A 119,853-nucleotide genomic window follows, 5' to 3' on the forward strand; every position below is an offset into this window, starting at 1 on the left:
ATAAACAATGTATTTGTTGGTGAATTTAATTGATGCAAGTGATTAGTGATTCAAATTCAAGATCAGAAAGAAATTCCAATCGGTGCAAATATTCAATTTGAACATGTAAGTCAACATTAAAATTCACAATCAGTGCAAATATTCAATTTGACAAAGGGACTTAATACTAATTATTTTTTTTTAACGGTCAACTAAATCACCGGATAAGCATTATAGGATGCGCTCAATTGAGTGAATGCACCATCTCCTCCATAACGGTCAGAGTTGGATGCATGCCCGAGCCACCAAGCCACCAGTTCTAGGGAAAACCCGGTTCGGCTCTGTTTCGAACTGACGACCTCTAGAGAGGCCTAATTATAAACTTCATTACCACTACCAATGAGAAATCAAATGACTAACCACTATTGAATTGAATTGAATTTATGAACAAAAACCATAGTATTTCTTTTTCTAGTCAAAATAAAAATGTGATATAAACTACATACACATGCGCAGGGTATTATATCGTCTTTTTTTTATGAAAGAGTGGAGGAAAGATAAAAGCATTTATTTTTACAATTTTACCTTTTTTCTTAACCGCCAACGAATCATTTAAATAGGCTACTGTCGAAATTTACCATATTGGGATACACTCGTTTCCGAACTGGGGAAAACCCTCACCTAGGGCAGAAGCCTGTGAACACTCGCCTAAAGGCACGACAGTGCGATGAGGTAAAACTCATTCAGTTCAAGGATCTTTTTATGTTTTTTGATGTTTTTTTAGTTGTTCTAGACTTGTAGTTAATTATTTTGTTGTTTTATTTAAAGCGTTTGTTTATATGATTACTAATTAACATTTAAAACTAGGGTTTTAATGTTTGAAAATTAAAATTGAAAGTTATGGACTATGATATTGGTTGAACATGATTATTTATTTTGTTCAAGTGTTAATGTTGTTTTATGAACTTATTAAGCAATTTATGTGATAAGAACCATGAGTAGAAAAGTTGGTGCGATTTCTCAAGAGGAAAAGGGTTGGACCACTTTTTCGTCGGATTCTTCTAATTAAAGACCAAGTTATTTCTTAGATAAGTTTTTTGTTGTTTCATTTAATGATTAGGGTCAATAGAAGTAGGTAGGGTTTGAATTTTAATGGTTTTTTGTTGTTACTTTACTTACTTGTGATGGTTTTTTATGTTATTTACTATTTTACTTGAAACTTTGTTTGTTAATGTGATAGGAAGTTAGGAAATAAGGTTTGATTGTTTCAAAATTGAAATTGACCTAACCCGATCTGATCTTATCCGACCCGCGAAACTTTGTTTGTTTATGCTTACTTGTTTTACATGACCCGACCCGATTATATAGCTAGGGGCCCAAAATTTTTAATTTTTTTCCGCACCCCCAGGAAAAAATTCATGGGTCCGCCACTGGTTAGACTGTTATTAGGGTGTTGTCATGACTCTTAAGATCACCAATACCCTTCATGTCACCTCACTCTCATCCAACATCCTATATGGTGTGATCATGACCCAAACCACCATCCCTATGGGGTGTTTGGTGTTGCGTTTTCAAAATAGATTTTGCTTTTTCAAAACTGCGTTTTGAAAAAGCATGTAGGTATATGCTTCTCCAAAATTGCGTTTTGGAGGCAGATAATCACTTTTTTATCCCAACACTTTTTTAGATTATTTATGTTTTACAAACGCAACAATCAAATAATCACTTCAAAACGTAATCCCAAACACCCTGTTAAAAAAATTATTTTGTGTTAAAAATATTTTACTAATTAAGGAAAGGTAATTAAGGAAAGAGAGGTGATGGTTACCATGGTTTAATTTAATCTATGTGAACCATGATGATTCCCTAAGGGCGGTGGTGTAGCACATCATCCACCATCCTAGATGGTAATCTATGATCCATTCATGCCCTCCATACCCCTTAACCTAACTTAATGTAGAAATGTTTATATAGTTCTTCAAGTTTAATACTAATTGATTTTGACCTGGATACATATGCTTCCATAGGTTTATATGTACTTTTATTAGTTTAGGTATTTGGTCATATATATATAAAAAAAAACAATGCTAGAATTTATATATTGATATCACAATAGGCGAAAGAACGAAACCAATGTTCACCAAAATTTCCACATTTTAACACATGACTTTTGAAAGTTAATAATCCATGGATAACTCCGCAAGATACACCTTTTTTCAACCGCGTTAACCTAGGGATGAGAAATTTCGCATTGAATACAAGTAGCGTACCAATATTGTACCATATCGGTATTGATCAAACAATAAGACTAGAATTGATTCCCCGTGTTACGGGGTCGGTTTTTTTTAATGTGATTTGAGCGCAATAATTTTTTTTGTAACTACTTAAAGATCAAAAGGTAGACCAACGAAAAAAGTCAATAAAAATAAGTACAAAATGTATCATATTTGACATGAGTCATGAAACGTAAAGTAACTAATTTATAAAGTCTTTGACATGAGTCATGAAACGTAAACTAACTAATTTATAAAGTCTAAAAGAAAATGTACGTCAAAATGTAGGCCAACTAAAAACGTAAAGTAACTTTAATTGACCCGATTCGTTTCCGAACAAAATTTACGTCAAAACGCAGGCCAACTGAAAACGTCCACATAAATAAGCACAAAATGTATTATATTTAGCATGACTCATTTTCGATAAAAATTACATTGAAACGTAAAACGTCAATTTATACCCGATGTGTCAAAATGACATGTTACAAAGTTTTTTTATAAATTATAGAGCGTTCAAATGTCAATATAAAAAGTTGAGGGTTGAAATTCACAAAAAGACAAAAAAAAACAAATTAAAGTTAAGGGGTGAAATTCACAAAAGGACAAAATAAATCAAATTAATATAGCTAACAACTTGATCTATTATACATACATACATATATATATATATACATACATATATATATATATATATAGAGGGGATGGTTCAAATGAAAACCACTTTTATTATGAAAACTCGAAAACTAACTAAAAAAAGCCTAAAAAACACACAAAAATTTTTTTTTTCAATTTTTTTTATAAAAATCGCTAGTTTTTATATATAAAAAAAACTTTTTTCAAAAAAAAAAAAAAAATTTTGTAGTACACATGTGTAATAATACACATGTGTAGTACACATACACATATGCAGTATTACACATGTGCACTACACAATTTTTTTTTTTTTTGAAATTTTTTTTGTTTATATAAAAAAACCTGCGAAATTTGGTTTGCAAAAAAAAAAAAATTGTATGTTTTTTTGGCTTTTTTTAATTAGTTTTCGAGTTTTCATAATAACTAGTGGTTTTCATTTGAACCTTCCCCTATATATATATATATATATATATATATATATATATATATATACACACACACACTAGATTATTAGACCCGTGTACTACACGAGTTTAAGGATATAAATTTATAAATTATTTAAATTTATGATCTCTACAAAAATTTACATAAGTGAATTTTTACCATAGATGACGCAACAGTTGGTCATGTGTAAAAACCGATTCTTTTAGAAACAAACCAACTTTACATAAAAATTGTCCTATACTTTTATTTATCGTCATGGCAAAACATAGGGCGAGAGGAAACTGTCTTCTTTTCAATTTAAACGGAATCCTTCTATTTGGCGGTATTAAACGAAATCTAGGGATAAACGTTTAAGTGCCAATATTACTTCCGGATAATATGAGTGGTTTGGCAAGCCTAAAAATATAATTTCATTTAGGACATCCGGTGAGTATAAACTTGCATCAAAATTATTATGAAGATATTTTATCCTTAAACCCTTTTGTTACACGGGTCTAATAACATTAAAAGTGTTTTCAATGCATGGAAGTAAACCGGTTTTCAAATATCGGATTAACCTATTCTTTACCATTTTTATTAATATAATATAAAATTGTAATTTATTTAATAGATGTTTTAACATATAGTAAAAATCCTTTTAAAGAATAAGAAGATGTTGTCACATTGACATTATTTGAAATTGTTTATTATAAGTAAAGTTGTTACTAATAACTAACTATATATTTTAGATAAGTTAAAATAATCATTATCTAAGTAAACAATAAAATATTTGTTAGTATTAAGTTGTTAAGGATTTTTATTGTTTTGTATTAATTAATTAATAATAATAAAAATAATATTAGTAAATTAAATAAGTGAATGCCATGTTGCATTAAGTAGGCTCTTGTTTTATTATGAGAATGCCATGTGGCATTAATCATACTTTTTTATTAGTATTAGATATATATATAGGACCGCTAAAATGAGAACCACCTCGAGTTGTAAGAACCGTGAGAACTACACCGTACGGGGCGAGGTGGACCAAATTTTTTTTTTCATAAACGTAGATGCGTGTATTATAAACACATTTGTAAAAAAAAATGTTGTGTGTGTAGTTTTGAGCACCACAAGTTTGTGTTTACGGGTACCGTAAATCTTATCGGAAAATTTACGGTACCCGTAAACACAAACTTGTGGTGCTCAAAACTACACACACGACATTTTTTTAAAATTTTTTTTGTACAAATGTGTTTATAATACACGCATCTACGTTTATGAAAAAAATTTTGGTCCAGCTCGCCCCGGATCAAGTAGTTCTCATGGTTCTTACAATTGGAGGTGGTTCTTATTTTAGCGCAATTATATATATATATATATATATATATATATATATATATATATATATATATATATATATATATACATATAGAAACGGGATCAGAAGAAAACGGCAAAAAGTGTGAGAATGTTGAGAACGCATCCTTGCCGAACACGTGATGAGGGGCATGATCAGGGTCCGAGGGGTTTTTTTTTGTCCTTTTAGTACTTTTCTCCTTTCACGATTTTCGCGTTTGACATGCTTCTTTATTTTTTGCGTGCAAGATAATTTTGGCGTTATGTAGATTTATTAATTATTTGGCGTTTTACTCTTTTTTCTCAGATTTCTTCTCGTTGAATTAATTTTTTTTTGTGTCACATAGTTAATCTTTTGGCGTTATGGCTTTTTCCATGTCATTTTTGGCGTTTTGTATCTTTTTGTTAATAGTTCATTACCATAGATTAATATTTTATAAAACTACAATAACACGAAAATCAAATTAAACTAATACTCTTCCGTAGGTGGGATTACATCAGAGATGTACCCATCGATTTGTTCATCACTTTCTTCAGATTCTTCATCATCAAATTTCATTTTTTGCGTATAACGCCATTAGCTCGTCTCTTCTTTGCTGCAACCTATTCTTGAATATCACTGCATCCTTGGATTTTGGATCGTTTGAAGGTGTTAAATCACATAGTTGTTCAATGATAGATAGCAACCCTGTCTTCAACATTTCTTCCATTGGCCTTGAATATTGCACTCCGTTTTTATAAATCACTTCAAGTGTTCCTTCTTTCTCATGCAATACCCAACTGCTAAGTTTTGGTATATGAGTATCTTGAATATCATCATCATCTTCATCATCTTCTGCTGAAAACTTTCTCTCCAGTCTTTTTATTACAGTTCTTGTTCTTTCACAATCGTTGTCTCTTGGAACCCCAAGGGCCAGGACATCCTTCTGAACATTTTCATTCATTCCCATCATGGCTTTTATTGTTCTTACATTTACCCTTCTCCTGTCAGAGAACTTTATAATGAATCGTTTTTCTTTCCTTTCAAACCTCCATGCAATAACCTTAGCCAGTTTTTAAATTTTTTGGCGTTTTGGAGAATATGTGGCGTTTTAGTCTTTTTGGCGTGTTTGAGCTTGGGTTCTGATGGTCTTCTTTTATATTGACTTTTTTTTTTCCTGCGTATGTGAGTTAATTATGGCTTTTGAAAAAGATAAATAAATTTAATATAATAAATGTTAGTAATTATGTTTTCCGTCGTTTCATTTTACTGTTTTTCGCAGTTTACCGTGTTTTGTTTTCAGACTCAACTATTTTAATGGTGTAACATGTCAAATCTTTTGACGACTGTAATTATGGCGTTTTGTTTTCCAATGGCGGTTAGATAACTATTGGACTTCTTTTATTTTATATTCTTTGCATATTGTTCCACGTTTTTTTTTATAATATTAGTTGTTCAACTTAATTATATTATAGTTTGGTAGTTTTTTGGGGGCTTTTTTATGGCATTATGGCGTTTTACACGTATTTGCTAATTTTGGCGTTTTATTATATTTTTCATTATAGCATTAATATTATTTTGTTGTTTATTAACTGACATTACAAAACAAACAATAGATAAAGAAAATTAAAAAAAAAAAAAAACAAAGTAGAATCAATTTATGATTTTAAATCTTCAGTGTCACCAGTCTCTTTTTTCTTTTGAAACTACAAGAAATTTGACAAATAAATGGTGTTTTGGGTTTGGCGTTGTTTATTTTCTTTGTTCATATGTTGAAGTGTCTTTGTGGATGTAGGAGACATAGAGTGACCCCCTGTGGGTGGATGCTATCTGCCTCTGGTCTTCATTATATTCATTGAGGCCAAAGTAGCATTTACACTGGTATAGGTCTCTTCTTATCATCCAAACCTTCTTCAGAAACAAAGATGACAGTATGACATATGGGTGTCATCAGTCCTTCTTTTTTCAATTTTGTCCATCTCATGCAGCAAAATCTTTCTACACTCACGTAACAAATCATTAAATGAAGCATCATGCAGAACATTGCTGTCGTTGTATTTTTTGGCGTTTTACATTGAGTTGTAAATTTTTTAGCAACCACTGTGGGTTTTTTGTGTGTTTTTTTGTGTGATAAACGAAAGGTGGTGAGGCGTTTCTATTTATAGATTTTTTTTGGCGCGTAGTTTAGGCGGGATGTTATTCTTATAACAAAAAATGTAATTAACATTTATCCGGATGTAAACTTTGGCGTTATATATAATGGCGTTTCATATTTTATGGCGTTTTTGTAGCCAGAGAGCTTAAATAAAAACACAGAAAAAAGTACGTAGTGATAAATTGGCGTTTTGTATTTATTTGGCGTTTTATTTTTCAATAGCGTTTTATGTGAGGAATGGTTTTTTACTTTTTTACCCTTAATGACGCGCGTCGACGTAATAAAATTGGTGTTATTTACTAAAATGCCACCGCGCCAATCTAGTCCATAGATTGGTTTGATCGGACGATCAATAAGCGTTCTCACCGTTCTCACACTATATATATATGTATATATATATATATATAAACGGGGTCAGGAGAAAATGCTCAAAAGTGTGAGAACGGTGAGAACGCTTCCTGTCCCACACGTGTCACGCGACATAGAGAAAGGCGGAGGGGCTTTTTTGTCCTTTTATCTTCTGCTTTTCCAGTTCCGCTTTTCCGAATATTGTTTGAATTTTTGGGGTTTAAGATTTTTGGCGTTAACCAAATTCAATAATTAACGGCGTTTAATGGTTTCATCGTATTAACATTTTGGCGTGTATGGCGTTTATTCAAATCGTATGCCATTGTAACCCAGGGGTCAAGAAATCTATTTGAATGGCGTTTTTCAAGGCGTTTTAAACAAGTTGGCCCATTGTTCTATTATTTTTTATAAACATTTTGGCGTTTGGGTTATTTTGGCGTTTTATAATTGTTGGATTATATTTCAGCCACAGTAAAAAAAATACAAGCGAAGAAAATAAATTAAAAATCCTAATCGGATCTCTTTTCACAATATTCACTGTCATCAGTCTCTCTGTTCTTTAATACTGCAAGAACTGGCATAAAAAATATGGCGTTTTATGTAAAACTTAACAAACCCATTGGTTTGATTATTTTGCCTGCTCGTCTGTTGAAGTTGTTTTTTTATGGATGTTTGGGGACATAGATCTATGACGTGTGGGTGGGTTTTTCGCTTTTTCTTCATGTTGATCTTCATCTTTATAATCATCCCACTCTTCAGTGTCATTGATCTCTTCTCCTCATCCAAGCCTTCTTCAAGAACAAAAAACACAAAATGCCATATGACTGGCATCAGTATCTTTTTCTTGAATTTTTGTACATCTCATGCAGCAAAATCTTACTGAGTTACTTGCCTCCGCTAACAATTCATTCATTGAAACTTGATGAATAACAATACTGAATATCCAAGAAGGCATATTAGCCATCTTTGATTTTTTTTTTGGCATTTTACAGTGAGTGGTATTCAGTAGTATTGGCGTTTGTTTTTTTTTGGTTTGATCAAATGGAAGTTGCTGAGACGTATCATTTTATAGGATCTCTTTTTGGCGCCTAAGTTAGGCGATGCGTTATTATAATAAAGTATTTGTCTTTTCAGTTACTGTTTGTAATTATTGTTTTTGGCAAGTTTTATCTCTGAAGTCTGTAACACGTCCCATCTTTCAAGTTTGTCATTTTAGATTCTAATATAATAAATTTTCCCTATCTTCAGTTTTTCTGATTTGAAGTTACTGTTTCTAGTTATATTTTCAAGTTTGTTTTTTATTTTTTATTTATTTTTTATTTTTTGGGTTTTTTATAATACTTTTTCAAGCTAATTTTATTTTAGTTTGAGAGTTTTTGGGGGCGTTTAACGGGATGATATCGTTTAAACAAGCATTTTGGCTGTTTTCGCGTTTTTATTATATATGGCGTTTTTACTATACAACAATCAACTGGAAAGGAAAATAAAAAAGAAGAATACATAAAAAAAGTTTTTTTTATAATTCTTGTCCAAAGTAATTTTATGATGGTTTGATAAACACCAAAAGTGTAAGACATTTGCCTTTTTGGCGTTTTTATTAGATATGGCGTTGTTTATTAAATAACAATCAACTGAAAAAGAAAATTAAACAAAATAAATATTGATCTTCCAAATCTTCACTGTCACCAGTCTCTTTCTTCTTTTGTAGCATATTCACTAGCTGTTTTGACTTTCGTATGTAATCAACCTCTTTTTCTATAATTTTTGTCCATCTCCTGCAGCAAAATGTTATTGAGTTTACACCCTTTCAGTCAAAATGTTATCTTTTTTGGCATTTTACCGAGAAAAAGAACGCTATAAAATAAACCATCTTAAAACTGTAAATTAGATCATGCTAAAATCAATAAAGTGTTGCTGTATGGTGTTGGATAACATTGTTAATCCTCAGTTAAGAAAGATATCTGACAATGTTGTCCACACCATACAGCTACACTTTATTGACAACAATATATTTGATGTTTGGGTTTTCTGGCGTTTATTAGTCGAATGGTATATATTAAATATGATGTTTGGGGTTTTTGTGTGTGTTTTTAATTGAATGTCTGAGTTGTTATATATTTAGGATTTTTTTGCCGGTTTATTTAGGCGGGATTTTACTATAATTAAGTTTGACGTTTTATCTCTAATGGCGTTTTTAGCAGAATGTGGTGTGATTTTTGTTTTGGCGTTTTATTTTCATGAGATGGCGTTTTGTTTGGAGTAGTCAAAAGACGCTTTTACCCTTAATGAAGCGCGTCCACGTAATAAAATTGATATTATTTACGAAAATGCCACCGCGTTAATCTAGTCCATAGATTGTTTTGATCGGGCGATCCATAAGCGTTCTCACCATTCTCACACTTTCTACCGTTTTCTCTAAATCCTGACCCTATATATATATATATATATATAGGGTCAGGATTTAGAGAAAACGCTCAAAAGTGTGAGAACGGAGAGAACGCTTATGGATCATCAGATCAAAACAATCTATGGACTAGATGACGTGGTGGAATTTTTGTAAATAAAATCACTTTTATTAATCTGGCGCGCTTCATTAAGGGTAAAAGGGTCTTTTGACTTAACATAAAACGCCAATCTCACGCTATTAAAATCCCGCCTCAACACACATAGCACACTTCATCATAATATAACGCCATAGATATAAAACGCCAAACTTTGTTTTAACCGATAAAGCTGAACAAACAGTACTAAAACGACGGAACTTTATTACTAGCATTTACTGCAATAAAAATCGCGCCTAAAATACGCGCCAAAAACTTCCTATATAAACAAACTCTCAGAATTACTAAAATCCAAACCAAAACCACAAAAACCTATATTTTTCTCTACACCATTCATCTTATAAACGCCAAAAAAACCAAAATATCAAAGATTCAAATCCATGTTTCTTTGATATACACTATTTTCTCAATAAACTTTCGCTCTATGTAATGAGCAAGATCCTCAATATAAACACCAAAACATACAAAAACCACAAAACTTCAAAAAAACCATTTCATGGAGATTCTGTTTTTGTTCTCTATAAAGTTTAGCTAAACGGGATGGATAACATTGTTACACATCTTTCTTGACTGAGGATTAACAATGTTATCCATTTCGTTCAGCAAAACATTATTGAGTTTAGCATGACCAAAAATAGAAGTTTATGGAAGTTTTATTTAGTGGCGTTATTGTTTTTTTTTTTTTGGCGTTTGATTTCCTTGCCCAATCTTATATTGTTTGTTATTTAACTTCGAAGTAGCATGTTATGAATAAAGAGATAGAAAAAAGAAAAAGATGCAAAAAAAGCAAACTGAGATATGTCTGTGTTCTATAGCATTGAAATAAAAAAACGCCAAACTACTCTACATTGGCTCTCAAAGACCATCTGTATGTGTTCTGTAAGAATGACAAATACAAAACGCCAAGCTACTCTTCACTGGCTCTCGAAGACCTTGTCGATCTTCTTTTAATTACGGCCTGTTTGCATGTTGATGCGTAGTGTCCATAGGCTTTGTAGTTCTGACACTATCTTTCTTTGGCCCCGGGTTTCGACTTTGATTTCTTTTTGTCGATTGCTATCTCCTGTTTAGATTTCAGGCGCTTCCGAGAACCAGAACTGTTGGATTTATAATCTACAGGGACTCTTATCGGATTCTTGTCATTTTTATATTGACCAGTTATCTTGGCAAATCTATCCCTAGAACTAGCGGGAGGAGCAACAATCTGCATATCTTGAACATTCTTCATATAAGATTGAACATGATCCTTGTATAAGGATAGCTCCTCTTTATTACCAGATAAACGGTTCAAAGTGTATTCGGTTGAATAAATAATATCTCGCATCATACTTTGCACATCAGGATCAAGCTAGGTCATATATTCACGACTAATTGAGAATTCAGGAGAGCAGTTTGGGGAGGCCTCTTTGCGCCATCTATTCAGAATGTATTGTTTTGGAAATTCCCTAATGTCCATAAGTCTCAAAACATAGATATATGTCTACATAGCAAACCAAACTGTTCAAAACGTCTGAATGAGTAACTGCATGTGCAATCAGACTTACGGAACAATACCTGAAAAACCCCAAAAACAATATCTCTATAACGCCATGCATAGAATGTTTGTCTAAAAAAGAAAAGAACATCTTTGCATATGATAAAACGCCATAAAAACCAAAATGCCATTATTGTAACACCTCGAAATTTTGTGTCCAATAATGTGTTAACACGTGTCATGAGTTTACACGTGGCATTAAATATTAAATAAAGGACTAAAGTTGACAAACCTTGAAAGTATGTAAATTCGAGGGTTATAAATGTCAACGAAGGGTAAATATACTGTATAGTAACCCTAAACGATGCTCGTACCTTCAAACGAATAAATCATGGATCGTACGGAGCGAAACGCGGGAGAAAGTGAGAGATTACAAGCTACAGGGGTTAATTGTGTCAACATGTTTAATTTATACCTCTGAGTGACCCTTTGACGAACCCGAGGCTTTGTAACAGTAAAATACGCTCACTAGAATATACGATATAAATTTCGCGAAGTTCCGTTTTAAAACGAGAAAGTTATGATCAAATTCGTATGCGAGGGGTTAAAAGCGTCAGCAATAAAAGTTAAGGCTTTTCGGATAGTAATTAAACTAACCGGGGACTTAATAATGCGGGTAAAGGTCACGAGGCCCTTAGTTGTAAATAATCGAGGGCCAAATCGCAAAGTTACCCCTTCGAAACCGAAAGGTCAGGTTAATCATGACAAAAGATTTGAAAATCTTGAAATCCAGGCCTCAGGCGGCCCGCCTGAGTGAAACAAGCAAGTTGAAGCGGGCCGCGAGCCACCTGTGGATACGTTTCCTGACATGAAGATTCAGGCGGCCCGCGTGCATGTAGCCTGAATCCTAATGCGGGCCGCGTACAAGTCCCAGATGCAGAATTCTTGGACAGACTTGCTGTTTGAGGTTGTTAACGATCATTTGAGCAATTAATGAAGCATGTGCGCCCTCTACATGCCCCCTAGCACACAGGGCCACCTGCTGATCATCCGTGATCCAATGTAGGGTGTGTTGTAATGATCTTAAGCCTAATTTTTCACTATAAAAGGCACCACATTGCACACAAATGAATCACACCTCAAACCTGCATTCCAATTCACTTCTGGAGCTCTCAAGCACTCCTCTAACATTCTAAGTCGTGCACCAAGCTTCTGTAAGTATGCCAACCCTTTTGTGGCTTTGTTTTTGCTTAGTTTAACTTAAAAGTCAATCCGTCGTAATTAACGATTGACTTTACGATAAATCACAAATGGTCCAGTGGTTTGTCGAATCAAAGATAGTTATATGATGGTAATCATGTGGGCTTTAAACCCCTAAAGGGGCACCCTCTGATTCCCACTCTAACTAGTCCAAATGTCGAGTCAAACGTGCTTAGAAAAAGTCAACAGAAATGTCATTTTGCGATTTTATGCATAATCTGTAATATAGATGATATGTAACCTGTTTAAACACTCATAAAACATGATAATAAGTATATTAACTAGTCTAAGCTTGTTTGATCCGACCATTTTCTGTTTTGACCCGGTTCGGAGCCGAAAGTCGCAAAAGCTTTGACTTTTGCTTTGACTTCAGTTCTGACCCATTAAAGTTTGTTTTAGATATGCCTTAGGACTCTCTTAGGACCAGGTTACATGATGGTATAACCCTCTGTGGCCGGTTCGTTGTTTGTCCGAGTCTTTTACACGTTTCCGTTAAATGCTTAAAAGTTGACCGTAACGCCCTTTATGATTTAAAACGAGAATTTCGGACATGTGAAAGAATCATAACCTTAGTTACTGATTTCTAAGCCTGTCCCTAAAATTTCACGTCAATCCGAGGTCCAGAATAGGAGTTATACTAAATAGCGCAAATTACGGAAACTTTAGTAATTATATAGCGCAATTAGCATAACGCCTATCTAAACCCGGATTTCGACACAAAACCTTTTACTCACTGATGTAAAATAATATTTTGGGATTTTTAAAGATTTTTAATTATTTTTAACCTGCTCATAACCTGCGGTTATGGCAACGGTTCGGTAAATACCAAATATACCCTTTTCGGCCATAACTTGAGTTCTACAAGGTCTTTTGACCCGATTCCAGTTGCTACAGATTTTATATAATAAATAAAGTATTTTAGACTTTATAAACTGTTCGGGAAACTCAGATTTCCTGTAGAACTCAGAAACCTCTTTTATAATCTTTAAAAAGACCGAAATGCCCTTACGGGGCATAATATGAACTTAAACTCGTTACGGGCATTATGGAAGGTATCCTACTGATACCACAACCTCTTTAAAGCATATTGACTTAGGAAACCAGTGTAGGACTCTTACGGTTACCCGTTACGCCTTATGCGCGCACGGTTCGGCTTATGTAACTAGTTTACATAAATTAGCCGAAACGGGTCAAACCATATTGTTTTGACCCCAAAATCCAGAGTATGATTATTATACCCATATAAAACAAGTCTTCAAACTTGTTGGGTCAAAATCACACTCCATTCACGGTTTTCGCCTTTCACGCGATTAAACCGTAACTATCCTTCGAAACTGACCGGTCTAAGCTACGGCTAAATTAAAGACCCGTTAGGATTCTAATAGGTTAATTTAAACCTTCGTTCCAGATTAAGGGACCAGTAAAAGCTATCTGCAATTTATTTCAACTAAGGAATTATACTTGCAAAGGTAAATACTTTTAACTTATTTTCCGTTATACGGGCTTGGGTTACGGTATTTAAAATACCGCTTGGTCAGGCAATTGACCCCAACTCATTAGTAGTTGGGTATTATCAATGTGACCCGTTTAAAAACTTGTTTTGTTGGCTTTACGCCTTTGGGAGCTTAATGACCATGTCCCGGATATCCTTGGCAGCATTTTACGAAATGGCCACGACCTTGACATCCGGGTGTAGGCGTACACCCGGCATTATGTCCATGACTATAAAAGTGTAGCCGTTGGTTTACCCGCCACGGTTTATGCTATGTGGCGTGTCTATTAAACTTTAACCCGGCACGACCCGGGCGACCGAACGCATAGTAAACATGTAATTCTTTACAAGATTTAATTATAAATTATCCCAAGTTATAAAGAGTTTGTGCCTTGTGCATTTAAACCAATTTTATCAAACATTTTACAAAAGTGTCAGTTGAATGTATTTACCAGTGTAAACTGACGTATTTTCCCAAAAAGACTAAATGCAGGTACTATGCGTAATTGGCTGGGATTTCTCCATAGCATCATTAGAAGTCTCGCAAGCTTAAGATGCCTGAAGTCTGTTGAACAATACTTTATTATTATTTGATCCCCTGTGGATTTGATTTCAACAATGGTGATACTTTGATATTACACTTAACGTTGAAATATATTATCTTTATGCTTCCGCTATGCATTCATATATATTGTGTGGTTTGACTATAATGTTGCCAACTACGTCACCGTAATCCCCCACCGGGCCCACCGGTGAGACACGTGGAAATCGGGGTGTGACAATTATTTACCTCAAATAAGGATGTACAAAGCTGTTGGAAGTCATTTACATAAAACTTAACAAACCCATCAGGCTGATCTTCATAACGTTGATTTATGCAATCCGCAACTCCAATAAGCTCAGCTTGAATGTCACAAAAAATACTTTTTGTGTATATATCAACAGCTTGCCCTTCCAACAATTTGTAACTACTCTTCAACTGGGTCTTTTGTATTGAGATTCATGATCATTTTTACGATGTGTGTGACGCTGTGCTTCTATTGCAGTCTCATAATGCGTCATGAACTCAACAAGAGTAGCTTTCGAATTGCACACTTGACCAAAAAAATGATTCTCACTCTCTGACCTGGATGTCATTCGCATAAGACCAGACATATGCTCCATTCTATAGTATGCAGGGATCCAAGATTTCCTAAGTGAAAAAATATCAGATAGCCAGTCATTATCTTCTAATTTGAATTCTGCAATAACCGCTTCCCATTCTGATTCAAACTCTTCAGGTGTGAGAATATCCGTCCACACAACACCACAGATACGTTCTTTAAAATTGGTGGAATTGCATAGCCTAACACCAACCTATAAATAACATGAAAACGCCATGCATATATAAAAAAAACAAAAGACAAAACTTAATTAAAAAAAACAGTAACAAGGTACAAAACGCCATGTATCTTAAAACGCATTGTATACTAAAACGCCAAAGGTAAAAAAAGCATAACAACCTTCAGAGAAAGTTTATACATCACATGCCACATGCATAACTGATGCCCCGTGTCAACAAATACAGCAGAAATAGCCTTCTTCATCGCTGGATCTTGGTCAGTGACAACAACTTCTGGTTGAGAACCAACAGCTTTAAGAAAAACTCTTAACAACCAAATATACGTATCAGCAGTTTCCGACGCCAACAATGCTGCACCAAATGTAACATTGCAGTGATGATTGTCTATACCAGTGAACGGTACAAACACCATAGAGTATCTGCATATGAAAACGCCACGAGAAATGAAACAATAATAAAACGCCATTGCATGTAAACTAGTAAAACGCCATTGCATGTAAGCTAATAAAACGCCATTGCATGTAAAATATAAAAACGCCATTGCATGTAAATTAATAAAACGCCAAAAACAAAGAAGTTGAATTATAAAAAATTACTTGTTGGAACGATACGTGGCGTCAAACGAAATCACATCACCAAACACGTGGTAATTATGTTTGGCTTGATCGTCACACCAAAAAAGACCCTTCAAACGATTCTCTTCGTATGTGATGTAATCATACGAGAAATTAGGCTGGGAATGTTTTTTTTTCATTCAAATGTTTCACAACCATATCAGCGTCATATTCCCCTATGAACAAGTTAATTTGCCTCTTATAGTTCTTAAATTCAACTTTGCTTGCGCCCACGTCTTCAAAACTGCCAAAACAAGTCTTCATAACATTAAACGCCTTGACAGGACCGAAATTCAGCTTAGACATGCTGTGTATAACATGCTTTTGGAGCTGAGTGAGGTGTTGTTCAGTTGGAAGAAAATGCTTATCAGGACGTTCAACAAGTTCAAGATTGTGCTCCTCAACAAACTTATACACCTTCCAAAATCCATCCTCAAATTCTACACATAACAGTGCACCACAATCAGTCCTCTTTGAAAAGTTAGATCGCACTACTCGCTCCTTTTGATTGGGGTCCAACGTACCAACCTTCTTGTCCTTATATACCCCAGCTCTCGTACACAAGAAATACTTAATATGTAAGACACCTTTAGAGTTTGTCTTTGTAGTCCCTTTCCTGACTGAAAACCCACTCCTTGGCATACTTAACATACATTGAATAACAATTATCAAGGCTTGAGAATAGCATGTCCTTTCTGGGCTTTAATTTTTCACTGACGTCAGGAATGATAAATGGTAATCTAGTTTTGGGGCAATGCCTTTGACTCGAGGAAGAGACTTCGTCTGAGAAAACACAAAGAGGAACAGAAAAATCAGAAAAACAGAGTGATGTCTCGTAATAACATTATACGTTAAAACGCCATTAATTGAATAATAAACAAGACATAAAAAACACATAATTAAAAAACGACATGATAAAAAAGCCATGAGATGAATAATTAAAAACACTTAACAACATAAATAATTAACAAAATATAACATCATAATGAAAACGCCAAAATTAACAAAACTAATGTTTACACAAATTAACAAAATAGTAATAACTGATATTCACAAATACTACTAAAAAATTCAAAACTAATCAAATAAACGAAAAACGCCAATGATCGTAAAAACATAACAAATACACTAGAACGTAAACGATAATTAAAATTAATATCGAAAACTCCAATTGCAGTTCTGAATAATAGATTAAATATCAATTAAAACGCGATTAAATTGCATAATTGAATAACGCTATTGAAAATCATACAACACATTATAAAAATAATAATACAAAAAAACGCCATAGAATAATGATAAAAGAACAAAACCCCATATCTGTTGCATGATTTGTTAGAATGAAAAATAGAAAACGCCAACGAATTTTACTTTGTCGAACAGAATCCACGTTAAACGCCATAGATCTGAGAAAGTTTGCAAAGAGGTAACAGCTAACAATAAATCTTTGGAGTTTTAATTTGAAAGAAATTTATAACGCGAATAAGGAGGGAACGTATAAAAGGACAATTGTACCCCCGCATAACAATTAGGCCCCCCTGCCACGTGTTGGTCCAGGATCCGTTCTCACCGTTCTCACACTTTTCACCGTTCTTTCCTGAAACCGTTTCTATATATATATATATATATATATATATATATATATATATATATGTAGGGTAAGGTTATTGTAAAAAAGGTTAAAATTGTGAGAAGTGTGAGAAATATTGTGGAGATGATATGTGTCCTCAATCTAAATTAATTCAAAAGGGTAAACAAATAATTTTATCATTAATTCAATTAATTCAAAACCTTCCATAACCGTCGCCTTATTTGTAGGAACATGATTTTTTTAAAAAGTTCTTTATAAAAACACTACGAATAACACTGCAACCACCATTCAGCACGTATATAACATCATTTAATAATTATATAACACCATTCAATAAGAATATAACACCATTCAATAAGTATATAACACCATTTTGAAGATCTCTATAAAAACACTACGAATAACAATGCAACCATCATTCAGCACATATATAACACCATTCAATAATTATATAACACTATTCAATAAGTATATAACACCATTCAATAAGTATATAACACCATTTTAAAGATCCATATAAAAACACTAAGAATAACACTACAAATTCACCCTTCATCACATATATAACACCATTCAATAATTATATAACACCATTCAATAAGTATATAACACCATTCAATAATTATATAACACCATTCAATAAGTATATAACACTATTAAAGACACTACCTTCATTTCCAGAATGTGTTCTTAATATAATGTTTTCATAGTATGGTTATTGTATATGATGTTTTAAACCTGCATGCATGGTGTTTTACATCTGCATGCTAGTAGATGTTCCAGATTCCATATATTAAAACACCATGGTATTTTAAACCTACATTCTAGTAGATGTTCTTCGCATGTTCATCGTATAGTGTTTTACACCTGCATTCCGGTATGTGTTTAAAACACCACGGTATGAACATAGACAAAACATCTGATCGAAACATATTTTTTTCTCTATATAAGTATAGCAATATGGTACTCATATTAAAGATAAAAAACGCTCGTTATTATGTTGTAATTTTTTAAAAAAAAGTTACGTATAAAATGTTATTGACGTTTAAAAAAGACGGAGGAAAGTTGCATGTGCATTAATGTTAGTTTCTTAATTTAAAAATGTTAAATTTACCTGTATACCCTTAATCTAGAAAATTAATATGTTTAATAGTAAACATTATTATAATTTTGCCATTATGATCTCAACCATTAGATAAAAGATCTAATGGTGTAGATTCTTTCTTACCTTTCTCACAAAAACCCCTTAATATATATATATATATATATATATATATATATATATATATATATATATATATATATATATATATATATATATATATATATATATATATATATATATGTGTATATATAGATAGGGTCGGGATTTAGAGAAAACGGTAGAAAGTATGAGAACGGTGAGAACGCTTATCAATCGTCCGATCAAAACAATCTATGGACTAGATTGGCGCGGTGGCATTTTCGTAAATAACATCAATTTTATTACGTGGACGCGCTTCAATAAGGGTAAAAGCGTCTTTTGACTACTCCAAACAAAACGCCATCTCATGAAAATAAAACGCCAAAACAAAAATCACACAGCATTCTGCTAAAACGCCATTAGATATAAAACGCCAAACTTAATTATAGTAAAATCCCGCCTTAAAAAAACCGTCCAAAAATCCTATATATACAACAACTCAGACCTTCAATTAAAAAACACAAACAAAAACCCCAAACGCCATATTTAATATATACCATTCGACTGATAAACGCCAGAAAACCCAAACGTCAAATATATTGATGTCAATAAAGTGTAGCTGTATGGTGTGGACAACATTGTCAGTTATCTTTCTTAACTGAGGATTAACAATGTTATCCAACACCATACAGCAACACTTTATTGATTTTAGCATGATCAAATTTACAGTTTCAAGATGGTTTATTTTGTGACGTTATTTTTCTTAGTAAAACACCAAAAAAGATAACATTTGCGCTGAAAGGGTGTAAACTCAATAACATTTTGCTGCATGAGATGGACAAAAATTATAGAAAAGGAGGCCGATTTCATACGAAAGTCAAAACCGCCAGTAAAGATGCTTCAAAAGAAGAAAGAGACTAGTGACAGTGAAGATTTGAAGATCAATATTTATTTTGTTTAATTTTCTTTTTCAGTTGATTGTTATTTAATAAACAACGCCATATCTAATAAAAACGCCAAAAAAGCAAATGTCTTACACCTTTTGGCGTTTATCAAACCATCATAAAATTACTTTGGACAAGTATTATAAAAAAACTTTTTTTATGTATTCTTTTTTTTTATTTTCCTTTTCAGTTGATTGTTGTATAATAAAAACGTCATATATAATAAAAATGCCAAAACAACCAAAACTATAATAAAATTAGTTTGAAAAAGTATTATAAAAAACCAAAAAAAAAATTTTAATAAAAAATAAAAAACAAACTTTAAAACGTAACTAGAAACAGTAACTTCAAATCAGAAAAACTGAAGATATGGAAAATTTATTATATTAGAATCTAAAACGCCAAACTTGAAAGATGGGACGTGTTACAGACTTCAGAGATAAAGCTATTCAAAAACAATAATTACAAACAGTAACTGAAAAGACGAATACTTTATTATAATAACGCACCGCCTAACTTAGGCGCCAAAAAGAGCTCCTATAAAACGATACATCTCAGCAACTTCCATTTGATCAAACCAAAAAAAAAAACCGCCAATACTACTAAATACCACTCACTGAAAAACGCCAAAAGAATCAAAGATGGCTAATATGCTTTCTTGGATATTCAGTATTGTTATTCGTCAAGTTTCACTAAATGAATTGTTTAGCGGAGGCGAGTAACTCAGTAAGATTTTGCTGCATGAGATGGACAAAAATTCAAGAAAAAGATACTAATGCCAGTCATATGGCATTTTGTATTTTTTGTTCTTGAAGAAGGCTTGGATGAGGAGAAGAGATCAATGACACTGAAGATTGGGATGAATATAAAGATGAAGATCAACATGAAGAAAAAGCGAAAAACCCACCCACACGTCATAGATCTATGTCGCCAAACATCCACAAAAAAGCAACTTCAACAGACGAGCAGGCAAAAAAATCAAACCGATGGGTTTGTTAAGTTTTACATAAAACATCATATTTTGGTGTCAGTTCTTGTACTATTAAAGAACAAAGAGACTGATGACAGTGAATATTGTGAAGAGAGATCCGATTAGGATTTTTAATTTATTTTCTTCGCTTGTATTTTCTTCTACTGTGGCTGAAATATAATCCAACAATTGTAAATCGCCAAGATAACCCAAACGCCAAAATGTTTATAAAAAATAATAGAACAATGGGCCAACTTGTTTAAAACTCCTTGAAAAACGCCATTCAAATTGATTCCCTGACCCCTGGGTACAATGGCATACGATTTGGATAAACGCCATAAACGCCAAAATGTTAATAAGATGAAACCATTAAACGCCATTAAATATTGAATTTGGTTAACGCCAAAAATCTTAAAAACCAACAATATTGGGAAAAGCGGAACTGGAAAAGAAGAAGATGAAAGGACAAAAAAGCCCCTCCGCCCTTTTCTAAGCGGCAGGACACGTGTTGGGCCAGGAAGCGTTCTCACCGTTCTCACACTTTTGAGCGTTTTCTCCTGATCCCGTTTCTCTCTCTCTCTCTCTCTCTCTCTATATATATATATATATAAAATATGGCATTGGGTTTTGTATGTAGCTTACTTTCGGTACTAGTACTATATGGTACGGTACCGGTTCAGAAGTTTTACTAGTACCATACTATACAGATATCGACCAAACATATATGGTACCATATTCGGTTTTGATTTTAGCTAAACTTAGGTACCAGTACTATGTGGTACAATACCAATTACGTACGTACCAAAATCGATTCCATCCCTACTACCCTTTTTCACTTTCCAACATCTTTCATCCCTTTTCCCTAATTTATAATGCCCTCTCCATTCCTGATTCCTCATTTCTTCTCTACAAATTCCTTCAGTTTTAACCTATCCTTCAAAACCTTAAGTTTCAAGGCAGTTAAAATATTATAATTGCGATAGCAAGGCTGCTAAGTGAGGTACTTCTTTCTTGGACATTTTGTTTATTTTTCTCTGATTTTGTATATTGTTTTTGGGGTATATTTTGCTTTATTTGTGTTTCTTGTTGAGGTTTTAGCTGTATCATGTATTTTGTTGGTTGAACTGCCGTAGGTGTATGTAGTTACCAAGAACATAATTTTATACCAATTGTTCTTAATTGAACAATGTTGGTGTTGGTTTTCAAGAACTTTGCATTGAGTTATACAATAACTGGCATTAAGAAAATGTTGTCTGCTTTCTTTAGTTGAACGTTTGTAGTTGCTTTGATTCATTTTTATCTTAAGGCTCACACTAAACATGCTCTTATTAGTATTGCAATATTGGTTCAAGTCTTCTGAGTTAAATCATAACTACTAACTTTCCACTTCGATTAGTCTCGTTAACAGGTATATTTTGTTTTATGTGGATATCTTTGCCTACTATTTGTTATCTTCTAGTTGAGATGTATGTGGATTTTGTCTTAATAAAAATGGTTGAGTTAATAATGCTATATGTATCCGTTTTCCCTTTTTTACATGTTTTAACACTATCGTATGTTACATTTTGCTTAACACTTATAACAACATGTTGACCTTATTGAGTGTTACATATATTTCTAAACATAAACCATTCTTAGAGTCTAGAGAAACCAACCATATATAACGTGATGATACATGACCCATCATATTTTCCTGCTTTTTTTGTTTTTGTTTTTAGAGGTGTACATAATGACGAAAGGGAAGCTTATACTAATACATCAATCTCGCGGAGGGTCTGTTACAAATGATGAGGGAACCACAAACATACTTGACAAAAGTAAAAAAGAATAACATCGGTTTCGACACCCGAATGGCTCGAGCAGTTTGTCAAACCAATAGCACTATTATCTACTTCTTTGGGCATAGTGCGTTAATGATCAAAGTATGAAACACATGGTGATCAATCAATCATACCCAGTGTGATCCCACGCATAGCCTGAAGCTATTTGTAGGGTCTGGGGAGGGTGAGACGTAGGCAAGCCTTATCACTATCTCTAGGATTAGAGAGGTTGCTTCCAGAAATACCCTCAACTCCAAAGCAATATCCAGATACAAGAGTAAAATAAAAACAAAAACAAATAAAGGCATGTAGCTATTGTTCAAAATAAACAAAAGGTATATAAGTACTAAAAAGAATAAAATGGACATATATCACACCACATATATGCATACAAACAAATGATACCATGCAAAGGTCATAAAAACTAATTGAAAGCTAAGCTCTTAAGGCAAGAATCCCAAAACAGAAAAGTGTTATCCTCCTAAAAGTCCTTAACCTTGATCCTATGTTGATGTGGGCCCAAGTGTGGAGGAACGGGCTATTTTGTACTTGGAGGCCCAAGACCGCGTAAGAAAAGGGCCTTCACTAAAATGGCCCTAACTTGGGCTACGGGGGTCCGTTTGGGACGTGCGACCAGGCGATTCGAAGGAGAGAACGAGCTCCATCTTGCTGCAAACGCCTACGGCGGTTTGGGTCATCGTCCGGGCCAAAAAAACGCTTATTTCTATTACTTATTTGCATTTTTATGTTTTTTGAACTATTTTGGGCTTTTTGTTTTAGGCCGTGTGTTTGGCCCGTTATCTTTTTTAGGCCCGTTTCGAATTTCAGTCTTTGTTTATATGTTGCTAAAGCTAATGAGAAGATCAGAATTGAATTTTGAGAAAACTGTTTTTTTCACTTCAAATTCCGTGGCCTTTAGGGTTACAATTTGGGGGTTGGGGAAGAGCTACACGGGTATTCGTAGAATCAACGTGTAATCTTCATTTTTTTCGTTTCACACGCTGCATCATATGTTCTAAAGTAATAAATTGGTAACTAAAAAACAATCATAAAATCAAGACTGAAGGTGAGTTAAGGTGTAATATCTGGTCAGGTGCGCCCCGCATGGGGGTTGGTCTGTCCCTCCATGTGGCGTGAGGGAGAGGGAGAAGTTTTTTTTTGACATTTTCAGTCCCCAAGTTTACTAAATCGTAAAAAATGCATTGTTTAAACAAATTTAGCGAATGTACAAGATAGAAGAACATGTATAAAATATGTATAAACTAATAATTTGCAACTGTAATAATATATGTCCCAAAACGAGTAGAAAAACATTTTAGTTTAGCATATTGAAGACCTTAAACCCCCTGTATCTTACTTTGAAAAAGACATTGCAGTTCCAAACACATATTAATTCAAAATTAATTCCGCACAGTAAACCATTGAAGAAAATACGAAAGGTCATTGTCCTTCGGTCTCCCTCCCGGTTGTCGTGATCCACTGATTTTGTGGGAATTGTTAGTCATAACCCTGCGTGAAATGCCAAATCGATTATACAATCTGTTGAATGCATTTTTGTTCCAGATTATACCCCGGAAATAATGGCATACAACTCTTACATTCCTCAATTCAAGGAAGTCAAGCCTTAAGAAGATCATGTAGGGATGACCACAATTCAAGGAAGTCAAGCCTTAAGAAGATCATGTAGAGATGTTCGGTGATTAATGTTTCAAAACGGTTTAGATGAGCCATTCTGTTTTAAAGTTGTATGAAAATGTGGTTAAAAAATTCTAGGAATATGAACAAAATATAAACGATGATATACATCAACTTTCTATAGATAAACATTGAATTTATAAGGAAAAAAAAACAATTAACTTGGATACCTTAAATCTCGCTAATGAAGGTTCAAATTTGTATGAAATGTCGTTAAAAATATCAGGTATAAACAATGATATACATCAACTTTCAATTATTATGGATACCTTAAATCTCATTGATGATGGTTAGGTAAAACAAGGGTTTTGGAGTTTGTGGTTAGGGCTCCTAGCAATGTTTTCAGAAGTGGACGTCGAATCGGTCTCCTTACCAGTTTACGGGTTCGACCGGTCGGATCGGACGTAAGAACCGAGAGGTGTCGTAAATATTATAAAAATTAATAGGGTTAAATTTGAAAATGTATAAAAAAAACTGTCCAACCCCTTTAAAAACCGGTTCGACCGCCAGTTTCCCAGTCTAACCGTCACCGGTTCAACCTCCGGTTCAATGTTATTCCGGTCCGATACCTTGACCCAAACCGGCCCAACCTCCGTTCCCAGTCCGACCGGCCAGTCCAATCCGGGTCTAAAAACACTGGCTCCTGGTCAAGAAAGGGTTTTGCAATCAAATTAATGAGATAATGCAATTGCACATCCAGGGTATGGGTTTGGGCCACGATTTTATCATACTCTTTTAGATGTGTTTATTGGGCTCATTGATTGATAACTAATAATTAAAAAAAAAACCTACAACATAAGGTCCATCAAGTGAATTGAATCTAGGGGTGTTTATCAGTTCGGTTTATGGTTTATTTGGTTTTCAAAATTTTGTACCCGAAACCAAAACCAAACCAAATTCAATTCGATTTTGTTTCGGTTAGAAACCAAATTTAACCAAATTGTATCTAAGTACTTTTTTCCTAATTAATATTTATATTTGTGTTCTAACTTCTGAACATCAAGTCAACAACTAATTTAAACCTAATAATATATAAATAAAAGATATAGCAAAATATAACAAACATATGTCGTACACACAACCATAAAGTTAAAACTTCAAACATAGATTATAGAAACTATAAATAGTCAACAAGTCTAATGACACAAAATATAAATAGTGGGTGTTTGGGATTCCTTCTCAAAATGACTTATTAACTTATATAAGTTACAAGTGAGAAGTTAGAAATTCTAACTTCTCAACACACAAAACACTCTAAAATAAGCTAACCCAAACACTAAAAAAACAACTTATTAACTTTTATAAGTCAATAAGTCATAAGTTGCTCCAAAATAAGCTAACCCAAACACCCCCGTAATCTCCAAACATGAGTCTTTCTCCAACATGAATGAACTTGCAAACATCAAATGAAGAAAATTTAATAAATAAACATGTATTTTGATCGACATTTGATGCAACCATGGGGATACATATACTTAGATATTAAACTTAGTATATTGAGCTAATAAATTGTATATAGTTTACTAAACATTATTATTTTTATTTAATAATTAATTAAATTAACGATTTATTCGGTTATCCAAATAACCCGAATAAAACAAAATGTATATAAAAAACAGAACCGAAAACCATATTCACAATTCGGTCTCGGTTAGAAACCAAACCAAAAACCGAATTCGCTATTCGGGTCGGTTTATTCAATTACGGTTACGGTTTGGTTTATGGTTTTTATTTGGTTTCGGTTTTTTTAAACACCCCTAATTGAATCCACCTATTTTGTCACACCCCAACCGATGGCGGAAATATCGGAGTGAGACAAAATAGATTGCAAGAGACTTCATAACACTAATTGTGATAATATTTAATTCAACAATTTTCATTTCATAGATAAATTGTCAAAGCATTACAAGAAATTCAAATAGCAACATTGTTCAACATAACGTAACAAAATTTATACAACACTTTAAACCTAAACGTCTAAATGAGTATCTAGGCATCTTTGCTAATCCATTTTCGTAGCATCATCAATCCTCAACCTGTAACATGTTTAAAATACAATTCAATGCAAAAGCAAAGGCGAGTATACAAGTTTAAGCATAAGTATAAGTATAAAAGTTTAAAACGAATCCACATGGCAACTTAGTTTATACAAGATCAACCTAACATGGCATGCAATATTTCTAGCCAATCCTCTGTTTACGCAAGAAAGTTTAGTTAATTCGACATGACCACAAGTTTAAGGGGGGCGGTGCGTTACTCCTATAGCGCTATACATGTCAAATGGAGGCTCGTGAAAGCTAATGACTAAAACATATCACATAAGTATGGTCCATATAAGCATCAAGTATAACGACATAGTATTCATGTATAAGGATTGTTTTCGTGCATTGCATAAAGAATAAGTTTAAGTGTAGTTTAATAGTTAAACATGTTACACCTCAAAAGTGGTAAACATAAAAAGGGGGTTGCGAGTATACTCACAAAATTTGCATATGCTTTCCGATTATCCAATGTGACGAAGTTGATGAGGTTAGAAGGTTGAATATGTTCGTGTAGGGATTTAGGAAGTTAAAACACAAGAATATAGGTATTCGAAAGTAATCATCCTTTAACACCAAGTACTTGTTCTTGAAACTATGAAACCTCAAGGGTTAATGTTTTCATGAGTAATATACTCATTCGAATCGTAACAAGTCTTATGTCTTAGATGATGTTATTCTAATATCTTGACAAATGCACACAAGTCCATCATCAAGGGTTCGAATAGTATATATATGTATAAGTATTATATGTATTATTTAGTCCATTAGTCAAGCATGAGGTAGAAGATAAATCTTCATTTAGGTACCTCTATTGTGTCATAGAATTCATGTAGGAGGTAGGAAGAACAAGCTCCCATTTAGGTACCTCTAAGTGTTCACCACTACACTTGATGTAAGAACATTCAAGGAGGGTCATGAACTATAAATAATACAATAATATTAAACACTAATCTAAGAGAAATCATCAAGTAATGTGTGGATTTTTAAGTAGGATAACCCAAGTTAATCCTAAATCACACAAACATCAAGTCTTGAACTTGAACATCACTTGTGGGTTAAACCCTTGAACAAAACATAAAGTTTGTGAGGTTTATACCTCTGATTTTGAATGTCTCAACCTTGTTTTTAAGCCTAACTAACCATAGATGTGGTTATAAGTATAAGGACATAGGTTTGAGATGAGTTTCCTCAAGTTTAAACAAGTTTATCAAAGATTGAAACATGAACAGAAAAATTAGTCAACTTTGGAGCACTTTTGGCAACGTTCCAGGCTCTGATTTTCCAGGGAAAACCCATGGAAACGTAGCTAAGGTCAATACAAATAAGTAGCAAAAAGAATCGAGTGAATCGGATAAGAATTGAGTGAGTTATGCTCATTTTCGTGAAGAGGTGTCAATCTGCTCGAACCCTGATTTGCAGCTACGATTTGAGGGGGTTTTGAGAGTGTTTTAGTGTTGCAAAAGTGGTAGGGAGGCTGGTTATAAGTGGTATTTATAGGGGGAAGGATTAGGGTTAAGTTGGGTTGGAATTTAATACAAGTAGGTGAGAGTTTAAGCAATAAAAAAAGAGATAATTCAGCAATATATGGCTGATTTGCAAGGGTTGTTTGGCAGCTTTTGTATATATATATATAATATATATTTGTTGTTTAAATGATGTAAAGTGTATAAATAAGATGTATTTTATATATGGTTAACATGTCCTACAATGTCTAGTGTGTATTGGACATGTATCAAGGCCTAAAGGTATATTAAACATGAATTAAAGTAAGAGTAAAAAAAATATGTTTTGCATAAGTATGTGTAACAAACCAATATGACAAGTATATACGACATGTGACTTGAGGTGTCAAATAAGCGTAAAGAACATGAATTTGCGTCTTCGAAAATATGACCAAATGTTTGTTTAAGAATCACGAACACATGGTAGTTGTTTGCGAGTTAATCTTCGTAAGTATGCATTAAGTATAAACAACATGAATTTAATATAAAAGATCATTTTTTTACTACAACCGAAGTCTTAGATTTACAATGAGTTAAAATGAATTATGATTACAAAGGAGACGGATTTCCGAAAGTAGAAATATACGACAAGTTTTCTAATTAGGGAAAGTGCGGAAAAGCAGAGCGTTACCGTCTTCCCTCCTTTAGGAAATTTCGTCCCGAAATTTATTCATGAGGAAAACTTTGAAAAAGGCATTTTGGTTAAAAGAATGATTGACTAAAATTGAGATTTTAAAGTCTGAGACGTGTTGGGAAGGATGTATAAAATCGTTGAGGAACGAAGGGATAGGGTCGTGAAAAGAGTTTGTCCAAAATAAGTTTTGAGACATTAATCATAAGCAAAGTGGGCTTAAACAAGTTTAAATTATCCAAATGGAGAGGTATTTAAAATATGCTATCTAAGAAAGAAAACTTTCGTATAAAATAGTATGCATTTTGATGAAAAGTGTGGTCGCTTCATAGGTTGTAAGAAAGCTTTAAAAGCAAAAGTATTTTATGTTTCGAGCGTTTGAACCAATTTCTTGTAAATGAGGTTTGTATAAAAACCAAAGAATAACTGGGAACAACGGAGGTATGAGAGTGAACGAATGATCTAGTAGGTGAATGCGAGTACAAGAATGGTTTGAAGGTTGGATACAATGTGAATATGAGTGTTGAGAATAAGGTCTCGTCATGGATAATTGGATATAATGCATTTGTGAGTTGTTAAAGTTTGTATTAGGTCTAAAAGGTCTGCAAAACATTGAATTTCTCATGGCACGTTTTACAAAAGTTTGGTAACATGGTGAAACACTTATATATAGGAAGTACCAACGGCGTATCCACCATGTTTTGACCATGTCACGTCTGTCTCGTATTCGGTGTCAGGTTACGTTCCGTGTCTTACCATACACTGTAGTACACTCTATGGTTCTCATACGCCTATCACTATAATCCCGTGTGCACCCGCGATTATTTTGATCGTCGCATGATCCGCATAGCCTGTACTAGTTGTGTATGAATCAGGGTATACATAAAAAAGAATAAGAATGTGTATGTATAAGAATATAGTATGTAAGCAAGTCCATGCTTAAGTATGTGTGGGACCCACGTAAGCGAATCCCTCGGATTCCGCTTGCGTACGGGTACGAATGTATGAATCATGAGTATGTATGAAAGTATGAGCATAAATATAAGTTTAAGTATGAACATTCACATAAGTATGAGTATAGACATAAAACGTACGAGTAGTATGAGTATAAGTATAAACATAAAACGTATGAGTATAAGCGTAGGTACGAATAATAAGAATTACGTATATAGTGTACGTTTGAGCATAACGAATTTGGACACATAAAACGCTTGAGAAATTTGAATATGTAAAACGAATGATATAAGCGATTTCGTCGCGAGGTATCGATTAAAACGTGTATGATGATTTACATATATAGTTGTTTAAGTAAAAAGTCGAGTTTATTGGATCAAAATAGATCGAGTTTGATTTTGGAATGTAGAATATAGTTTGTAAATATAGGACAGTATAAAGTATTCATTGGTTATGCGTAACGTGTTTTGTAATGGATGGAAATGCTACTTTTGTTTTAAAAGAGTTTATATGCGTCGGAGGTTGTCGGTCTCCATGAAGTCTTCTAGCCCACGTGTTTGAAATTTGAATGGCGAATTACGCGGTGTGGAAAAAGGTTTTTGAAAATACGGGTTCGTTTCAATTGCATCCAAACAAGAAATTTTGAATTTTGAAGGTTCTTATGAAAACGTTGATCCTTAGAAAAGAAATTTAGCAGAACGGACTTGGTGATCATTGGAAAGAGTTTTAACAAATGATTTGTTGATGTGAAAAAAATCTTTGGTAAAATGTTTGTATAATACCTATAGGACCTTATAAGTATATGGGAAAGTTGGTTTGAATTCCATTTGAGAATGAAAGTCTTTAGTATGGTGATATAACGTGAGTGCGTTTTAGTGATTAAGTCGAACAAACATCAAGTCTTGAACTTGAATATCACTTGTGGGTTAAACCCTTGAACAAAACAGAAAGTTTGTGAGGTTTATACCTCTGATTTTGAATGTCTCAACCTTGTTTTTAAGCCTAACTAACCATAGATGTGGTTATAAGTATAAGGATATAGGTTTGAGATGAGTTTCCTCAAGTTTAAACAAGTTTATCAAAGATTGAAACATGAACAGAAAAATCAGTCAACTTTGGAGCCCTTCTGGCGACGTTCCAGGCTCTGATTTTCCAGGGAAAACTCATGGAACCTTAGCTAAGGTCAATACAAAGAAGTAGCAAAAAGAATCGAGTGAATAGGTGATGTGGAAAAAGTAGTTCAACTAATTAAACTAAAATTACCCTAAATTAAGACTCAAGTAATAAAATCTAGACTCTTTAACCTGACTAAACTACTCACCGGCAAGTGTACCGGTCGACTCTAGCACAGAAAAGTAAGTCCGGATGTCGAACCCACAAGGACTCTATGAATTACGTTAACGACTAAACTTAGACTAGACACTGACACGATTAAACGAATATTGTGTTTGGAGGGGGGGGGGTTTACTAAAATCCTAAAATTGTGATTAAATTGAAATTAACTAAAAACACGAACGAAAACTAGGGTTTTGATTCAGATGAGATTAAGGACTACCTAGACTTGAATCCAGTTTAATTATGAATGGACTTCTAACGGTTTTATTGTTGTATGGAGCCGGGATCGTTAAATACTAAACCTTAAGGTATTTCAATGCTAAGACTTCCCGACCCTTCTCAGGAAGAAACCTAGGAAACCCTACAAGGCTGTTATGATTACCGACTGTTAGATTTCCTCTCAGTCCTCTAACGACTCTAAAAGTGCCCTAATATGACTATCTACCTCTCAGCGCGATAATCTAAGGCAATTCTAGGTTCTAACTTGGTTTACTAGACACAACTGCAATTAGGGAACTAACTTCGACTTCTCTCAAAATCTAATTTAGCTATATACTGCACCGCGACCTATTAACTAACTCGAGCCTCTCAGCGACAAGTTAAGCAGAATACTCACTTCTAATTATATTTTAGTTACTGTTTCTAAGGCTATCGGCCGATTTACCCAAAGATCACCCGAACCCGCAAGGATGCAAATAATCAACACAGATCTATTATGTGATAAAGACCGTCACTAAGATCTATGTGAAACAGCAAATAATCCACAATCAAAAGTAAATACGCACACGCACCAAATCAGAATATCTAGAACACGTTACTTTCAAAATCAATCCATAGTCAAACAATAAAAACCGTTAAAAAAATCCAAACTTTCATCAAACCATCATCTAGTCTAGGTAGTATCTAGGGTTTAGCCAAGAAACATGATGTCTAACATAAACAAATCAAATTCAAAACAAGAATTCATGATCAAAGTAGCGAAACAAGAAAATAATGAAAACCGGGAGATAAGACCCGAACAATCTTCTTTCCTACGCTCCGTGCTTCAACCGGATGATTCTTGCAAGCTAAATCACCTCGAAAAACTCAAAATCTGCTCTCCGAAGTCGCCTAGGGTTTCTTGGTTCGTGTGTTATGTCATAATGATGATTATTATTCTTTTTATACCAAACCCTAATCGATCCACAATCAGGCGCATCATTCATACCAGTCGCGTAGCGCGACTGGTCTCTCCTTTACGCTAGCGCTACGCTAGTGGCCAAAAGTCAGCATAAGTCAACGCTACCTCAGTCGCGTAGCGCGACTGAGCGTCCTGTTACCTTAGCGCTACGCTAGTGAGCATTTTTCACAGAATGTTTACTTCCAAGCTTAGCTCCAACTTCCAAAAACTTCAAAATTATTCTAACACTTTTATACATTGATTCCGGAACTTGACATTTGACACTTTAGCTCGATTTTGCTCCAGTTTCAGCATTTTATGTATCAAGACCTGGAAAACGCAATGTAGATCAATAGCACGCAATTCTAAACTAAACTAAGCTAAAAATAACGATAAAACGTACAAACTATACACGATAAAAGTATGTATTTTGCAATACATCAAATATCCCCACACTTACTCTTTTTTCGTCCCCGAAAAAGAATTATGCAACGGAATCAGAGATAAATATTCACTTGGGTCGAAAATTATAGGTATAATTAATTAAAACCAAAGCTTGCGTTAGCTGCGATTGCGAATATACTTTATCCACTCTAAACCCGAATCCAATCCCAAACCCTTATCATGTGAATTTAATTTAAGTGCGGTCAATCCACCTAGGGTCTCACACTAGAATCAACAGTCCACCTACTCCCAACTCAAGCTTATAGGACTAAAAGAACGATCATTTGACCAATTCCCAACCGTTTTATACCAAGATAAAGAGAGTTTGAAATCAAATCTAATTTTTTCCATTTTTTTTTCTTTTTCAGCTTGCTTTTTTTTTCAGCTTTATATTCGTGAGACTAGACGATGCTTTCCCTAACCCAGCGGTATTCCGACTGTAGAGTCGCTATCCCCAATCACAGATTACATAGGTTTCGGTACTTTTATTCGGCAAGTCGATTTCACACATCCCAGAGGCATTCCGGCTGTAGAGTCGCTATCCCCAACTCGGATTACATAGGCCTGTGTTACTTTCATTTAGTTTCTAGCTCACTTTTATTCTATTTTTTTTCTTTTTCAGCGAGATAAGATAAAAAACTCTAACTATCTTAGCTTATAACGGCATCCCTTATACTATTTTTGCCAGTTTTAGTTTCCCATATTTCCCAGGCGAGAACCCACTAGCAGACCGACAATTAAGGTATATTAACTCAAAGGGACTTAGAACCAAAACCCGGGCCTACCCACATATCCCTAACTAGACGCAAGCTCAATTTATTATAATCTCATATTATTATTATTCACACCCGAGCAAAAATTTGTCTTTTCTATCATTTTCCGTTCAAAAATGCAAACTTCTTTTTATTTCGAAAGACATTTTCTGATTTTTCAATTTTTTTGTATTTTTTTCAATTTTTTAATTTTTTTTGGATTTTTATAATTATTTTTATAATTAAGACTCGATTATTTACATGTATTCCCATCCCCACACTTAGAGATTGCATTGTTCCTAATGCAAGAACGAAAACACGACTCGACACTACCTAACAACTACTAAATAAATAACGAACTAACTAAATAACTAGACGACGAAATAAAAATAAATACAACAACAACAAAAGGGAAACGACTTAGCTGATATGTGAGACTGTCAAAGTGCCAATCATTTCCACATAAGCCCTCCAATTCGAAACGCGCTCAGCAAACAACTCAACCTGGGACACGCGAACGAAAGCGGCTAACATAATCACCTATCAAACAATGAACAACCTACCAACATACCATATATATATATATATATCAAAATAGATGCATCAGTGTTCATCAAACCAGCCCAACCAACCCAACCTGTTTAACGTGTATCAATATCAAATACAGACCAATCAAACAGGATGAAAACATCAATAAAGAAAAAAATAAACATCAAAAGATATAATCATCAGCTGCTGCTCATCCGCCTGCTATCCATCCACGATCTCTACCCACTATCTGTCTCATGGTTGCTCGCCTCATAAGCATGATAAGTAGAACCAGAACCCGTCTGTGCACCCTGTCCCCTATGTAATAACTCAATCATACGCTCCAATCTGTCAAATCTCTGCTCCACATAGCCAGAGAATGACTCTAAAGTGAGGGGCACTGGTAACGGGACTCTCCTCTCAGCCTGATGTACCGGCTGTACCGGTGTCTGTGGTGGCTGCTGTGCACCTGACGGTCCTGCCTCCTGCTGTGGCTCAACATCTACTGGCCCCCTCTGCGGTGGCTGAACAGGTGGGCCCTCTCTAATCGGCTCCCAACCATACGGTGCCTCCCACGACGCGATGCCTGCCTTCTGCAGGTCTTCTAACCCAAAAATCGCAGTCGTCGGGCCCCTATGCAAGAACTGAGGCTGATATACATCTAAAACCCCAAGATGTGATGCAATCCTAGTAATATAGGGGCCCATATCCAACCTAGCCCTATCGCCACCTCTCCTACCTCGACTAATCGAATCTACCAACACTGTGGCCAAATTAAACTCTCTCCTCTGCACCCGACACATCAAAATAAAAAGCTCAATCCAGTTAGCTTTATTCTCCCCAGACTTCCTCCCAACCAACGTCGTCGCTAACAGCCTCAACACATACCTATATATCGGATTCCTAACCGTCGAAATCAGATTTGTCTGTCCAAACTCCGCATCCGAAATCGTCTCCCAAAACGCCTTCAACTCCGCTCTTCCAACACTATACCTCCTATTCTCCGAATACGCACCCCTCAAACAGGTCGAGAACTCGGGTCTCCTAACCTCCTCCTCAGTATATAACCCCGAAATAATCGCAAACCTAGGTACGTTCATCTCGTACACCTTCCTACCGAAACTGAACGATAACGCATTTCCCTGCTCAAACTTACCCTCCTTATGCATCCACGTGCTGTGGAACTCTAACACAAGCTCTACATACTGAGGGTCAATACAATTCATCGCGTCTATCAACCTCTCTCCTAACAACTCCCTAACCTCCTGCTCTGCACCTATCTCAGTCAACCACTCCCAATTTATCACCCTATGCTGAAGCAGTGCCATTTTCTTAAATTTCTTAAACTTATCCCACTCATACGTATCTTCTTCAAACTTAAGGATCGGATGGTTCACTACCCTATTCATCAACTCATCCGGTATGAAATTGTATGATGTCGAGTATTCAATCTTCCTTAGATTGGGATCATCCTCTGCTATCTGAATAATGGGCGTTTCGATAATCACCGGATCCTGTTCCGGTGCAGTCTGCCCCGCAGCCCTTTTTCGTGCCCGACCTGCTCTAGAACTACTCGCCATATCTGCAAAACAATTGATATTCAAGACAAAACAAGCAGATCATCAGTAATAACAAACTATTTTTGGATTTTTAAATTTTTTTATTTTTTATTTTTTTTTATTTTTTTTTAAATGTACGAAATAATAATATAAAAATATACAGTCGAACAACGGCCGTATAGCATTTCGTTCGCGGCCGTTATTCGATACAAGTGACTTTTACGCATATCGGTTCGAAAACCGGATCGAACTTCGCCCGAATGGAGATTGAGTACGAGCGAAACGATCCGATTATCAAGCGATGTACATTGCGCAAACCGACACTGGACAAAACTCTAAGACGACTCGAAAAACTAAAAACGACACTAAACGACACAAGACACGACACCTTGACACAAATCACTTCTACCCCCTCCCGGCACCTTGCTCGCCCTCGAGCAATCCCAAGTGCCGAGATATCAAAACAACTCCGAAGTGTGGAAGCAATGGAAGCGAGGCGCGTAATTTTTGTGAAAAATGTGACCTTTATGTGAAAACCGCGCAACGCCTCCCCACACTTGAGGTGCATTCTGTCCTAACAAACGTCCGCGTCCAAATAGCATGATCAATAAGTCCGCGGACAAAACTTCCCCTATATAAGCTATCAAACCCCCAACCTCACGCCTCTCAAATCAATCAAAATGTCAAAACCAACCCGTGCCACCCGCACCCTAGCACAATATTCAGAAAGGCGGAAATTTCGGATATGACAGACTTAGTATAAGACTTGATGCCACTCAATTGACACGACCGAACCGCACTTCACAATCTACTGACTAAACGACTAACAAAAATAAACTACACTAAGTACTGGACAACCTGCAGACCAAACTGGACTCAACACCGACACATATACAAACTTCAGACGCGACTCGACACATAAGTGACCTGCAGACACACATGAACCCAATGAACTAAGCTAAACTAGCATAAATAATGACTCGACCAACAGCACCGACTGACTCGACACAACCAACTCAACTGAACAAAGAGCCGGACTTAAAACAGTAAGTAACCCGAAAAAATGAGCAAGAACCGTACCTGAGTCGATGAAAGATGCAAGAAAAATTCGACAGCGGTGAGGGGATTCGGAGATGGGTTGTCGGCGGCGAGTGGTTGAAGGGTGTGGTGGTTGCAGAAGGTGAATATTGGTTAAAGGTGGAAGTGGTGGGTGATCGGTGGCAGGGGCGATAGACGGTGGAACAGTGGGGGTATGGTGATGATTGGCGGAGAAGTGGGGATGTGAAAGGTGAGGTTGGGGATGGGTGATTGTAGTGGAGGGTTGGGGTAATCGCCGGAGGACGATGATGGTGGTGGACAGGTGGTTAATAGTGGTGATTGGTGGCGATGGAGGTGGCTATTGGCGGAGAAAAGTGGTAGACGGTGTGGTGTTTGTGAAATTGGGGATAGGAACTAGGGTTTTATTTTTTTTTCTGATTTACTATGTCACTCGCGTAGCACGAGTGATATTGGTTAAGGGTTGGCGCTAAGCGAGTGAAGGGGTCAGGTTGAAAGGTTCAAAGGCCAAAAGGGTCAAAGGTTCAAAAACTTGTTGGTGAACCCCTTAGGTCTCGCGTAGCGCGAGAGATATGGTTATAGGTGTCGCGCTACGCTAGTGGCCATTTTTCACAGAAGGTTTCATGAAATTTCCACTTTCTTGCCTTAGAAAAATTTTGATGTTTTACCAACCCATTCCCAAATTATCCCAAAATATTTTCTAAGTATGGGACTTACCTGAAACCTCGTTTTCTTCAAATTTCCAGCTCCTCAAGGTACGTTTCCTGCAAAATTTCTCAAAAACACACAAGACGCAAACACAAAAACTACGAAAAACACAAGAAATAACGCAATTTACATACGGTACAAACTCTACAAACGAAGCCTTACGCAATTACTGTTCGGCGAAGGTGGGTGGGTCCTCTAGAGGAATTTCTTCCTCTTCGGTAGAATCAATTGGACCTCCCAAGTAATGTTTCAAGCGATGGTCGTTTACTTTCCAAACTCCCTTATCTACTTCATCGTAGAGCTCAACCGTGCCGTACGGAAACACTTCTTTCACCACATACGGTCCATTCCATCTCGATTTCAATTTCCCTGCTATTAATTTCAAACGTGAATTGAACAAAAGTACCTTGTCACCTACCTTAAAATCCTTCAAACCTCGCAACCTCCTATCATGCAATGCCTTTGATTTCTCCTTGATACTCCAAGATCTTTCATAAGCGGCATCCCTCAATGCTTCCAACTCATGAATCTGGAAGAATCTCCTCCTTGCGGCTTCGGTAAGGTCAAGGTTTACGGTTTTCAATGCCCACAATGCCCTATGCTCTAATTCTACCGGAAGATGGCAAGCTTTTCCATACACGATCATAAAGGGTGTTGTGCCTAACGGTGTCTTATAGGCGGTACGGAATGCCCACAATGCGTCGTCGAGCTTTTCCGACCAATCCTTTCTACTTTTTCCTACCGTTTTTTCTAAGATTCTCTTCACCCCTCGGTTAGCATTCTCTACTTGGCCACTAGTTTGCGGGTGGTATGCGGTGGAAAGACGATGAGTGACACCGTAGCGTGCAAGTGCCTTTTCCATGGCGGAATTGCAAAAATGCGTGCCACGGTCACTTATGATAGCTTTAGGGATTCCGAAACGCGTGAACAACTTCTTAAGGAATCTCACCACCACTCGGGCATCATTGGTGGGCAAAGCTTGAGCTTCAACCCACTTTGAAACGTAATCAATGGCCACGAGGATGTACCTATTCCCACTTGAAGATGGAAAAGGTCCCATGAAGTCAATGCCCCATACGTCAAAGATTTCCAAGACTTGGATGGGATTTTGAGGCATTTCATCCTTGGATGAGATGTTGCCGGTACGTTGGCAACGGTCACAAGTCCTAACAAACTCTACGGCATCCTTAACTACCGTTGGCCAATAAAACCCACTATCAAAAACCTTTTGTGCCGTCACATTCGCTCCGTGATGGCCCCCCGTTAAACCCTCGTGCACATGTCTAAGGATGTCTAAACCATCCTCCTTTGAAACGCATCTCCTAAGCACTCTATCTCCACCTATCCTAAAGAGGTAAGGGTCGTCCCAAATATACTTCCTAGCCTCCCTAAGAAGCTTTTTCTTTTGTTGGTAGGACATACCCCTCACAAGATCTCCGGTTGCCAAATAGTTTGCCAAATCCGAAAACCATGGCAAACCCTCTACCTCGGCACTAACAAAATCTATGGTTTCGTGGGGAAAGGTATCTCCTATGGAATCCTCACGAACCTCCTCTCTCTTTGGATCCTCTAATCGTGACAAGTGGTCGGCGGCCACGTTTTCTGCTCCCTTTTTATCCTTAATTTCTATATCGAACTCGGAGAGCAAAAGAATCCATCTAATAAGACGCGGCTTTGCGTCTTTCTTTTGAAACAGAAATCGCAAAGCGGAATGGTCGGTGAACACGGTGGTTTTAGAAAGCACGAGATATGAGCGAAACTTGTCAAACGCAAACACTACGGCTAAGAGTTCCTTTTCCGTCGTGGTATAGTTCTCTTGAGCATCGTTTAGAGTTTTGCTCGCGTAGTAGATCGGATGAAAGTGTTTATCGACTCTTTGACCTAGGACCGCACCTACGGCATAATCGCCTGCGTCACACATGAGCTCGAAAGGTAAGCTCCAATTGGGCGAAACAAGTATCGGGGCACTAACAAGTTTTTCTTTCAAGAAGTCGAACGCCTTGATGCACTCCTTGTCGAAGACAAAAGGTACATCCTTCTCTAAAAGCCTAGTCATTGGGCGTGTGATTTTGGAAAAATCCTTTATAAAACGCCTATAAAAGCCCGCATGACCCAAAAAGCTCCTAACGGACTTAACACTAGTAGGTGGAGGCAATCTACTTATGGTATCTATCTTGGCCCTATCCACCTCTATGCCTTCTCTCGACACCTTGTGTCCTAACACTATCCCCTCCGTCACCATAAAGTGACACTTCTCCCAATTCAACATAAGATTTGTCTCTATGCACCTCTTAAGCATCCTATCAAGATTAGAAAGACATTGGTCGAAAGTGGTGCCATAAACCGAGAAGTCATCCATGAAAACCTCCATGGAAGTCTCAAGCATGTCTTGGAATATGGCTACCATGCACCTTTGGAAAGTTGCCGGAGCGTTGCATAACCCGAAAGGCATGCGGCGATACGGATAAGTGCCGTAAGGGCATGTGAATGTCGTTTTATCTTGATCCTCCGGGGCGATGGGGGATCTGAAAATAACCCGAAAATCCATCGAGAAAACAATAGAATTGTTGACCCGCTAGACGCTCCAACATTTGGTCAATGAATGGTAAGGGGAAGTGGTCTTTCCGGGTGGCGTCGTTTAACTTTCGATAATCTATGCATACACGCCAACCGGTAACGGTACGGGAAGGGATTAACTCGTTCTTTTCATTCATGATCACCGTCATCCCACCCTTTTTTGGGACGACTTGGGTCGGGCTAACCCATGGTGAATCGGAAATGGGGTAAATTACCCCGGCATCTAACAACTTAAGAACCTCTTTCTTAACAACCTCTTGCATGTTCGGATTAAGGCGCCTTTGAGGTTGCACCACCGGCTTATAGTCATCTTCCATGAGTATTCGGTGGGTACAATAGGCGGGGCTTATGCCCTTGATATCCGAAAGACGCCATGCAATGGCTTCCCTATTCACTCTCAACACCTCTAATAACCTACCCTTCTCTCCCTCCTCTAACTTAGACGAAATAATGACGGGATTCTCGGAACCCTCACCTAAGAAAGCATACTCTAAGTGGGATGGGAGGACCTTGAGTTCTAAAGGGGCGGGTTTCTCTATAGGAGTACTTTCACTCTCACTCTTAATTTCACTCAATTCTAGCACTTCGGGGACCCACTCGTCCTCGTCTACCTCTTTACTCTCACTAACAATCTCCTCTACCTTCTCAACTACCTCCTCTATCCTACTCTCGACTAGGTCGGCTCCACTAATGTAGTCAAAGCAATGGTCAACACAAGATAAGAAAGACTCTATGAAATAGACCGAATGACAAGGACTACTAAGATCGTCGGAACCACTAGGGTGTTCCATGGAGCGTGCTATCTCGAAAGTCACCCTCTCCTCGCCGACTTGAAGTGTGATTTTCCCGTCGAAGACATCGATGATGGCCTTGGCGGTACACAAGAATGGGCGTCCTAGAATGATGGGAACCTTTTCGTCGGCTTCCATATCAAGAAAGACAAAGTCTACGGGGAAGACGAACTTATCCACTTTGACTAGAAGGTTTTCAATAATGCCTCGTGGATACTTAACGGACCTATCGGCTAGCGACAAAGACATGCGTGTAGGTGACAACTCTCCTAGACCTAACCTCTCATACAAAGAATATGGCATTAAGTTAATACTCGCTCCTAGGTCGGCTAGGGCCCTACACTCGGTATCACTCCCAAACAAGCACGGGATGGTGAAAAGGCCCGGATCCGTCAATTTTTCCGGAACCTTGTTCAACACTACGGCGGAACATCCTCCACTAAGGGGGATGTTAGAAACCTCTCCTAACCTATCCTTGCGTTTTAGAAGGTCTTTTAGGAACTTTGCATATTTGGGCATGGATTGGAGAGCTTCTATGAATGGAAGGTTGATCCTAAGTTGCTTAAAGATCTCTAAAAATTTCCCGTACTCTTTGGAATAGGTTTGATTTTTAAGGCGGGAAGGAAAGGGAGCATGGGAAATATCAACATTCGGTGAAGGAACGACTTGAACGGGTTTCTTTCCTACACTCTTCTCACTCGAAGGCGCCCCGGTGTGTGCGGTACTTGCTGGGATTAACCTAGGTTGCACTTTACCGGGCGCCTCCATTTCAATCTCTTCATCTACGGGTTCTTCCTCTTCTATCTCGACACTCTCGGGTCTCACTATCTCTCCTAAGGTTCTACCACTACGGGTCGAAATTGCCTTTAAAGAGCCAGATGGGTTGGGCTTTGTGTTGCCCGAAAATTGACCGGGAGGTCGTTCGTGCAACTGGCGTGCAAATCCCCAACTTGCCTTTGAAGGTCTAAGAAGCTTGAATGATTATTCTTTAAAAGCGTAGCGTGGTCCTCTAAGGTACGTTGGGTAGCCTGGTCCTTAACCAATAATTGGGAAAGAAGGTCCTCTATCCTAGACAAACTACCCCCTGACCCCTCACTCTTAGGTTGAACCTCTTGGTTTGACCCCTCACCTCTAAACTGCCCCCCTGAACCTGAACTAGCAAATTGACCTGTTTGACCCGACCCCCCACTAGAATAAAAACCTGGCCCCCTACTTTGGTATTGACCTGACGGAAAACCAGGGGGGTTACCTGAGGAGCGATAATTATTAGCACGCCAATTAGAGTTACTATTGTTGAACGGGTTAGTTGGACCCCTATTTTGACCTGCTAAATACTCGACCTGCTCTAGGGTGATGGTTGGGCAATCTATGGTGTCATGTCCCCCTCTACAAACCTCGCATCTATCTACCTTCTTCTTAATTTCTAGCAACTCTTTGGTGATATAGTCAAGCTGAGATATTACCTTTGAGTCTGAAACGACTTGATTCACTCCTCGAGAAGATGAGGAGGTAATCACAGGATTGGAATTCCTGCCGGTAGCACTATGATCTATATCAGCATGAGCGAAGCTCTCAAAGAGGTCGTTGCAGTCAGCCACAGTTTTCTTTCCCATTAGGTGGCCTCCTGCGGATGTGTCGAATCGGGCCTTGCACTCAGGGGTAAGACCATTATAAAATTTTTCTACTAAGGCCCAATCCGACAGTCCATGTTGGGAACAACGCGAGAGCAATGTTTGAAACCTCTCCCATGCTAAGTGATAAGGTTCGTCAGGCTCCATTCTGAAGGAATGGATCTGATCTCGAAGGCGGGAGGCCTTCGCAGGTGGGAAATACTTAGCAAGGAAGGCATCTCTAAGTCCAGCCCAAGTGGTGTAAGTACCTGCCGGTTGCGAATCAAGCCAGGTGGCTGCGCGGCCAGCAAGCGAAAAGGGGAAGACTTGGAGATAGCGGGCATCAAGATTCACACCTTCGATGCCGAAGGTGCTACACAGACGGGTGAGACGGTTGATATGTGCTGGCGCGTCTTCATCATCACGACCGTGAAACTGACAAGAGTTGTTAATGGCAGTCATGATGTATGAAGGAATTTGCCAAGACTTATCATTGGTGATTTCAGGGAGGGTGATGGGTGAGTTTGCGGTAAAACCCGCGGTGGAACGCTGGTGGACAGTTTGGTTTTCGGCCATTTGGTGAACTGGTGGTGGACTAGGGTGACGGGAGGGTGGTGGGGAATTATGGGGTGATGACTTCGGGGTGAAGTCGTAGTTCAGTGGTTTAGATGGAAGTGTAGAGTCAGAAAGGGCTGAAGATGAAGTTGGGGGTTTTCGAACCTGAGGGATTGGTGTGGAGAAGGAAGACTTGTCAATTGGTGGCTTCACTGGTCCCTGCGAACGCGTGTGGGGCATGAACTGCAAAACCAAGAATAAAACAAGTAAGTCAACTCCAATAAAAGACTCAAAGAAATATGAAAAAGACACTAAAAGTACTTGGACTCCTACGACTCACAAACACACAAAAAGCACGTAACGATATCAGTTGAAATCCAAACAAAGCAGTTAACGCAATTGCCAAGAGATCCCCGGCAACGGCGCCAAAAACTTGATGTGGAAAAAGTAGTTCAACTAATTAAACTAAAATTACCCTAAATTAAGACTCAAGTAATAAAATCTAGACTCTTTAACCTGACTAAACTACTCACCGGCAAGTGTACCGGTCGACTCTAGCACAGAAAAGTAAGTCCGGATGTCGAACCCACAAGGACTCTATGAATTACGTTAACGACTAAACTTAGACTAGACACTGACACGATTAAGCGAATATTGTGTTTGGAGGGGGGGGGGTTACTAAAATCCTAAAATTGTGATTAAATTGAAATTAACTAAAAACACGAACGAAAACTAGGGGTTTGATTCAGATGAGATTAAGGACTACCTAGACTTGAATCCAGTTTAATTATGAATGGACTTCTAACGGTTTTATTGTTGTATGGAGCCGGGATCGTTAAATACTAAACCTTAAGGTATTTCAATGCTAAGACTTCCCGACCCTTCTCAGGAAGAAACCTAGGAAACCCTACAAGGCTGTTATGATTACCGACTGTTAGATTTCCTCTCAGTCCTCTAACGACTCTAAAAGTGCCCTAATATGACTATCTACCTCTCAGCGCGATAATCTAAGGCAATTCTAGGTTCTAACTTGGTTTACTAGACACAACTGCAATTAGGGAACTAACTTCGACTTCTCTCAAAATCTAATTTAGCTATATACTGCACCGCGACCTATTAACTAACTCGAGCCTCTCAGCGACAAGTTAAGCAGAATACTCACTTCTAATTATATTTTAGTTACTGTTTCTAAGGCTATCGGCCGATTTACCCAAAGATCACCCGAACCCGCAAGGATGCAAATAATCAACACAGATCTATTATGTGATAAAGACCGTCACTAAGATCTATGTGAAACAGCAAATAATCCACAATCAAAAGTAAATACGCACACGCACCAAATCAGAATATCTAGAACACGTTACTTTCAAAATCAATCCATAGTCAAACAATAAAAACCGTTAAAAAAATCCAAACTTTCATCAAACCATCATCTAGTCTAGGTAGTATCTAGGGTTTAGCCAAGAAACATGATGTCTAACATAAACAAATCAAATTCAAAACAAGAATTCATGATCAAAGTAGCGAAACAAGAAAATAATGAAAACCGGGAGATAAGACCCGAACAATCTTCTTTCCTACGCTCCGTGCTTCAACCGGATGATTCTTGCAAGCTAAATCACCTCGAAAAACTCAAAATCTGCTCTCCGAAGTCGCCTAGGGTTTCTTGGTTCGTGTGTTATGTCATAATGATGATTATTATTCTTTTTATACCAAACCCTAATCGATCCACAATCAGGCGCATCATTCATACCAGTCGCGTAGCGCGACTGGTCTCTCCTTTACGCTAGCGCTACGCTAGTGGCCAAAAGTCAGCATAAGTCAACGCTACCTCAGTCGCGTAGCGCGACTGAGCGTCCTGTTACCTTAGCGCTACGCTAGTGAGCATTTTTCACAGAATGTTTACTTCCAAGCTTAGCTCCAACTTCCAAAAACTTCAAAATTATTCTAACACTTTTATACATTGATTCCGGAACTTGACATTTGACACTTTAGCTCGATTTTGCTCCAGTTTCAGCATTTTATGTATCAAGACCTGGAAAACGCAATGTAGATCAATAGCACGCAATTCTAAACTAAACTAAGCTAAAAATAACGATAAAACGTACAAACTATACACGATAAAAGTATGTATTTTGCAATACATCAAATATCCCCACACTTACTCTTTTTTCGTCCCCGAAAAAGAATTATGCAACGGAATCAGAGATAAATATTCACTTGGGTCGAAAATTATAGGTATAATTAATTAAAACCAAAGCTTGCGTTAGCTGCGATTGCGAATATACTTTATCCACTCTAAACCCGAATCCAATCCCAAACCCTTATCATGTGAATTTAATTTAAGTGCGGTCAATCCACCTAGGGTCTCACACTAGAATCAACAGTCCACCTACTCCCAACTCAAGCTTATAGGACTAAAAGAACGATCATTTGACCAATTCCCAACCGTTTTATACCAAGATAAAGAGAGTTTGAAATCAAATCTAATTTTTTCCATTTTTTTTTCTTTTTCAGCTTGCTTTTTTTTTCAGCTTTATATTCGTGAGACTAGACGATGCTTTCCCTAACCCAGCGGTATTCCGACTGTAGAGTCGCTATCCCCAATCACAGATTACATAGGTTTCGGTACTTTTATTCGGCAAGTCGATTTCACACATCCCAGAGGCATTCCGGCTGTAGAGTCGCTATCCCCAACTCGGATTACATAGGCCTGTGTTACTTTCATTTAGTTTCTAGCTCACTTTTATTCTATTTTTTTTTTCTTTTTCAGCGAGATAAGATAAAAAAACTCTAACTATCTTAGCTTATAACGGCATCCCTTATACTATTTTTGCCAGTTTTAGTTTCCCATATTTCCCAGGCGAGAACCCACTAGCAGACCGACAATTAAGGTATATTAACTCAAAGGGACTTAGAACCAAAACCCGGGCCTACCCACATATCCCTAACTAGACGCAAGCTCAATTTATTATAATCTCATATTATTATTATTCACACCCGAGCAAAAATTTGTCTTTTCTATCATTTTCCGTTCAAAAATGCAAACTTCTTTTTATTTCGAAAGACATTTTCTGATTTTTCAATTTTTTTGTAATTTTTTCAATTTTTTAATTTTTTTTGGATTTTTATAATTATTTTTATAATTAAGACTCGATTATTTACATGTATTCCCATCCCCACACTTAGAGATTGCATTGTCCCTAATGCAAGAACGAAAACACGACTCGACACTACCTAACAACTACTAAATAAATAACGAACTAACTAAATAACTAGACGATGAAATAAAAATAAATACAACAACAACAAAAGGGAAACGACTTAGCTGATATGTGAGACTGTCAAAGTGCCAGTCATTTCCACATAAACCCTCCAATTCGAAACGCGCTCAGCAAACAACTCAACCTGGGACACGCGAACGAAAGCGGCTAACATAATCACCTATCAAACAATGAACAACCTACCAACATACCATATATATATATATATATATATATCAAAATAGATGCATCAGTGTTCATCAAACCAGCCCAACCAACCCAACCTGTTTAACGTGTATCAATATCAAATATAGACCAATCAAACAGGATGAAAACAGCAATAAAGAAAAAAATAAACATCAAAAGATATAATCATCAGCTGCTGCTCATCCGCCTGCTATCCATCCACGATCTCTACCCACTATCTGTCTCATGGTTGCTTGCCTCATAAGCATGATAAGTAGAACCAGAACCCGTCTGTGCACCCTGTCCCCTATGTAATAACTCAATCATACGCTCCAATCTGTCAAATCTCTGCTCCACATAGCCAGAGAATGACTCTAAAGTGAGGGGCACTGGTAACGGGACTCTCCTCTCAGCCTGATGTACCGGCTGTACCGGTGTCTGTGGTGGCTGCTGTGCACCTGACGGTCCTGCCTCCTGCTGTGGCTCAACATCTACTGGCCCCCTCTGCGGTGGCTGAACAGGTGGGCCCTCTCTAATCGGCTCCCAACCATACGGTGCCTCCCACGACGCGATGCCTGCCTTCTGCAGGTCTTCTAACCCAAAAATCGCAGTCGTCGGGCCCCTATGCAAGAACTGAGGCTGATATACATCTAAAACCCCAAGATGTGATGCAATCCTAGTAATATAGGGGCCCATATCCAACCTAGCCCTATCGCCACCTCTCCTACCTCGACTAATCGAATCTACCAACACTGTGGCCAAATTAAACTCTCTCCTCTGCACCCGACACATCAAAATAAAAAGCTCAATCCAGTTAGCTTTATTCTCCCCAGACTTCCTCCCAACCAACGTCGTCGCTAACAGCCTCAACACATACCTATATATCGGATTCCTAACCGTCGAAATCAGATTTGTCTGTCCAAACTCCGCATCCGAAATCGTCTCCCAAAACGCCTTCAACTCCGCTCTTCCAACACTATACCTCCTATTCTCCGAATACGCACCCCTCAAACAGGTCGAGAACTCGGGTCTCCTAACCTCCTCCTCAGTATATAACCCCGAAATAATCGCAAACCTAGGTACGTTCATCTCGTACACCTTCCTACCGAAACTGAACGATAACGCATTTCCCTGCTCAAACTTACCCTCCTTATGCATCCACGTGCTGTGGAACTCTAACACAAGCTCTACATACTGAGGGTCAATACAATTCATCGCGTCTATCAACCTCTCTCCTAACAACTCCCTAACCTCCTGCTCTGCACCTATCTCAGTCAACCACTCCCAATTTATCACCCTATGCTGAAGCAGTGCCATTTTCTTAAATTTCTTAAACTTATCCCACTCATACGTATCTTCTTCAAACTTAAGGATCGGATGGTTCACTACCCTATTCATCAACTCATCCGGTATGAAATTGTATGATGTCGAGTATTCAATCTTCCTTAGATTGGGATCATCCTCTGCTATCTGAATAATGGGCGTTTCGATAATCACCGGATCCTGTTCCGGTGCAGTCTGCCCCGCAGCCCTTTTTCGTGCCCGACCTGCTCTAGAACTACTCGCCATATCTGCAAAATAATTGATATTCAAGACAAAACAAGCAGATCATCAGTAATAACAAACTATTTTTGGATTTTTAAATTTTTTTATTTTTTATTTTTTTTATTTTTTTTAAATGTACGAAATAATAATATAAAAATATACAGTCGAACAACGGCCGTATAGCATTTCGTTCGCGGCCGTTATTCGATACAAGTGACTTTTACGCATATCGGTTCGAAAACCGGATCGAACTTCGCCCGAATGGAGATTTGTAAGACCCCAAAATCCGGGTGTCTCACAGTTGGGACATCATTGCATAAATAATACAAACAGTTGAAAATTTTAATATTATTATTTCCTTCAATTGAAAAAAGCTACGCAGCGGAAAACGTTTAAGTCAAATCACCAAAACATGGGAAACATCCAAACTAAAAATACAAAATTTTAATGTGAAAAATTTCTTAAAACAACGTCTTCAACTAGAAATGCCAATGTCAATGCCGGGTAACTTAGTGCAACATCCAAGTGGTCTCGCGCCTGTATGTCTAACCTGAAATCAAACTAACGTGCATGCAAAAGTCAGCTACGCTGAGTGAGTTCAAGTTTATAATTTAACAAATAAAAATTGTAAAACATCTTCATCATGGAAATAAATAAATATATTTATTTTATCCTCAAAATTTAAAATTCATCTTTTAATGAGTCAAGCACACAACACAGATCTCCTCACCTTAAATCCCAAACACAAAGTAGAGGATAAAGGAATTTTTCTTCTCATCTTGTCCCAAGGGCAGGTAAACTGCTAGGGGACTTCCTCTTGCCCCAAGGACAGATAAACTGTTAGGGGACTTCCTCTTGCCCCAAGGACAGATAAACTGTTAGGGGACTTCCTCTGTTCGACCTGGTTGTGGCATGACCCAACACATCACACGCAAGCACATAAAAGGGCAAGCAAATAATCCTCATGTATAGTTGGTATGTAAGTACAAATAAACTATACAACTTCATAAAAAGGTCTTCATCCAAGTAATACATCTAACATGCATGTTAGCCCAAAACTTTGAAAAAGTTTAAAGAGGGCATCATAAACTTACATACAAATACGTACGAGTGTGTACATATATACTTCAACCATCGTACGTATACCTTCGTACCTACACACCTCCTAAATATATATATATATATATATATATATATATATATATATATATACCTCTTCACCTCATAAACTCAAGTATGTGTATATTTATATATAGTTATATATATATATATATATATGTCTCTATATAGATTTATTTTGTTATATATATGAACGCATATAAAAATATAAGTATCACACCGGTAGGTATAAAAAAAATATAACCCTACTCGCATTTCATGCTAAAAAAATACACCATTAAAAACGAATATCGTAACAAGAACTTCACAACTTCCTTTATAAAAATAATTATACCCGTTTAGCATGCACATTAGCCCGAAAGACTTAAAAACATTTAAAAGAGTGGGCTCAAGAACTCACCGGTTGCAAAGCTTCCAAATCCGCAAACTAACTGTCTCAAATCGCGTCCTTAAGTTAACCCTGTAACCAGATATCTTATGGTTACAATTCATTCCAATAGACAACGCGTAACCCAATCCGTTAACATTTTCGCGTCAGTCACCATACGAACCCATAAACGTGCACCCTCATTATCCGCACACATCAAAATCAACAACCCATTCATCTCCTAGAACTTTTAGAACCATAAAATTTAGAAAAGAGAAATAAGGAGCATACTAGCTTGGTTGAATAGTTAAGATGTATGCTTGCTGTTTCATTTTCTTTTTCTTATTCTAGTCGAACAACACCAACAAGTTACTTTCCTTCACCTACATGCATAGCTACTTCATATATTTGTTCATTTAATTCCACATAGCCGCCATCCCCACACGATATCATGCATCCCCATAACTACATGCATCATTATTAAAGTCATGCACATCCTACAATCTTCACCATACCCATACATCAACACCACCTATCATTTACTTTGTATCATCATCACTTTAGTCGATTATATACTAATATACATCACAAGGATCCCATGCATTGATTTATTTCACATGTTCACGCAAACAGCAAACATCTCAACATCAATACATGCGCAACCCATCCAAGATTCCATGCCAAAGCCTACCTTAGCCCATTATTTTGTGTAGCAGCCTCATTATCATCCCCCATGCACTCTACAAAATCTAACAAAAACTCAAACCTACATATGGTTTAAAAGAACCAGCCATGTTGTGTTTTCAAAATCAATCCACATCATACTCGGATAATCAATCACAATCCAGCCCATAACTCCCTTCACTTCTAATCGTCACACCGTTCTCACCACAACCGGCCACCACGTGGCCGCCATCCCAACCGCCATCGTCGTGTATCATCTCCACATAGCCGCAAACCACCACCGCCATGAATCACATCAACATCCATAATCACTGTTGCCATCAGCAATCGAGCACCACATGACTGAACACCAGCGCAGCCTCCAACTTACACCGCCGTAAACACCGTCACCGTTCTTCGTCACTCCGCCATCACCGAACAACATCAACGCCATCACCGTACCATGCCAACCAAACCCCCCATCCTCAACGCCCCCTGTAGTCATCCCGAACCCGACCACCGTAATCGTTCAACCCATTCATCACCATCCCACACCATAATTATCACCACATCTCGTCACCACCGCAACCACATCTGTTCACCGTGACAACCTATCTCCTCCGCCAAACACCGTCTTCATCTCTCTCCCACGACATAGCACTCTACGCAAAACCCGAATAAAACCGAGAGATAACATCCTGTGCACATGTGTAACAACTGGTATCACGTCCAAACCGTACATGGCAGTGTTGTCACAAGAAGAAACCATCTAGTTCATGGTAAATAGCATGGATGGGCTTAGTTGAGAAGAAGGAATAATCATGCAGGAGATAAACCTGGGAAATTTTGAATGAAGGTTCTTCATCCTTGGATTTCTTTGTGTATGTGGAACAAATATGAAAAGGCCGATAAAAGGAGGTGTCGGCTCTAGGGTTTTGAAAAGAAAAGGAATGATGTCACTGAATGTTTGGCGTGGAAAGGTTTTAAAGAAAGAGTGAAATAACTGTTTGTTGCATCAAAGCCCTTCTTGTTCTATTCATAAGGAAAAACCATCCCAAAGTTAATAAGACACACTTTAGATAATGACAATAGGCTCCCCATAGTTCTGTTTTGTGTGTTTCGCCACCAAGATTATTTGTATCACAGTACACCGGATCCTTCCAATCCATTAAATACAACCTCACGCGCCAAAACCTGTTAACCGGTCCACTAAAACAATCTAGATAATGGATTAAATCACTTCATTAGAATGGTAATATTTGGGATGTTACAAGATTGAGTACGAGCGAAACGATCCGATTATCAAGCGATGTACATTGCGCAAACCGACACTGGACAAAACTCTAAGACGACTCGAAAAACTAAAAACGACACTAAACGACACAAGACACGACACCTTGACGCAAATCACTTCTACCCCCTCCCGGCACCTTGCTCGCCCTCGAGCAATCCCAAGTGCCGAGATATCAAAACAACTCCGAAGTGTGGAAGCAATGGAAACGAGGCGCGTAATTTTTGTGAAAAATGTGACCTTTATGTGAAAACCGCGCAACGCCTCCCCACACTTGAGGTGCATTCTGTCCTAACAAACGTCCGCGTCCAAATAGCATGATCAATAAGTCCGCGGACAAAACTTCCCCTATATAAGCTATCAAACCCCCAACCTCACGCCTCTCAAATCAATCAAAATGTCAAAACCAACCCGTGCCACCCGCACCCTAGCACAATATTCAGAAAGGCGGAAATTTCGGATATGACAGACTTAGTATAAGACTTGATGCCACTCAATTGACACGACCGAACCGCACTTCACAATCTACTGACTAAACGACTAACAAAAATAAACTACACTAAGTACTGGACAACCTGCAGACCAAACTGGACTCAACACTGACACATATACAAACTTCAGACGCGACTCGACACATAAGTGACCTGCAGACACACATGAACCCAATGAACTAACCTAAACTAGCATAAATAATGACTCGACCAACAGCACCGACTGACTCGACGCAACCAACTCAACTGAACAAAGAGCCGGACTTAAAACAGTAAGTAACCCGAAAAAATGAGCAAGAACCGTACCTGAGTCGATGAAAGATGCAAGAAAAATTCGACAGCGGTGAGGGGATTCGGAGATGGGTTGTCGGCGGCGAGTGGTTGAAGGGTGTGGTGGTTGCAGAAGGTGAATATTGGTTAAAGGTGGAAGTGGTGGGTGATCGGTGGCAGGGGCGATAGACGGTGGAACAGTGGGGGTATGGTGATGATTGGCAGAGAAGTGGGGATGTGAAAGGTGAGGTTGGGGATGGGTGATTGTAGTGGAGGGTTGGGGTAATCGCCGGAGGACGATGATGGTGGTGGACAGGTGGTTAATAGTGGTGATTGGTGGCGATGGAGGTGGCTATCGGCGGAGAAAAGTGGTAGACGGTGTGGTGTTTGTGAAATTGGGGATAGGAACTAGGGTTTTATTTTTTTTTTCTGATTTACTATGTCACTCGCGTAGCGCGAGTGATATTGGTTAAGGGTTGGCGTTACGCGAGTGAAGGGGTCAGGTTGAAAGGTTCAAAGGCCAAAAGGGTCAAAGGTTCAAAAACTTGTTGGTGAACCCTTTAGGTCTCGCGTAGCGCGAGAGATATGGTTATAGGTGTCGCGCTACGCTAGTGGCCATTTTTCACAGAAGGTTTCGTGAAATTTCCACTTTCTTGCCTTAGAAAAATTTTGATGTTTTACCAACCCATTCCCAAATCATCCCAAAATATTTTCTAAGTATGGGACTTACCTGAAACCTCGTTTTCTTCAAATTTCCAGCTCCTCAAGGTACGTTTCCTGCAAAATTTCTCAAAAACACACAAGACGCAAACACAAAAACTACGAAAAACACGAGAAATAACGCAATTTACAAACGGTACAAACTCTACAAACGAAGCCTTACGCAATTACTGTTCGGCGAAGGTGGGTGGGTCCTCTAGAGGAATTTCTTCCTCTTCGGTAGAATCAATTGGACCTCCCAAGTAATGTTTCAAGCGATGGCCGTTTACTTTCCAAACTCCCTTATCTACTTCATCGTAGAGCTCAACCGTGCCGTACGGAAACACTTCTTTCACCACATACGGTCCATTCCATCTCGATTTCAATTTCCCTGCTATTAATTTCAAACGTGAATTGAACAAAAGTACCTTGTCACCTACCTTAAAATCCTTCAAACCTCGCAACCTCCTATCATGCAATGCCTTTGATTTCTCCTTGATACTCCAAGATATTTCATAAGCGGCATCCCTCAATGCTTCCAACTCATGAATCTGGAAGAATCTCCTCCTTGCGGCTTCGGTAAGGTCAAGGTTTACGGTTTTCAATGCCCACAATGCCCTATGCTCTAATTCTACCGGAAGATGGCAAGCTTTGCCATACACGATCATAAAGGGTGTTGTGCCTAACGGTGTCTTATAGGCGGTACGGAATGCCCACAATGCGTCGTCAAGCTTTTCCGACCAATCCTTTCTACTTTTTCCTACCGTTTTTTCTAAGATTCTCTTCACCCCTCGGTTAGCATTCTCTACTTGGCCACTAGTTTGCGGGTGGTATGCGGTGGAAAGACGATGAGTGACACCGTAGCGTGCAAGTGCCTTTTCCATGGCGGAATTGCAAAAATGCGTGCCACAGTCACTTATGATAGCTTTAGGGATTCCGAAACGCGTGAACAACTTCTTAAGGAATCTCACCACCACTCGGGCATCATTGGTGGGCAAAGCTTGAGCTTCGACCCACTTTGAAACGTAATCAATGGCCACGAGGATGTACCTATTCCCACTTGAAGATGGAAAAGGTCCCATGAAGTCAATGCCCCATACGTCAAAGATTTCCAAGACTTGGATGGGATTTTGAGGCATTTCATCCTTGGATGAGATGTTGCCGGTACGTTGGCAACGGTCACAAGTCCTAACAAACTCTACGGCATCCTTAACTACCGTTGGCCAATAAAACCCACTATCAAAAACCTTTTGTGCCGTCACATTCGCTCCGTGATGGCCCCCCGTTAAACCCTCGTGCACATGTCTAAGGATGTCTAAACCATCCTCCTTTGAAACGCATCTCCTAAGCACTCTATCTCCACCTATCCTAAAGAGGTAAGGGTCGTCCCAAATATACTTCCTAGCCTCCCTAAGAAGCTTTTTCTTTTGTTGGTAGGACATACCCCTCACAAGATCTCCGGTCGCCAAATAGTTTGCCAAATCCGAAAACCATGGCAAACCCTCTACCTCGGCACTAACAAAATCTATGGTTTCGTGGGGAAAGGTATCTCCTATGGAATCCTCACGAACCTCCTCTCTCTTTGGATCCTCTAATCGTGACAAGTGGTCGGCGGCCACGTTTTCTGCTCCCTTTTTATCCTTAATTTCTATATCGAACTCGGAGAGCAAAAGAATCCATCTAATAAGACGCGGCTTTGCGTCTTTCTTTTGAAACAGAAATCGCAAAGCGGAATGGTCGGTGAACACGGTGGTTTTAGAAAGCACGAGATATGAGCGAAACTTGTCAAACGCAAACACTACGGCTAAGAGTTCCTTTTCCGTCGTGGTATAGTTCTCTTGAGCATCGTTTAGAGTTTTGCTCGCGTAGTAGATCGGATGAAAGTGTTTATCGACTATTTGACCTAGGACCGCACCTACGGCATAATCGCTTGCGTCACACATGAGCTCGAAAGGTAAGCTCCAATTGGGCGAAACAAGTATCGGGGCACTAACAAGTTTTTCTTTCAAGAAGTCGAACGCCTTGATGCACTCCTTGTCGAAGACAAAAGGTACATCCTTCTCTAAAAGCCTAGTCATCGGGCGTGTGATTTTGGAAAAATCCTTTATAAAACGCCTATAAAAGCCCGCATGACCCAAAAAGCTCCTAACGGACTTAACACTAGTAGGTGGAGGCAATCTACTTATGGTATCTATCTTGGCCCTATCCACCTCTATGCCTTCTCTCGACACCTTGTGTCCTAACACTATCCCCTCCGTCACCATAAAGTGACACTTCTCCCAATTCAACATAAGATTTGTCTCTATGCACCTCTTAAGCATCCTATCAAGATTAGAAAGACATTGGTCGAAAGTGGTGCCATAAAATGAGAAGTCATCCATGAAAACCTCCATGGAAGTCTCAAGCATGTCTTGGAATATGGCTACCATGCACCTTTGGAAAGTTGCCGGAGCGTTGCATAACCCGAAAGGCATGCGGCGATACGGATAAGTGCCGTAAGGGCATGTGAATGTCGTTTTATCTTGATCCTCCGGGGCGATGGGGATCTGAAAATAACCCGAAAATCCATCGAGAAAACAATAGAATTGTTGACCCGCTAGACGCTCCAACATTTGGTCAATGAATGGTAAGGGGAAGTGGTCTTTCCGGGTGGCGTCGTTTAACTTTCGATAATCTATGCATACACGCCAACCGGTAACGGTACGGGAAGGGATTAACTCGTTCTTTTCATTCATGATCACCGTCATCCCACCCTTTTTTGGGACGACTTGGGTCGGGCTAACCCATGGTGAATCGGAAATGGGGTAAATTACCCCGGCATCTAACAACTTAAGAACCTCTTTATTAACAACCTCTTGCATGTTCGGATTAAGGCGCCTTTGAGGTTGCACCACCGGCTTATAGTCATCTTCCATGAGTATTCGGTGGGTACAATAGGCGGGGCTTATGCCCTTGATATCCGAAAGACGCCATGCAATGGCTTCCCTATTCACTCTCAACACCTCTAATAACCTACCCTTCTCTCCCTCCTCTAACTTAGACGAAATAATGACGGGATTCTCGGAACCCTCACCTAAGAAAGCATACTCTAAGTGGGATGGGAGGACCTTGAGTTCTAAAGGGGCGGGTTTCTCTATAGGAGTACTTTCACTCTCACTCTTAATTTCACTCAATTCTAGCACTTCGGGGACCCACTCGTCCTCGTCTACCTCTTTACTCTCACTAACAATCTCCTCTACCTTCTCAACTACCTCCTCTATCCTACTCTCGACTAGGTCGGCTCCACTAATGTAGTCAAAATGGTCAACACAAGATAAGAAAGACTCTATGAAATAGACCGAATGACAAGGACTACTAAGATCGTCAGAACCACTAGGGTGTTCCATGGAGCGTGCTATCTCGAAAGTCACCCTCTCCTCGCCGACTTGAAGTGTGATTTTCCCGTCGAAGACATCGATGATGGCATTGGCGGTACACAAGAATGGGCGTCCTAGAATGATGGGAACCTTTTCGTCGGCTTCCATATCAAGAACGACAAAGTCTACGGGGAAGACGAACTTATCCACTTTGACTAGAAGGTTTTCAATAATGCCTCGTGGATACTTAACGGACCTATCAGCTAGCGACAAAGACATGCGTGTAGGTGACAACTCTCCTAGACCTAACCTCTCATACAAAGAATATGGCATTAAGTTAATACTCGCTCCTAGGTCGGCTAGGGCCCTACACTCGGTATCACTCCCAAACAAGCACGGGATGATGAAAAGGACCGGATCCGTCAATTTTTCCGGAACCTTGTTCAACACTACGGCGGAACATCCTCCACTAAGGGGGATGTTAGAAACCTCTCCTAACCTATCCTTGCGTTTTAGAAGGTCTTTTAGGAACTTTGCATATTTGGGCATGGATTGGAGAGCTTCTATGAATGGAAGGTTGATCCTAAGTTGCTTAAAGATCTCTAAAAATTTCCCGTACTCTTTGGAATAGGTTTGATTTTTAAGGCGGGAAGGAAAGGGAGCACGGGAAATATCAACATTCGGTGAAGGAACGACTTGAACGGGTTTCTTTCCTACACTCTTCTCACTCGAAGGCGCCCCGGTGTGTGCGGTACTTGCTGGGATTAACCTAGGTTGCACTTTACCGGGCGCCTCCATTTCAATCTCTTCATCTACGGGTTCTTCCTCTTCTATCTCGACACTCTCGGGTCTCACTATCTCTCCTAAGGTCCTACCACTACGGGTCGAAATTGCCTTTAAAGAGCTAGATGGGTTGGGCTTTGTGTTGCCCGAAAATTGACCGGGAGGTCGTTCGTGCAACTGGCGTGCAATATCCCCAACTTGCCTTTGAAGGTCTAAGAAGCTTGAATGATTATTCTTTAAAAGCGTAGCGTGGTCCTCTAAGGTACGTTGGGTAGCCTGGTCCTTAACCAATAATTGGGAAAGAAGGTCCTCTATCCTAGACAAACTACCCCCTGACCCCTCACTCTTAGGTTGAACCTCTTGGTTTGACCCCTCACCTCTAAACTGCCCCCCTGAACCTGAACTAGCAAATTGACCTGTTTGACCCGACCCCCCACTAGAATAAAAACCTGGCCCCCTACTTTGGTATTGACCTGACGGAAAACCTGGGGGGTTACCTGAGGAGCGATAATTATTAGCACGCCAATTAGAGTTACTATTGTTGAACGGGTTAGTTGGACCCCTATTTTGACCTGCTAAATACTCGACCTGCTCTAGGGTGATGGTTGGGCAATCTATGGTGTCATGTCCCCCTCTACAAACCTCGCATCTATCTACCTTCTTCTTAATTTCTAGCAACTCTTTGGTGATATAGTCAAGCTGAGATATTACCTTTGAGTCTGAAACGACTTGATTCACTCCTCGAGAAGATGAGGAGGTAATCACAGGATTGGAATTCCTGCCGGTAGCACTATGATCTATATCAGCATGAGCGAAGCTCTCAAAGAGGTCGTTGCAGTCAGCCACAGTTTTCTTTCCCATTAGGTGGCCTCCTGCGGATGTGTCGAATCGGGCCTTGCACTCAGGGGTAAGACCATTATAAAATTTTTCTACTAAGGCCCAATCCGACAGTCCATGTTGGGAACAACGCGAGAGCAATGTTTGAAACCTCTCCCATGCTAAGTGATAAGGTTCGTCAGGCTCCATTCTGAAGGAATGGATCTGATCTCGAAGGCGGGAGGCCTTCGCAGGTGGGAAATACTTAGCAAGGAAGGCATCTCTAAGTCCAGCCCAAGTGGTGTAAGTACCTGCCGGCTGCGAATCAAGCCAGGTGGCTGCGCGGCCAGCAAGCGAAAAGGGGAAGACTTGGAGATAGCGGGCATCAAGATTCACACCTTCGATGCCGAAGGTGCTACACAGACGGGTGAGACGGTTGATATGTGCTGGCGCGTCTTCATCATCACGACCGTGAAACTGACAAGAGTTGTTAATGGCAGTCATGATGTATGAAGGAATTTGCCAAGACTTATCATTGGTGATTTCAGGGAGGGTGATGGGTGAGTTTGCGGTAAAACCCGCGGTGGAACGCTGGTGGACAGTTTGGTTTTCGGCCATTTGGTGAACTGGTGGTGGACTAGGGTGACGGGAGGGTGGTGGGGAATTATGGGGTGATGACTTCGGGGTGAAGTCGTAGTTCAGTGGTTTAGATGGAAGTGTAGAGTCAGAAAGGGCTGAAGATGAAGTTGGGGGTTTTCGAACCTGAGGGATTGGTGTGGAGAAGGAAGACTTGTCAATTGGTGGCTTCACTGGTCCCTGCGAACGCGTGTGGGGCATGAACTGCAAAACCAAGAATAAAACAAGTAAGTCAACTCCAATAAAAGACTCAAAGAAATATGAAAAAGACACTAAAAGTACTTGGACTCCTACGACTCACAAACACACAAAAAGCACGTAACGATATCAGTTGAAATCCAAACAAAGCAGTTAACGCAATTGCCAAGAGATCCCCGGCAACGGCGCCAAAAACTTGATGTGGAAAAAGTAGTTCAACTAATTAAACTAAAATTACCCTAAATTAAGACTCAAGTAATAAAATCTAGACTCTTTAACCTGACTAAACTACTCACCGGCAAGTGTACCGGTCGACTCTAGCACAGAAAAGTAAGTCCGGATGTCGAACCCACAAGGACTCTATGAATTACGTTAACGACTAAACTTAGACTAGACACTGACACGATTAAACGAATATTGTGTTTGGAGGGGGGGGGGGGTTTACTAAAATCCTAAAATTGTGATTAAATTGAAATTAACTAAAAACACGAACGAAAACTAGGGTTTTGATTCAGATGAGATTAAGGACTACCTAGACTTGAATCCAGTTTAATTATGAATGGACTTCTAACGGTTTTATTGTTGTATGGAGCCGGGATCGTTAAATACTAAACCTTAAGGTATTTCAATGCTAAGACTTCCCGACCCTTCTCAGGAAGAAACCTAGGAAACCCTACAAGGCTGTTATGATTACCGACTGTTAGATTTCCTCTCAGTCCTCTAACGACTCTAAAAGTGCCCTAATATGACTATCTACCTCTCAGCGCGATAATCTAAGGCAATTCTAGGTTCTAACTTGGTTTACTAGACACAACTGCAATTAGGGAACTAACTTCGACTTCTCTCAAAATCTAATTTAGCTATATACTGCACCGCGACCTATTAACTAACTCGAGGCTCTCAGCGACAAGTTAAGCAGAATACTCACTTCTAATTATATTTTAGTTACTGTTTCTAAGGCTATCGGCCGATTTACCCAAAGATCACCCGAACCCGCAAGGATGCAAATAATCAACACAGATCTATTATGTGATAAAGACCGTCACTAAGATCTATATGAAACAGCAAATAATCCACAATCAAAAGTAAATACGCACACGCACCAAATCAGAATATCTAGAACACGTTACTTTCAAAATCAATCCATAGTCAAACAATAAAAACCGTTAAAAAAATCCAAACTTTCATCAAACCATCATCTAGTCTAGGTAGTATCTAGGGTTTAGCCAAGAAACATGATGTCTAACATAAACAAATCAAAATCAAAACAAGAATTCATGATCAAAGTAGCGAAACAAGAAAATAATGAAAACCGGGAGATAAGACCCGAACAATCTTCTTTCCTACGCTCCGTGCTTCAACCGGATGATTCTTGCAAGCTAAATCACCTCGAAAAACTCAAAATCTGCTCTCCGAAGTCGCCTAGGGTTTCTTGGTTCGTGTGTTATGTCATAATGATGATTATTATTCTTTTTATACCAAACCCTAATCGATCCACAATCAGGCGCATCATTCATACCAGTCGCGTAGCGCGACTGGTCTCTCCTTTACGCTAGCGCTACGCTAGTGGCCAAAAGTCAGCATAAGTCAACGCTACCTCAGTCGCGTAGCGCGACTGAGCGTCCTGTTACCTTAGCGCTACGCTAGTGAGCATTTTTCACAGAATGTTTACTTCCAAGCTTAGCTCCAACTTCCAAAAACTTCAAAATTATTCTAACACTTTTATACATTGATTCCGGAACTTGACATTTGACACTTTAGCTCGATTTTGCTCCAGTTTCAGCATTTTATGTATCAAGACCCGGAAAACGCAATGTAGATCAATAGCACGCAATTCTAAACTAAACTAAGCTAAAAATAACGATAAAACGTACAAACTATACACGATAAAAGTATGTATTTTGCAATACATCAAATATCCCCACACTTACTCTTTTTTCGTCCCCGAAAAAGAATTATGCAACGGAATCAGAGATAAATATTCACTTGGGTCGAAAATTATAGGTATAATTAATTAAAACCAAAGCTTGCGTTAGCTGCGATTGCGAATATACTTTATCCACTCTAAACCCGAATCCAATCCCAAACCCTTATCATGTGAATTTAATTTAAGTGCGGTCAATCCACCTAGGGTCTCACACTAGAATCAACAGTCCACCTACTCCCAACTCAAGCTTATAGGACTAAAAGAACGATCATTTGACCAATTCCCAACCGTTTTATACCAAGATAAAGAGAGTTTGAAATCAAATCTAATTTTTTTTTCTTTTTCAGCTTGCTTTTTTTTTCAGCTTTATATTCGTGAGACTAGACGATGCTTTCCCTAACCCAGCGGTATTCCGACTGTAGAGTCGCTATCCCCAATCACAGATTACATAGGTTTCGGTACTTTTATTCGGCAAGTCGATTTCACACATCCCAGAGGCATTCCGGCTGTAGAGTCGCTATCCCCAACTCGGATTACATAGGCCTGTGTTACTTTCATTTAGTTTCTAGCTCACTTTTATTCTATTTTTTTTTCTTTTTCAGCGAGATAAGATAAAAAAACTCTAACTATCTTAGCTTATAACGGCATCCCTTATACTATTTTTGCCAGTTTTAGTTTCCCATATTTCCCAGGCGAGAACCCACTAGCAGACCGACAATTAAGGTATATTAACTCAAAGGGACTTAGAACCAAAACCCGGGCCTACCCACATATCCCTAACTAGACGCAAGCTCAATTTATTATAATCTCATATTATTATTATTCACACCCGAGCAAAAATTTGTCTTTTCTATCATTTTCCGTTCAAAAATGCAAACTTCTTTTTATTTCGAAAGACATTTTCTGATTTTTCAATTTTTTTGTATTTTTTTCAATTTTTTAATTTTTTTTGGATTTTTATAATTATTTTTATAATTAAGACTCGATTATTTACATGTATTCCCATCCCCACACTTAGAGATTGCATTGTCCCTAATGCAAGAACGAAAACACGACTCGACACTACCTAACAACTACTAAATAAATAACGAACTAACTAAATAACTAGACGATGAAATAAAAATAAATACAACAACAACAAAAGGGAAACGACTTAGCTGATATGTGAGACTGTCAAAGTGCCAGTCATTTCCACATAAGCCCTCCAATTCGAAACGCGCTCAGCAAACAACTCAACCTGGGACACGCGAACGAAAGCGGCTAACATAATCACCTATCAAGCAATGAACAACCTACCAACATACCATATATATATATATATCAAAATAGATGCATCAGTGTTCATCAAACCAGCCCAACCAACCCAACCTGTTTAACGTGTATCAATATCAAATACAGACCAATCAAACAGGATGAAAACAGCAATAAAGAAAAAAATAAACATCAAAAGATATAATCATCAGCTGCTGCTCATCCGCCTGCTATCCATCCACGATCTCTACCCACTATCTGTCTCATGGTTGCTCGCCTCATAAGCATGATAAGTAGAACCAGAACCCGTCTGTGCACCCTGTCCCCTATGTAATAACTCAATCATACGCTCCAATCTGTCAAATCTCTGCTCCACATAGCCAGAGAATGACTCTAAAGTGAGGGGCACTGGTAACGGGACTCTCCTCTCAGCCTGATGTACCGGCTGTACCGGTGTCTGTGGTGGCTGCTGTGCACCTGACGGTCCTGCCTCCTGCTGTGGCTCAACATCTACCGGCCCCCTCTGCGGTGGCTGAACAGGTGGGCCCTCTCTAATCGGCTCCCAACCATACGGTGCCTCCCACGACGCGATGCCTGCCTTCTGCAGGTCTTCTAACCCAAAAATCGCAGTCGTCGGGCCCCTATGCAAGAACTGAGGCTGATATACATCTAAAACCCCAAGATGTGATGCAATCCTAGTAATATAGGGGCCCATATCCAACCTAGCCCTATCGCCACCTCTCCTACCTCGACTAATCGAATCTACCAACACTGTGGCCAAATTAAACTCTCTCCTCTGCACCCGACACATCAAAATAAAAAGCTCAATCCAGTTAGCTTTATTCTCCCCAGACTTCCTCCCAACCAACGTCGTCGCTAACAGCCTCAACACATACCTATATATCGGATTCCTAACCGTCGAAATCAGATTTGTCTGTCCAAACTCCGCATCCGAAATCGTCTCCCAAAACGCCTTCAACTCCGCTCTTCCAACACTATACCTCCTATTCTCCGAATACGCACCCCTCAAACAGGTCGAGAACTCGGGTCTCCTAACCTCCTCCTCAGTATATAACCCCAAAATAATCGCAAACCTAGGTACGTTCATCTAGTACACCTTCCTACCGAAACTGAACGATAACGCATTTCCCTGCTCAAACTTACCCTCCTTATGCATCCATGACGGGTGGTCCGTAGGACAACCCTTAAATGGTTTAAAAAGATTAAAATTCCATGCTTTACTTGGTTATTTGCTTGAATTTAGTAACTACGAGTGTTTGTGTGTTTTGCAGGTAAATCGCTTAATTCGGTTAAATTGAAACGCGTAGGCTACGGTTGGAAATTAAATGGCATCGTGACTTTGTGATTCAAATAATTAAAAGGACATCACATGAGGGGACTTGGTTTTGAGAAGTCTGACATCATCAATAAATATCATCATCTATCATTAGATGAAGTGAAATGAGGAGGGTTTGGTTTTCTTTGAAAATAGTCAACGACAACATCATCTCATGCAAACTGGATGCGCAAAATTTGAGGTATCATTATAATAAAGGAGCCAACATCACGTAAATTACAAATTTGGATACAAGGAAGTGAATATTAATTAGAGGCACATGAGACTTGTGGATTTATGTGAGTGGGCAAGATGGGCGGCACATGTGGGGTGGTGTGATTGGGCCGCCAAACAACAGCAAACAATTTACATGTTCACGTGACTTGGACTTGTGGGGTGTCTTCGATTGGATGGATGGGGCGGCAAACATTGGAGGATTTGGATTGGGCCAACACTCAAGCACATGTTGGAACAGTGGGGAGCAACAATCCATATTTCTATTTGGTGGACTCATAGTGGGCCGCCATATATGATCATCATCAATAACAACACATGGAGCCTTTGGATTGGGCCGCTTGGAGGTGAGTAGAACATGGCTGAATTCTAATGATAATAGCACATCATTGGTTTTTATTGGGCGGCACACAATCATCATCATGAGAAGTGGGCGGCACATAAGTCACGAAGACTTTTGGAGGCAGCCGTGTGGACGTGAGATTGGCACATGCTTGGACCCTTGTTGGCGGCATATGTGAATTAGGAGGAAAGTCAATAACATAATCATTATCTTATGGCAGGCATCAAGTCAAGCATACATTGAAATTGTCACCGTAAATTACGGTTCTACCGTAATTTACGGTGGACATGATTTGGCATTCTTTCTCACCGTAAATCAGTTTATATGCACCGTATCATTATGAAGTGTACCGTAATTTACGGTATAGCCGTAAATTACGGTGGTCTCTGACGGGAAAAGTGTAACTGCCTCATTAAAGTGATTTTTGTGGTGTCTTTTGGTATAATTCTGATCATTGACGGTTCTTAGACACTTTGGGGGCGATTTTGGAGTACTTGCTTGCTTTGTGAACATTTCCAATCATTCGGTTTGTGTTTTTAATTCGTATGAACATTAGATTGATGTTGATGATGATTCACCGAGCCATGTCCGGCTAAACTCTTCGGTGATCATCCTAGGTGAATGTTTCTAAGACTTTTGTGTGTTTAATTTCTGCATTTCTAGAATGATATCTTGCGTTGCTTGAATGTCATGGTGTATGTTTGATTGTTTGTAGCGTGTTAATCCATATTACAATTTCTAGTCTCGATCGTACGTTCTTGGTGCCGTTGGCAACCGAGATATCACGGGAAGGGTTAGGGTTGGTTATTGGTTAATAGGTCATCGGGAAACAACCTCGCATTATCTAATCCGAGTACTTTGTTCCCTTTTATCACTTCAATCACACATACACGAGTTATGTCTATGTAACTCTTTCTAGTGAAATTGCACACAACTGTTCAAAGAAACTGAAACCTAGGGTGATCATTGTTCTCTCCTAATTGTTTACAACCAACTTTGATTTGCACTAGTCCGTAATTTAGTTTTCTAAAACAACAATCCACAATCTTGAATTTTAATTTTCTGCAATTTAGTTTAATTTTAGTTTAAATACAAAGCTATACAATCAACACATTTTCCACATACTCCCTGAGTTCGATACCCTACTACCGCTAACTACAGTTGTTTAGGGATTAAATTTGCGTGACCCACGACATCACGTCAAATTTTGGCGCCGTTGCCGGGGAGTAGTGCGCAACGTGTGTTAATTTCATAGTTTTGTTTGTTATTTTCGGGTTTACGCTGGTTGTGTTTAGTGTGCAGGTACTTCAGGTGTATGCATACTAGAGGCTCTAACAGGTCATCACCGCTATCGTTTGATCCGGAAATTGAGAGAACACTAAGACAAAACCGAGTTTTAGTGAGAGAAAACAAAATCATTGGTTCGCCCACTCCACCCATTACACCAAGAAACATCATGGCTGATTCCCAAATTCCACCTACAACGGGTCAACCATCTTCAACCTTTATACCTACTTCCACTCAACCATCACCAAACACCACATTACCCAATACCATGGCTGAATTCACACCATCCCATGTCACCCAACCAATTACCACCCAAACTGAACCTTCCATCACTTACAATCCATCCACTACAATCCCACCATTATCTCACTTCTTTCCTCCAACTACGGGACAATCAACGTCTACCTTTTCAATTGCACCGAGTTCTACTATCGTGCATTCTACCTCATCCTTTAGACCACAACAATCGGGTTTTCAATACTCGAACATTCCATTTGGGCAAACTTCAGGAATTCAAGGGGCCGGTTATGATGAGGGATTTGAAGACTTTGAGGGGTATGAAGATGATGGGTACGGGTATGGAGATTATGGTGATCAAGGAGATTTTGGGTACGTTCAGAGTCAGTCGCAAGGGATGGCGAGTGTTGGTGGAATGCATCATCAACAACTTATACCACAACATATTCGGCCAAGACCACAAGGGCCACCAATGCCACAACCGATTCCATTGCAACAGGTCCGGCCACAACATGTACACCAACAACCATTTCAAAGACCGCCTCAGCGCCCACCGATGCGACCACAACAGTTTCAACAACCGATCGCACCACAAGGGCAGGTACCAAGACCGAATGGGCCGATTATTTCGAGAGGTAGGTATGGTGTGCCACGAAGACATCGTAGAGAAAATGTGAGGGGCATAGAAGCACATTTTCGGCCGGTAATCACCCAAAATCCTTCACCGGTAGTCATTCCTCATAATGACCAAGGGCGCACATTCGAAGTAAGAACCAACTCGCTACAAAGTTTACCAAAATATAAGGGGTTGGCAAATGAAGAACCTTATTTCCATTTGGAGGCTTATGACTCTATATGCAATACTCTTGGGAGTCAAGGGTTTTCAGCTGACGACATCAAATTAGTGTTGTTCCAATTTTCGTTGGAAGAGAAAGCTAAGAAATGGTTCTATACATTACCTTCAGCATCAATTTATACATGGGGGGAGATGCAACAAACCTTTTTGGATGAATTCTACACCGCCCAAAAGACTAATGATGCGCGGAAGGGGTTGAGAAGCTTTCAACAACAACACGGTGAGATGTTCCATGAGGCGTTTGAGCGTTTTAACATGATGATTAAAAACCGCCCTCATCATGGGATTGAGTTATGGGAGTTAATGAACGCTTTTCATGAGGGGTTAAGTGCCGAAGACGCACGGGATTTAATGTCAATCACCGGAGGGACGTTTGGAACGAATTATGAGAATGAAGATTGGGAGTTTTTGGAAAGTATGGCAACTACATCAAAAAGGAAAGCCCAAGCTTCGAGGAGAGCCCGACCTACCACTAACCGACCACAAGTGCATGCCATAGATGACGGTAATGTTCAAACTACTAACCAAATTTATGATGTGTGTGCTTTGTGTAATGAGATAGGTCACGCGGCTGAAAATTGCCAAGGAATGTTGGAAGGGCAATATGAGGAAGTCCACGCGGTTCAAGGTCAAAGTCAAGGAGGAGGTGGTAGGAACTACAACAACATGAATTCTAATACCTACCACCCCGGATTGAGGAACCACCCGAACTTTAGATATGGGAACCCGTCAAATCAAGCAAACCCGAATTTCCAAGGAAACCAAGGATTTCAAAGGCAATATCAAACGGGTCAAAGTTCTTCGGGTGGAAATGAAGTGATGGAGATGTTGAAGGCGATGCAAAGTGAAATGCAACGAATGAACCAACGTGATGAGGCTCGGATGCAAAAGGACGAGGTTCGTGACAAAAGCATCCAATCGTTGACCACTCAAATGGGTCAACTTGCGAGTGACGTGGCGATTTTAAAGAAAGCAAAAGGCCAGCTACCGAGTGATACGGTGCCAAATCCCAAGAACATAAAAAGCATTAACATCAATGTGGTAAGCACCGTTCCAAATACTAAATTTAATGAAGCATTGCTAACTTCTTCGTATCAAATGAATGCAGGTTTGAAAAAAGATGACGAAGTCAAGAATGATAAAGAGTATGAAGCGCCAATCGTGCCTATCCGTGTGGGAAAATTAAAAATCCCTCACGCATTGTTGGATTACGGGGAAAGCGTGAGTGTGCTACCAAGTGATCTATACGATATGTACGACTTTGGTCCACTCGAAGGTATAGACACCATGGTGAGCTTAGCGGATGGAAGTTGGAGGCGTCCACGGGGAATGGTTAGGAATGTTAAGATTCAGTTGGGAGAATTTGAATACCCGGTGGATTTCCTAGTGTTGGACTATGCTTCTACCAATATGGCATCACAACAAAGGGTAATTTTAGGTCGACCGTTTCTATACGCAGCAAATGCTCAAATTAATTGTAGAGACGAGATTATTACCATGACCGAAAAGAACCGTAGGTTGTATTTTGATGTTCAAACTAAAGGGATTAGTTATGAGTCCATTGAGAGGAAGGGTGGTGAGTCTAGTGATTGTATGAAAAACGTGTTACCACGAATGAGAAACTTAGCGCTGACGGATGCATTGTGCCCAATGATAAGCTACAGTGGGGGAGGTGATAGGAATCGATTCTTTGAGCCACCATAAATAGTGGTGGCACGGTCTGGCTGAAGACTCGAAACTTAGCGCTGCTCGGGAGGCAACCCGGGATTTTATATTGATCTTGTTGTTTTTATCTTTCTATGTTTCAGGGCCATGGCAACACTCAAGTGTGGGGAAGTTGTACGGATATTTGGGTGAAGGTGGTGATAGGAAGTCGGATTATCTACAACATCTGTTGTGGCAAACTTCACCAGGTCGATGTACTCTTTCTTTAGTCTTGTTGTGTTCTTTAGCTTTGAAATATTGGTAGTTAGTTTGTTTGGTGGTGTCATGTTTAAAAAAAATTATAAAATGAAAAGTACAAAAAAAAAAAAGAAATTTGGGTTTGAGAATTTAAGCAATTGTTGATGTTTTTGGTTAAAGCGATCCTTCCCTCAAAGCCATACATTGGGACAATGTATCCCAAGTGTGGGGATGGGGGAAATTTTTGGGAGTTTAAAAAAAAAAAAAAATTTGTAAATCCGAGCGAAAATTGTTAAAATTTGAAAACTTGATATTGTGCCATTTGACACACCGACACCCATTCCTAGTCTTTTCTTGGTGAGGATTTGAGCCACACATGATTGTTATTGATATTTCATTGTTTGAGTGGCGGTGTGTGTTGTGTGTTAATAGAACTTGTGTGTGAATACTTGTTAAATCCTAGAATTAGCATGCTTTTGAAAATGATAGGGGGACTTTTAGGAAGCCTCGTCTAGATGTGTGAAAGTGCGGGATTGGTGGGTTGGACCTCATACGTTACATATATGAGCTTGGTTTTGTGAGGGGTGGGGGTTTGGTCCTTAGAAAGCCACGTTTGAGCCTTAAACCATTCGGTTGTGACCCAAGCCTACTTCCTATAAAATTTTACCTATTGAGATGACCCGGTTTAGGAGCTTTAGTATGTAGTATTGATGTTCTTGTATATGTTGTTGAGTTTGATGTGTTGTGAAAAAAAAAACAAAAAAAAACAAAAAAAAAAAAAAAGAAGAAAAGAAAAATATGAGAAAATGCAAAAAGAAGTATTTAGTTGCAATAGAGTTTAGAATGTCAAGAAGCTTTGTATATATTTTTGGTGTTTGTTTCGTAGTAGTAGACATAAAAATACCGGGTCAAATCAATTAGCTCTCACATATATATTCCACCATTTTCCTACCTTGACACCTAGCCCCGTTACAACCCGCAAGTCCCTTTGATTCTAAAGCATGTTAGATATTTGTTAGGAGGAGACTTGATTTTTATACAAGCTTATTGTCGCACATAAACACACACGCATTGAGTGGTTTTGCATTACATGCTTGTAATTTTTGTCACCGAGAGTTTGGCGAGGGGTGTGTCTTATGATGTGGTTGAAGGTTAGTAAAAGGACAGCACATTTAGCTTGGTTTGCATTTTGATCGCTTGTGATGTTGAAATAATTTTCGAATGGGTTGCTTGGGACAAGCAACGAGTAAGTGTGGGGATGTGACGGGTGGTCCGTAGGACAACCCTTAAATGGTTTAAAAAGATTAAAATTCCATGCTTTACTTGGTTATTTGCTTGAATTTAGTAACTACGAGTGTTTGTGTGTTTTGCAGGTAAATCGCTTAATTCGGTTAAATTGAAACGCGTAGGCTACGGTTGGAAATTAAATGGCATCGTGACTTTGTGATTCAAATAATTAAAAGGACATCACATGAGGGGACTTGGTTTTGAGAAGTCTGACATCATCAATAAATATCATCATCTATCATTAGATGAAGTGAAATGAGGAGGGTTTGGTTTTCTTTGAAAATAGTCAACGACAACATCATCTCATGCAAACTGGATGCGCAAAATTTGAGGTATCATTATAATAAAGGAGCCAACATCACGTAAATTACAAATTTGGATACAAGGAAGTGAATATTAATTAGAGGCACATGAGACTTGTGGATTTATGTGAGTGGGCAAGATGGGCGGCACATGTGGGGTGGTGTGATTGGGCCGCCAAACAACAGCAAACAATTTACATGTTCACGTGACTTGGACTTGTGGGGTGTCTTCGATTGGATGGATGGGGCGGCAAACATTGGAGGATTTGGATTGGGCCAACACTCAAGCACATGTTGGAACAGTGGGGAGCAACAATCCATATTTCTATTTGGTGGACTCATAGTGGGCCGCCATATATGATCATCATCAATAACAACACATGGAGCCTTTGGATTGGGCCGCTTGGAGGTGAGTAGAACATGGCTGAATTCTAATGATAATAGCACATCATTGGTTTTTATTGGGCGGCACACAATCATCATCATGAGAAGTGGGCGGCACATAAGTCACGAAGACTTTTGGAGGCAGCCGTGTGGACGTGAGATTGGCACATGCTTGGACCCTTGTTGGCGGCATATGTGAATTAGGAGGAAAGTCAATAACATAATCATTATCTTATGGCAGGCATCAAGTCAAGCATACATTGAAATTGTCACCGTAAATTACGGTTCTACCGTAATTTACGGTGGACATGATTTGGCATTCTTTCTCACCGTAAATCAGTTTATATGCACCGTATCATTATGAAGTGTACCGTAATTTACGGTATAGCCGTAAATTACGGTGGTCTCTGACGGGAAAAGTGTAACTGCCTCATTAAAGTGATTTTTGTGGTGTCTTTTGGTATAATTCTGATCATTGACGGTTCTTAGACACTTTGGGGGCGATTTTGGAGTACTTGCTTGCTTTGTGAACATTTCCAATCATTCGGTTTGTGTTTTTAATTCGTATGAACATTAGATTGATGTTGATGATGATTCACCGAGCCATGTCCGGCTAAACTCTTCGGTGATCATCCTAGGTGAATGTTTCTAAGACTTTTGTGTGTTTAATTTCTGCATTTCTAGAATGATATCTTGCGTTGCTTGAATGTCATGGTGTATGTTTGATTGTTTGTAGCGTGTTAATCCATATTACAATTTCTAGTCTCGATCGTACGTTCTTGGTGCCGTTGGCAACCGAGATATCACGGGAAGGGTTAGGGTTGGTTATTGGTTAATAGGTCATCGGGAAACAACCTCGCATTATCTAATCCAAGTACTTTGTTCCCTTTTATCACTTCAATCACACATACACGAGTTATGTCTATGTAACTCTTTCTAGTGAAATTGCACACAACTGTTCAAAGAAACTGAAACCTAGGGTGATCATTGTTCTCTCCTAATTGTTTACAACCAACTTTGATTTGCACTAGTCCGTAATTTAGTTTTCTAAAACAACAATCCACAATCTTGAATTTTAATTTTCTGCAATTTAGTTTAATTTTAGTTTAAATACAAAGCTATACAATCAACACATTTTCCACATACTCCCTGAGTTCGATACCCTACTACCGCTAACTACAGTTGTTTAGGGATTAAATTTGCGTGACCCACGACATCACGTCAATCCACGTGCTGTGGAACTCTAACACAAGCTCTACATACTGAGGGTCAATACAATTCATCGCGTCTATCAACCTCTCTCCTAACAACTCCCTAACCTCCTGCTCTGCACCTATCTCAGTCAACCACTCCCAATTTATCACCCTATGCTGAAGCAGTGCCATTTTCTTAAATTTCTTAAACTTATCCCACTCATACGTATCTTCTTCAAACTTAAGGATCGGATGGTTCACTACCCTATTCATCAACTCATCCGGTATGAAATTGTATGATGTCGAGTATTCAATCTTCCTTAGATTGGGATCATCCTCTGCTATCTGAATAATGGGCGTTTCGATAATCACCGGATCCTGTTCCGGTGCAGTCTGCCCCGCAGCCCTTTTTCGTGCCCGACCTGCTCTAGAACTACTCGCCATATCTGCAAAACAATTGATATTCAAGACAAAACAAGCAGATCATCAGTAATAACAAACTATTTTTGGATTTTTAAATTTTTAAATTTTTTATTTTTTTTATTTTTTTTAAATGTACGAAATAATAATATAAAAATATACAGTCGAACAACGGCCGTATAGCATTTCGTTCGCGGCCGTTATTCGATACAAGTGACTTTTACGCATATCGGTTCGAAAACCGGATCGAACTTCGCCCGAATGGAGATTTGTAAGACCCCAAAATCCGGGTGTCTCACAGTTGGGACATCATTGCATAAATAATACAAACAGTTGAAAATTTTAATATTATTATTTCCTTCAATTGAAAAAAGCTACGCAGCGGAAAACGTTTAAGTCAAATCACCAAAACATGGGAAACATCCAAACTAAAAATACAAAATTTTAATGTTAAAAATTTCTTAAAACAACGTCTTCAACTAGAAATGCCAATGTCAATGCCGGGTAACTTAGTGCAACATCCAAGTGGTCTCGCGCCTGTATGTCTAACCTGAAATCAAACTAACGTGCATGCAAAAGTCAGCTACGCTGAGTGAGTTCAAGTTTATAATTTAACAAATAAAAATTGTAAAACATCTTCATCATGGAAATAAATAAATATATTTATTTTATCCTCAAAATTTAAAATTCATCTTTTAATGAGTCAAGCACACAACACAGATCTCCTCACCTTAAATCCCAAACACAAAGTAGAGGATAAAGGAATTTTTCTTCTCATCTTGTCCCAAGGGCAGGTAAACTGCTAGGGGACTTCCTCTTGCCCCAAGGACAGATAAACTGTTAGGGGACTTCCTCTTGCCCCAAGGACAGATAAACTGTTAGGGGACTTCCTCTGTTCGACCTGGTTGTGGCATGACCCAACACATCACACGCAAGCACATAAAAGGGCAAGCAAATAATCCTCATGTATAGTTGGTATGTAAGTACAAATAAACTATACAACTTCATAAAAAGGTCTTCATCCAAGTAATACATCTAACATGCATGTTAGCCCAAAACTTTGAAAAAGTTTAAAGAGGGCATCATAAACTTACATACAAATACATACGAGTGTGTACATATATACTTCAACCATCGTACGTATACCTTCGTACCTACACACCTCCTAAATATATATATATATATATATATACCTCTTCACCTCATAAACTCAAGTATGTGTATATTTATATATAGTTATATATATATATATATATATATGTCTCTATATAGATTTATTTTGTTATATATATGAACGCATATAAAAATATAAGTATCACACCGGTAGGTATAAAAAAAATATAACCCTACTCGCATTTCATGCTAAAAAAATACACCATTAAAAACGAATATCGTAACAAGAACTTCACAACTTCCTTTATAAAAATAATTATACCCGTTTAGCATGCACATTAGCCCGAAAGACTTAAAAACATTTAAAAGAGTGGGCTCAAGAACTCACCGGTTGCAAAGCTTCCAAATCCGCAAACTAACTGTCTCAAATCGCGTCCTTAAGTTAACCCTGTAACCAGATATCTTATGGTTACAATTCATTCCAATAGACAACGCGTAACCCAATCCGTTAACATTTTCGCGTCAGTCACCATACGAACCCATAAACGTGCACCCTCATCATCCGCGCACATCAAAATCAACAACCCATTCATCTCCTAGAACTTTTAGAACCATAAAATTTAGAAAAGAGAAATAAGGAGCATACTAGCTTGGTTGAATAGTTAAGATGTATGCTTGCTGTTTCATTTTCTTTTTCTTATTCTAGTCGAACAACACCAACAAGTTACTTTCCTTCACCTACATGCATAGCTACTTCATATATTTGTTCATTTAATTCCACATAGCCGCCATCCCCACACGATATCATGCATCCCCATAACTACATGCATCATTATTAAAGTCATGCACATCCTACAATCTTCACCATACCCATACATCAACACCACCTATCATTTACTTTGTATCATCATCACTTTAGTCGATTATATACTAATATACATCACAAGGATCCCATGCATTGATTTATTTCACATGTTCACGCAAACAGCAAACATCTCAACATCAATACATGCGCAACCCATCCAAGATTCCATGCCAAAGCCTACCTTAGCCCATTATTTTGTGTAGCAGCCTCATTATCATCCCCCATGCACTCTACAAAATCTAACAAAAACTCAAACCTACATATGGTTTAAAAGAACCAGCCATGTTGTGTTTTCAAAATCAATCCACATCATACTCGGATAATCAATCACAATCCAGCCCATAACTCCCTTCACTTCTAATCGTCACACCGTTCTCACCACAACCGGCCACCACGTGGCCGCCATCCCAACCGCCATCGTCGTGTATCATCTCCACATAGCCGCAAACCACCACCGCCATGAATCACATCAACATCCATAATCACTGTTGCCATCAGCAATCGAGCACCACATGACTGAACACCAGCGCAGCCTCCAACTTACACCGCCGTAAACACCGTCACCGTTCTTCGTCACTCCGCCATCACCGAACAACATCAACGCCATCACCGTACCATGCCAACCAAACCCCCCATCCTCAACGCCCCCTGTAGTCATCCCGAACCCGACCACCGTAATCGTTCAACCCATTCATCACCATCCCACACCATAATTATCACCACGTCTCGTCACCACCGCAACCACATCTGTTCACCGTGACAACCTATCTCCTCCGCCAAACACCGTCTTCATCTCTCTCCCACGACATAGCACTCTACGCAAAACCCGAATAAAACCGAGAGATAACATCTTGTGCACATGTGTAACAACTGGTATCACGTCCAAACCGTACATGGCAGTGTTGTCACAAGAAGAAACCATCTAGTTCATGGTAAATAGCATGGATGGGCTTAGTTGAGAAGAAGGAATAATCATGCAGGAGATAAACCTGGGAAATTTTGAATGAAGGTTCTTCATCCTTGGATTTCTTTGTGTATGTGGAACAAATATGAAAAGGCCGATAAAAGGAGGTGTCGGCTCTAGGGTTTTGAAAAGAAAAGGAATGATGTCACTGAATGTTTGGCGTGGAAAGGTTTTAAAGAAAGAGTGAAATAACTGTTTGTTGCATCAAAGCCCTTCTTGTTCTATTCATAAGGAAAAACCATCCCAAAGTTAATAAGACACACTTTAGATAATGACAATAGGCTCCCCATAGTTCTGTTTTGTGTGTTTCGCCACCAAGATTATTTGTATCACAGTACACCGGATCCTTCCAATCCATTAAATACAACCTCACGCGCCAAAACCTGTTAACCGGTCCACTAAAACAATCTAGATAATGGATTAAATCACTTCATTAGAATGGTAATATTTGGGATGTTACAAGATTGAGTACGAGCGAAACGATCCGATTATCAAGCGATGTACATTGCGCAAACCGACACTGGACAAAACTCTAAGACGACTCGAAAAACTAAAAACGACACTAAACGACACAAGACACGACACCTTGACGCAAATCACTTCTACCCCCTCCCGGCACCTTGCTCGCCCTCGAGCAATCCCAAGTGCCGAGATATCAAAACAACTCCGAAGTGTGGAAGCAATGGAAGCGAGGCGCGTAATTTTTGTGAAAAATGTGACCTTTATGTGAAAACCGCGCAACGCCTCCCCACACTTGAGGTGCATTCTGTCCTAACAAACGTCCGCGTCCAAATAGCATGATCAATAAGTCCGCGGACAAAACTTCCCCTATATAAGCTATCAAACCCCCAACCTCACGCCTCTCAAATCAATCAAAATGTCAAAACCAACCCGTGCCACCCGCTCCCTAGCACAATATTCAGAAAGGCGGAAATTTCGGATATGACAGACTTAGTATAAGACTTGATGCCACTCAATTGACACGACCGAACCGCACTTCACAATCTACTGACTAAACGACTAACAAAAATAAACTACACTAAGTACTGGACAACATGCAGACCAAACTGGACTCAACACTGACACATATACAAACTTCAGACGCGACTCGACACATAAGTGACCTGCAGACACACATGAACCCAATGAACTAACCTAAACTAGCATAAATAATGACTCGACCAACAGCACCGACTGACTCGACGCAACCAACTCAACTGAACAAAGAGCCGGACTTAAAACAGTAAGTAACCCGAAAAAATGAGCAAGAACCGTACCTGAGTCGATGAAAGATGCAAGAAAAATTCGACAGCGGTGAGGGGATTCGGAGATGGGTTGTCGGCGGCGAGTGGTTGAAGGGTGTGGTGGTTGCAGAAGGTGAATATTGGTTAAAGGTGGAAGTGGTGGGTGATCGGTGGCAGGGGCGATAGACGGTGGAACAGTGGGGGTATGGTGATGATTGGCAGAGAAGTGGGGATGTGAAAGGTGAGGTTGGGGATGGGTGATTGTAGTGGAGGGTTGGGGTAATCGCCGGAGGACGATGATGGTGGTGGACAGGTGGTTAATAGTGGTGATTGGTGGTGATGGAGGTGGCTATCGGCGGAGAAAAGTGGTAGACGGTGTGGTGTTTGTGAAATTGGGGATAGGAACTAGGGTTTTATTTTTTTTTTTCTGATTTACTATGTCACTCGCGTAGCGCGAGTGATATTGGTTAAGGGTTGGCGTTACGCGAGTGAAGGGGTCAGGTTGAAAGGTTCAAAGGCCAAAAGGGTCAAAGGTTCAAAAACTTGTTGGTGAACCCTTTAGGTCTCGCGTAGCGCGAGAGATATGGTTATAGGTGTCGCGCTACGCTAGTGGCCATTTTTCACAGAAGGTTTCGTGAAATTTCCACTTTCTTGCCTTAGAAAAATTTTGATGTTTTACCAACCCATTCCCAAATCATCCCAAAATATTTTCTAAGTATGGGACTTACCTGAAACCTCGTTTTCTTCAAATTTCCAGCTCCTCAAGGTACGTTTCCTGCAAAATTTCTCAAAAACACACAAGACGCAAACACAAAAACTACGAAAAACACGAGAAATAACGCAATTTACAAACGGTACAAACTCTACAAACGAAGCCTTACGCAATTACTGTTCGGCGAAGGTGGGTGGGTCCTCTAGAGGAATTTCTTCCTCTTCGGTAGAATCAATTGGACCTCCCAAGTAATGTTTCAAGCGATGGCCGTTTACTTTCCAAACTCCCTTATCTACTTCATCGTAGAGCTCAACCGTGCCGTACGGAAACACTTCTTTCACCACATACGGTCCATTCCATCTCGATTTCAATTTCCCTGCTATTAATTTCAAACGTGAATTGAACAAAAGTACCTTGTCACCTACCTTAAAATCCTTCAAACCTCGCAACCTCCTATCATGCAATGCCTTTGATTTCTCCTTGATACTCCAAGATCTTTCATAAGCGGCATCCCTCAATGCTTCCAACTCATGAATCTGGAAGAATCTCCTCCTTGCGGCTTCGGTAAGGTCAAGGTTTACGGTTTTCAATGCCCACAATGCCCTATGCTCTAATTCTACCGGAAGATGGCAAGCTTTGCCATACACGATCATAAAGGGTGTTGTGCCTAACGGTGTCTTATAGGCGGTACGGAATGCCCACAATGCGTCGTCAAGCTTTTCCGACCAATCCTTTCTACTTTTTCCTACCGTTTTTTCTAAGATTCTCTTCACCCCTCGGTTAGCATTCTCTACTTGGCCACTAGTTTGCGGGTGGTATGCGGTGGAAAGACGATGAGTGACACCGTAGCGTGCAAGTGCCTTTTCCATGGCGGAATTGCAAAAATGCGTGCCACGGTCACTTATGATAGCTTTAGGGATTCCGAAACGCGTGAACAACTTCTTAAGGAATCTCACCACCACTCGGGCATCATTGGTGGGCAAAGCTTGAGCTTCGACCCACTTTGAAACGTAATCAATGGCCACGAGGATGTACCTATTCCCACTTGAAGATGGAAAAGGTCCCATGAAGTCAATGCCCCATACGTCAAAGATTTCCAAGACTTGGATGGGATTTTGAGGCATTTCATCCTTGGATGAGATGTTGCCGGTACGTTGGCAACGGTCACAAGTCCTAACAAACTCTACGGCATCCTTAACTACCGTTGGCCAATAAAACCCACTATCAAAAACCTTTTGTGCCGTCACATTCGCTCCGTGATGGCCCCCCGTTAAACCCTCGTGCACATGTCTAAGGATGTCTAAACCATCCTCCTTTGAAACGCATCTCCTAAGCACTCTATCTCCACCTATCCTAAAGAGGTAAGGGTCGTCCCAAATATACTTCCTAGCCTCCCTAAGAAGCTTTTTCTTTTGTTGGTAGGACATACCCCTCACAAGATCTCCGGTTGCCAAATAGTTTGCCAAATCCGAAAACCATGGCAAACCCTCTACCTCGGCACTAACAAAATCTATGGTTTCGTGGGGAAAGGTATCTCCTATGGAATCCTCACGAACCTCCTCTCTCTTTGGATCCTCTAATCGTGACAAGTGGTCGGCGGCCACGTTTTCTGCTCCCTTTTTATCCTTAATTTCTATATCGAACTCGGAGAGCAAAAGAATCCATCTAATAAGACGCGGCTTTGCGTCTTTCTTTTGAAACAGAAATCGCAAAGCGGAATGGTCGGTGAACACGGTGGTTTTAGAAAGCACGAGATATGAGCGAAACTTGTCAAACGCAAACACTACGGCTAAGAGTTCCTTTTCCGTCGTGGTATAGTTCTCTTGAGCATCGTTTAGAGTTTTGCTCGCGTAGTAGATCGGATGAAAGTGTTTATCGACTATTTGACCTAGGACCGCACCTACGGCATAATCGCTTGCGTCACACATGAGCTCGAAAGGTAAGCTCCAATTGGGCGAAACAAGTATCGGGGCACTAACAAGTTTTTCTTTCAAGAAGTCGAACGCCTTGATGCACTCCTTGTCGAAGACAAAAGGTACATCCTTCTCTAAAAGCCTAGTCATCGGGCGTGTGATTTTGGAAAAATCCTTTATAAAACGCCTATAAAAGCCCGCATGACCCAAAAAGCTCCTAACGGACTTAACACTAGTAGGTGGAGGCAATCTACTTATGGTATCTATCTTGGCCCTATCCACCTCTATGCCTTCTCTCGACACCTTGTGTCCTAACACTATCCCCTCCGTCACCATAAAGTGACACTTCTCCCAATTCAACATAAGATTTGTCTCTATGCACCTCTTAAGCATCCTATCAAGATTAGAAAGACATTGGTCGAAAGTGGTGCCATAAAATGAGAAGTCATCCATGAAAACCTCCATGGAAGTCTCAAGCATGTCTTGGAATATGGCTACCATGCACCTTTGGAAAGTTGCCGGAGCGTTGCATAACCCGAAAGGCATGCGGCGATACGGATAAGTGCCGTAAGGGCATGTGAATGTCGTTTTATCTTGATCCTCCGGGGCGATGGGGATCTGAAAATAACCCGAAAATCCATCGAGAAAACAATAGAATTGTTGACCCGCTAGACGCTCCAACATTTGGTCAATGAATGGTAAGGGGAAGTGGTCTTTCCGGGTGGCGTCGTTTAACTTTCGATAATCTATGCATACACGCCAACCGGTAACGGTACGGGAAGGGATTAACTCGTTCTTTTCATTCATGATCACCGTCATCCCACCCTTTTTTGGGACGACTTGGGTCGGGCTAACCCATGGTGAATCGGAAATGGGGTAAATTACCCCGGCATCTAACAACTTAAGAACCTCTTTCTTAACAACCTCTTGCATGTTCGGATTAAGGCGCCTTTGAGGTTGCACCACCGGCTTATAGTCATCTTCCATGAGTATTCGGTGGGTACAATAGGCGGGGCTTATGCCCTTGATATCCGAAAGACGCCATGCAATGGCTTCCCTATTCACTCTCAACACCTCTAATAACCTACCCTTCTCTCCCTCCTCTAACTTAGACGAAATAATGACGGGATTCTCGGAACCCTCACCTAAGAAAGCATACTCTAAGTGGGATGGGAGGACCTTGAGTTCTAAAGGGGCGGGTTTCTCTATAGGAGTACTTTCACTCTCACTCTTAATTTCACTCAATTCTAGCACTTCGGGGACCCACTCGTCCTCGTCTACCTCTTTACTCTCACTAACAATCTCCTCTACCTTCTCAACTACCTCCTCTATCCTACTCTCGACTAGGTCGGCTCCACTAATGTAGTCAAAATGGTCAACACAAGATAAGAAAGACTCTATGAAATAGACCGAATGACAAGGACTACTAAGATCGTCAGAACCACTAGGGTGTTCCATGGAGCGTGCTATCTCGAAAGTCACCCTCTCCTCGCCGACTTGAAGTGTGATTTTCCCGTCGAAGACATCGATAATGGCATTGGCGGTACACAAGAATGGGCGTCCTAGAATGATGGGAACCTTTTCGTCGGCTTCCATATCAAGAACGACAAAGTCTACGGGGAAGACGAACTTATCCACTTTGACTAGAAGGTTTTCAATAATGCCTCGTGGATACTTAACGGACCTATCGGCTAGCGACAAAGACATGCGTGTAGGTGACAACTCTCCTAGACCTAACCTCTCATACAAAGAATATGGCATTAAGTTAATACTCGCTCCTAGGTCGGCTAGGGCCCTACACTCGGTATCACTCCCAAACAAGCACGGGATGATGAAAAGGACCGGATCCGTCAATTTTTCCGGAACCTTGTTCAACACTACGGCGGAACATCCTCCACTAAGGGGGATGTTAGAAACCTCTCCTAACCTATCCTTGCGTTTTAGAAGGTCTTTTAGGAACTTTGCATATTTGGGCATGGATTGGAGAGCTTCTATGAATGGAAGGTTGATCCTAAGTTGCTTAAAGATCTCTAAAAATTTCCCGTACTCTTTGGAATAGGTTTGATTTTTAAGGCGGGAAGGAAAGGGAGCACGGGAAATATCAACATTCGGTGAAGGAACGACTTGAACGGGTTTCTTTCCTACACTCTTCTCACTCGAAGGCGCCCCGGTGTGTGCGGTACTTGCTGGGATTAACCTAGGTTGCACTTTACCGGGCGCCTCCATTTCAATCTCTTCATCTACGGGTTCTTCCTCTTCTATCTCGACACTCTCGGGTCTCACTATCTCTCCTAAGGTCCTACCACTACGGGTCGAAATTGCCTTTAAAGAGCTAGATGGGTTGGGCTTTGTGTTGCCCGAAAATTGACCGGGAGGTCGTTCGTGCAACTGGCGTGCAATATCCCCAACTTGCCTTTGAAGGTCTAAGAAGTTTGAATGATTATTCTTTAAAAGCATAGCGTGGTCCTCTAAGGTACGTTGGGTAGCCTGGTCCTTAACCAATAATTGGGAAAGAAGGTCCTCTATCCTAGACAAACTACCCCCTGACCCCTCACTCTTAGGTTGAACCTCTTGGTTTGACCCCTCACCTCTAAACTGCCCCCCTGAACCTGAACTAGCAAATTGACCTGTTTGACCCGACCCCCCACTAGAATAAAAACCTGGCCCCCTACTTTGGTATTGACCTGACGGAAAACCTGGGGGGTTACCTGAGGAGCGATAATTATTAGCACGCCAATTAGAGTTACTATTGTTGAACGGGTTAGTTGGACCCCTATTTTGACCTGCTAAATACTCGACCTGCTCTAGGGTGATGGTTGGGCAATCTATGGTGTCATGTCCCCCTCTACAAACCTCGCATCTATCTACCTTCTTCTTAATTTCTAGCAACTCTTTGGTGATATAGTCAAGCTGAGATATTACCTTTGAGTCTGAAACGACTTGATTCACTCCTCGAGAAGATGAGGAGGTAATCACAGGATTGGAATTCCTGCCGGTAGCACTATGATCTATATCAGCATGAGCGAAGCTCTCAAAGAGGTCGTTGCAGTCAGCCACAGTTTTCTTTCCCATTAGGTGGCCTCCTGCGGATGTGTCGAATCGGGCCTTGCACTCAGGGGTAAGACCATTATAAAATTTTTCTACTAAGGCCCAATCCGACAGTCCATGTTGGGAACAACGCGAGAGCAATGTTTGAAACCTCTCCCATGCTAAGTGATAAGGTTCGTCAGGCTCCATTCTGAAGGAATGGATCTGATCTCGAAGGCGGGAGGCCTTCGCAGGTGGGAAATACTTAGCAAGGAAGGCATCTCTAAGTCCAGCCCAAGTGGTGTAAGTACCTGCCGGCTGCGAATCAAGCCAGGTGGCTGCGCGGCCAGCAAGCGAAAAGGGGAAGACTTGGAGATAGCGGGCATCAAGATTCACACCTTCGATGCCGAAGGTGCTACACAGACGGGTGAGACGGTTGATATGTGCTGGCGCGTCTTCATCATCACGACCGTGAAACTGACAAGAGTTGTTAATGGCAGTCATGATGTATGAAGGAATTTGCCAAGACTTATCATTGGTGATTTCAGGGAGGGTGATGGGTGAGTTTGCGGTAAAACCCGCGGTGGAACGCTGGTGGACAGTTTGGTTTTCGGCCATTTGGTGAACTGGTGGTGGACTAGGGTGACGGGAGGGTGGTGGGGAATTATGGGGTGATGACTTCGGGGTGAAGTCGTAGTTCAGTGGTTTAGATGGAAGTGTAGAGTCAGAAAGGGCTGAAGATGAAGTTGGGGGTTTTCGAACCTGAGGGATTGGTGTGGAGAAGGAAGACTTGTCAATTGGTGGCTTCACTGGTCCCTGCGAACGCGTGTGGGGCATGAACTGCAAAACCAAGAATAAAACAAGTAAGTCAACTCCAATAAAAGACTCAAAGAAATACGAAAAAGACACTAAAAGTACTTGGACTCCTACGACTCACAAACACACAAAAAGCACGTAACGATATCAGTTGAAATCCAAACAAAGCAGTTAACGCAATTGCCAAGAGATCCCCGGCAACGGCGCCAAAAACTTGATGTGGAAAAAGTAGTTCAACTAATTAAACTAAAATTACCCTAAATTAAGACTCAAGTAATAAAATCTAGACTCTTTAACCTGACTAAACTACTCACCGGCAAGTGTACCGGTCGACTCTAGCACAGAAAAGTAAGTCCGGATGTCGAACCCACAAGGACTCTATGAATTACGTTAACGACTAAACTTAGACTAGACACTGACACGATTAAACGAATATTGTGTTTGGAGGGGGGGGTTTACTAAAATCCTAAAATTGTGATTAAATTGAAATTAACTAAAAACACGAACGAAAACTAGGGGTTTGATTCAGATGAGATTAAGGACTACCTAGACTTGAATCCAGTTTAATTATGAATGGACTTCTAACGGTTTTATTGTTGTATGGAGCCGGGATCGTTAAATACTAAACCTTAAGGTATTTCAATGCTAAGACTTCCCGACCCTTCTCAGGAAGAAACCTAGGAAACCCTACAAGGCTGTTATGATTACCGACTGTTAGATTTCCTCTCAGTCCTCTAACGACTCTAAAAGTGCCCTAATATGACTATCTACCTCTCAGCGCGATAATCTAAGGCAATTCTAGGTTCTAACTTGGTTTACTAGACACAACTGCAATTAGGGAACTAACTTCGACTTCTCTCAAAATCTAATTTAGCTATATACTGCACCGCGACCTATTAACTAACTCGAGCCTCTCAGCGACAAGTTAAGCAGAATACTCACTTCTAATTATATTTTAGTTACTGTTTCTAAGGCTATCGGCCGATTTACCCAAAGATCACCCGAACCCGCAAGGATGCAAATAATCAACACAGATCTATTATGTGATAAAGACCGTCACTAAGATCTATGATCTATGTGAAACAGCAAATAATCCACAATCAAAAGTAAATACGCACACGCACCAAATCAGAATATCTAGAACACGTTACTTTCAAAATCAATCCATAGTCAAACAATAAAAACCGTTAAAAAATCCAAACTTTGATCAAACCATCATCTAGTCTAGGTAGTATCTAGGGTTTAGCCAAGAAACATGATGTTTAACATAAACAAATCAAATTCAAAACAAGAATTCATGATCAAAGTAGCGAAACAAGAAAATAATGAAAACCGGGAGATAAGACCCGAACAATCTTCTTTCCTACGCTCCGTGCTTCAACCGGATGATTCTTGCAAGCTAAATCACCTCGAAAAACTCAAAATCTGCTCTCCGAAGTCGCCTAGGGTTTCTTGGTTCGTGTGTTATGTCATAATGATGATTATCATTCTTTTTATACCAAACCCTAATCGATCCACAATCAGGCGCATCATTCATACCAGTCGCGTAGCGCGACTGGTCTCTCCTTTACGCTAGCGCTACGCTAGTGGCCAAAAGTCAGCATAAGTCAACGCTACCTCAGTCGCGTAGCGCGACTGAGCGTCCTGTTACCTTAGCGCTACGCTAGTGAGCATTTTTCACAGAATGTTTACTTCCAAGCTTAGCTCCAACTTCCAAAAACTTCAAAATTATTCTAACACTTTTATACATTGATTCCGGAACTTGACATTTGACACTTTAGCTCGATTTTGCTCCAATTTCAGCATTTTATGTATCAAGACCTGGAAAACGCAATGTAGATCAATAGCACGCAATTCTAAACTAAACTAAGCTAAAAATAACGATAAAACGTACAAACTATACACGATAAAAGTATGTATTTTGCAATACATCAATAGGATAAGAATTGAGTGAGTTATGCTCATTTTCGTGAAGAGGTGTCAATCTGCTCGAACCCTGATTTGCGGCTACGATTTGGGGGGGGGGGGGTTGAGAGTGTTTTAGTGTTGCAAAAGTGGTAGGGAGGCTGGTTATAAGTGGTATTTATAGGGGGGAGGATTAGGGTTAAGTTGGGTTGGCATTTAATACAAGTAGGTGAGAGTTTAAGCAATAAAAAAAGAGACAATTCAGCAATATATGGTTGATTTGCAAGGGCTGTTTGGCAGCTTATATATATATATATATATATATATATATATATATATATATATATATATATATATATACATATTATATATATATTTGTTGTTTAAATGATGTAAAGTGTATAAATAAGATGTACTTTATATATGGTTAACATGTCCTCCAATGTCTAGTGTGTATTGGACATGTATCAAGGTCTAAAGGTATATTAAACATGAATTAAAGTAAGAGTAAAAAAATATGTTATGCATAAGTATGTGTAACAAACCAATATGACAAGTATATACGACATGTGACTTGAGGTGTCAAATAAGCGTAAAGAACATGAATTTGCGTCTTCTAAAATATGACCAAATGTTTGTTTAAGAATCACGAACACATAGTAGTTGTTTGCGAGTTAATCTTCGTAAGTATGCATTAAGTATAAACAACATGAATTTCATATAAAAGATCAGTTTTTTACTACAACCGAAGTCTTGGATTTACAATGACTTAAAATGAATTATGATTACAAAGGAGACGGATTTCCGAAAGTAGAAATATACGACAAGTTTCTAATTAGGGAAAGTGCGGAAAATAGATTATATTTTTATAGAATAAGCTAGTGGTTTACAAAACACCATGATGTGTATATACTGATCTAACATGTTAATATTGTAATCTTGTTGTAACCCACTTGTATACATATGATAACATGTAAGCATCCATTATAACCCGACTTGTATTCATGTATATGAAAGTGGTTTGCAAAACACCATGATGTGCATGTACTGATCGTAACACGTGTACAAGTTAATAATTTAATATGGAATATACAAGTTAATATTGTAACACCGTATACCTGGGATAACATGTGTTACGCCTCTGTTATAATCTTGGTTTAACCCAACATGGTGTCATGTATAAGCTAGGGGTTTCCAAAACACCATGATTTGTATATACATACTGTAACATGTGTTACGCGCCTGACATGTATAACGTGTGTTAAGCCTCTATTATAACGTGTGTTAAGACTTCCAGAATGGATGCATAAACTCCAATAGTAACTTAATAACAACATAGTATACCTGATATAACGTGTGTTAAGCCTCTTTTACAACGTGTGTTAAGACTTCCAGAATGTGTTAAGTCCATACCGTTTTAACATCATGTACTAGACAAAACAATAAGACTCTCATATTACATATTACTAGTAAACGAAAATACATAACACTAAGAAAAATGGTGGGCCGTTTACTATACCCATAACGGTACAACTGATATAACGTGTGTCAAGGCTCTATCATAACGTGTGTTAAGACTTTCAGCAAGTTACACATAACATGTGTTAGAGATTAATGTACTGGTAAACTTGTAAAAAGCTACATTGCCTACAAGCAAGTTACACAAAAATGGATGCATAGAGCCCAAAAGCAACACAAATATGCTGAGGTCGACTTCAGGGCAGAAGTTCGGAAGGCCAGAACATTTTTAACAACACGTCCTAGACAAAATAATAAGAGTCTCACATTACATATTACTAGTAAACGAAAACACAGATCACTAAGAAGCGGTGGAGCTTCCATTGACGGTCTGTCTTTGCTATTTATATGCTACCTTTGCTGACTCATCTCTTGCATAAACTCCATTAACATACTCCAACAAGCTGGTCATTAACATATATAACAAAGGGTTGTTACATATGTAGCTGTAAAAAAATGTAACATGTGTAGCTACGGGTTGTAGTAACAGGATATGCCATCTAGTAGAATCACCACCTGGTAAGGATGAAAAAAAAAAGACAAACATTTTATTGAAAATAACATCACCGAAAATCAAAGAACTCATAAAAAAAAACTCAAAAGTAATGAATCTAACATCAAATCTGCTTCAAACCCATATGTTTGAAACACATATAGATCTGAAACAACTAAGAAGACCGGATTTTTGAAGAAAGAAATTGGGCACACAAAAATTTCTTCGTGGTCTTGATTTAAAATTTTGAAATAAACAAACGAAGCTCTGAATTTAAATCTATCAAATATCATAAAAAGTATAAATTTAAACAAATTACATAAATAACAAAAATAAGATCTTTAAACATGTTTCTCTCACACACATTTGTGCGTGTGTTCTTGGTGTCCAGATGAACAAGATGAATATTGTTGTTTCTCTCTCCAAAATATCAGTTTTCTCTCTCTAAAAACAGAATTAAAGATGTGATGAGAGCAACACCTTACTTTCTTTTCTTGGAGAGCTTCGATAATTGCTTCGATCCTCAGATTTGGTGGCTTCAATAGAAAGGAATGAGTATAAGATCTACATCTAGGTCTTTGAGAAATGGTTTGTTCAAATCTGATAAAATTGAAAAAAAAAGTCGGTGTGTGAAATGCCATATATATATATGGAGTAATCACCAAGTCGGTTGTAAAGTTTGCTCCTAAAGAGGGCTCTTTTGGTGTAACCTGCTGGACATGTGTCGCTTTTATTGGTGCATATTAAATTACACACTCTAGTACACATGTCATCTTTTATTGGTTAGAAAATGTTTAGAGTTGAAAATAATCTAGTCAAATGTCCATTTTGGTGGTCAACACATCCATCTTGGTGATTCAAACTGGTAATTGAAATTGATGCATCCCATGCTTGCATTAGATTTCTCTTTTGAATGGAAGATATCTTCAGATAATCTATATAATCTGATGTATTTGTGACAACCATAGATTCAAGCTGGATTGTTTGTTACCGTCTTTTTTCTTCTTCCTCTTTCTTGATTTTGTGCCCATGACAGGTGCAGCGAACCCCTTGTCACCCGCGAATCGCGATCTTGTGGGAATGTGTTTATTGCGTCAAAGGAATGTAAAGAGGGAACAAGAACTCAATCACTGTTTTCGTCTTTTGGATAACGTGCTTAGAAATCTTCGAGTTAATAATCGATCTAAGGATGACGATGATCATCAATAGTGGATCAAAGATATACACTAATCAATCAAACACTTTCAGTATAGAAATAAAACCGTTAAAACTGGACTGTGATATATGTGAGTATATATATTTATTATCAATCAAACGCTTTCAGTATAAAAATAAAACTGTTAAAACCGGACTGTGATATGTATATATACACTTTATTAAATAAGGTAACACAAGGACCCATTTATTTAAATATCCTTTTATGATTAAAACAATACATATTTAAATACCCAACCCCAACCCCTCGGGTGTATATATGTTTACGCGCACCGTGAAATAAATCTCCATGCAATACAAACCCTAAAGTATCAGATCGAACTTGTCTCAGTCTCGGAGATGGAAGGAGGCGTAGGTACGTAATTTATTTATGCGATAAAGGTCTGCTTTCGTGTGTGCATAATAATAAACCTTTCGTTCAATAAATTTTTACTTTTGTTTTTCATCATGTTTTTTTCTGAACAATTTATATATTTGTATACAAAATCTCTAAATCGCCCTTGTGAAGATCATGTCAAAATCCCACCCGAAACCGCTGCTGCCTATGGTTACCCCTAGTTTCTTCGAGTGTGTGTGTATCTGTGTTTTGTTTTGGACAATTGGATTCGGTTGCTGTTTGTTGATTGTTTTAAATTTGAATAGTTTTGATCTTTTATTCATCATGTAAAATAATTTGATTCTTATGGTTATATTGAGTAACTATATACATTGTATTTTTTTTTTATCATGTTTCTGTTTAACAATTTATAATTAATAGGTACCAAAGCTCCAGAGAGGCCTGAATATGTGAATTTATCAGAATATCCACCTGGTACAGGTAATGATGGAACCCACAGTTAAGAATATTTTTTTTTTCTATCCTAAAAGTGAGAAAAAGGTAGATTTCTGAAGCAAAAACATGAGAAATGATTAATAAATTAAATCAGATATCGAGTACGAGCTACACTACGATGGATGTCGTGTTGTTTCAAAAGTACCGAGATGGGCTCACGAGAAGTGGCTTCTCAAGTATCAGAATGCGGGTGATCCGGAGGAAGATCACCCGCAGGGTACCATCCCTCCTGAAGACACCTCACCAAGTAAAATCTTGAAACCTTAATTATGTGAAACCTTGTGCAACCTTAATTATTATGTTAATTAATAGGTGGAAAGCGCCGTTGTGAGGATCATCCAAACTCTGCGTCAGCAACTGCTGCTGCTGCTTCTTCTAGTAAACACTTGTTTGGTTTGGTTGGGTTGGGTTGGGTTGTATAACGTATTAAGATGTAGAGGAACTTGATCCAAAATCTCTTTGTTTTCCTTGTTATAAATTTTGTTTTTGTTGAACAACTTGCATATTTATGCTTAATAGGTGCCATGGTTTTAAAAAACGGTTGATGCGTGCGCCTCGAGGCACGCCTCAGGGATTTTCTATTGTATGTGCGCCCAGAGGGGGCGCCTCAAGGGTTTTGATATTTGTTTTTGATGTTTTTGACTTTTTGTGTCAATTTCAAGCATTTTATGTCTTTTTTATGTGTGTTTTCGATGAATTTGATGATGAATTTAGTTAGTATTATTATTTTTATAAGATATATAATTTTATATTTATTTTTTAATTCCGCCTCGGTTCGCCTCGAGGCTTATGCCTCGTGAGGCGAAGGGAAAACGCCTCGAAACTCGTTTCCGTTCTATTAAACCTTGATAGGTGCAAAAGCTCTTCTTGTTGAGGTTCCTTCAGAAACTGTTGCTGCCTATGGTAACCACCCAATGTGTGTGTGTGTATTTGTGTTTTGTTGTTGATAATCGAATTCAGTTGTTGTTTTAGAGAGAGAGAGAGAGAGAGAGAGAGAGCGCTTGGTTTTAAAAATTGAGAGGCACACAAAAGCGACGAGGTCTAAAACTGAGGCGCGAAGCGCAAAATGCAAAAGCGGCGGACCTTTAGTACCCGGGGCACAAGCTAATTATATATATATCTTTTTTTATATATCTCATAGGTTTTTAGTTTTCCCTACCCAAAATATAGCTATAAGTAAGGTACAACAGTTGGATGCAAAAAACGCCTCGGGTACCAGAGGCGCACGCCTCAGGCCAAAAAAGCCCAGAAAAATCCCAATAAACCGCGCCTTTTTGGCACTTCTTGTAATTACTCTAGGCGCTGAGCGAACAAGTATGGTGAACAAGTTCCATGTAGTGATTTTGTCTAACCATTAGTCAAGATATTTGGATAAATTAATCTTGTTTTGTTAATTAATAGGTGGAAAGCGCCCCTGTGTGGATCAACCATCAGAAACTGCTGATGATGATGATGCCTTTGGTAAACACTTGTTCGGTTGGGTTCTAAAGAATATTAAGATATAGAGGGGACTTGACCCAAAATCTTTTTGTTTCTCTTAGCATATTTTTTTATTATGTTTCTGCTGAAAAATTTATATATTTGTACTTGATAGATATACACGCTATAAAGCGCCTTTGGGAGGCTGATGTCGAGATCCCATCAGAAACTGCTGCTGCCTATGGTAACCACTCGTTTCTTCGGGTGTATATATGTACTTGTGTTTTGCTCTTTGACAGTTGAACAACTTTTAAAGTTGTTCCATTGTTATATAAGTTTGTTCAACCAAATATAAGGCGGTTTTGTATGACATATATTATATATATGCATTTTTTTGTATAGTTGTTGACAGCTAAATTGAATTGCGGTTATTGTGTTTGTTACTAAAGCTGAAATGATCCGCTTGGAACCAGCATTCGCATATGTATTTCCAGATTTATATTCATATCATGATTATCCCGGTAACAATTAAATCCACTCCTTAAGCTTGAGTTTCGTATTCTTGGCTTGTAAGATATTTCATATTCGTCATTAGTTTTACTGGGAGTTAAACAACTTAACAATATATACAACTGAATTTGGTATATAAATAACGAACCGTGATCTGAATCTCAGATAGGTACAGATTCTGTGTGAAGGACGGTCGCACAGTTGTTAAACTAAACAAATGGGCTGGACCCAGAGTACCCGGTATCACTTCTAAAGTGGAGGATCCATCAGCTGGTAACACTTTTTTTTTTTTTTTTGCTATGACACTTATGGTTGGTTATATTGATCATAACATAACTTGTTTATATTGCTTTTGCTTGCTTTCATTTCTGTTGGTTATTAGGTGCCAAAGTTGAAAATCATCTGTCGCCAGCAGATTCTTAAATTTACGGATCCTTTGGGTTGCAAGTATACTTGTTAATATTTCAAATGTTTTGGTCAAATCCGGTATCATCACTTTGGCTTTTAGTTTTTCATGGGTATATATAGATTAGTTTTTTCCACAAAGTTCACTGGGTTTGAAGGTGTGACAGTTTGATGTTTCATGTCGAGTCATGCGTGTTAATGTAACCAATTAGGCGCTTTCTTGACTTGTTAATCCATTGCACACAACCATGACACTTTATGAATGTTAAGGTAGTCAGAATTAGATACGCGATTTGAATGCTAGTCCAAGTCCAACTGAATTCTATACTCGATCACAATCGCATTCTCTTCTCGCATCTTGTTAACTTCGACTGTCTCACACAAAGCCGAACCGAGTTTGGTCTTCCTTAGAACGATTTTTTATAAAAGTGTTTAAAGTTCAAATCATTGAAATTTAGGAAAATTGGTTTTTAATAAACCAACCTTTGCCCCATTGGTAAATAATAATCCAACCTACAGAATTGGTATATAATAATCCTACCTATCAACATGTTGGTACTCAATGAACTTCCGTTAGTTTTTTTTAACTGAAGTTAGTTTTTAAGTTTTATTTATTACACAAACAGTCCCTGTAGTTGTAATTTACTAGTTTTAACTATGAGTTAATAGCCAAAATGGTCCCTGAGGTTAATAGCCACAGCACCGCCGCCACCACCACCACCACCACCGCCGCCACCGCCACAGCACCGCCACCACCGCCACCACCGCCACAGCACCGCCACCACCACCACCACCGCACCGCCACCACCACCACCGCACCGCCACCACCGCAACGTTTTTTTTTTCACCACCCAAACTGAACACTATTATTATTATTATTATTATTATTATTATTATTATTATTATTATTATTATTATTATTATTATTATTATTATTATTATTATTATTATTATTATTATTATTTTGAATCGTCTTTGTAATTCGCTTTCGTAAATTCCTTGTCGTTGTATTATGTATAATCTCAAAAATGACTCAACAGGGAAGGAAATAATATACCGAACAAGAATGACGTGACTTCCTGATGTATCCCGGTGACGTCTCAAAACCTCCGGCTAGTTCCGGCGAGAGCTCCTTGTCCCAACGGTGGACGTGCAAGGTTCCAGCAAGCTGTGCGGGGGTTTCGAAGGGTGTGTAGGTTGAGCGTTGGCGAAAAATGTTACTGGGGTGGTTCGTAATGTTATCCCAGCGATCGAAACAGAGAATGTTCATGCCGTTTTATAATGTTCGAGCTTAAAAAGGAAAGTTGTTGAATCGTGGAATGAGAGGGACACGATTAAAGCCAGGTTCATGCAATCTTATAAAAAGAAACGCGGAATTTACAGCTCATTATCGATCAATTAGTTTGTTACCAAGTTTACAAAGTTTAGTCGCTTGCTTTGGGCTATATTCGGAAACGCGGTGAAAAAAAAAAACGTTGCGGTGGTGGTGGTGGTGGAGGTGCGGTGGTGGTGGTGGTGGTGGCGGTGGTGGTGGTGGTGGTGCTGTGGCTATTAACCTCAGGGACCATTTTGGCTATTAACTCATAGTTAAAACTTATAAATTACAACTACAGGGACTGTTTGTGTAATAAATAAAACTTAAAAACTAACTTCAGTTAAAAAAAACTAACGGAAGTTCATTGAGTACCAACATGTTGATAGGTATGATTATTATATACCAATTCTGTAGGTTGGATTATTATTTACCAATTGGGCAAAGGTTGGTTTATTAAAAACCAATTTTCCTTGAAATTTTAAGCTACTAAAAAACATTAGCGGCGTAGACTTGGTTAACAAACAATACATCACAAGGAATTTACTTCTCAAACTTACCCTTCAATTTCGGTTAGTGACAATCATGACCCAATTTTCAAACAATGAGTTGATTTGAATAGATCATATTGGACTAATTTTGGTCACCTCAATAAGAAACAAAACGTACAATTATTTATCAACTTTAAAAAGGTCCAAATTGGTTAGGTTTCACGGTGTGGGGCTCGGCGAGGCCCGTCGTGACCCAAACACCATTTCCACCCCCCGGCGGCGTCCTAATCGTCTCCCTCTCGACGTTGGAGACGCTGGCTACAAGACAAAACATCACCTCCTTCTTCTCACACACACATATACATACAACTCATATATATATATATATATTTTAGGTCCATCCCCAACTTCCTTAGTTTCATCCCTTTACCCCATCCTCACACCCATCCTACGTGGCGCTGACGTGGAGGGTCATCCTCCAAGGATGAGCCTCTCCTTACCGTCTAGCCTAACACCACTCACTACCACTCTTTGTCTCCACCACCGCCTCCACAACCAATTGTCGCCGCTGCCATCATTACCAACGCCACCTTTGTCCCCGCCGCCTCCACTACCACCACCTAGTAGCACAAGACCGTAGGGAATACTCCTACCATGTGATTTTTCAGGGGTGGGGACTACTAGGGTATGACAAGTAAGAGATATGGTACATTTAGCCTAACCGAATACTCTTATAGTTTATTTTACATTTGCATATATGCACATATTGTCTGCTACAAAGTCAAAGTCTCTTAAATCTAGTAATGGTACACAAATACAATGGATTGCAAAATATAACATAATGTCAAGAAATATAACACGACGGTGAGGTAAAAAAACACAACGAATCGCAAAAAAAAAAAAAACGACGAAAATAGAAAAATACTATTAGGGGTAGAAATTCTGGTCTGGTATCCCGAGTTTCAGTTAGGGATCCTGGATCTCATAATAGGTAATATGACCAGAAACTAACGATATTGATTTGATATTCGCTCTAATTATTTTATATGTCTCAACAAGTATATTAGGAAACGACTAAGTCAATACTAATAATCGGATAGTGGAAACTATATATGATTAGGGATCCCGGATTATCTGAACGCTCTTGATATCTTGAATACTGTTATTATTAACGATTGTTTATGTGACTCCCACTCGCGGGAATGGTCATACGACCAAGTCTCAACCCCAAGAATCAGAGTATTTGTTGATATGCACGTGAGAAAGAATTGGATAGAGTATACAACAGTCACAAATGAAGACCGAGTATTGTCCGGGAATCCCAACAAGTTAGATCTTATCTTGTATTTATAGCGCTTGTGGATTGATAGGAAACACAAACAACACTCTAGCAAACTACAACATTAAGTTTGGTCTATTTGTATTTATGCAATTTTAGGTATTAGATTATTGATAAAAGAAAATTGTAGAAAAAATTAGAATGATTTTATTTACACCTAACTTTTGCTATTGACACAAAGTGATGTGACATTAATAAATTCAAATTTGTGTTTTTCTTTTATAACTTCCAATATATGATGTTTTATTAAAAAACGAATACGGTTTATGATCTGCTTATTTTTATCTACATATTGATATAAATTTATAAAAAACGGAATATAAAATTTTATAACAACTTATAAAACGTTATATTTGATACGGCTTCGTTTTTTATAAAATTTATATCAACACGTAGATAAAAATGAGAACATCGCAAAATCATGTTCGTTTTTTTTATATAAAAAAGTTATATTTCGAAAGTTATAAAAGAAAAACTCAAATTTGAATGAAAAACACAAATTTAAATTTATTAATTAATGTCCCTGAATGCCAATAGGAAGACCTACATTTTTCAACGGCGTTAACTCTTTTCCTTACAATTTCTTTCCCCAATTTTGCCCTAATTCCATAATTCCCCCCTCGATTCCCAATTCCCCCATCTTCATCGTCGATTTCATCTGAAATTTCACCACTCAACCGCCGATCATCTCTACACTCTCTATATCATCCTCCAATTTTGATATATTCCTCAAATCCCTAAGTTTTGAGACAGTCAAACAGTTGCAATTGCAGTAGCAGTGTTACTAAGTGAGTTACTTCTTTCTTGGGCCATTTTAGTTGTTATTTTTCTGATTTTGATGTATTTTTTGTAAATCTTGGTTGTATTCTGTATGTATTTTTGGGGAAATTCTTGGTTTATTTGTGTTTCTTGTTGAGTTTTTAGATGTGTTATGTGTTTTGTTGGTCGAACTGCTGTAGGTGTTTGTAGTTAACCTCTTTAAAAAAAAAAAAAAAAAAAAAAAAAAAAAAAAAAAAAAAAAGAACTGGTAAACTTTAGTTTTAAGGGTCAGAATCAATTTGGATTTGAACAATGCTGGTGTTTGTTTTAAAGAATTTTGCATTGAATTGTACAAGAATTGACATAAGAAAACAACAGTGTTGTTTTGATCTGTGTTTATGTCAAGGCTTACAGCAGATAGATGACCAAATTATGATCAGGAGACACAGGAAAATATTGTGTAAAATAAGCTTGTTTAACACAGTGATCTTGTTCAAAATAAGCTCATTAAGTATTGGTTGTATTACTTAGGGCTGTCCAAAAAGCTCTCGGCTCGGAGCTCGCTCGGATTTAGCTCGGAAAAAGCTCGCTCGATATGGCTCGGTTTGAAAGTGAGTCGAGCCGGCTCGGGTCGGTTAGAAAGTGAGCCTAGCTCGGCTCGGCTCGTGACGAGCCAAATTGGCTCGGTTTGGCTTGCTTGGTAGCTCGGCTCGGCTTAGCTCGAATTATTTTACTTATAATATATTTTATTTTTATATACATATAATATGTTACAAAAAATTGATTATTATTTACATGTATTTAGGCTTGTAGTTTGATAAGTATGACATATTTAAAGGTTGATTGCCGTGCTAATGTATTTAGGCTTGTAGTTTGAACGTGATTTTGGCTTGTAATTTATTAGGTTGAACTTATTTTGAATATTTTCTTTTGAAGTATTGAATAATATTTTAGAATACTGAATTTTGAGAGCTATGTATTAATTTTTATTTTTAAAATCGAGCCAAACCAAGCCGAGCCGAGCCAGCTCGATTTAAAACCAAGCCGAGCCCGAGCTTAGATTTTCAGCTCGGTTTCAAATCCGAGCCGAGCCGAGCCAGCTCGGTTTATAATTGAGTCGAGCCCGAGCTTGCCCTAGCTCGGCTCGGCTCGGCTCATGAACAGACCTAGTATTACTATTATAGTTAAGATGTATGTTTTGAAGGCATGGAGTTGGCATTGTTTAAGGGTAATATGTGGATTTTGTATTGATAAAAAAAGATGGGATGAACATGAACCTAAAATTTACGAGTTATAGAATGATGATCGAGTTAATAATGTTATCTACCTGTTTTCCGTTTTTGCTACATTTTTTATAACACTTGTAGAAACAACCTATTGACCTTGTTGACTGTTACATTTTGCAGCATGACGATGCATAACGTATCATATTTTTATTCTTCCCTGTGTTTGTTTATATAGGTATACATAATGGCGAAAGGGAAGCTTATATTGATCTGTCAATCTGGCGGAGAGTTTGTGACAAACGAAGATGGAACCATGTCTTATAAAGGAGGCGAAGCAAATGCAGCAAATATCACTTCCGAGACTCCGTTCAACGATTTGAAATTAAATTTGGCGGAAACATGTGATTTGAACCAAGATACACTAAATGTAAAGTATTTCCTTCCTGGAAATAAACGAAACTTGATTACCGTAAAGAACGATAAAGATCTAAAAAGAATGATCGAGTTTCATGGGGATGCAATAACAGCTGAAGTGTTTGTTTCCGGAACGCCTGGTTTTAATCATATGAAGAATGATGAGGCTGTGGATGATGAGAACATAGAGCAAGTCAAAGCGGGTCCCAAAAAGAATAAGAAGCCGAAAAAAGAAGATAAGGTGGTTAAGAGTCCTATCGTAACACCAGCTAGGACGCCACGACGATCTGCTGCTGCTGCTAAAATTGATGCATCAAAAGAAAAAGAAATACCAAAACGAAAACCGAAACAAAAAACCGTTTCGAGTGATGATAGTAAGTCAGAGGGTTCCACTAGTGATTCTGAGCAGGACAACGTGACTGTTGACTCGGATATAAGTTCTGACTATGTGCCTAGTCGGTATTCAAAACGGAAAACGGTCAACACGAGCCCTGCTGATGGTGTCAAGAAGCGAAGGCGGACCCCGACTTGGAAAATTGGTGCCGATGGTCGTCCCACCATAGTTTCTGGTTATGTCGGGTCAAACTCTAGGGGTAGTTCGGGAAACGAAAAGTCACAAAGAAAGAGCGGTAGGTTAGCTGCTAAACGAGTTGATTTTCATGAACATGATGATTTCGCGGGACCCTCTTCTGACGATGACATGTCACCCGAAACTTTAGTTTCATCGTGGAAGTCAGCCGTTACCGGTGCTGGTCAACAATTCACAGACGTGCACGAGTTCCAAGAAACGTTGCAGAAATACGCGATTGCAAATGATTTTGATTTCAAGCTCAGGAGAAACGATAAAAGCCGTGTCGTTGGTGAATGTTCTTCTGAAGGGTGTTCTTGGAAGTTTAATGCTGTGTGGGTCCCGTCTACAGAATCGTTTAAGATACAGACTATGAACAATGTACATACATGTGATAAACAATCGAAGAACTCGTTGTTAGATACCATAAAAGAGAAGCTGCGAGATTCGCCACATCTAAAACCGAAAGAAATTGCTAAGGGGCTTTTGAAAAGGCTCGAGTCAAAGTCAAAGTCAAACCATACACAAGTAATTCCTGGAACCGTGATTTCGCGTGAACAATTTCATGGATCGGATAAAGACGCGTATAATAAGCTACCATGGTTTTGTGAGAAGATTAAGGTAACAAATCCCGGCAGCATCGCGAATCTTGTTATCGATGAGAATAAACGATTTAAAGCGCTATTTGTGTCGTTTTACGCGTCGTTATGGGGCTTTCAGAACGGTTGTCGGCCTCTTCTTTTTCTAGAAGCTACTTCTTTGCGATCGAAATATGGAGAAGTTTTGATTACGGCTAACGCCATTGATGGAAACGATGAGTTCTTCCTAGTTGCATTTGCTATAGTAGACGTTGAAGATGATAACAACTGGCGTTGGTTCTTGGAACAACTGAAAGCTGCAATCGTGAACACACAACAACCGATCACGTTCGTGTTCGATAGAGAAAAGAATTTGAAACCGTACATCGTTGAAGTTTTTCAAGATTCTCATATCGGTTACTCAATTTACCATCTTTTAGAAAGCTTCAAGAGAAACGTTAAAGGTCCGTTTCACGGGGACGGTAAATCTTTTTTACCGGCTTATTTGTTGGATGCCGCACACGCGATCCGTCCTGCTGGTTTTAAAAAGTTAACCGAACAGATGAAACAAATATCAGCCGGAGCGTATGATTGGGTCATGCAGATTGAACCGCAACATTGGACCGCTTCGTCTTTCAAAGGCGAACGGTATAATTACATCAAGGATGATGTCAGCGAGCCGATTTCGAAGTTAATGAAGGATTATCGAGAGTTACCTATTTTACATAAAATCGACGCCATCATACGTACCATGATTGACGGCATCGATGATGCTAAGTTTGACGGAAGCATGTGGTCTACGCATCTAACTCCATCAAAGGAGAAACAACTTCAAGAAGAAATTGCTAAATCGCGCGGTTTAAAAGTGTTGATATCTTCAGATACGTTGTTTGAGGTTCGTGAAGATTTGACACACGTTGTGAATATCGGAAATTGGAGTTGTACGTGTTTAGGGTGGAAAGAAACGGGCTTACCGTGTCGTCACGCGCTTGCGGTTTGTACGGCAACCGGTAAAAACATGTATGAGTTTTGCTCGAATGATTTCACTGTCGATGCTTATCGCTTAACCTACGTGGAGTCCATAACCCCAGTACCGATTGACAAAGATGAAGGTGAAAATGAACAAGATTTGAAAGTTCTAACTGCAGGGGGTGAAAAAGAACAAACTTTGAAAGTTGAAACTGCAGGGGGTGAAAATGAACAAGCTTTAAAAGTCGGGGGTGGGAATGAAGAAGTCGGTGAAAAGGTAGAAGTTGTAGATGAGAAGGGTGAAGAAAAGATGGAGATTGAGGTTGAGGTTGAAACTACAGGGGGTGAAAACGAAGAAGGGGGAAAGATAGAGGATGAAAAGGAGGAGGTTGAGATTACAGGGGGTGAAAATGAAGAAGGGGGAAAGATGGAGGGTCAAAAGGAAGAGGTTGAGAAAGATGAGGGTGTGTTTGTGCTTCCTCCAATACCTGCAAAACCAGTTGATGTAATGGAAGAGAAAATGGATTGGGATGAAACAGATATGGAAACAAAGAGAACAGTAACATGCACAAAATGCAAGCAGCCTGGGCATAATAAGAAGTCTTGCGATATGTACCAGGCGCCGCAAGCTTGTTGACTTTGGTTGACTCGAGTTGTTAAGAATTAACTATAGGCGCTTTGGTCTCTTTGTTGATATGCGTCTTGTTTGAACTTAGAAAGTCTTTGTTTGAAAATATTTGGTTGGATTGATATATGCCCTTGAAACGTAGCCCTTGTGAATTGAATCGTCGATGTGTTTGAGAGAGATCGAAAGATTAGCGCTTGAAAATTTTGTTAAGTAGGCCTTGAGTTTTGATCAGCACACATGTAAGCAACCACATAATGATCCATGTGGTATCTTTTAAAACGCGTAAGCATGCACGTCATCTGCCACGTCACCCTAAACTAACTGGGTTGGACCCTAGTTAGAAAAGGATCGGTGGAGGAAAATGTTTGTGAGTTGGGATTGTTAGTAGAAATTTCTTAAGTTAGGATTATTTCCGGTCAACGAGTGAAAGTTAAGATTATTAAAATTCAATTCCCCTTTTTAAAATATGTCGTAGATATGGGAATTGAACAAGTTAGGTGACGAGTTCAGATCAAAATAAGCGATCTATTAGAACGATATAATGTTTTTGTAAGTGTAACTAACGCTTCGATTCTTCGAACAAAATGATTTAAAAGATAATTGATTGATATTCGTGCTCAGTTAAAAAAAAAAAAGCAATCATGTTATTTTTTGAAATGTTACTTATTTTGTTGAAATTAAATGAGTTACATGTACCTAGACATGTAAGTTCAAAAAAATCTAGATATTATTTTTACCAAACAAAAAAAAGTACATATGTTCTAACATAGTGACATGCCCAAAGTTGATTTGAGGGAGAGAAGATTTATGGAACAAATGGGGCATATCTAATTTACTTTTCTTTGACCTTTTGTGTGTAAATGCCACTTGGCAACGTACAATTGTTTCCTTGCTAATCATACCAATTTCACATGATTATTGTACTTTGTTATAGTTAGACTAGAAGGTATGGGGGCCGGCTTGGCCCGGCTTGGCCCGGCGCCGGACCCCCACACCGCCCCCCTCTTCCGGCTTTCATCAAACCCGGCCACCCACCGCCGGGTGTGCCGTGCCTCCCTTATCCTTTTCCTCTCACATATACCTATACATACATACATATATATACATAAAGGGCTTCATCCCCCACCCCCCTCGGTCCATCCCCTCCAAGCCACTCCTACGTGGCGCCTATGTGGCGGCTCATCCCCTCCAAGCCCATCCAAACCATACCTTCTAGTCTTAAAATCAAGCATCATTTTAAAAAAATTCAAAAGCCACAACAATGTGTCGGACCTACTTTAACAAAATCTTGTTCATTACTTCAAATATGAATCTTTTTTTTACCAGCAAACGTATCGTTACTCATGTTTGAACTTGAGATATCCTTTCTAAAAAACATGTGTCTCTACTAAGTGGTTTTGTCTCACACTGACGAACATGAATCTTTATACTATCATCACTTTTTTTATCATTGGATCCACAATATGTGTTTAACCGAATCACACTAAATCAATTTTATGCATAACACTCTTTAAAATGTCTCTACTAAGTGTCATTTTTATGGAGCCAAAATATATCTAAAATGTTTTGTGTTGAAAACGTGAAATTTAGAAAAAAAAAAAAAAAAAAAAATCAACCACTCTTTAAAAGTGTAGCACCACAACTAGTGAGCAGTAAATTGCAGTAAAATTTAAATAAACTTTAACATATATGTTACTATTTCATATAAAATAACAAAAACATAATGTTTTAAAAGAACCAAAACAAATATTGATAAAGGTATTAAAAGAAATAACAAAAGTGTTTTGTCCAAAAATGACAACTGTTCTAAAATCTGTTATTTACTTATTTATTTAATTTTAACCTTTTAGAGGTAAAAAAAAAAGATATTTTAAGATGTACAAATTTGAATAATTATTGAATATAAATGTATAATTATTGAGTCTCTAATTTCTATAAAATCATTCCTTTTTTTAAAGTTAAATCGTAAATGTCACGTAAAACTAATTTGTATTCTTTATTTATTTATTTATTTATTTTTGCCTTTTTAGAATCTTGTTTATCTTTTGTTGTATTTTACTTGTTACTATTACGACCTATATAAACATTAATACAAATAAAACATAAATAATAACGCAATAAGATGATTAGACTGATTAAGTTGACGGGGATGCATGACTCAAGTATATATTTCAACAATGACATATATAAGCGGGCCCTGAGAATTTATGTATCATGTTCGAGGTCGAAAAAAAGTGCTCTTCGGCTTTAACGAAATTGGGTATTGGGCTCATTAAAGGTTTAAACCTACTGGCAATGGGCTAATAACTAATCTAAACCATAAAAATAGTTTTGTAAGTGGGTCAATGTTGGTGTTTGTATCGGTACACCCTATTAATTTATTTATTTTTACATTTACGTATTGGATTCTTTTAAATAACGTGTCCTTTAAAGTATCAGGCCCTGGCCGGTGATCCTCCCCGCCCACCCTAAATGCCGGCCATATATAATATCCAATATGTACATAATGCAAGACTTTTTAAGTATGAAAGATTTGATAATTAATAAAGTGTATTCATATCACTTTTAACATCCATGTTTTCAAAGACTTGATAAAACATTTTATGGAAAATATAGTTCGCAACTTCTTCTTTTCGTTTATACAAGATTACAAGAAGCTTTATTTCTCTATTTATATTGTGTGAAACTTCATCATCTACAAATTTAACAAAAACTCATTGTAACCAGATACATTAAAGAACTACTTGTTTTACACTTTTATCACAAAACAATTTTTCAAAGTTTGGTGTTCGATAACCGGTCCTTTTTTTAAATCATGTTGAACTAGGGTGCGTATAATAGTGCATCAGGATTTTTTAACGGTGTGTCAGCCTCATATGTTATCGACTTATCGCTGCCATAATTTTAGGTTTCTTTTAACTCTTTAATTCTCTACCCACTTGTACACATGTGTTCCTCATGATGACTTGTCAAGCATTTAATGTTTTTAACCTATCTCTTTCCTCATTTCTCAAAATCACCGATGTATCTAAGCCTTTAAGGTTGTGTGGTATACAAGTGGGCCTCCCCGCTTCCCTTCTCTCCCGCACCTTAGGTATGGCGTTCTCCGCCATCTCCTATCTCAACATCAGATTTCTTTTTGTAATACTTCAAATCCTTCTTTATTTCACGTGACAAGCGGGGATAGGGTCACGTTCACCCAAATATTCATAGCGGTGAGGGCATGGTGTTCCCTGTTAGGGATGAACGTGGTATTGGTACCGTACCGTATCAAACCGGTAACTTAATATTCGGTACGAGACTGGTATGGTATCGGTATTTGAAGGTAAAATTCGGTATTTTACCGGTACCATACCAAACCGGTACCGATACCGAAAATACCAAAAAATGGATACCGGTGTCTAAAAAATTCGGTGTCCGTATGAGACCGGTCTCCAATGCCAAATGCTCATTCCTATTCCCCGTGACCCTCCAATGGCCATGTCAGCGTCCCCAAGTCCATCCCGAATGTATGACACCTAACATAAGAATAATTTAAATGGATAGTCATGTGTTGAAAAATAAATGTTCTTGTTTAAACGAAATGTTGTATAAGAATAATTTAAATGGATAGTCATGTGTTGAAAAATCATTGTTCTTGTTTATACGAAATGTTGTATATGTGGTCTCAATACTTGACACATTTAATTCTTTTCACTAACTGACTTGTTGAATTATTATGAGATAACTGAATGTGTTACGGTTGGGCAAATAGTTAACATTATATACGTAATTTCTCTTAAAAGTGATCGAAAATGAATTTCAACTTATCACTTGTCTATTCGTATAATTTATTGTATAAAGATTTATTTAAGTTGCTAATATATTATAAAAGTTATGACTTATAATCTACTTATATGTTCAAAGAAATAGTTGATTTGATAATATAAAAATGATTATAGCCATTTTATATATAGTTTTCGAATCAACATGAATAGTAAATTTAAAATTAAAATAATATATAGCTTTTTAATAATTTATTATATCAATATATTGTTTTTAATATTTACTTTTAATAGTTTTCGAATGAACATGAATAGTAAATTTAAATTTAAAATAATATATAGCTTTTTAATAATTTATTATATCAATATATTATTTTTAATATTTACTTTTAATTTTAACATATTTTTATTTTTTCCTATTTACTTTTAGCATTTAACTTATTTTCAATTTTCCTTTTCTAAAACCATATATTTCCTTTATCATTTATTTTTGTTTTTAATAATTATTTTTTCTTTTTTTTAAATCATCTTTTTTATCAACTAATTTGATATTTATTTAATAACTTATGTACGTTAATTTTTTTCTAAAAAATTAATTACGTAGTTGTGCTTAATTTTTACCATCGATCAGTAAGTTTTATTAAAAACGAATTTATATTAAAAAATAAAGTATTTGTTTGCTATTGTAAAATGATACGATGATAAACTGAACCGATGCTAACGGTTTGACTTTCTAAACAAATGCTGCATTTTCAAATAACGTTTGTTTTACATTATCATTTTCTCCGTTTTGTCGCAACGCGCAACGGTAAAAAATCTAGTTAAACCTTAAACCAAAACTATAATGGTTTATACAATAAAGTTGACTTCAATTATTATTGGATTAAAATCATAAATGAGCATGAGGGATGAAATGTAATTTACTAAAATATAATATAAGTTTATAACAGTTACCCAACAAATAATAATACTAGATAGTGGGTAGATCTAGGAATAAATAATTAAATATATTATTATTTGATGGGTCCAAACATTGAAAGCAACGGGTTGGGTGGGTCTAACCGGAAACAGCTATGAAAACAGAAGTTCGACCGGACTCACCCGATCGGACCACCGGTCCTCTTCATGACGACTACGACTCCAAAACCGTTTTTCTTTTTGTTGGTGTTGCAAATCTATGTTATGGTATAATGGTTTAATATAGAGTTAATTGCCCGGATGGTGCATGTGGTTTCACGTTTTTTCATGTTTAGTCCCCACCTTTTGAAAATAGCAGGTATGCTTCTTATGGTTTGTTATTTTGTTACTCGGATAGTCCCCTGAGTAGATGTCAGTTAGTTTGGAAATAGTAGGTATGCTCCCTACGGTTTGTCATTTTGTTACTCGGATAGTCTCCTGAGTAAATGTCAGGGGACTATCCGAGTAACAAAATAACAAACTATATGGAGCATACATGCTATTTTCAAAAGGTGAGGACTAAACATGAAAAAACGTGAAACCACAGGGACCATCCAGGCAATTAACTCGATTAATATATTAGCATTTAATAACATGGAATTAACTAAATCATAAATAGGGGCGAACAAAAGATTTTCGTGGAGGCAATCAAGGAGCTTACCCAAATTTTGAGTAGGAATCGGAGGTAATGACGGTGCTTTAAGAATAATTTGCACCTTTTTATTTGGTATAGATTTTTAGAACAACAAACTACACCTCCTTGTAAAATCTAAGCCATTTGTTTTCAGTGAGACTAGAACGCTCACCATTTTTTTTACGTTTACGTCAGGTTGCGGTATAAGTTTGCATTTGTCTTTACATCACGTGACGATAAAAATTCACATTTTTGTTCTGCCGATTTTTGCCGATTTTAGTTGTCGTTTGCTTACTACCTGACAGTGTTTTACAACCCGCACACCCACAACGCAGGGTTACACAGTAGTTTGATACAACTATATTATTATTTCTATGTATGAAGGGTATTTGCTGTATTTAATTATTAAGAGCTTGTCTTATATAATATATATATATATTTTATGATTAGAAGAACAATATATAATGCATTACATATAATCTCATGTATAGAGAAGATATTGTATGTATAGGTTATTATATATATCCCTTCTACTTAAAGTTTGCTAATTATCGATTAAATATCTTTCTTGGTTACTTTTTTTTTTGAACGGCCAACGAATCCTCCAAATGGGCTACTGACGAAATTCACCACATCGGGATACACTCGCCTTCCGAACCGAGGAAAACCCTCACCTAGGGCCGAAGCCCGTGAACACTCGCCCGAAGGCACGACAGTGCGGTGAGGTAAAACCCGCTCAGTTCAAGGATCGAACTAGCGACCGCCGCCTACTCTCCCATCATCACCAGGTGCCGCAGAAACTAAATGCTAGGGGCAGGAATTGAACTTGAGTCACTTGGAACACAAGGTCTCTCCCTTACCACTCCACCACTAGCTAATTGGCCTCTTTCTTGGTTACTAAAGGTCATTCTAAACACCTTCTCATGCTCAATTATTTTATCGATTCCCAATAAAAAATACATTTTTTAGTTATTAAAACTTTAGCAATGAAAAAGAAAACAGGGTTATCCAAATAGAAGTATCGTGCACCTTCAATTAAATAAACAGACGGCAAATATCCTATCATTGCGTATCATCCCACATATCCTTAAATAACAGGCGGAGATATATTTAATTTTGTTCTTTTATTATTAATAAAATAAAATTATTAATAACAAGGTGATGAGTACATGAAATTATATTATTATGGTCAAGAATGATTCTTTATGTTCTTCCTTAGCCTTGATTTGATTCCATAGAACATGCATGTTGTTTTCATGGGGGGAAATGTTAAACCTAGCATTTATGGGGTATGTTTTTATTGTTTTAAAATAAATTTAACGCATACGCATGCACAATCTATCTATTATACTAAATGAATTCTCTTAGGCCACAAGGGCTATTCTTAGCCAATCATTTTGATGATGTGGACATGCTCTAAAGGCTGATAATTGAGAATGAGCGCCAATCTAATTTTCTTTATTCTCCTTCCTCTTCAATTCCTCTTCAATTCGTATTCAATGCTCTCTTCTCCTTCTCACGTACGTTTCTTCACCCTGTCTCTCTCTCTTCAATCAAATAAATCTTTCCTTTTTCCTTATTGTTTCCCCTTTCTGATGTTCATCATTCTCCTTCTTCAACTTCTTTGATCCATCGGGTGGTTGATTCTATCAACAAACCCTAATCACCAAGCAAGTTCTTCTGTTTTTTGTGTAGATCTACGACATTATTTCAACTAGAAAAAGAATAAAAAAATCTAGATCTCTTGGGTTACAATTGAAAGCAACCAGGTAAACAACCCAAATTTCAATTTATTATATGTTATTGCATTCTTTCGGATATTGTTATTGAAGTTTCATTTTTTTTGTTTTTGCATATCATCAACGCATCTGCTTCTCCCTTTCTAATCGATAACGCCGTCAGGTTAGCGATTCTTTTGTAAACCCATTCTTTATGTGTAATTTTTGTATCTCTTATGGTTTTTGGCTGCTCAATTTTTTTTTTTTATGAAAAGACACTTGAAATTTAGGGTTTGATGGTGATACTAAAATGGGGGTGAGAGTTGACGAAAGAGATACTCCTTTGCTTCTCTGAGTCTGTACTAAAATTTGAAGTTCTGACACCAGGTATTCGATTAACTGCTAACTCGAGATTCACTATTAATTTTGAGGTCAATTTGGTTTTTCTTCAATGGTATTTTGGGAAATCGATCTGTAGGTTCATGTTGATTGTGGTTCCTTATACTTCAAGATTTGGAGGGTGCCCATTTGTATTTTCTTTTGTACGATGATTACAAATATATGATTAAAAGTTCAATAATAATAAATTTCTTTGAGTTAAGTGATATAGGAGGTTTTATGCATTTCAAAATACAAAACTCACTTCTTTGATCCGTTTCCTTTTTAGATATGTTTTTATTTTATTATAAATTTGTGCGTATTTCGAGTTTTTGTGTTTCATCCGTGTTTTATCCCCTTCTCTGTCTTCACCATCTCCTCTTTGTTCAGCCAACGCTAGCTAATAAGTGAAAGTTGACAAAATTTTATCTTCATTCCAAGTATGGTTCCATTTCACTGATTTTTGTCTAGATTTGTTAGATTTTGGTTTCCAAGTGGTTCAAAGAAACGTTGTTTAAGCTGTTGTAGTTGACCACTTCACTTATTTTTTGTTCTTGCAAAATATCTTAGTCCACATTTGTTTTTAGCCATTTCATATTTTCTCTTGACGGTTTTAGGCTAAATTTTAGCAGATTATGGCCGCTATGTATCAACACTAATGGAACATAAGAGCCTTTATGAAGTAAATCTCCCTAATTAACCTTTGGTAAGAAATTTTATCCACTTTTTTAACAATATAGGGCTTATCTCTGTGTTTTAGAAAACCTTGGGACCCAATTTTCTGATTGGTTTAAGTTGAATGTAAATTCACATGTCATCTTATGTGTGTTTTTATTTTTTATAGTGGCTTGCTTAAAGATTGATGATATGTTAAATTACATGTCATCCTAGAGAAACTATTGTTATGGATGGTGGGTGTTTAATGCAGAAGATAAGGATGGTGGGTGGCGGTGCAAAAGTGCTACCCTGCCACCTGCCGGTGGTGAAAGACCACCACGCGCGACCCGCACACATTGTCGTACCTTTAGGTGTACACACCCTGCGCCTTTTTATTCCTTCTTTTGTTCTCAAATTTATATCATTTCTTCTTTGGGTGTAAACGAGCCAAGTCGCTCTTGAGCTAATCTAGATCGGCTAAGAGCTCGAATAGAGTCAAGTTTAGATGAACGCAATCCTAAGCTCGGGCCTAAAAATAAAAATTTGTTTAATAAATGAGCCTAAGCCCGAGCTTCCTTTATCGAGATCAAATTGGCTCGCAAGCCTAAACGAGCCCAAGCCCGAACTTTTTTAATAAATTGCAGCTCGAACTCACTTACTTACGAAAAACTTAATGCATTAATGATTAAACCTCCTAAACTGTTATATTTGAAAAGTTAATAGTTGATTTAAATATAGAAACGAATTTTGTGTTTCATAGTTATCGAAGGACACTTAATCTTCAATGTTTTGCAGTTTATTGATCTTCTTTATTTTATCATATGGGAAGTTAACATCTTTACATGATTCCATGAGACATGGATATAATAAGCTCTAATTGCATAACTATACAACTTTCTTATGTTGATAGATGTGACCTGGATTGGTAAAAACTGCAAAAGGAGTTGTAGACGTGATTGGAACATATGTATTTTGGAATGGATGAGCCATCACTTGATTTTCTAAAAACATCTAAAAGTGCTAGGTTAGTAGCATGTAAACTGTAGTTAAAGATTGCGATTTTTGACTCATTTGTAGACACTATCAATTGGTTCGGGTCGATATTGGTTAGGAGCAAAATGAGTTCGGGTCAAAACGGGTTTGGAGCAAAATGAGTTTGGGTTAAAATCACATATTTAAAAAAATTATCAATTTGCTACAGGTTGATATTGGTTAGGAGCAAAATGAGTTCGGGTGAAAATGGGTTTGGAGCAAAATGAGTTCGGGTTAATAAATTTTTTTAAATTCTTTTGGTAACTATGTTTACATAAAAAATGACTGTCACTCGAAAGGATAATCGGTTAGGAGCGAACTGAGTTCGGGTTAAAACGGAACATTTGGAAAAAGAACTACAATTTGGTTAAGGTCAAAACAGGTTTGGAGCAAAATGAGTTTTGGTGAAAACTGTATATTAAAAAAAAACTATCAATTTGGTTCGGGTCGATATTGGTTAGGAGCAAAATGAGTTTGGGTTAAAATCATTTTGATAGTTTATTGTTATTTGTTTTCTTAGGGACTCATTAAAGTATCTCCTACATTTCAATTTTAATTTTTTACCCATCATATTGTTTCTTCACTATTTATATTAGTAAAAAACTAAGAATGAATTTTGATGTCTTTATGTGTTACACTGATACAGTACCTGGATCAACATTTCATTCAGTATCCTTCACATGACTGGAAAAATAGAGAAACTATATAGTTTATTAGAGGTAAATTTATTCAATTATTGAACATGTTGAAGGTAAAATCTACATATTTTTTTTACTTTGGTTGTGAAACATGTTGTTGCTGTTGATACCCTTATAAGATCATACAAATAGCACTATTAGAATTTTGAAAGTATCAGGTTTGATTTTGACAGTCTTGATTTTAAGTTGAGACTGATGTGTATTTGTGTAGTTATATATCAGAGGTTCATGATTCCTAACAAAACCATACATGGAGCACATAAAAGGGGAAAATTATAAAGTTTTTTTATTTAAATATTGAATATTTAATACTAAGAAGTGCTTTGATTATGAAACTCAAACCTGCTGTTCTTTACTTTCAAGTTTAATGTGAATACATGGATGCAAAGATTTATGTCAAACTAATCATGAATCACTTTAAATGGACCAAAGGGTGCAAAGAAGACCAAAGTTTTTCTATCAAAATTAAGTCTTTAAACTACTAAATTTGACTTTTAGTTTCAGTTATACAGGTATAGGTTTGTGGATCAATGGTGACAGAAGAGCATGTTGTTGAATATGGCTTAACTAAAATATTTTGACTGTCACTCGAAAGTATAACACGGGTTAGGAGCGAACTGAGTTCAAAAAAATCATATTGAAAAAAACTATCAATTTGGTTCATGTCAAAACGGGTTTGGAGCAAAACGAGTTTCGGTTAAAATTGTATATTAAAAAAAAACTATCATTTTGGTTCGGGTCGATACTGGTTAGGAGTAAAATGAGTTCGGGTCAAAACGGGTTTGGAGCTAGGTAAATGAGTTTGTGTTAAAACTGTATATTTAAAAAAAAAACTATCAATTTGGTTCGGGTTGATACTGGTTAGGAGCAAAATGAGTTTGGGTGAAAATGGATTTGGAGCAAAATTATCTTATTAATAACGCAGTGTGGAACTTGGAAGTCATATCTATGCAAAAGCATAGTTCATACTGTTTCATTTGGTAACCCATTAGAGATAAAACATAAGCGAAAATGACCCGTTTTTAGCCTTTTTGGTAAATGGGTTCGAAGGTAATTAATTTTGTTGATTTTTGCTTGATAAGTTTTTGACCTAATTGTTTATGTTGTTAGATTTTATGATTTTGACCTAATTGTGATTTTGACTAAATTTTTGAGTTGTTAGGTTTAGGTATTGAGCGATTGGTGAATTGTGATGTCTTGTGTGTTCATACTTGATAATGGCTAAGGGGGTTGATAGCAACAGAAACATGTGAGGAACAATATGTGATTTATGAATAATCAAAATACAATATAGAGGGGTTTATTCTAGAAACGCAATCATATAGTTCATGTTTTAGCTTAATGGTATCACAATAAAGAGGGGTTTATTCTAAACATTAAGTTTTTATTTCATAATTATTTGACTATTATATTCCTGGCCACTAGGACTTTTCTGAGTAGTGGTGTTTTGGATGGTTTAGCTTACACAATGTTCAAGAGATGCTAAGTTTTAGAAATTTCAAATATAACCTGCATCCATGGTAAGTTTCAGTTTTGTTTGGTTTTTTCACTTAATTTGTTGTTTGTTGTTTATGAAGGCTGATACACATTTCTTTGTTTCTTAAGCTAATTGCTCTTTCTCTTCAATCCGCTTCTATTGGATTTGTGAATGTAAGCTCTAGAAATCAACTATATATATATAAGGGTTTCAGTGGTGACCCTTAGATGGCAATAAGAGAAAGTAATGGACACAAGGTAATCTTTCTTTTCTGATTTAACTCCGGTAAGATCGTAAGCTTCCTTTTGTAGTTCTTTTTTTCTTGATGTTTCTAAACAAGTTATTGTAATCTTTTTATTGTCATCTCATACGACCACCAGTTGTTTGATGAAATTCCCCAACGAGTAAAATTTATACGTTATTAAATTTGTTTTGTGTTTTTCTTCAACATGTTCGGCAATGGATTCGTAGTCAATAATAAGATATAAATTGAAGTCGTAATGAGCATTCTGATCCTATAATGTGCTCAAGACATCACTGTTGGTTTTGTGAATGAATCTTTTGCAAATAGTGTTCCAAGGGAAAGAAGTTTACTACCTACAAAGTTCCTTAAAGGAAACCCCAACGGGTCTATGATGTGTGATGTGTACGGCTTGATGGTTCAACCGTGCTTTTGTCATATTTGTGTGTGGTGGAAATGCATATTTATCCATGGTAGTAGGAGCGAGTGTTGTTGGTGGGCCTGCTGGAGCTGATTTCAGGGCTGGTGATGATACATACAGTTACAGTAATGGTAACTTAAAGACATGGACAGTGACATGGCAATAACCAGTTCCAGGTTAGCGTTAGTAAATTTATCTTTTGAAGATTAAATGAAAATTTACTTAATGTTTGGGTTGTTTTATAGGTGCTTTTTTGGGTTGCTCACTTGAAGGAAGCATGGTGACAACACATACAAGAAAATTGCAGATTTTATGGTAACCCGTCAATAAAAACATTCGATATTCTTCTTAGTTCTTTGCCTCGACCTACTGTTGCGATTCTTTATGATGTCCCATGAAATGCTATGCTGGAAATGTGCTGGCAATATCCATAGTAAATTATAGCTTATAATTTTTATATGATACATGTTAAAATGTAAAATAAACAACACCGGTACATAACCAATTGTTGTAATGTCACTTAAATAAGCAAGAGGTCGATCAAAGTTTGTTAACGCCTTATTTCATTTAGTTAATTAAGTTTCATAATAATATGCCACTTAAAAATAGTTAGTATTGATTATACCTTTGAATCTTTGATTAGTATTGATTATCTTTAACAAGTATGTGTAGTCTATCAATAATGAACTATGCTACTTTCGATGATCTTATTAGGCATAATGGCGGTGGTTCGTTGATTCATTCAGCTGCAAATCCGAGTCGATTTCATGTTGGCAAACTATTCATATTAGGGCTTCGGTGGTGGCAATTAGTTATGAGACATGACGCACCATGATGAGGTATTAATTAAGTTTTTTATGTTGTCATAGCATTCTATATTTCTATCTTCTAATGTCTGTCATATTATTGCAGTCTTCACTGAATATGCAGTTATACGAAAAAGGTTTAGATTTGTTCAATGATAACCCAACAACCTCAGTAATCTACTAAAATTAAAACTTTAACTCTATAACTGACGTTTGTCTGGGAGAGAACGTTTCTCACTTTGATGTTACAGGCTCTTTTGCACCGGCATTTACTAAAGAATACAGCTGCTCCTATGATAGACATGCTTTTATCAAATTGGTAACATAAACAAATCATTGAATCTAAATTTATTATTTTAAAGCCCACATGACTTAATTTAAGGTAACTTGCATGATTTTGTGATCCTTTCCTTAAATCAGGATATGCCCAATAAGTTGAAAAATGGTATTGATGTTCAAGACTTCGATACTATTGAACCCATTACACTTAGCTCATGGGATGATACTATTGAACCCATTACACTTAGCTCATGGGATCGAATGGCTCTGGTATGAGATAATTTGTTTTTTAACTTTCTAACAGTTTTTTTATTAAATAGATATTTTTTTTTCTGTATGGTCATAGGTAAAGAAATTTGAGGGAGCGTTATCTGTAAAGGGTAATGCGGTTGTTGAAGCTTTGGAAGGGAAGGTCAGTCCTTTAGTGGTGAAACTTATGAAATACGTTGGAAATAAAATAGTAAAAAAAATTCGAATATTTTACGTGACAGCGTGTTGAAGCATATATGACAGGACTAAGAGCATTTGCGGATGAGTGGTAGGAAAGATGCTTCAATCTTAGTCATTTTTTTGGTGTTTTTTAAGTTTCTATTTTATCATATATTTGATTGTTTTTCTGTATTTACAGTGGGTTAACTGTGAAAAAGCTTGACGAGAAATTGGAAAGAACTCTTCTCCATTCGTATCGCAAGGTATGTCCTCCTTGAAGCTTTTAAGTTTTAACAGTTGAAAAAGGAAGCTTTGACAAATTTACATTTAGAGTAAAATGCCATTTTCGTCCCTTAGGTGTGGCCCAGTTTTGTGCTTTGTCCATAGGTTTGTTTTTCCGCGTTTGGATCCAAAAGGTTTGAAAAGTATGCATCATTGAGCGAGTGTCCTCAAGAACAAGAGTCACATGTTTTTTAGAGAAGGTCGGGGACTAGATGACGGTGTGAAGGTTGAGTTTTGACTTTATTTGGAAAACGGGGTGGAATTTACTCCCATTTACTTAATGTGAGTCAATTTGGATTGGATTTTATTGTTGAATGTTGGTCAAGTTTAAAAGCTTACCTAAATATGAGGCGGGTCAACTTGGTCATTACGAGTTGAAAGTCAATGAAAATGGTTTGACCCCGTAAACAGACCCCTAAAAAAGATAAATAACAAGCTTATAGTGATCCACTTTTTATGGCCAGGATTGACACCTCAGTTCTTCAAAGTTTCATTTTTATTTTCTAAACATTTTTTAAGTTAAAAAAGAAAACAATTAGTACGCTTTAAAATTAACCAATGTAAAAAAGCACCAATGGGCATTAACAATCTGGGATAGGAGTTTTCCACCAAATGGGTCAGAATGGAGTTATGTGGATATGGGAATGAAGATGCTGGTAAGGGGCTATTAAATTGAATTATTGAGCTCCATTAAAGGTGAATTATCTTGGTTGGAAGGCTGTTGAGGGTCGGTTGGCTGCCAAAATGGAGTTGGGCTGCAGTGGGGTTTTTGCAAATTGTTTGATTTGCTGTAGGTGTGGGCTGGATAGGGAAGACACAAGTCATATCTTTATTAAATGCTTCGTGGTGAGATGTTTTGGGTGGCTGGCTGGTTAGCGTCGGGTTGAAGGTATAGTTGGTTGGTGCTATGCACTTTTGGTGAGACATAGTTATAATTAATGATTAATGATAGTTATAATTAATGATATTAGCTTTATTGTTTGTTTGCTTTTGTATACTGATAAATGTATTATATATTATAATTATAATTGAATGATATCCTTATATAGGTCGGTTTCCTTTTATCTTCTACACAGCACACGTAGTTGATTCATAAGCCCAAATGCCAATGGTCTATTTTGAAATTCTATTGTGTTTTCTTTTCTGAAAAATGACCAACCCAAAAAAACAAATTCACCACACAAATTCCAGCCCATTAGTTCATTACTTTAATTTGATTAGTCATCTTGATTGCATTTTTGTATCCTCCGTGACTAATTCGAAAGAATCCACTTCTAAAAATAAAAGTCAAAACAAATTATGGGATCCCCTTATTGTTATGTGGAATATAATTTTTTTTATCTATTTTAGATTTCACAATAGATTTGACATCTCGTGATATTTAGAGCGAAATAATTAAATTATATATTTTGTAAATATACTTTTATATCATACTATATAACTTTAAAAATGCAATTTTCGTTGTGACATTTTACCTCTATCAGAGTAAGTTGGAAGTTATGTAAAGTAATGAAACGTTATTTTCATTTCAAAGTTTATGCCAATATTTTTATATAATATAATTTACTATGAGTAGCACGTGTAACACAAGGGCACTAAGTTAACGAATACTATAGTTGGTCTAATATTTGACAATACTATTTTTACTTGGAGATAATATTAGTTTTAACTTTATCGGCTTATTTTTAATTGTAAGTGTACTGATATTTTGTTCTAATATGAACATATAGGAGCCATGCAGACAAAGGAGTTGCTTATCCTGGATGGCATCAAGATCAAAATAAGTGATGGTAGCAGTTGGGCAACATGTGGCGGGAAAAACATAGTTGACCGGTCGAAAGGTACTTTCATTGCATCGTATGCAATTTTCTTACATATATGAGCATACGGTATATATAATCTTTTGTATGCCATAGGTTGAAGGGTTTATGAAGTGACAACCCAACAAGAAGCTGCTGCAGGCAAAGCAGTGGAACAAGATTACGTAGCAAAGGTATACTCATAGTTAATTTTCGGTTTTTGTGTGATCTTTAATATGTGAGATATATAGAGTTTATTTTGTACTAGATAAGATAATTTGTTCACCTATGTCTGCTTTGATAGCGTTCATAAACAATTTGTCAGCCCCGTAAACCTTCCCTTTGTACTTTCTCATTCGAGAACAGAGGAACCTGACCGTTGCACGCCTGCACAACCATTCCGCCAGTCGCCGCCGCACCAAAACCGTTGCAGAGATCAACTTTGGTGCTATAGTTATGGCTTTCAAGCATGACATGAGTTCAAGCCAATCCGCCCAAGCATGACTTGAATTTAAGTCGGTCAGCTATTGTAACATAGGATTTAGTACACTATTTGCTTACCAATTATCTCATTGTAACACAAAAGCAGTGGAACAAGATTACGTAGCAAAGGTATACTCATAGTTAATTTTCGGTTTTTGTGTGATCTTTAATATGTGAGATATATAGAGTTTATTTTGTACTAGATAAGATAATTTGTTCACCTATCTCTGCTTTGATAGCGTTCATAAACAATTTGTCAGCCCCGTAAACCTTCCCTTTGTACTTTCTCATTCGAGAACAGAGGAACCTGACCGTTGCACGCCTGCACAACCATTCCGCCAGTCGCCGCCGCACCAAAACCGTTGCAGAGATCAACTTTGGATCTATAGTTATGGCTTTCAAGCATGACATGAGTTCAAGCCAATCCGCTCAAGCATGACTTGAATTTAAGTCGGTCAGCTATTGTAACATAGGATTTAGTACACTATTTGCTTACCAATTATCTCATTGTAACACATGTAGTCTACTGTTAACGAAAAAACAAACCCCAAGCGCGGGCATTATTTACTATTATCTACAAATGTGTGATGGTTGGTTTTTTTAATATGGTTGATTTTTATTAATTTGATTGGTCTGTGCTTCATCCGTATTTGATGTTATTGATCTGATAAATTTTGGCAAAGAAATCAAGTTGTATAAAGAAAAATATATTATATAAAATGATCTGTAATTTTTTCTTAATTATTTGTTAATGAGAAGCAACTTCGTGTTAAAGAGTATGGGGTATTAAAATCAGTTAATAATTATAATACGGGAACCAATTGCGAGTATAGTAGCATCTATATTTATGTGTAATTTATCAAATCAATAGATTTATAAGAAGTATTTTCTTTATACAACCCGTGTAATACACGGGGTCTTAAGCTAGTATTTCATATAACATTACACAAATTATTATAACAAAATAGTTACCACATTAATTTCATCGTATTTTTTCTTACACGTATTGAAACAATTTTACTTAAGTTGTAACTAATGCCCCAGTCATGAGTTTTTATTAAACAACTATTGTTATTGCTAGTGTTTGATTCTTGATAGAGTCTAAGTTTTAGCTCTTTTTTTGTTTTTAAGTCTTGTGTAACATGTAGGTGTACTATGCATGTATGGAAGCCTTAAACCTGCACATATGCCTTCAGGAGGGTCAACAATTTTGGTGGCCTAAGGCGAAGTAAAATCTTGTGGCCTTTTTCCCAAAAAAATGTATGTAATTCAAAGTTAAACTTGAAGGGCCCAAGTGTAATTATTTGAAAGATTGTGTTAAAATTTTTAAACAAGAAAAAAAATTGCTGAACCAGGGATTCAAACCCCGGTCTCACCAACATCCATACATACAGAAAACCACTACACTACCAACCATCAATCTGTTGACAACCCACACCCTAAATCTTTTATAAATGGAATGTGATTTCATCAAATTATGGAGGACCTAGAGTTTTGGTGGCCCAAGGCCCAAGCCTCATTTGGCTTACCCTTGGGCCGGCCCTGTATGCCTTTGTATCTGTTTGTGTTCGTTCATTAAGAAAATTAATGTGTTCATGAATGGTTCACGGACACAAATGGACACAGATAAATTCGGCAAAGACGATGGTGACTAGCGGTGGATGGTGAAAGGGAGCGATGCTAGACCTTGAAGCCCTAATCATTGAACGAACGTCGATAGTATTTTTTGATGTGAATAAATGAGAAAGAAGGTTGAACGGTGCATAAACAAGGTGGAGATAGGGTTTCCTATATTATTTGTTTAAGTAATGAAATAAATAAGAATTAAAGAATATAAAAAGTTTAGATAAAATAAATAAATGCTAAAAAACTGTAATGAACAACACATACAAACGAACATGTATTCACGAACACATTTAAGTTGATCTTTGGATTTAAGATATATCTCTGATTAAGAATTGAAGTTAACTATCAAATCAACACATGTATTAAGTTTAAGTTGTGGTTTGTATGTATATTTATGCTATGACTTCGTGAGTACTTATTCTCAATAGCTAATTGTATATATATAATAGATAAACTACATTCAACCTTGAGCTAGTATATCAATGAGATTGCTTTAAGTGTCATGTTGAAAAAATACTTGATGAGAATGACACCAAGAACCGAACGCGTCTCGAGTAAATCGGTTTGGGTCTTGATCTTCATTCTGTTACATTTTCTTCCTCTTTGTACACATTATCTTTCAAGTTGTTCTTCTTAGTCTTACATTTCTATACTCATTCAATATGGTAGTTTCATTTATAAAGAAAACTATAAACATGATTACTAAGGGGCTTTTATTTAGCTCTTAATGGGGCTCTTAATAGTTCAGACCTCTTACTAGTTCAACACTTAATGATTCAGACTGTTTGTTTCGTGAGCAGATTTCTGAATAGTTCAGACATTTGCCTCTGAATGGTTAAGCATTATACAAAGTCTAAATGGTTAAGATCTCTAACCTGAATTAGTCAAACATTTGCATCTGAACGCTTAAGCATTATACTAGCTCTTAGGGTCCAGACCTCTTACTGGTTCAACACTTAACTATTCAGAAGTTACCAAACGACCCCAAAATCAAAGACATAAATATCAGCCAATAAGTCAAGTTCAACCGTCGACATATTAATAATATTATGATATTGGGTCAAGAACTTTCAGTTTTGATTAACAAGAATACTTTGGTTTGTTCTTTTAATTGACCAAATCAAATGCTACATTTATTTATTATAGTTGAATATAATTGTTTGACTATGTGCAAAATATAAGATATAATAGTTAAACTTTATGTACTTGTATTAGCAGCTTTAAGAAAGGTGATTATGTTACTTCTATGTTGCAAAAAATGTTATAATAGAGTTTATTATTATTTTTTTAAAGATGAATTTTACAATAACCTTACTCCTAATTTACACCAAATTATACTTCATCTATTCCATATCAGAATTAAACCCTGGTCTTCTACCTAAGAGCCAAGATAAATTTTATAATATAATGTAATAAGTTATAGAAGGTTTATTTGTAACTCATAAAAGTCATGTTTTTATGGTTGAGTCAATTATAAAATATAATTTAACAGCTAGTAATGAGTGTAAAACATAAATAAATGTTACAAACTATAAGAAAATTATTTGTATCATATAAAAGAACCAACAGCTTTTAAAACCTTTTGTTTTTATATTATGGAAAATGAGCAGGGCCCACCAATACAGCTGTTAAAAAAGATAATAGTAATTTGAATTTGAAATACTTTATAAAATACAATTTTGATGGAGATATGATTTTATATAATTTGAAATATAAACAACCCACTTGTTATAAAACATATATGAAAAGACATATATGGACATTATAAAAGATATATACAGTCACATAATATTTTTTAACTAGTGGAATTCAGTCGGTATCGATTTAATAATTATGACATCGATACAGTTCGGCATTCAGTATAACAACCGAAAGATAAAATTCAAAAAAAAGTCGTCATATGCCCAAAATTATACCGACACGTGTTTTGCATCAATCGAAAAATCATAAAAACAAATATTAGTAACGATTCTGATAGTACCGATACCGGTATCAATGTTGTTCGGACAAATCAACTTGATATTGATATGGAACGGTATCAGTTTGGTCCGACCGAACAACATCGGTTTTGGTATCGGTACTATCGAATCGTTGCTGATATTCGTTTTTATGATACTCAATTGATGTAAAACACGTTTAGGTATCTTATGGGCATATCATAACTTTATTTTATTTTCTCTTTTAGTTGCTATACCACGCAACGGTACCGTACTAGTGTTGTAACAAACCAAATTGATAAAGACTGAAATGTTATTTTTACATTGCTTCTATGTTTTCATTTACATTTACATTTTGTTTAAAAATCAACCCGCCCGTCACGAATCACGGGTGTAAACTCTAGTATATGCTAAATGTCTAAAACTCTAAAAAGTATATAATATGTTTATGACCATCATTAAACTTCATACAGTTTGTTTAATATGTTATAGAAAAGGATAAACTTCTACAAAAGACATGTTTTTCTATAGTTAAATAGGAGTCTGTATCAACGGAGACTAGTGTAGTTTACTGGTTTATGATGTGTTTTGTTATTGCTATCGTGGTTTACTGGTTTATGATGTTTTTTGTTATTGTTATCATTGAATCATTACATTTCATGTTTAAGGGTTTATTAAACATCGACCCAAGTGTTATTTTTCTATTCAAATTAGTATTCAATGTATATTATTGTTGGTTAAGTGTTGGCTGTCCTTCAGGAAAAAAAAAGTGCCGGCTATCACCCTCCACATATTTTATACTTATATATTTATCACACATTTCCTTAAAAAACCTAGTTTTGTCTTTTTTCCCTTTTTTAATCAAATTTCTAAGTGAATCTTACTAAAGGTTATTACATGTTTATTTTTTCTATAACATTATAGGAAAATTTATTATAAGCTAACTTAGTATTCGATATAATATATTTTTATACCTTTATAGATTTTATTATTAAAAAGGCTATATTTTTCGTATATATTTTTATACCTTTATATATTTTATTATTAAAAAGGCTATATTTTTCGTAGTCATTTTCTATAAAATTCAAAGTGTGCCACATTATATTGGATACAACTAAATTTGTGATCAAAGCTTTTATTGAAATTTAAAAAGAATTAAGTGGACAATTAGTATATTTAAATATATATTCTAGATTTACATATGTCAATGAGATATTATAGAAAATAGAAAAAAAAAAAGAGAAAGGATTTATGGAATATGATATTTAGTCATATGCTTTCCAGCCAACACTTTCCCGAATATGCCATTTCGCATTAAACTTTAACAATTTTTACTTTCATTTAAATTGAAACCATTTTCCCTCTATCATATTATATGAATTTTCATATATTGTAAGATCGTAAATGAACTGAACAAATATAAACAAGGTTTTGTTTGTGTTTGTGTTTGTGTTCATTTATTAAAAAACTAGCCTAAGATCCCGCGAGTTTCGCGGGTAGCTTAAACACAAATATATAATATCTGTTGGCATTGAATACCATGTAGATCATCAAAAAATGCTCGCTTCAAAAGCACAATCTGGTTAATGTCCATATAATTATCGATTCTCACATTCAAACCCCCGATTGCATGTTTGTTACCTCTGTACATATTCAATATTCCGAAGGTTTGTTAATAATTAGAATTTGAACCCTTACTTATGACGAAATTGTTATAAATGAAACCATACACACGATGCTTGGGTGGTTTATAAGGCAATTTCAATGTATGGTGATGTTCATGAAAAAAGTTGGAATGGCTCTATAAGAGATATATGCAGCTTTGGTTTAAGAAGCTTGTAAAGCTTTTTGTGATCGTTTTCCTTATAAGAGATATAAGCAACTTTGGTTTAAGAAGCTTGCATTCAACATAAGTCACAACCATTGTGGGTCAAAAGGCGTAATTTAGAATAAATCTAAGTCGCCGCACAAGTGTCTGAAATATCAATCACATAAAACAAACGTCACTGGAAATACCCTATTATTGAACCCTAGAGCCTTGATAACCCTTTATCTCTCCTATAGT

At 37.8% G+C, this 119,853-nt stretch overlaps 5 protein-coding genes and 1 long non-coding RNA gene across 11 annotated transcripts; 3 read left to right on the top strand and 3 right to left on the bottom strand.

The window, feature by feature from the left end:
* Window positions 1-10,711: 10,711 nt before the first annotated feature.
* LOC110883342 (protein FAR1-RELATED SEQUENCE 2-like) lies at window positions 10,712-17,289 on the bottom strand. Its single transcript, XM_022131129.2, has 6 exons — window positions 17,259-17,289; window positions 16,084-16,327; window positions 15,434-15,692; window positions 14,948-15,287; window positions 14,722-14,834; window positions 10,712-11,053 (listed from the first exon to the last, which is right to left on the bottom strand). The coding sequence occupies exons 1-6, from the start codon at window positions 17,287-17,289 to the stop codon at window positions 10,712-10,714; spliced, it is 1,329 nt and encodes a 442-aa protein (XP_021986821.2).
* Window positions 17,290-33,676: 16,387 nt separating this feature from the next.
* On the bottom strand, window positions 33,677-80,203 carry LOC118482762. Its single transcript, XM_035978419.1, has 10 exons — window positions 79,944-80,203; window positions 78,926-79,103; window positions 77,140-77,524; window positions 76,260-77,016; window positions 54,049-54,761; window positions 46,095-46,116; window positions 37,956-39,285; window positions 36,931-37,469; window positions 36,770-36,816; window positions 33,677-35,019 (listed from the first exon to the last, which is right to left on the bottom strand). Exons 1-10 carry the CDS (start codon window positions 80,201-80,203, stop codon window positions 33,677-33,679), a joined length of 5,574 nt encoding a protein of 1,857 aa, XP_035834312.1.
* Window positions 80,204-85,082: 4,879 nt separating this feature from the next.
* LOC110883551 lies at window positions 85,083-85,979 on the bottom strand. The gene is made up of 2 exons (XR_002560506.1): window positions 85,870-85,979; window positions 85,083-85,528 (listed from the first exon to the last, which is right to left on the bottom strand). It is a non-coding gene; the product is annotated as an uncharacterized LOC110883551 (long non-coding RNA).
* Window positions 85,980-86,997: 1,018 nt separating this feature from the next.
* LOC110883550 lies at window positions 86,998-90,223 on the top strand. Of its 2 annotated transcripts, XM_022131273.2 has the most exons (9): window positions 86,998-87,075; window positions 87,478-87,537; window positions 87,647-87,799; window positions 87,865-87,930; window positions 88,954-89,013; window positions 89,147-89,215; window positions 89,421-89,492; window positions 89,647-89,754; window positions 89,864-90,223. In XM_022131273.2, the coding sequence occupies exons 1-9, from the start codon at window positions 87,060-87,062 to the stop codon at window positions 89,902-89,904; spliced, it is 645 nt and encodes a 214-aa protein (XP_021986965.1). In that variant the 5' UTR covers window positions 86,998-87,059; the 3' UTR covers window positions 89,905-90,223. The 2 variants fall into 2 exon arrangements, with proteins under 2 accessions (XP_021986965.1, XP_021986967.1); XM_022131275.2 differs by lacking the exon at window positions 87,865-87,930.
* Window positions 90,224-93,566: 3,343 nt separating this feature from the next.
* Window positions 93,567-98,347, top strand: LOC110886636. Its single transcript, XM_022134457.2, has 2 exons — window positions 93,567-93,816; window positions 95,249-98,347. Exon 2 carries the CDS (start codon window positions 95,258-95,260, stop codon window positions 98,177-98,179), a length of 2,922 nt encoding a protein of 973 aa, XP_021990149.1. The 5' UTR covers window positions 93,567-93,816; window positions 95,249-95,257; the 3' UTR covers window positions 98,180-98,347.
* A 6,643-nt stretch (window positions 98,348-104,990) lies between these two features.
* LOC110886635 (E3 UFM1-protein ligase 1 homolog) lies at window positions 104,991-114,748 on the top strand. Of its 5 annotated transcripts, XM_035978805.1 has the most exons (17): window positions 104,991-105,294; window positions 105,519-105,630; window positions 109,434-109,528; window positions 109,614-110,323; window positions 110,393-110,462; window positions 110,862-110,986; window positions 111,060-111,090; window positions 111,205-111,272; window positions 111,374-111,502; window positions 111,579-111,644; window positions 111,724-111,770; window positions 111,861-111,924; window positions 112,640-112,832; window positions 113,674-113,784; window positions 113,860-113,936; window positions 114,047-114,354; window positions 114,465-114,748. In XM_035978805.1, the coding sequence occupies exons 6-13, from the start codon at window positions 110,969-110,971 to the stop codon at window positions 112,817-112,819; spliced, it is 603 nt and encodes a 200-aa protein (XP_035834698.1). In that variant the 5' UTR covers window positions 104,991-105,294; window positions 105,519-105,630; window positions 109,434-109,528; window positions 109,614-110,323; window positions 110,393-110,462; window positions 110,862-110,968; the 3' UTR covers window positions 112,820-112,832; window positions 113,674-113,784; window positions 113,860-113,936; window positions 114,047-114,354; window positions 114,465-114,748. The 5 variants fall into 5 exon arrangements, with proteins under 5 accessions (XP_035834698.1, XP_035834699.1, XP_035834700.1 ...); XM_035978806.1 differs by lacking the exons at window positions 112,640-112,832; window positions 113,674-113,784; window positions 113,860-113,936; window positions 114,047-114,354; window positions 114,465-114,748 and adding exons at window positions 106,251-106,327; window positions 106,466-106,649; window positions 107,189-107,302; window positions 112,049-112,632 and having other exon boundaries at window positions 104,994-105,294; window positions 107,957-109,528; XM_035978807.1 differs by lacking the exons at window positions 112,640-112,832; window positions 113,674-113,784; window positions 113,860-113,936; window positions 114,047-114,354; window positions 114,465-114,748 and adding exons at window positions 106,251-106,327; window positions 106,466-106,649; window positions 107,189-107,302; window positions 112,019-112,632 and having other exon boundaries at window positions 104,995-105,294; window positions 107,957-109,528.
* The last annotated feature ends 5,105 nt before the right edge of the window (window positions 114,749-119,853 follow it).

Source organism: Helianthus annuus, chromosome 10 (genome assembly GCF_002127325.2).
Source record: "Helianthus annuus cultivar XRQ/B chromosome 10, HanXRQr2.0-SUNRISE, whole genome shotgun sequence".
Taxonomy (NCBI): domain Eukaryota; kingdom Viridiplantae; phylum Streptophyta; class Magnoliopsida; order Asterales; family Asteraceae; genus Helianthus; species Helianthus annuus.

Coding starts and splice junctions, on each gene's coding strand:
- LOC110883342 (XM_022131129.2), bottom strand. CDS start 17,289: ATGGCGTTTAACGTGGATTCTGTTCGACAAA. Junction 15,288..15,433: donor TGTATAAACTTTCTCTGAAG/GTTGTTATGCTT, acceptor TGTTATTTATAG/GTTGGTGTTAGGCTATGCAA. Junction 11,054..14,721: donor TTTGTACATCCTTATTTGAG/GTAAATAATTGT, acceptor TATATGACCTAG/CTTGATCCTGATGTGCAAAG.
- LOC118482762 (XM_035978419.1), bottom strand. CDS start 80,203: ATGCTTTTAAAGAATAATCATTCAAACTTCTTAGACCTTCAAAGGCAA. Junction 77,017..77,139: donor ATGCGTTTCAAAGGAGGATG/GTTTAGACATCC, acceptor AGGATGCCGTAG/AGTTTGTTAGGACTTGTGAC. Junction 39,286..46,094: donor TCATTCTCTGGCTATGTGGA/GCAGAGATTTGA, acceptor GGTTATTTTCAG/ATCCCCCATCGCCCCGGAGG.
- LOC110883550 (XM_022131273.2), top strand. Junction 89,493..89,646: donor TTCATATCATGATTATCCCG/GTAACAATTAAA, acceptor TCTGAATCTCAG/ATAGGTACAGATTCTGTGTG. Junction 89,755..89,863: donor AGTGGAGGATCCATCAGCTG/GTAACACTTTTT, acceptor GTTGGTTATTAG/GTGCCAAAGTTGAAAATCAT.
- LOC110886636 (XM_022134457.2), top strand. CDS start 95,258: ATGGCGAAAGGGAAGCTTATATTGATCTGTCAATCTGGCGGAGAGTTT.
- LOC110886635 (XM_035978805.1), top strand. Junction 111,091..111,204: donor TATGCAGTTATACGAAAAAG/GTTTAGATTTGT, acceptor TTGATGTTACAG/GCTCTTTTGCACCGGCATTT. Junction 111,771..111,860: donor AGAGCATTTGCGGATGAGTG/GTAGGAAAGATG, acceptor CTGTATTTACAG/TGGGTTAACTGTGAAAAAGC.